The following is a 103,111-nucleotide window of genomic DNA, read 5'->3' as shown; positions in this document are numbered from 1 at the left end:
CATTAATCTCAGAACTTGCAAAAAACCTGTTGGTTTTGCATGTTGTGTCTTCAGTATGCACTAGTATTCTCTGCTGTTTCCATATATCTCGTTTATTTCTAAAAAATTTCCCACTCTTCTAATAGAAAGCTTTCCATACGCTTCAAAATAAAAGCTTTATGAATCCCAGTGGCAATATTTTAATAATGCTTTTAAACAAATTATGTAATACTTATTTTAAGCTTCTTTTGCAGTTTTGGAAGACTAACGCATAGAATTGTTTTACTGGGTCACATAAATTGCACCCTGAAAGTTATATTTGAAGTATTAAATTTTCTGCTAATTGCTCCTTCTGTGCTGTTAGGGAAGTTAAACATTTTATGGGAGTGGGAATCTTTCAAGGCCTTTTGAGCTGTCTAAAGTGTATTAATAATTGAAAGTTGCTTTTGCAAATTCTAACTGATACTAACTGGTGTAGCTCAAAACATTATGCAGTTACACGACTAATAGTTGACCATCAAGCTATGGCAGATGTATTTTACTCTTGTACCCATATTTGAATGTTTCTGCGTTTGTATTTGGGCATTCTAATGCAACAAAGTTAATAGAACCCCCAGCCTTAACAGGACAGTAAGTTCTCTTATTTCAACACTGTTTTCAGATGCCGCTGTTTCACCTACACTACTGGGTGCAAAGTGGAATCAGATTCTAGATCCGCCTTCTCGTCGTCTGACATTTAACCCGACTGTGGCCAATGTGAATGAAGCTACAACTCCTACTGAATGTCAACAGAGATTAAAGTCTTTCTCCTTGTCTCATTCAGTGACTACACCAACAGGAGGAGGGGATCACTGTGCTAATGGAAAGGATTTTAGCATAAGCCCAGAAACCCCAATCATGTGGATTGATGATCAGGCTGCAGCAGACGATCAATTGATTAAAAGAAATAGTAATCGGGATGATCAGTGTAACACTGTGGAAACAGGAGAAAAGAAATGTGGAAATACAGCTTGTTTGCCAGAGGAGAAAAATGTATTAGTGGTGGCAGTGATGCATAACTGTGACAGAAGAACACTACAAAGTGGCGATTTGCTGGATTGTAAAAATTACAACAGTCAGTCCTTAATGGACACTATTAGCTTTACACTGGATAATGAAAACCGACAGAGTAATCAGTTTAGTGTTACTGTAAATGGATCCACGGAAAAAGATACAGATACAGAAAAGCAAGTAAATCAGCTGTGCACTGAAGATGACTCGCTAAGTCATTTGGTTAATGCTTCATCTGAAAGCCTGACTGTTGCATGCCCCTCCTCTCGGTTAAAGGATGATTTCAATACGAGTAACGATTCACCGTTTTCAGATGCTACAACTGCAGGGATTAATGCAGTGACTCTCTTACAGAGACCAGTTGATGGTACTGCTAAAATGCAAGAAAACTGTGCATCAGTTGAAAATTTTACTGGTAAAGCCATTCCTCAGAGAACGGATCTAGAAGCTAAAAACTCTTCTTCTGGTTCAAGTAATGGAAGCTTAATTGTAGATCAGGAAACAACCCAACAGTTGCAGTCTAGGCTATCTGGGCTCACTGAAACTTGTCAACCTAACGTGGCTGTAAGTGGCAATTACAAGGAATGTGCTGCAGAACATTTTGCCCCTGAGGTTGTTAGTGCCACTGAAAGCGAAGTCATTGAATGTGATAAAAGTCTTGGCACAGCAGAATTGCTCAGCATGGCAGAGTGTTACCCTGAATCTCAGGAGATGACTAACTGGGAACTGACAAAGTTGAATGAGATGAATAATAAGCAAACTCTGGGAGAGAATGAAAGACTTTTGCAGACAAAACAGCCTGATGAGGCATGTAGTAATAGCAAAGAAAGTGGAGATGGGATGATGGAGGCAGGCACAGATTTAAAAAGGACTGGTATAGATGAGCTTGAAAAGTCTAGTCTCTCTGATGTGATGGCTACATCAGCAGCAAGCTCTCTGTCTAATGGTTGTGATTCCTATGGAATGCAGAACCCAGTTGTTGCTCATGTTCCAAAGACTCTACCCTCCAAGGAAGACTCGGTAACAGAGGAAAAGGAGATAGAGGAGAGCAAGTCAGAATGTTATGGTAATGTTTATGAACAGAGAGGAAATGAGGCAACAGAAGGGAGTGGTCTTATTTTAAACAGCACTGACCACATAAAGAAAAATTACTTACATAATCTTTGTAGTCAGGTTTCATCCATGCAAGGGCAAACTTCACCTAAACCAGTGACTAATTTGCAATCTATCAGTGTTCCTTTTGGTGGTGCAAGACCTAAACAACCTACAAATCTTAAACTGCAGATTCCGAAGCCATTATCAGACCACTTACAAAATGATCTTGTTCCCCCAAATTGTGGAGGGAATAGTAAAAACAAAAATGTCTTTGGTAAGACACAATTAGGGGATACAGCAGACGCGTTTGCCGGTGAAACATCTTTAAATGCCTCTGTTACTGATACTAATGGGGAACATATGGAAGAGTATGAATCTGGAGTCTCTAGTAGTCCGTGCCTTGCAGTAGCCCCAGATAGTCCAGATAATGATCTCAGAGCTGGTCAGTTTGGAGCTCCAGCCAGAAAGCCTTTTACGACTTTGGGTGAGGTGGCTCCAGTTTGGGTTCCAGATTCTCAGGCGCCAAACTGTATGAAATGCGAGGCCAGATTTACATTCACCAAAAGAAGGCATCACTGCAGAGCCTGTGGGAAGGTAAGTTCATATTTTGTGAGTAAGCTCAGAGCACTCTTTCCCCCTCTTTTTTTTTTTCCACCCCTGATGCTACATAAAATAATACCAGAGAACTTCGTAAGACACTGGCTATGGTTACTTGTGATGTCTGTTCCTAAAAAGCCATGTTTGATTTGTGAAGGAAAAAAGGGTGTTTTTAAGGTCTATTCTATTCAGGGTTCTAATAGAGAATAACCAATTGCTATTTATAACTGAAAGAACTATTTGCCTATATAAGCAGTGTATTTGTTGATTGCAATCATCAACATCATTGGATTCATGTAGAACTGCTATAAAGTGGTTCATCACAGGAAACTAGTTTGCAGAAATTACTGCATCAATAATCCCATTAAAGATCCTGAAACATACTGGTGGGAATAGGAAGTGTTCTGTTGAATTACTGGTGTTCCTGCTGGTTTAGACAGCTGATCAACTCTGTTCTTCTGAGGTTTTTTTACTAACTTTCTCATATTGCTTACATCATTTTAAAGAATGTACATTTGTTCCTGGGGGGGAGGGAAAAAGTAAATGGTTTGTAATATGATATATGGATATTAATGAATATTTTTAAGATTAAAAAAACCCCACTAAAACCCACTAAAAAGTACAGTAAAAATAACCTTGGTTTATTGAGGCTCTATCCAAAAGTTTCTGAAGTTGAGTGAATGGCCTGACTGCTGTGGGTAGTATGTTGTGCTAGCAGACGAGTGCAGGGAAGCAGAATGACATGAACATACACAGAAAGCTCAAACCTGTATGGCAGTTATTTCTGGAAGCAGCCTAGCAGAAAACCCAGGCTACATATATGTCCGTTTGTCCCTTTAGTAGCAAAACTGCACAGCACTCAGTCTCTTCACTGCAACTCCAGATAAGTAATGTCATTCAAAGACCAAAGGCTTTGACAGGCAAGCTCTAATGAATCTAGCTGTAGTGGCTAGTGACATAGCTGTTCTCAGCTGCCTGCTCTTGCTTTCTAGTTACAATAACCACCCCCAAAGCAAGTTAAAGAATTGGGGAGACAGTGTCTTCAGTTTTTGCAATTAATTGTTTCCGGAGCAAGTTATGGGAACTAGTATTTTTGAACACAGGATTTAGCAAAACAGTGTCTTTTTAAGCTTCATTAACATAATGACAAATCATTCTAGTAGAGGTGAATGTATCTGTTTCATTTGGGAATGAAAATTGCATTTAAAAATAGTTGAGTGGCACCTGGGAAGTCTGTCTCTGTTTTTAATTTCAGGATAATAATTGCAAAATTAATGGAAGATAAAAACCTTAGGGGAATGGTGGAAAGTAAAACACTTACAGTAAATTTTGAATTAAATGAGGAACCTGAAGAATGTGTGTGAACACATTCATAAATTTTACCTTCTGTGTTTATCTGTTTTCTGTTCTTAGAAGAGAAAATCATCTGTGAGAAGAAAAGTAGAAAAATTATATGTCATCTTTTTACTGACAACCAAAACTATATTTTCCCACTAAAATAACATACAGCCCTCCTCTCAGTAACTAATACTTTAATAACTCCCAGTCAATGTGAAAACCCTAGTGACACAGAAACTTGCTTTGACACAGCTGTATTATTTTTTTGTAGCATGTTATACTGAGATGATGACTTGGTGATTGTTAATAACAAGATGAGTTGTCAGTTGTGCTGGATTGTGTTGTTACTCTGCATTACTACTGTTAGAGGCCGATGCAGCCAAAGAGAAAAGGTGCCGATGTTCTGTCACTGCTTCTATTTTATCTTTTAAAATTGAGATTATTGCACTTGGGAGCTTTGCTGAGTGCACAATGTGTTGATAAAGGGGTCTAAATTAGATATTAATTTGTGTTGGTCCTTCCTTTATGGTTGAAGACATTGATTTTTCCATGTTCAATACTGAACTTGCAAGTGGAAGTTTCTCCCAAAGAACTAAAATGATGTCAAATGGCTCTGAAATGTGCTGTGATGTTACTAATATTCCCTACAACGCTTGTAAATTGGGTTGTGTAAATGCAGAAATAAAATTTCTGATGTACATTTGCTTTTTTTAAGTTCTCACATATATGAAAGGGATGTTTTTATTTTACATGAAAGTGCCTGCATGTACATACTTGTATTTTGGTTTGAGTGGTTAAATAGACAGAATTAGGAAACATGAAAACTGGTTGAAATTAGACAGGGTGAGTTCTTCATTCTTCACATTTGATTTTCAGTGCTTATGGTGAACTCAGAGCTTATTCTGTATGTGCTTATTTTAAACATTTGCCACTAAAAGAGTGCAAAGAGGTCATAATTTGTGTCTTTAACATGTTGAAATTTAGTTTGGCTTCCATATATTTGCGTATGAGAATCCTATATAATTTGTCTGTATTACAGAAATACTGCTGTTGAGGTGATGATGGAATATATTTTTTTTATTAAGAAAGCATTACAGATAATAATGCATAGTGAATTGTAGATACAATATCTACCTATAATTAAAATTTGAAATTCTCTCTTGTTACCTGAACTCATTTGTTAGGTTCCTGCAGCTATTTATAGATTTCCTAAGTGTGACATTACCTTTCTTCATGAAATAGGTATTCATCAGTATCTTCATGTGACCTGAACAATAACCCTGAGGAAATAGTAATATTTTCTTTATTTAAAAAAATAAAAAAAAGTATTAGGATGCCATGATTTGTCTGTCCTGCAGGATTTTGAGATTGCAGTTGCTATCACAGGGTCATATCTGCATGCAGGTGTTTGTATTGGTGCGCAAGCCATGCCCTGTTTTATGGTTTTGCTTGTCTGGAAGAAGCCTCAAGACTGCTACCTGCCCAGGACTGGGGAATTATTAGAGCTGGTTCAGGAGAGAAGCACTCTGATCAATGCAACTGGTCTCCACAGCAGATTGTCCTCAGGGCATTTTGCACTGGGTTCTCCCATTAGAAGCCAGGGTGCAAAAATGCAGTTCCCGATTTCTCTCTGGTGTTTTGATGCTGTGCTGTGTAATCATGGAAATACAAGCTTGCTTTAAAAAAAAAAAAAAAATATATATATATATATATAAATGGAGCAAGACTGAGTGTCATTCAGCTTTAAATGTCTTGTTTTATATGTTGAACACTTAAAATGTTTTGATACATCACTGTTCACTTAGGTCTCAACTGAGGAATAGTTTGTTATATATGCAGAGATCAAATTAATCTAGAGTTGCTAATACAGATGAATTGCTCTGCTGCAAGTAAAAATGACCTGTTTGAATTAATCTGTGCTGTAGCCATCACTTATGTAGAGAAAACTTGTGAATTGAAACATAGCTGTTTCCAGAAAGTACTCTGGCTTTTTCTGAGACTGAAATTAATTCCTAAATTGTTAATTCTGTGAGGCGTTGTGAAGTTGTAGGAATTTATTAACCCATAGTCATTGTATGTTATGCCAAACATATCTTAAAAACAACACAGTGCATTATCAGGACAACACACATTTATGTGTTCTGCATAATACTTTGTCAGGATTAGTAGGAAAGGCATTCCAGGCAGGTATTAGTCACTGTGGCCTTAGTGGGAAATTGATAATTCACCTCCTTATTTTGTGTGTACTCTCTTGTCCAAATTCATCAGTTCATGTTGTTTGAACACCACTTAAATTGTTTCCCCTTTGGTTCCAGGTGTTTTGTGCCGCATGCTGTAGCTTGAAGTGCAAGTTGCTGTACATGGATCGAAAGGAAGCTAGAGTGTGTGTGATCTGCCATTCAGTACTAATGAATGGTAAGTGGAAAGAGAACCTGAGATGCAGCACTTTGCTGGCTTTGTGTCGAGATGCTGTTAAAAAAAATAATAAAATGCAAATACTTCATTTGTCTGGGTAACTGTTCTAAAAGAGCAAAGGCCCTTGAGAGATCAGCACGGAATCCCTGTGAGGAGTGTGGATTCCTAAACTAAATACAATTAACAAAAGGCAAAGTCTGGTAAGGTTGCAGTGAGTTGGAAAGCTTTCATTAGTGAGTCCTATACCAGGATTGCAGAAATTGTGATTTCTGGTGGTGTTTTATTGTGGGTTTCTTTGTTTGTATGGGGTTTTTTGTTTGTTTGGTGGTTGTTTGGTTTTTTTTAATTCAGGAGCTTATTCTGTCCTTTGATGCCTGAGTAGGTAACTGGTTACACTTTTGCATGGGCTGCTGAAGAGAAGAGCAGTGCAGTTGTACCTCTTGCAGATTATGCATTATAGGAAATTGAGACAGACATATTTATCCACAAATAGACCTTCTTCATCCTTAACTCCTTGGTCCTGGAGTAGGAAGTCTTGTCTAAAAATGGGATTATTGCTTTGGACATGTTACTAGTGTCTTTCAAATCCATGATGGAGCTGTGGCTAAAAGCCTGATGCAAACGTGTGACATGAGAGATGTCAGAAGTAATGATGACGTTAACGAGTAAAACAAATGAGGTTCTGATACCTCTGTGTGGTTAAGGAAAAACTGTTTGGTTTTGACCCAAGGGTGATGGAATCTATTTTGTATTTTGTCCTTTATGGTATTTACACTTTAGATATGCCATATAAATATGGGCGGGCATGGAGCATTCCTCCCACTGTATCTTGAGGCTCCTGAAAATGTCAAGAAATTCCTGTGCTGGCAGTTACCTTTAGGTGATATTGCTGTTGCTGAAAGCAGTGTTCCCTTTTTATGTCTTAAATTGAGAAGATAGAAAAACTGGATTAGGTTGAGAGAGGAACCACAGGAGTACTTAAATCATGAGAAAACCTGGCTCCTCATGAGAAATTCCAGGCACTCTATCTTTGGTTTATTAATGGAAAGGTGAATAGGTGACTTGATCTTGGTATAACTGTGTGTCCGGATAACTGAAACTTGATGACAGAAGCTACTTCAGTTGAAGAGAAAGGTCTGACAGGTGCACTCTAACATGTAGGAGGTAGAATGAGAAGTCAGACAAATTCAGGTTCTAAATGCAAGCTTTTAGCTGTTAGGATAACTAACCAACCTGATAATTATTGAACAGTTGACGTGGAATTCCCATTGCTGCAAATGTTTAGTTAAACTTTGGAGACTTTAATAAAAGATTCTTGGTTAAAACTGCAGCAGCAATTTGTTAGGAAGGTTCTGGTTTATGTCAGCATTCAGGCAAGGTATTTTTGATGGTATCTGGACATGTTACTATATAGCAGAATATTTGGATTGCTGTTTTCTGAAAGATTATTAATTTGTTGATCATGTAACTAAATGTAGAAGCTCACAGCTTTATTTTTTTCCTCCAAAAAGTTGAATGTTATACAGGTTTGGTTGAAAGGAACTGAATACTTAGTGTTGAGATGAGCATCCACGCTTAGTAGACATTTTCTGTTATTAAACAGGAATAATTTTTTTTTGTTTCAAAAAGATTAAATATTAATCAATGTGCAGTGGTACATTTTAATTCTTTACTGTAGGCCAAATGTGAAAGATGACAGGAAATTGTAGGTTGTAATATCTAGAAACTAAAACTGAGTCCAGATGATGAAGGGGTGATAAAGCATTACATTTTGAGATGGAGAAATTAACACATTTCAAGGTATACAAGAACAAAGCATTACATGTACACCTGGTAAAAGACAGCTGGCTCCTTTTGGTGGTGAGTAGGATTTGTTTTCATCTGGGAGAATCTGAAAATATTTCAGTCAAAACCCTAAGTGTTCTTGTAAAAAGGCATATTAAAATTGATCATATTATAATGATTTCCTTTTAAAAGCCTTTCTGTCACATTGCCAGGATGGATACACATTAATGGCAGCAAGCAGTGACACCGCTGCTCAGTTTATCATATGGAGAGTGCTGCCTGCATTCTAAACGTGTACTTGCTCTGGGCTACCTCTCAGTTTCTACCCCTGCAGTAGTGCTTGCAGTGATGCTTTTGGTTACCGATTAGTTAACCTGCAGCCTCACTGTATTTGATCCCTCCTGATCCTTGCAGTTTCTTTGCCAGTACAGGTTGGGGTTTTTCTCCGCTCAGTGCAGTGGGTTAAGTATTAATCTCTGCAGTTTTGGAACCAGGGGAGGAATTGCACTTTAAAAGTAGTTATTTCATTTGGTTGCTTGATAATCTAGTTTGTGTTTCACTGGGATGTGGGGAGGCAGGATGTATGTTTCTGGTACTTTTAGGTGGCCAGGCTGTGTGTTTAATAAGTTTCCAATGCTATTTTTACTGTGTTTTTAATTGGTAGATGTTAAAGGAGAAGCTGCTGCCTGAGCATTCCCATGCTGAGTTGGCACTTAACTTGATTTAGATAAGGCTTTAAAATGTTATTTCACCATGATATTACTTTTCTAATAAAGGAATCCTAGAGATACAACTTTTCTTTGTGAATTTTTAACACTTCATTCTTTCAGGACTTATGTTTAAATGAATGCAAAATTGCTGTTCAAAAATTATACTTCCATTTGATTAATCTTCTCAAATGGAAAAGTTAATACCTTTACCATTGTCAGGCATTTCACTCTATTGGTTTTTCAGGATGATGGGAGGAAGCAGGAGTTTCTGTTCTGTTAAGGTTTTGTTGGTCTTACGTTTTTCACCTTTTGTTTTCTGACAATTCATAGGCAGAGGAGCCCAAAGATGTCCATGATTTATCCAGGCTTTATAGCTGCTCTGAGAACTTAGGTGCCATGATACTATGCCTGAGAAGACAAATTCATTTATATGTAACATTCTAATGTGGTTGGAGGTACAAGAGCTACAAGCCTTCCTTACAGATGAAGAAGTAGTATTACTGTGGAGATACAGTCTGCCTCACTAGCTAGAGGAGAGATTTCCCTCTGAGAGATGGTGTTGACAAAGAAGTTTTATGTGTTACTGTTTGGGCAATTGAATTAAGGCTCAAGTCATGCCTTCATAATTAATAGCCTAAGTTTTTTTTATAGCTGAGTGGAAGTTGTTGATCTGTACTGATCTGCCCTGGGTATAAAGAAATACCAGGTGCTTTTTTTCATATACAGAAGATAAATCTGCTCAAGTGTCTTGTAGGATATAAAATATTTGTAATAGTAATGTCCATCTGTCCATACGGTGTGATAAATATATATATGCATATACATAAGAACTGAGTGCTTTAAGTTAAATAATTGAAGACAAAACAAAAAGAAACAAAATGAAGCATGAGGAAGTAAGCATCGTTCAGGTCACAGGGTATTGTTACAAGTTTCAGAAAATACTTCTGTAATAACTGACATTTTTATTACACAGGGCCAGTGCTGTTTCTGCTCCCTCTAGGCATTTTAATGCTTAATAAAAGCAATTAAATAAAAGGGAGATGGCCTTTGAATGGTAGCTGAGAACTTAACACAGTGATTCAGACTGTTAGATAGATACCTTCCTCTGCATTCATGTTTCTTGTTCTTTGTTTGCTTTAGCTCAAGCCTGGGAGAACATGATGAGTGCCTCAAGCCAGAGTCCTAACCCTAACAATCCCGCTGAATACTGTTCTACTATCCCTCCTTTGCAGCAGGCTCAGGCCTCGGGTGCCCTGAGCTCTCCGCCTCCCACTGTCATGGTACCTGTGGGAGTTTTAAAGCATCCTGGAGCAGAAGGTAAGAGTGCTTCTGTTTTCTTTCAGTTTAACTGTAGTAAGAATTTGGAAAGAATATCTGCACTTCATCTGTTCCAAATACTGTAGCTAATGGCAGTTGTGATATTTCTGCCCTCATGATGGACATCAGGATTTTAAGGACAAGTAAACCACTCTCAGCAGATCTGTTTATATATGAGGCTGCCATAGGGAATGCCCTAGATGATGTCTTAAGTCCCTTCCAGTCCACATTTCTCTATTTTTTTTTCCAATTTTGCTCTTCTGTGCTCAAATCTTCCAGAATGTTTCTGTGAGATCTTAAGTCCTGGTTTTTTATATTCACTCCAGTGGCTCAACCTAGAGAACAAAGGCGTGTTTGGTTTGCTGATGGGATATTACCCAATGGAGAAGTTGCTGATGCAGCAAAACTGACAGTGGCTGGCACAACCTCCACAGGAACCTTAGCAGTGTCACATGATCCATCAAAGCCCATGACCAACAATACTTTATCAGCAGAAGTAAGGAAGCATTAAGCTATTCACCACTCAAAATACGATGCTTGCTTTGGTCGTAAATAGTGTATTAGCTTCTATGGTGATTTCACTAAGACTGATACAGGAAATAAGTTGTGGCTCATCTTAGTATGTGCAAGTGTCCTCGCTGACTTTAATGTTTACATAGTGCTGAAACAACCATATATTTTGAATTGAAATGAACTGTTGGGGGCAGAGCACTAAGCTGCATTTGAAATCTGTGGCTAGGTGGCTGCCAAGTGTTTGGCTGTACGTATGAAGGGTATTTGTGTGATGTTTTGAAAAAGCTGAGTCAGCAGGGCGTTTGAGATGATAGTCATAGATGAAAAAGAAGAAAAATACTTTGACACTTCTCAAAAAATGTTGTTGGCAGGAAAGTGCAGATAGTCTGCTGCTATTAAATCCACCATACTCTGTGTGAGTAGAATTCAAACTTGCAAAAAGTTTAGATGGGCGAAGGTCCATTTAGATTTTTCTAAAGAAATGGGTATGGGTGGTGCTAGAGAAGGGAGATGCTGTCCCTCTCTGAGCAGGCTTTTTTGTAATAGTTCACATACAGGAGTCCTCACATGATCATCTGTTGTAAAAAGAGCCAAATTACTTGGTGCTTCTGGTTCTCCAGCAGACAGAGACTCCTTCATCGACATGTAGTAATCTAGTCAGCCAGCTGTTACGTTTTTATCATTATTCCTTTTGTAATGTCCTTTCTTGTTTGCTTCTTGTAGACTGATAATGCTTCTGTATTCTCGGGAAATATAACTCAGGTTGGCAGTCCTGTTGGCAGTGCAATGAATCTAATTCCTGAGGATGGTCTTCCTCCAATTCTCATCTCCACTGGAGTAAAGGGAGGTGAGGGTATAATTTGGCAGCTAGCTTTTATGCTTACCAGTTGCAATTAATCTAATAGTTACTGTGTTTATTTTACAAATAAGATGCTGGCAATATGCTGAATATTTGAAGAAATTCACAGTGCATACTTGTGGCAAAATGTTGTGGTACTCATTTGATCCTTATTAGCATCCAGAAAGAACCCCATTTTGCAATGAAATTACTGTAAGACGTAAAACACAAAGCAAAAACAAAATTAACTTCAGTCCAGAAATATGTGCTAATTTCTTCTCTAATCGGACTGTGGGGAATGTTTCACACAGAGATACATTTTAATTAGCCTTATGAATATTCATGCATCCCTCCTCTTAGATTCTTTTGGAACATTTTGAGGCATCCCCAAGCACTGCATTCAACAGCACTACTGCGCTTCATGGTGCACAGTGAAGCTTTCAGTACTTGTGATGTCCCCTCCCAGAATGTACAAATGGAGGAGGATGCAGAAAATTCAAAACTAATTTTTAAAAGGGTAAAAAAAAAATATATGTTTGTTTATCTGACAGTTGCTTTCCACAGTCTGATTCATGGCATCCTTTGATACATTCCTGGGATTAATTTATTTTTTCATCTTTTATTATGTTTTTAAAAACTTTAATTCCTATTAAATGTTTTGCTGGTATGGTGCATTTCTGATGTTATGCTGGATAGTGTCAGAACCAAAATGTGAGCAGCATTTAATTTCAAAGCAAATCTGTTCCATCCTGTGTTAGCTGTTCATGTGGGTGCCTGATTATTCAGTCTCCTGCACAAAAAAAGGAGTGAAGCTATAGTATACCTTTCAGCTTTTATATAGATATCCTCACATATACTGTGTTTTGCATGCTAAGTTTATTTTGTTTCACATGCTATCAAATGCTGAATTGCTTTGCAGCATTTACTTCTGATAATCTAACTATTAAAAAGGACTCTAAAAATTATTTTCACATTAAAAGGTAAAATTACCTTTCTTTCCAGATAATTTTATCTGGAAAGGTAATACATGTATCTTTTTTCATTAATGTAACTTTTTTGCTGAAGTGTAATGCAGAATAGGTCATAACCACATGGATGAAAATTTTTAATTTTCTAGTCATCTGGGTCTAATCATAGAGGGACACTACGTAGATCTTTGAAGTTTCATGTTGGTATCCACTTTACACTGGATTTAAACTCTCTATGTTTTATTAAAAAAAGGTATTATACATAATGCTCCTCCCTTTGTTAACTTTCTAGTAGCTAATGCACAGAAAGTGTAAGTTACATGACAGGTTTACACCATGGGTTGGTGTTTGTACACTAGGACTGATGGTCTTGTACTTTACTGTGATTTAAAAAACAGTTGTTAGCTTCTTTGTCATTTGAGATTTCAGTTGACACTATGACACATTTCTCAATTTGATTTCCATTTTCTGCTCCAGTTGATATAAAAAAAAAAAGTTGATTTATAAAACAAGCATCTTCTAAAGCATGTACAGGGGTTATGCACATAAATGCTAATTAAGTTTGAAAATGCCAGCATAGGAAAGAATAAAACCAGTAATACTTAGATATTTTGTTTTGGGGGGTTGTTCTTTTAAATTTTTTTTTTTTTTTTTTTGAAAGGTCACAAAAGCAAGAAGCATCATAATCAGGGTTATTTGATTACAATATAGAGCACTGTGCCAGTAAGTTAAGGATTTCACTGTATGTTTACTTGTTTCTTTATCCTAGACTATGCTGTAGAAGAGAGACCTTCTCAGATCTCTGTCATGCAGCAGCTGGAGGATGGTGGCCCAGACCCTCTTGTATTTGTCTTAAATGCTAATTTGCTGTCGATGGTAAAAATCGTGAATTGTAAGTTTTTATTATTAAATAAGGCTTGGGGTATGAGAGGGGAGATGTTACATATATATTATTAGTAGGAACAGCAGCATTATTTTTGTTTGGTAGGATAGTCTTTTGAAGTGCACATTGATTGAAAATGTTACAATTAGCCATCTTTTTTCCAGTGCTTTAGACATCAATACGGATAATTGTGTCAAAAATAGAAGCTATACTGATAGAGCTCCCAGTCTCAGGTTAGGAGAGCAGTGTCTCCTATCCAGTTTGGTAGGGCAAAGGATTTTATCACTCATCATTCCTTTGGTTTGTTAACTCCTTTCCTTGTCATCCCACTCTGGAAAAAGCAGACAGGATCCCATGGTAGTATGCAGGTTCCACTTCACTCTCCACCTCTTCTATCCTTTTCTATACTGTGCATGGGTGTGTGCATGTGCTGAGCGAGGGAGGAGTGAATGGGGAGCATACAGGTGGCTTCTCATGTTAGGACCTCAGCCAATCTCATCTCTGTTGGATAAGAAACCATTTGAGACATTGAGAAGGAGTTTTGTAGTAAAATGCTTTGTTTCTATGAAAAGTTCATACAATAAATTGTTTATAAACCTTTCAGCATCTGCTTAGATAGCAGTATGTATGATTTTTTTACATACAAATAAAAGTGTTGTTAGCATGCATGTTTATATAGATATTAGATAAAATATTTCAGTAAGTTAGTATTCTCAACAAATGAATCACAAAGCTTAGAGCTTCTGTCACCACAACATTCATGTGAAGTAGAACAAGATGGTTACGTCTCATGAAACCATTTGACATGAGCTCTCCATCTCGAGAAAGGTATGACTGCCTGAAACCCGTTCAGCTGTCAGGATCATGACATGCACAGCCAACAGCCTGGCCTTTTCCCAGGTTACTTCATTCCCATTTAAATCCTGTCCCTTAGTTTGGATACAGAAACTCCTGAAAGTCTGTTCTGGGGTGTTAATCTCAAGATCTGACTGGGAGCAATGCTCTGGCTCTTAGCTGTAAACCATGAATTACTGAGCTGCCTTTGTTTTGGATGTCCTTGCTTGCGAGGTAACAGATTGAGAACCTAATTTGTCTGTGTGACATACCACAACCAAACATGTTGTAAAACTGATTCTTGAAAGGGCTGTCTTCCTGGAGTGAAATTTAAGTTTATTTTATGAAATTCTGATCTTCTGATACATGTTCTCCTTTCTGCAGATGTGAACAGGAAGTGCTGGTGTTTCACTACAAAAGGCATGCATGCAGTGGGGCAGTCAGAGATAGTCATTCTCTTGCAGTGTTTGCCTGATGAGAAGTGTTTGCCTAAGGATATCTTTAACCATTTTGTGCAACTTTACCGGGATGCCTTAGCAGGTAGGAATACTCCCCATTAAAAAGGGTTTGGGTAGATGATCGTACTGGGTCAGATACTCACATTTTGTCATTTAGTAAATGGCTATTTTTCTATAAAAGAATGTGTATAAAGAGACTAAGGATTAAAGCTGATGGAGGCTGAGTTGACCTTGGTTATCAGTATCCAATATTCATCTCACCAACTAATAGTATTAATGAGGTGTTGGTAACTTGGGGAGCTGCTGCAAAGATCTTCCAGCCTTCCTCTGGGTGCCAGCAGAACAGAGACGTTTGGTTTGTAAAAGCAATGCGTGCACTATTACAGCAGTGGAGCAGGAGAACTCTGCCTGTGACCCACCTTTGTGGCCAACAGCCATTGCTGACTGCCTGCTCTAGCTGCCTCTGCTAGGTCCTGGGGTAAGAAACTGAATATGGCTAATGTATCTGAATTCAGTTCTGTACTGCACGTAGCAGTGTGTGTGTGTCTATTACCACAATATGGAGATACTGTATATATTATAAAGTAATACAAATGTATATGTGTGCCTGGAATGAATTGTAGGGCATTACAGAAGTTATCTCTGAATTTTTCATTTTACTATCTCCATTTCAAGACTGTATTGTGTAAACCTTTACATATTTTACATTTGCCAAGTAAATGGGCATCTACTTATAGCTATTTTTGGACCTTAGAATCAAAAATTATTGCATAAGGAAAAAAGGCAAGGTTTTTTTTCCCACTGATTGGGAAATAAAGGTAGAAAAACTAGAGGTGAAATGGGATCACATTAAGATGATATACTAAAAATATGTTTACGATGAGTTCTGCATGTTATTTGCACTGTCTTTGGAGTGACTGAACCTAAAACTTCAATAAAATAATAAAGAAGATCTTTGTTTCCTCAGTTGCCTTGATACAGCAAAGGTCAGCTTGTCCAGAGAGGTTGCCAGGTTCAGAATGTACTGTTATCACATGTCATAATGGACCTCGTGTACACTGTAAACAAATACCTTTTTAAAACTCTTTTAATTTGCAGTGCTTTATCTTCTAATTATGATATTACTCAGAGGGAGATAGATAAGAATTACATGTGTGTGTGTGTGTGTGTATATATGTATATTGCAGATATAAATCCAGCTTAGTGTGTATATTGCAGTGAAGTTCTATATAATTACACTGCAGAAATACATAATTTTTAACTCCTACGTAATATATCTGGAAGTCTTTCATTTTTTTAGTACTCTAGTGGCAGTAATTTGATATCCTACAGTTGCACTGGCACAAAGAGCTGCTTACTGTTGCAAAGGTCTTGATCAGCACCCAAATTTCACTGTTTAACAATTCCACTGTGTAATGTTCTTTTTCATAGTATTCCCTGTGTTGTATTTCAGACTTCCACAGAAGTAGATAGACACCTCAAGTTGCTATATAAATACCAAACCCCACTAAAGTTTTTGCAGAGTATAGCACATTGATAAATTCCCACAGCATTTTGTAATGCACACTCTCAGTATCCATCCTTTTTTCTTTCTAAGTCACACATTTAAGAGGGAGAAGTATATAGTAGCTTATTTGTGACTCTGGCTGTTTTAAGTGTTACTCAGCCAGGGAGACAGGATATGATGCTCCCAGGGTTTCAGTTTGGTGGTTGTAATCCCTTGGAAATGGTTGGCAGTGTGCATGCTGTTGTAGATGGAGCCATGCTTCTGAAATTGTTCATTTCACAGGTACTGCATCTCTCCTGGCAATTAGATGTTAGACATTTAGAGTAAATGAGAATTCCCATTAGATCTTAGAGACTATTTAAAACCCTGCCTCACAGTTTCATTTTTCACTATGTAATATATTGGTTTAAATTTATTTTACCATCAGGCAACTGAAATAAATTCAATGGATGTGTTTTATTTATCTCCTTTGGTAAATGTTTTCTTAAAAGTGATCATAAAAGAAGAAGATTTTTTTTTTTTAATCTGAATTGAAACAAGAATTATGTTTAGTGATGTTGATTTTGTTTTGGAGTGATTTTGGATTTCTTTTTGGTTTTGTTTTCAGCTGAAAAAGACAGTATTCCCCTGTTGTTTGTTTAATTAAAGCCCATGTCTATAGTGGTTATTTTATTGAGTCACATTTATTTACTAGCTCTTCTTTGTGAAGTTTCAATTCTGCATTCAAACCTAGAAGTGCAAACTTGTCTGTGCTCATGCCTCTTCCCAGACGTTGCTGCTTTCCTCAGAGAGCAGCTTGTTTCTTGAGGCTGAGTCTTGTCTCGGTCCTAGTTACGGCTCTTAGGCTGTTTGCAGAGTATGGTTCTGGCTTGTGCTTGTAGCATGACAGAGTCCAGGCCTCAGACCTGCAGGCAGGAGCATTTAGTCTGTACACAGAACACTTAGGCATTTGCCCTTCACATTCATCTCCTGTTTCAGCATGGGTCAGATGTTGGTCTGGTGCAGCACCACCCTGAACCTTCCTTAGTTCTGTTCTGGGTACTTCTCAGCCTCAAGCTGTGGTCTGATGTTGGGACTTTGTAATTGTAAAACAGCAGAGAGATTGTAAAGGAAAAATGGCATTTGTCATTATAGGTTGTATGCATGTCAGTTGCCATAAATTGTGAAGTTGTTAGTTAACACAAGTATTAATTGCTGTTCAGTTTCTATTGCTTTATTTTTCCTCTGGCCCCCTCTGTCATCAAGCTCCCTGCTGGGTTGCTTTTCGTGATGTGAAATTGAAAGCTAATGATTTCTGTTGTGTTTATAGTAGTTGCAGTGTTGTAGTAGTAATCCCATGATTATCCTTGTCTGTTGGCTATAAGCCTGGCAGGAAGCCTAGTGAATGGAAAAATGAGAACTTCTGTCCATTTGAATGGGTACTTTGAAGCAGTTGGATGTGTTAATATAGAGCTGCCAGATATGCCCTAGTGCATCAACAGTGGAATACAATAAATGCTACTGTTGCTTCTGTAGTGATAATGCAACTGCTTGAAATGGCTTTGTGATCACCCTGTTTTGGGGAATATTCTGGGTGAGGGTGGATCTCTCTCAGTCAGAGTTTTGTGTATTTTTAACCCAGCCTGGTTTCCATTAAATAAGGTGACAGCTAACACAGAGTAGGTCTATAAAGATAGCCACGTAGATGATCTGAACAGAGAACAGGTTAACTGAGTCATAGTACACTCCTGCAAGTGTAATGTGGAAAGACAGATACAAAATTAAGCATCATATAAACTATGAGAATGATTGTTTGGAAGACTGCCACAGACCAGTCTGAGGAAGTTTTGGATGCTGGTAACTGCTACTCACAGTGATAGTGAAGCATTATGTCCCTTGCCAGTATGAATAAGTTCTTTCCAAATTACTAGCTGATGTGCTTCCATAAAGAGATGCTGAGTATGGTCAGAACTTTGAACATTGAGTTTCATGTGGTTTTTTTCTTTTCAATGTTGGCATCTGCTGGAGATGTGTTGTGCCATCAAGTTACATTCTTGTTTTTGTCTCTTCTGTGTCTCTCTGTGGCTCTTTATGTGGTAGTGACCAGGTTTGTATTGCTTTTTCAAAGAGTAGGTACTCATTTGCTCTTGAAGAAAATTCATTTGGGGAACATTGTTCCCAGGTGAAAATTGCTTTGCATCTCTTGCTACAGATCTAGGATGCTTGGATTTTCAGGATGCTGAGTCCAGGAGGGATTGCCAAACTGAAATGCAAAGGACATTGTTCCTCAGAGGAAGGATACCTAAGGACGAATTCAAAACAGGGTGGATCATGACTAAAGAGAAGGTCACATCAGTGGATAAAAGCATGGGTTTTTTTGAAAGACTTAACAGAGCTGCTTAGGATTTAAAGTCAAGGGTTGGTTACCCAGCATAATTGAGAAGACAACTAGTACTGACCTCCTGCAGAGCTGCTTTGGGAGGCATCATGCACACTTAAGCACTTGCTGGCTACTGTCAGTTGTCTGATGTCTGGTGCTGGAACTTAATATAAGGAAAGACACCTTTCTGTTCACTCTGAGGTTAAAGGAAGTTGTGGTGTTTTGTAAATTAAATTATATGCTTTTGGAGGGATAGCTCTTTTTTTTTTTTTAAGTTTCTACAAGCTTCTGAAACGTAGTTCTGTGCTTAAAATACACAGTGGGTTGGGTTTCACCATGTCAGGTTGTTAATAGCAACTTATCAGTGGGGAACCAGCTTTAAGGATGTGGCAGGAAAGGCTGATAACTGCTGGTCAGTGTAGAAATGTTTGTGGGACAAACCCAAAGAGGCTTTTTGACTTTGGTTTGCTGGTTGAAAAGGGTATTAGAGAGGTGTGTAGGAAAACACTTGCTTGATTCTTCCTATGCTTGCCACGTAGCAGACTCTTGCATGCTCTTATAAATAATGAATTGCAGCACAAATACCTAATCCCAATAGTTTGTCCTCTTGATAGTGGTAAACTGCTGGAGCTTGCTCTGTGTGAGCTGCTGGTGTCAGGAGGAGTAATTTGTAACACAGTGGCTTGTGGTAGCAAAGTGCTGAACAGCTGAGTTGCAGATTCCACCCTGAGGGTTTTTTCATGTTTCTGTTGGCTCTAAAAGTTCTTGTTGAGGCATCCCAAGGGTGTGAGCCTTAAAGCTGCATCTCCTGGCAAGGAAAAAATAGGTGTTTGTCCCCTCCTGCTGCAACACTTGGCATCGGTCAGCAGTGGAAATGTCTGATTGCTTTGTCATGCCAGTGGGCAGTACTGCACATCTCAGAACTGTATTGTGCAGCTTCACTTCTGATCTCTTTCACATAGAAAATACTTCAGAAAAGGGTGCAGAATTCAACTTGATTTGGCAGTTCATACAGTTCATACATTTTAAAGTTAGGAAGGATTAGGATGGTCGTGTTGTTGGAACTGAGAAACTCATCAAGTAATTTTACTATCAGGCCTGTAGTTTCTATTTGGGTAAGAACAGATGGGATGGTAAAAAGGGAGTATAAATGAGGAAGAGGAGATTAGTGAGGGTAGGTGGGAACTGCAAAAGCAAACGAGTGGAGTTGAGATAGAAAGGTGCCAGCAGCTGTTTAAAAGAAGAGAAAAGCTTTTTTTGTGAACACGGATTGATACATTGGTTTGTGCTCACTAGCAAGATGCCTGAGCTGGTGCATTAGCAGTGTTTCACTGAGCAGGCAATAGTGTCACATCACAGGCTGACAGAAATGCATTTGCACATGGGCAGGATCAATGATTTTCAGTAGCTGACAACATTTGATGTGGCTCTGTTAATCATGTCAGTCTGTCAGTTTGACAAGTAGCTACTTTTCATCAAATATGCTCAGCTGAGCATTACAGAAATGTAGCCACTGTAAGAGTTCTGGAATTTGATCTGGCTTGGTGGTATCAGCTCTGGCTTGTGTGTACCTCTAAAATTACACATCAGCTTTTCAGTACAGTGGCAAGCTATGAATGAACCTCGCCTTGCCATGGGGTGCCTGCACTGCTGAAGCCTGCTGCCTTTTAACAGAACTTGAGAGCTTAGTCTGTGCAGCACCTTGTGGGTACACCAAAGAAAAAAATATTAAAAATCTACTATGGTGCCTACAAATCTGAATAGCAAGAAAAGCCCCTGAACTTACTTGTTAAGAATGTAAAAGTAGCCTTTTGTTTACAGACCTGTCAGTAGCTATATTTAAAGCTGAAGGTCCCATGAATTGTGTGAAGGAAGCCAGGGTGGTCTGGGAGGATGCAAAGTAGCATCTTCACACCTCCAGAGTGAAGGCAGGAATAACTGTATTATTCCTATTCACTGGCTTCAGGGTGAGTTGCTCTGACTTGGGACCTTCATAGGGGTTCAGTGTAAAAGAGAAACTTGAAAGAACTCATTGGTCAGCCTTTCCTTGGCTGGACAAAACTACTTACTGTTTTTATTTATTTATTTTCCTTACATTTGTAAATGCTTGTGTATGATTACAAGGCTGTTTTGCAACCTAAAAATAGAGAAGGCTTAATTTGAAGATCATACTTGTATTACTGAGGATATCAAGGTAGTACTTCTGTGATTTATATTTTTACTTACTTAAAACCTAGTGTGTGTGTGTCTGTGTGTCTTGTGTGTGAAAGGGAGAAACCCTCCAAATACAGCCCAGTTGTCTCTAATGTAGGCATCACTGCTGTGAATTCAAGTACAGACACTCCATTATGAGGTGGTAGAGAAAGAGCAGAAACTCTTACTTAGCAGTTCCTCTGCAGGTGGGAAAGCCTGGGATTACTGCAGCAGCCTGTGAGGCCTCTGTGAGTAGTGCCTCAAACCCATGTGATTCCTCATGAGTGGTGGGATCAACCACATCATGCTCTCTGAAATTCCTTGTGTTTTTCTTTGAGAGCAGATCAACATGATTAATATTCGCATTTTCCTGTGGAGAATTGTGATCAGCTGTTCTGTACATTAATTTCAAGCTGTTGTTGTCATCTGATAAAAGGAATCACACCATGGTTATTTGCTTTAATGTTAAATGCTGCATTGGCTGCTGTAATAATCTAATCAACATTCAGATTCATTCAGCCATTCCAATGTAAACACTTTTGGAAATTAGGAGCATCAAAGAGTAAAAATGTGAGTAAAATATAGTGGCTTCTCCCCTGTGTCCCAGTTGCATTTTACACTAAGTGTACTAATTAAATAAACACTCTTTTGTGTAATTCTTAAAATGACCCAGATCTTGAATATGTATCTGAGCAGGCACCCCAGGGGTTTGCCTCAGTGGAAGGACAACCAGAGGGCACTAATCATTGGACCATCCTTTCACCTCCTTTCATTGTGCCTGAATCTAAAAGATTAGTTCAGCCAGTGGCAGCTTCTGCAGTAGAAACCCCTTGAATGTCTGGAGGCCAGTGAAAAACTTTCTTTGGGTGCTTTTGTAGTGCTAGGGGAAGGCTGCAGGTACCACTGCCTTAGCAGCAATACTGACCTGTGCTGTCCTTCCTCTTTGGCTATCCCTGGGTTGCATCAGCTCCTTCATTACTCTGCCTCTACTACTTGAACTGGGCAGATGTCTAGGAAAGAGGTAGATCACAGAAATGACTGAGGCTAGCCTCCCTCCCTGCTCCCCCAGGAGAGGGGATAGCTCTGTGGTTGTACATACTGGGGTGGAACCTTGCAAGCATGGCTCAGTCAGGCATGTTCTTACACAACAGACCTCAACCATGGCTTTGGTGGCTGTAGTCTACAGCAGTTATTCCATAACAGATTATGCCCTTTTGCACAGGAGGTACCTGAGCACCCCTGTGCAGCAAATCATTGTTTCTTGTGTCATTAACAGTTGTTAGTGCTTCAAGAAGCAAAGTGAGTTTAATGTGACTTTTTTTTTTCTTCTGAAGAACTTCTTGAATATTTGATAGAGCTCTCAGTCTACTGAAGTAATGAACATTTTTGTTTTGTAGGTAACGTTGTTGGCAACCTGGGACACTCCTTTTTCAGCCAGAGCTTCCTTGGAAGCAAAGAACATGGAGGGTTCTTGTACGTTGCAGCTACGTATCAGTCCCTGCAAGACCTGGTGCTCCCAACTCCACCGTATTTGTTTGGCATCCTCATTCAGAAGTGGGAGACTCCCTGGGCTAAAGTGTTCCCCATTCGGCTGATGTTGAGACTTGGAGCTGAATACAGACGTAAGTAGTGTACATCTTCCAGCTGCAATTATGCCTGCAGGAGAATGTATTCCTCTTCAGAGCACACACAGAGTCCTAAATTGTTACCTTTGAAAGCCGCAGAAGCTTAAACAGGCAAGTAAAAACTGTGTTTCACACCCACGTTGCATCCAACAGCACAGCAGTGCTGAGGTTGTGATAGGACCTACAGCCTTTTTACAACTGTGTGAGTTGATCAGGGAGACTTTTGTGGAGGCAAATCTAGTTCTGAGCAGCTGTTTGTAGTTCACTTAGTGACCTGAGAGTTACATGCAGAGTAAATCTGATTTAGCTGGTGTAGTTGGGACAAGGGAGAGCCTTTTGAGATGTTAAGCTCTACCCATACTGAAATGAAAAAGCATTTACTTTGAGGGTTTTAAAACTGGTCATTTTCCAGGGTGGAACAATATGAGTATAGGGGCAACTGACATAGCTGTTAGTTGCAGAAATTCTGTTGCAACTAGTAACAGGCTGGAGAGAGTGTTTCAGCTGAGCAAAACCATAGGAGTTAGCATGAAATTAGCATAAAGTTAGGATAAAATATTTTTCAAAAGATTTTTGCCATCACTGGATCAAAGAGTTTATTGGAAGCTGGTCCACTGTGATGGGTCCAAAATTTACTGCCTTGCTCATTTGCAGGTTTAATTGGCACATCTCATAAATCTGAACTACTATGGAACTGCTGTTTTTTTCAAAACTTTTCCCAAACTTTTACACAAAATTACTTATAGAATATGCTTTATGAGGATTTTTAAGTTTAACTTGTAGCATGTAGGGATTTTGGGAGTATTTCGTATAATATAAATGTTACTGGAGAGGAAAAGGAAAATCTTAGAAGTGTCCTTTCTGAGCACGAGGACTTCTGAACTTCTCTGAAGAAACATTAGTGCTAAAAGTGTGTCAGTTTTTGTGTCTATCCATTAAGCTTTCAGGGTAATGTATTTATTCCTTACAACATTTAGAAAAACAAAGATAGATGCTCATATCATCTGTTTTTGAGCACAGAAAGAAATGTTGGTGTTCACAGACAGAAGTACCTGCTCTGAATATATTGGGAAGCTGGGCTTTGAATCCCTTCCGTAGCTGTGGTTTAGGTTCAGGCATGTTCACTTGTGCTGTGACAGTTGTGACTGCAGATCACTTCCACAGTCCCCTCTTGGGAGGGTCTGCATGTGTATCCCAGGTTTCCTTGGATACATCCTCTTTTCTGGCGGAATTGTCAGGCTCTCACCATTTTTCCAGTGCTGCTTGAATGTGCAGCAGATCAGATGCAGGAGCCACTTTGGGCTGCTAGATATCCAGAAAGCATCTGCTGAACATCTGCAAATCAACTGTACAGCTCAAGCACAGGGAATTCAGTACATCTGGGGTGTAGCTGAGCTTCTGTATGCAGCCAGGGTGGCAGACACAGGAAACGCGGCATTCTTGGTGCCTCAGGACGCTGCATGAGTTGGCCAGCTGTCTGATGCGCTTATAGGAGCTTATTTAACATCATCTGATGATGTCAGCCAAACCTGCTGAGTGTGTTGTAGCCCCTTCTGACTACACTGGGAATTGTGAAGATGTGTGGCATTTGGGGAAGTCAGGCAGCGTTTGCCTGAGGATAGTTCAGGAACCTTCCATCCTTCAGACATGCATTTAGCAAACCTTGGCATTACACATTACTGCATGAGTCATGCTTCAAGCACTGTTGTGGATTCTGCTGCAACATAATGTACTGTAGCCAGATCCACGTGCTACACTTTGAATTGCATCACAGGTATTTTACAAGTATGCATAAGTCAGCCAGTGAATGCAGGTGTTTTGCACAGGTGTCATTTTAATTGTTTTTTACATACTCCTGTAGAAAATATACCACCACCTTAAAAAGTTACAAAAACAGCAAATGAAATATCTCAGCATTGTCACTTGAGTGTCATATGTCAGACAGAGAAGCTAAAGGCTTATGATGCTACAGTGGAGAACAGCAGGTTGGTGATAAAAAAGGGATAAGCCATTTCCAAGAAGTAGCTTGAGAAAAGCATTTAGAAAGGTCATCTTTGCAATTGCTATCCAGACTGCTAGATTTCAGTCTTGAGGTGCAGCACTTGTAAGCAGTCCATGTAACTATTCTTACTGTTTCTAGCAAGGGCCCATGACACACATGTAAGGTGCATTGTAATGTTTAAACCTTCTCTTCTGCCTTATACACTCTGGTGGTCTTGCTGCTGTTGTTTACTATATTCAACCAAGGAGATTGTATTTGAGTTTGAAGCATCTCAGTATGTAAATTTCAACCTGACCTTTTCTGTTTTGTTTTATCCTAGTTTATCCATGCCCGCTTTTTAGTGTCAGATTTCGTAAGCCTTTGTTTGGAGAGACTGGACACACGATTATGAACCTTCTTGCAGTAAGTGCTGAGACCGAGTTTGCATGTTCCATCCGTGTGAGTGGATCAGTGTGAGGAGAACTGTACTCCTGTGGCACATAGTAGCTGGCAGACTTAGAAGATGATGATGAAACAGTGAGGATTTGGGTAGATTTACCTGCTGTTACCAATGTTGGATGTCAACTTTTGACAACAGGGTGAATTGTAGAAAGATGTCCAAATCAACATCCAAAACCTGGCCACCTGAGAACGTGTGGATCTGGAAACAAGTGCAGTGGTTGCTCAGCTTCCTTCCTCAGAAGTGCTAGGTCATCACAGCGTGCAGTTACAGCTCTGATGATACAGAGCTCTGACTGAAGTGAAGTGATTAGCTCTTCCTATTTGCTCGTATTTTCAATACAGAAAATTCTCTTTGATGCATGACTTAATCTCACTTGCATGCAAAAAAACAGTAGCCCTACCCAGTAACATAACAGAACACAGAGACCAAATTTCCTTACATACAGTGATGACATTCAGAGCTGGAGAATATTAATTTTGATGCAAGAAAATCAGTGAAAGGATTAACACTCATGATGATGTCTTTTCATTTGTGTATGTCTGTTATGTAGGTTGCAAGCTGTGATGTCTCCATCCCTCCCTGCACTTCAGTCACTGATTGCAGTCGTTTCAGTGGCTAACTTGTAGTCACAAGGATAGTTACAAAACCTACATACAATGTTAATGATGATCATTCCTAACTTTTAAAACCTTGTTCTAATTACCAGGACTTCAGAAATTACCAGTACACGCTGCCAGTGGTCCAAGGTTTAGTGGTTGATATGGAGGTCAGAAAAACCAGCATCAAAATTCCCAGCAACAGATACAATGAGGTAATGCTTGTAAGAAATACATCTGTGTACAGTGGTGGTTGGAGGACCTGGGATCCAAAGGAATTTTCTTCTGTTCACTCTAACTGGGGAAAACTGCCTCAAAAGCAAGTGGTAACGGCATGATGCACACATTCTGAGAGGGTGGCTCCACAGGCAGAATGTAATTCAGCTTATAGTATTAGTTTAAACTCTTAAACTCTTTCAGGATTTTAACTATTTGCATATTAAGTGTAATTTTAAGTGATAGATAATAATAGAGGGTTTGAAATACTAGTTTGATTTGAGCAAGTAAGTTGATAAACTTTATACTTGAGGTAAACTAGGAGGAAAACCTATTAACTTTCCTCACCTATGATGCGTGTGCATACTCACAGCATTTATTAGTGTTTGTTGGGTTGCTGTTTGTTCTACCTAGAATATTACCTAAATATAATAGAAATTACATGATATTTTTTCATACTTGATATCTGGTGTGAGAAAAATAAGTGGCTTTAGTGCTGTTGAGAGATCTGTGTGAGATGTTTGAACAAAAAGGAAAAAGAAGAATGGAGAAGGTGACTGATTTTTTGTCTTCTGTCTGAAGAGGGGGGGATAACTTGGTCTTTTGAAACCAGTCAGCGTTTGGGGTGAGAGCAAACCTCCTGGGCAAAGTGGTGTTTGTAAAAGTTCTTGTAATAGCAGAGCAGAAAGCAGCTGTATCTCAGGAGAGAAGTTCCTTGCAAGAAGCATTTGAGTAAAATAATAGTGAGAGTAAAGAAATAAATTTTAAAAAGTAAAAAAAAGAAAGTGTTCTTAGGTGAAGCTGGGAAAAGCTGGAACTGTTGAAGCAAGAAGATAAAGGGCCTGTTAAAAGGCTTATTAATTCTTGATGCAGTTATGAGAAGATGGAGAAGGTCAGTAAAGTTTGCATGCATTAAATACAGATTGGCACACAAGATGTGGTTTAAGTCTTAGCTCTGCCTGGCACTTGGAATTGTGTCAGCTTTGCTTCCAGGTCAGACACAGCATGAAGCTGGACTGTGAGGAAATGCCTTTGTTACCCATCTTAGCAAAACCTCTGCATTGTGCTTGGCTTCTCTTGCCAGCCTGAAGCAAGGATTCAGCCTCTTAAATGAAGAAAGTAGGGTTTATTTACCAATTGTACTTGCAATCCAGTTGAAAGGCTGAATTACTGGAAATACTTCATCTGAGTTTAGTTTGAATTAAGATGAATTAAACCACAAGACCTTTACTTTTTTTCCCTTGTAAGGCAGTACTTAATTAGGAAAGAGTATCACTCAAACTATATAAAAAGTGAAAAATTAATTTAAAAACTCATGCATGGATTAAATGTGGAAAATTCAGACTGTATTTAACAAATTAAACATTAATATACAGTTCTATTATTAAATACATATTTTATATGCAAATTTATCTTAATTTTCTGCCCTTCCTAGTGATACTTACTTGCCTGTTTGGCCCCTCAGCAAAGGTGACTGTCATTTTTTAGCGGGTTGCCTTGTTACAACCTACAGTTGCCAGTGGCCAGTTGTTTCTTGTTATGCTACAGGCAACTACTGGGCTCCATAAAGGTGGCTGCTGTTGAGCTTGTGTCTTGTTTCTGGAGGAAGACATGATAAACTAGATAATGAAATACACTGTTGTCTGATGCAAAATCTTAATTAAGTTTCCTCCCGAAACATTACACCTGTGCCCATTTGTCAATAGTGAGCATCAGCTAATGTTCCTGACACTATAATTAAGGTTTTACATTAGACTGAGAGAGACAAATGTGTTGTGTGTAGCATGCCTGCTCACCAGCTACGGGAAGCAGAGGACAGAGAATGAGTGGTGTTAAGAGATGTCAAATAATTCAGCATTTGCTTTCTCTTCAGGGTTTTTATTAATTTAATTAGTGCTCTCTCTCTTTTTTTTTTTTTAAAGCAAACATGTACTTTTTGGTTTTGAAACAAATTCCAGAGGTAGATGACTCAGTCTTCTTTTTGGATCAAAAATCTCATAGTCTGTGTCTCCATGAAGAGGAAGAGAAGAGAAAAGGGAGGAAGCTGTGTAATTTACAGGAATATAGTAACTAGCCATATGTTAGATGACAATCAGCAAAACTGAAGTGCAGATAAATTGCAAACACTTTGGCTGCTTTTCAGAGGTCTCCTTTGCAAAGAATTAAAATGATTTCTGGATGTCTCTGATTCTGATCCTACTCTTCAGAATGGCAACATTGATCCCAGTTTCACCCAGTCATGCAGGTGAAGAGTGCCACAGGTCTGAGCTCCAGTCTAGCACTGAACTGTGGAGGCAGCATTTATGATTTATGCCATAAGCAGCTGTAGTGTAAACAAGCCATATATTTCCTCTCAGTGTTTTTCTAATGTTTTTTGGTGTTGGGGTTTTTTTTTCCTGTGAATTTATTTTTTTAAACAGCTGGAGGAAATAACTTTTGCAGCCTGCAGCTCAGCTCTGCCCTGTACTGTTTATCTTAATTACATAAAAGGTGGCACTTTAAAGCATCTGGACGATAAAAGACCTGAACCTTCTTTTCAAAAGCATCTCTGGTTCTGAGTGCTAAAATGTAACAAGAGAGAATGGGCATTGTTGAGAAGCTTGTTCCAAGAATCACCTATTTATGGTACTGCTGGATGAACGGGGTGGAAATGGTAAACCTTTTTGTTTGCAGATGATGAAAGCCATGAACAAATCCAACGAGCATGTTCTGGCAGGGGGAGCGTGCTTCAACGAGAAGGCAGACTCACATCTGGTGTGTGTGCAGAACGACGACGGGAACTACCAGACACAGGCCATCAGCATCCACAACCAGCCCAGGAAGGGTGAGAACGGGGGTTCCCTCCCGGTGCTCTGCTTGGCTGGGTGAAAGGGTCAGAACTGGGTTTGTCTGCATCTCAATGAGTTTCTCTTAGACATTCAGAGGAAGTGAGTCTGACTGCTGGTGTTACTGAATGGGCAGATTTGCCAGTGAGACGTGCAAGAGGAGGAATAGTAACATGTTTCCCTATCTGCCCTTTACCCCCCTTGCAGAATCTATGATCTCACATATCGGGGTGCACACTGTGCCGTGTGCATCCTGTGTGCAGTCCAGTGGGGCTGTCCTGAACTTGTCTGAGAGGTGTTCTAGTAACTATATAGATCAAGCAGACATTAAACAAAGCACATAAGAGTTTGCTGCCTCATAAGTATGGTAATGCTGCTTGAACAGTACAGTCCAGGGCTTGGGGTGCCCCAAAGGTGGCAGTGCTGTAACTACAGGAATAACAAGAGCAGATCTTTGGTATTATTGGAGTACAGGTGAGGTTTTGGTTGCATGTGCTTGACCTGTGAAAGCTGGAAGATTTGGTTTAGTATGAGAGAAAGGTAAACAGGAATAATCAACAGCAGCATTTAATAATGTATCTCCAAAAAATTCCTTGTGTTCACCTCAGTTAAGACCATGTAATTTCCAGGCTTTATTTTTGTGAGGCTGACAGGCTGCTGCAGCAGTGTGCTGAGAGTTTAAATGTTGTGATTGTGGGGAAAGCTTCTGGCAAGGACATTTATTCTATCTCCAAATGAGAAAAGCATTGCAGAGGCCAACTTTTATGTCTTGCTAGTATCCCCAGTCACTCCAATCAGTATACTGGCATGGGATGTCACTCAGGACTTATGGTCTTTGCTGACTTCTATTCATTTTACCTATGGGACAAGAAGAGGGATTTCCAGCAGGAGTGTCATGATGCTTAGTGGACATTTAAGAGAACTTTATATCAGGTGGCTTTGAGCTGTGTATATGTAACAGTATGGTCCATAAACAGCTCACTCAGAGTCTTTGCCAGCTGTGTGGGAACATTTAGAAGTTAATGTATCATAACCAAGTACATAATTAGCAGTCCTGGAACTGAGGTGTGTGTGGGGAGAGGGGGAGTGATGAAATATGAGCATTTATTAATGTTGACAGAAACTGTTGTCCAGTCTAGAAAATAACTGGGTAATTTGCCCTTCCATATCCAAGTCTGTGATGTGCATTAAAGTCGCTGTAATTCTAAGCAGCATTTTTCCTGATGTAGATTAATCACCTCACTGGATGGTAGAGCCCTGATACCCGATTCTCGGGTGAGGCCTTGTGTTGATGAAAGCCTTGCTAAATCACACCTCTTGTTGTTGCAGTGACTGGTGCCAGCTTCTTTGTGTTCAGTGGAGCTTTAAAATCCTCCTCAGGCTACCTTGCCAAATCCAGTATAGTAGAAGGTAAGAACTGAACTGTGTGTGTAAAACACATTGCTTCTCTCTTAGCATGGCTCAGCTCTGGAGTTATCAGGGCTCTGCTGTTATGCCCCAGGCATTTGAATCATGCTGCTGCTTCAGCTTTATCCTACTTTTCAGCCAAAAAAGCCTTGTTTCTTTAATGAGAAGGAACTTGTCCAGATGCTGTAGAACAGGGACACAAGAAAATGAGGGTAAGATAGGAAATACCTGGCTTGTGGCCCTGTGATCAATTTACTGATTTGGATTCAATAAGGAAATTGTGAGCCTAAGAAATACAGGCTGTCTAATCCACCACCCAGGAGAGGAAGCCCTGCTGACCTCAGAGGCTTCAGTACCCCAGAAATAAATGCCAAGCATGTGCACTGGATTGAAAGCTGTTACTGCTTGTTAACTGAGCTGTATGACTTTGTAGTCTAACCTCACTGCAGAGGTGACAGTGTGGCTGCTGATGTCTTAAGTGTGCTCCTTCCAGCCTGTGAGTGAGGGATGCTCACATGTGCAGTCAGTTAGCACAGTTCCACTGATGAGCAGGAACTCATTAAGCTGCACCAACTATATGAGCATACAGTCCCTGTGAGTGGCAGCCAGGGCTGAAAAGCAGCCATCTGACTGTAAGTCAGTGTAAGAAGTAGGTCATTCTACCATTTTCTGTGTCTGAATTGGTGCTTAGTGCAAGACAGAGGTACAGGGGGATTCTGTATGCTGGGGAAGTGTACCATCCCTGTTACTTCTGTAGTAATTGCATCTGATCCAATGCAAACTCTTTATTTTTTGCCACTGTCAGGCAAGCACTGGCTTCCCAAAAACTCTTGTTGCTGCTGGAGTGCTGCAGCCAGTGTCAGTAGGCATGACAGTGGAATGGAGGGAGTCACATGGGGTTTCTCAGGGTTGCCTAGAGCGGGTGTCGAGTTTAGAGGCAAACTACAGCCGTTGCTACAGCTGACATCACTGGGTGGATGGACTTCTCATTATCCATGTCTGTTTCCCTGGTCAACACTCATCAGTGCTACATTTTAGGAATCAGAGCGTTCAAAAATGATCTTACATAACGTTGCTGCCTATGACTCTTAAAATAATGTTTAACCTTTCTGTTGCAAAGAGGGGAAGGATGTTTCTTTCCTTTTTTATATATAGGCTATGTTCAGCGTGATTTATCTTGGCTTACAAGGATTTCTTCTTTTCCTAGATGGAGTAATGGTCCAGATAACAGCTGAGAACATGGACTCCTTGAGACAGGCCTTGAGAGAGATGAAAGACTTCACCATCACGTGTGGCAAAGTAGATGCTGAAGATCCTCAGGAACATGTTCACATTCAGTGGGTAGAAGATGATAAAAACTTTAGTAAGGGGTAAGTGAGGACCAGTCGCTTGACATTGAATGGTGACTGCTTGTATTTGTGACAAATTTTAGTTGCTCTTATAAAGGTCCATGAGTCTTCAAATCAATAGGAATTACAAACCTGTGCCTCAGTTTTGAGTGATAAGATGCAATTAAATGTAATGGAAATTGAATTGAGATACCAGAGCTTTGGGGCATTGTTTTAGAACGTTGTCAATGCTATGGATTTCTTGCCATTGCTAATATCCAGTTATTGGAAACCATGGATCTCTCTCCCAGGCTGAGTGCTGATCCCTGCGTGTTGCGGTCACTTTGCTCTCTCGGTGCTTAGTTTGCATTAAGTGGTGCTGGAAATAAAATTGCTGAACTTCAACAGTGGATTTGGACTCGTGATACTTAAGCCACAAGAAAGGTGCATTTGGCAGCTTAAGTATTTATGGCAGTGAAGTGCTGTTGGGATAGTTACGATGTTTAAGGACTCAGCATCTAGAAAGGATGATGTTTCTGATGTTTCAGGCTCTCTGGGTCAGTCTTATGCTCTCTAATTAAATTCTGGGCTGTGTCAGGCATTGCTGGCCCACGCCAAGGCTCCAAATGACTAAAACTCAACAAGGAAATGCCTCATTGCTGTGTTAGTACCTTATGAACCCTCAGCTCTGCTGTGAAGCTTTGTTGACAACCTTTGACCAGGGTGGGTGTTGGGTCAGAGCTGCAGGGGACATGCTGCCTCTCAACTCTTCCCTTAGGCCCAGCCTGGTAGGACATTCCAGGACTGCTCATGAGGAGGCTCCAAGCCCAGCACCGCCATCACAAGTGGCAGTTGTGTTCAGGATCACTGGTTTTACACCCTGAGACAGGTTCCCCTTGTGAGCCTAATGTTGGTCTGTGCCCAGTAAGCAGAAGCAGCTGAGGAAAGGTGCTGGATGGGAGCAAGCCTGCAGGACACTCAAAACAAAAAACCTGCAGTGAGGCAGTTGGAAGTTTGAGATATATCGGAGGGGCCCTTCAATCCTGCTGTAGTTCTCTGTGACACTGTTCTGTTCAGCTCATGTCTTCTGCCAAGTCTGAACTTACCCCTTTTCCCTCCCTGTCACAGTGTTGCAAGCCCTATTGATGGCAAGTCAATGGAGTCAATAACAAGCGTGAAGATATTTCATGGCTCAGAGTACAAGGCAAACGGGAAGGTCATTCGGTGGACAGAGGTAGGTCAGTCCAGTTGAGCCGCATGTAAACCAAGACTTGGCAGTTTGGGATTGCAGTCAGTCTAGTCTTCCTTGGACATACTCTCCCTCCTCACCAGAATTAAAGCAGGAAATTCTTCACAACTAACCTGCTTGGCCTTTCCTACCTGGAGGGAAAGATTCCATATGGGACAGTGCCGAATAAAACATCCCATCAGTGATGAGTAGCTCAGGCTGCTCTCACAGTGACCTCCACTGCACTGGCCACCTCTTCTCTCTATGATTGTCAAACATGGGGGGATCCAGAAAAGCACTTGCAAACTGTTACCCAAGGTAACGGGTGGTTTCACCTGCATTTGTGTTAAAAACCTTTTGAAACAGAGATATTGGTCCTTTTTTTTTTTTTTTAAATGTTATTCTCAGCCACCCTCTCTAAACTGGTTAAATGAAAGTGCTGTGGCATCAGTGGCTTGCAGGATCTGCTCCATTAAGAAACCGCTTGCATAGCAGGTGTGAGCTGTGACTCTGCCAGCACAGATGCTGCTGTTAAAAGATTTCTTGAAGTGGGTCACTTAACCTGTCCAGAAGGAACCAAGCTACTCACTTGGCAGCTTCCCTCCCACCTTAGTATCCTTTTCCCCAGGTCACCTGGGCTCAACAGAGACAAGTTCAGGGACAGTAATACAAACCTTCAGGCCTTCACTAAAATAGCAACTTTTGTTGAAAGTAACATCCATTTAAAAGCGTTTTTAATTAAAAGCTATGTGCTTTCTGCACTAGAACTGAAAGGCTTTTGAGAATATGGCTATTTAAATTTGTCCTTTGAAGTTTTTTTATATTTGCCCCCCCCATAACGCTAGTGGCTAGTCTTTAAGCTTTTCATTTGTAAGACATTTAAATGGTACCTCTAACCTTTATTTCTAGAAAAGCCAAGTGTTAACAGTGTGTGTTAATTCTTCAGGTGTTTTTCCTGGAAAATGATGAGCAACATAACAACCTGAGTGACCCGGCCGATCACAGCCGATTGACTGAAAACGTGGCAAAGGCTTTCTGCTTAGCTCTGTGTCCTCATCTGAAGTTGTTGAAAGAAGATGGAATGACAAAGCTAGGTCTGCGTGTGACACTTGACTCTGATCAAGTAAGTCTTGGATAGTTTTGGTTTAATTGGGCAGGGGGGGATGACAACTGTTCCCCTAAAAGGGAGAGCTCCACCCATTCCCTCAGTTAAAGAAGTACCAGTATCTGGTGCTGAGCCAGTGGTACCGATGGCTGTGTGGTGCTTTCGGCTGACTGTTAAAGGCCGAGTGATCCCTGGGCCAGACCCCCCCCGACTTGGCCCTGGCAGCCCCTGCTCAGAGGTCAGAGACCTGTGAGCGCAACCCTGTGCAGCACTGCCCTGTCTGCTCAGAGGCAGCTCTAACTCAGCCTTGGCACCAGGAGTGTGTTAGACATTGGGTGCCTTAGGTGAGCACACAGCATGTTCACTAGTGTGGAGAAGAGCAGCTGGAGGGTCTCCTCCAGTGCTTTCCAGCAAAAGCTAAAGGCAGAGAGAAGGGTCTCCTGGCAAGACAGCTGTGTTACCCAGCCTCTACTGCATGACTTGATCTGATAGCACCAGGTGTGGTTCCTGGTCTGCTGTGACAAAGCAGTAGAAGAAAGAGGCTGGGTTTGTCTAGACAGCCACCAGGAACACGGAAGACCAAAACCCAGTGGAAAGGTTACTTTAGTGCCTGATCAAGGGCCTGACTTCCCCAGGTGGAGGCCACAGCCCCTCCTCAGCTCATCCTCCATGTGCCCTACTCTCTGTAAAACCTGCTTTTACTTTGTATTTTGTAGGTTGGTTATCAAGCTGGGAGTAATGGACAGCCACTGCCCTCTCAGTACATGAATGACCTGGACAGTGCCTTAGTTCCAGTGATTCATGGAGGGGCGTGTCAGTTGAGTGAGGGGCCAGTCATAATGGAGCTCATCTTTTATATTCTGGAAAACATCTCATAAGAGGACTTCATTTTCTGTTCAGACCTGTTCCAGCAGCAGTTGTATCTGAATCATTTGCACTTTAAAACTGGAAAATTAAGCTTTTGTTAACACTATGGGGCGGGGGTGGGAGGGAGGGAGGGGGGAGGGACAGTTGTTCCATAATTCTAAATCTTCTATGCATTGTCAACAAACAGAGGATCAGGGCAGCTTCTATACTACAACATGGCTATGCTATCCTTGCAGCTAATACACTTCTGTTACTGTTTAGAAAAATGCTCATGTTTAAAGACTTACAGTCATGTACTCTAAATGCTCAAACGGGTGCAAAGATCACTGGGGCGTAAATAAAAAGTGAAACTCCAACCTTGTACTGTTTGTAGATGGAAAGAAACGTAAGAAACAAGAATCAAGACCTCCATGCTGACCTCATCATAACGCTGTTTGTGGTTATTCTGTAGACATTCAGAAGTAACGTTTACATTATTCTGACCAGATTACTGGTTGAAATGCGTTTGGAGTAGTAGCCCTTGGGAGATACGGAGCGATTACGTAGCCATAACGACATCTGTACATGCATCCAGCTGAGCAGAAGAAGGGCAGGCGTCTCTGAAGGCGGTATTATGTAAACTGCAGTTGTGTGTGTGTAATAGGCTAGTTTACTCTTTTCCCCTCTATTTACTCTAAAAACCTTCACCTCAGCCGATTTCTATGCCCTCCTAGAACAACTCTGCTATTCTGTACTTTGTTTACAAATCTGTGTGGAGCAGAGGAAATACTAGCCCTAAAGTGCAGTTATATCTCCTCCCTCTTCCCCAGTAGGTCCTGCTTTTTGAAGAGAAGTGACACCCGGGCAGCTTTACGTCTCCTCCTTGCTGTGTGCTGTAGTGTAACGCTAGCGTCACGTAATACAAGACAGCTTGCACTTCATGTTAGCAGCACCCTGTAAAAGCTTACCTGTGATAAAAGTGTAGAGTGGCTGTTTTTGCATGTTCTGCTGAAAAAGGCTTTCTGGTCGGCTCTGAACACTTGCACTTGGCCCGGTGCTCTTGGTCTCACCTGAGAGGGCTTCAGTAAGGAAAGCAGCTGCTCACCTCTGCTGCGATAGTGTGAAGCTGGAATTGAGACCCAGGCAGAGGAAGGAGGATCCCCAATCTCACTGTCTCCCTGGGAAGCTGCCAACCAGGGTAAGAGCTGAAACCAGGAGAAAGGTTTGGCTGGTTCAGCCATAGTCTGGCAATGTAGCTGAGCCGTGTCCCTCCACGGAGTGGGGTGAAGGTCTCCTCTTTGCATGGAAAATCAGTTTAGGCAGAGAGGGCTGGGGTCTGTGAACCCACTAGCTCAGACCGTGCATCAGCCTCACCTGAAGCTGGGACTAGTGGATGCAGTGGGGATGATTTTTGTCTTCATGTGAGTAGCACAGGCATCGATGTAAAGTGCAAGGCTACTGAGAGACGACACTGCTGTTTTTAAACACATGTACAGCGTGAGCTGGGCAACGGCAAAGGTAACTGTACACGTAGCAGTGTATTTTATGTAAAGACAGCACAGTGTATGCACAGAGCGTGTTTGTGAGTCAATGGCTACTGCTTTTTACAAGGAAACAAACTGCTAAATCCAGTATTGCAGATGGCAGCAGTCACCACCCAGCCCCTGGAGAAGGCAGGCCAGAGAGCTGGGGCCCCGCTCCAGAAATCAAAGCCGGCCCGTGAGAGGCAGCGCACTTCTGCACGTCAGCGTTACCGCACGTGAAACCCCTGGCAGCTGGGACAGGGGGCTGCCTTGGTGCAGCTTACGTAAAGTTTCACGCTGGACAAACCTGCAGCTATTACACAAGCTCTATCCTTTCTCTGGATTTGCGTGGTGGAGCGGGACTAAGGTTACTTTCAGACTCCCCTCTGCAGGCTGTTTTTGCACACTTTGGGACACAGCACAGCACTACTTGGTGTCGGCAAGAGTCAGTGTCCAGAAGAGCATTCCATAAACAAAGTACAAATCTTCCTTCTCAAGCCTGCGCTCCAGCTTTGCCACAGCAGCGGCTTTCCTGGTACCTTAGTTGCATTGTTATGCTTAATAATGCAGTAAAAGAGGTGAAAAAAAAAATAATCTTTATCTTCTCTTCCTTTGCCCCCCCTTCCCTCCCCAAGTCTTTTAGGTTTGAATTATGTTTGTGCAAAACACTATCAACTGGTGACTGACATGTTTGCTTCAACCATAGCCTTTTAAATGACCTTAATTACCATGTTGTTAAGAAATGAGTACTTGTTTTAGAAAAAAAATTGTACTTTTAAAATTCAGTTAGTTAACACTGCAAAAAACGGCATATTATATTTTTATTTTCAACATGTAGTTTTGTATATTAAATTTATTGAAATTAAAAACTAAACACTGTATTGTCTTCATCTGCTCAGGAAGAGAGGCAGCAATGCCTCGCTTGTCTGGACTCTTCCCTGCCTCCAAATTCCCCCTACCTAAAGAGCTGGGGCAGGAGCACTCTGACACCCCAGTGCAGGCACATTCTCTCCTTTGAGACCCGTCGCTCCTGTTTGCTCACTGAAGGTTAAAACCAAACAGATTTGGTACCGTTTTTCGTACGCTGCTAATCAAAAGCATTCCTGAAAATAGTCATAATGCAGATTTCTACATGAGGAAGAGTGGCTGTTTTCCCTGTCACCTGGAAGAACTGTAGAAGCCCATCTCTGTAAAAATACAAGGGAAGCAGCAGCCTAGTGTACTTCTTTAAATTAAAAGAGAAAAAGGATGAAGGCACAGTACCCAGGCCGCACTGAGCGGGCAGCGCGGCAAGCGTGGCAGACCACTGGTAGCCAGAACATTGATGTGGATCTGTGAACACCTGCCACTGAGACATCTCTCATTCACTCCTTCTGAAAGGCCACGTCCCGTGTGGCACTGCCACACAGGAGGGACATGCAGGCGCTGCATCGCTGCCTGCGTTCTCCCCCCTCTATTTTAGGCAACAAAAGCCCTCAAAGCAAACGGGCCTCACTAAGAACAGAGCTGTAGCAGACTGTTTGCTGTGCCCCGGTGGCTGCCTCTACGCTTGAAGACATGAATTCTAGTAAAGGTCTTACCTGCTGCTGACAAGTTTTTGCCCTGCCTCAGGGTGGCTGTAGGGGAGGAGCTTTCCACACACCACTCTGCATAGGTAACGTAACATCCACCCGCTGCTACGCGCGTAGTCCCGCATTAAGGCATTTTCTGTCTATTTTTTGTAGACCTGTAACAATCCCCCGCAGCAGCAGATTCCCAGAGCCTGACGGTTGCCTTACAGTTATTAATAAGCACGATGGCTGTTATCAAAATAGACATTAGGTTCAGTAGTGCATTCATTTAACATCTTTGGTGCTTGCAGCTAGCAGCATCTTTCTGCGTATGTTCATCCAACATTCCAACGGATCTGGGGGGGGAAGAGCCAGAACACAACAGAATCACTTGCTGCAGCACTTCACAGGTACTCACCATCTGAGGTCACGCTCTGTGTAAAACACTGATGTGAATTATTAAGCTGTAGTGACTGACAGTGCGTGGGTGTGCAGTCAGGGCATGAGGCCAAGTTGTCCCCTTCAGCCCAGCTGTGACACTCATGGGCAGCTCACTAACCTCTCTAGCCACGAAGAAGGAGCCACCAAACAATCCCATAGGCACTACAAAATCAATATTGAAGTGAGAACTCTGGCTCTGTAAAACCTAACACAATTTGGAAGCAAAAGTGTGGCCAACGAATGGCATCGCTGTGAAGCTGCTGAGTTTTATCTCCACTGCCATTTATAAATATGAAGCAAGACAAAATACTAAGGAAGAGGGAGCACAGAGAGACGTCAGGAGCTCAGGCAAAGGAAGAGGGTAGTACTTTGTGGTACTTACTACAGAGTTTGAGTTTACACATCACCTGGTTTCTATCAGAACAGGTGAGGTTTGTTCCATGCTTGTATAGCACAGCCATGGTCCAAGAGGAGGGCTCCAGGTGCTGCTGCAGTAGGTAAACACCTGCTCAGCAGGGATCAGCAGGGTTGTACCCCCGCCGATAACGCCTTGCACCTGTGGGCAGTCTGCACAGGTACCCAAGGGAGAACCAACTACCCTCTCCCTGGTTTTACAAACATGAGCTGTAGGAGAAATGAGGACCTCAGTGTCAGGATGTCAAAGTGATGTGCCCAACTAATCCAAATTTCTTTCAAGCACCAGACACATGCATAAACAGGCTGAATCAGAGATTCCACAGGCAGATGGACTTCTAGCACTTACCTTTCAGTAACTTTATGTAGAAAATAACTTCTAAAAAAGGGACCAGAATTTTTTGTATTTATTTACTTTTGTTTTTCTCAGGGAGAACTTGTGATACCTAAAAAGCAGGGCCTGAGAAAGGAAGTCAAGGGGTCCTTGCTAACTCTGAAAGGCTTTTTGCTCACAATAGGATGGACAGAAAGCACCTTTACTCCTAGAAAGGATTCATCAATCTGATTCACTACAGAATATTATAAATAAAGGTGATGCTACAAGCCCTCCCTGTATTTCAGGTGACAGAGAAACAGCATCTTTGATACTCGAACTAATCAAGAGATTCTGTAGCCTCATTTCTGAAATCAAATCACCTCACCACTACCAGTCTAAAGATGAACACTATCAAAGCCAGAGCTATGTAATTGGGTCAATGTCGACAAAAGACACTGCTCAGGCAGAGTTTATCTGTAGCCCTGTCAAGTTCCAGTCAGACCATCTTTAGACACAGTATTCGTACCTCAGACAGGAACTAATGTTCAAGGACCAGCCAGTTCTCCGTAACTGTTTGAAGATCTTGTCCACTAAGGGGCTCCCTGAGTCTCACTTTCACCTCCAGCTTCCCTCCAGTTGGCTTTCTGCCATCAAAAATCTGGAAGAGCCACAAAAAGAAAGGCAGTTAGCACATGCAAGGATGATCATGACAAGTCACAGCACCTCAGGCAGCTGCTGACTTGACACCCCCATGGCTGGCAGGTCCCCCGCATGTGACCATGGTGCTGGGAGGCGTCACAGCCCTCTGCTTCCCCACCCCAGATCGTGATTCAGCAGAGCAGGTCACACATGACCAGCTGTACCAATGGCTGTACCACCTCTGCCTGCTGAGTGTCAAGCCTCCCAGTCCTCACTTAACCCTCCGACCTGTTAGCTACCAACACAAACATGGAGTCACCTGACAAAGACAACTACATTGCTACAGGTCATTTGGAGGAGTGTTCCCAAGAAGTTTCCAATATCAGAGCAGTCAGAGCTAAGACAAGCTTCAAGAGATGATAAAACAGACAACAGCCCCATTGTTCATTGAACTAATCCAATACAAACCAGCCACATTTATGCAATGCAAACACTCATGTGCTCTTTGTGTTCCAATGCCACTCACTAGAAGAACACACCTCCCTCAGAAAACTTACCTCGATGATCTCTCTAACTTCACATTCAGATTCCAGCTTTTCCAGTTTCAAGTGTGCTGTCCCCACGTGCTTGTCACTCCTGAAAAAGGACCTGTTTCACAGAAATCTTCCTTAATGGAATGGGTAAGGTTTTCCAGAGCATTAAAAGAGAAAGCAAGCTATGTGAGGTCACACTACCTCCAGCACCATCACTGCATCCAGGAGGGCTGGTGAAGAGATGAGCCCTGCCAACCAGGGTGCAAGGGGCAAATCCTTAGTGAACGAGACTACAAGGACAAGATGCAAAGTACTAATTCTTTAATTATTCTCTTACAACCAAATTAAGGATGAGGACAGTAGTGAAAAAGAACAACCAGTCACCTAAATTAGCACTTGGAACGGTAGCAGCTTTCATCCCCACACAGGGCAATGGGGAAGAGCTGCATGACTGCCAGGACAGACAGCAATCTACTGCAATGGGCTGATAATAGAACAGGCTGAAAAACTTCCCAAGGAAGTGGCCTCTCTCATCAAAACAAGCATTTCACAAGCACACTCTGGTTTTGGCAATCTACTTATTAGGAAACAGGCTCAGAGATCATTCTGCTTCATTTTGGTAAATCAAACCACTCAGTGTCAACAAGTGAGACCTTCATTTCAGCCACTGTTTTGATTCACCTTCATAGTGGCAGTTTTAACAGTCAAGAAGTATCATTTCAGAACTGCTAGTCTGCTGAAATGAAACAGAGCATTTTTATCCTGCTACCAACCTCTCTTTGCTGCAGTCACTTCTGATTTACAGTGCTAGCAAGAGATCCACCTTTGCCTTCCCAGAGAGAGGTGGTACAATCCTTATCCAGACAAACTCCTCCAAAAGACCACAGCTAAGACTAAGCCACACTAATGCCACAAATCGTTCAGCTCAAAGTTTCTTTGCCTTCATCCAAGCACCACTGTGAACCAGTCTCCAAAAGGTTTGACAGACAACTAAAATCTAGAGATTCTGGAGCCAGGAAACCCAACAGCCATGCCTGACATGGTTTAGGCAGAAAATCTGCCAAGAACTCAGAAGCATCTTTTTTTTTACCATTCTATCCAACAAAAACCCAACCCCAATATCCACCCCTCCCCTTCCTCCTATGGGCATTAAGAGATAATAAGATATTATCAAGAAGGACTTGACATATGCAATGAAAACACTGAAGATTATTAAATACAGCCTCATGATCATATGTGTGGCACCAATGACCAGTGCATCAACACACAGACCTGATGCTGCCATCAGGGCCTATGATTTCTAAGTGAATGTCCATGAACCTGACTGTCTAAAATCTCTGACTGGAAAAGGAGGAAGGCTGTTTCCTCACATCCACCACCTCAATGACTGCTCCCTTCAGATATTCTCCAAACAGCTCGTTATCAACCGCAGTCTAAGGAACATGACATCCCAACCTGAACCTCACTTTCTGGCTTATGTGTTCAGAAACTGCATCAGGAATGCTACAGCTCATACAGCTGCAGTAAGCTGTCTGACAGGCAGCCAGACTGCCCTGGAACATGTGGCCAGTCACTGTTGGGAAGCACATCTGTTCCCAAAACCTGCTGCTGAAGGACCTGAGAGACTCCAGCTCAGCTGTTCAGATTGCTTCTTGTCAGTTCATCCATCTCACCAATGTGAAACGATGTCACAAGTACCTGAACAGCTGGTAGCACTGCCTCCAAACACCATGCTCTGAGTTCTGTTGACAGAAAACCTTCCAGAGATGAGACTGTATTCTCCACCAGTGAGCCTACAGTAGGCTCACAAAATCACTTAGAAAAATTCAGAATTTACTAGCTTACATGCTAGAACACTTCTGTACTTCACAAGCACCTTAAAATGAAGCAGCGTTACATAATTGTACTGCAGTATGTTGGACACTTTGTTCATAAAAAAGAGAATCAGCACTTCTTCTAGCTGGTTTTTTAAAAGCAATTTTCCATTTTATAATTCAAGAAACAATAAAGACTGGTTCATCTCTGATCAGTTCTGGGGTTTTCCATTGAAGAATGTGAACTTGCTCTGGGCCATGACTTCAGAAACAGCTCTGGGGAAATCTCCTTTTATCTTCAGAAGCTTTTAGGAGCTGTTCAAGGAAAGAGTTTTCCTTTGGAAAAATACATTGCTAGGTTTTTACTTGAAAGTGTTTTTTTAAACTGAATTATTCTATGTATGACCTGAAACAAATCTCCTTTGCTCGCTGAGAGAAAATAGTTCCTGGGAGATGGTCAGAGCTATCAGAGACCCCCAAAACTACAACACCCACAAGCACTTCTGAAAGTATTAGTCATTCATAGTCTTGAAAGACAGGGAGCAATCTTCAGAAGAGAGCCTGGATCACTTAATCCTTTCCCTTCTCCAAAGAGGATGGTTGGAAGGTGATCTGTGGGCAGTTGTTCTTTTTACTCCTTCCCTGTTGCTATTTGCCCAGGGGACCTGCCACCCCTCCACCCCAGTCCAGAAACAAGCAGGTATTTAACTTGTTAGAACAAAGAGACAACCTGCAGAGATTTCTTTCTAATCTTTGAAAAGGCTTCAAAAGGACCATCTGGAGCTGCCAAGCAACTCATGAATCACTGGAGATTGTTTCCCAATGGGTGAACTTAAGCCTGAGCTCAGACCTTAAAAACAAGCACAGCTCCAGCTGGTAAGAGAACAGGATATGCCCCATATGTGCAATGGCAAATGAAAGATGGGGAAAAAGGCTTTAAACAAATGTAAGCACATAACAGTTCTATGCAAAAGAGGCAGGATGTCAAACTGTGAAGTCTTGAACAGCAGAGCAGTCAGGACTGAGAAAGAGGAAGAAAATCAGCTTTTGCTTCATGGGATCTGCAAATGGAAGATGTGGAGTAAAAACCATCGGACTTCAGCTCAAAATTAGGGCATCTACAGTTTGAAAACCATCTTGTAGAATGTCTTGATCAGTTCTGGTGTCCCAATAAGAGAAACAAAGACTAGCATAAAAAGCCACTGAGACCAAAATGGAGTTCTCTAACATCCCATCCAAGTCATGGATCACAAGCAGCTAAGGTATTAGTGAATTCAGACCACTCTGATCAGTAATGAGCCTCGACATAGGATGATGTACCATCTCATCATCTTGATCTCCAAGATGACAGGAGTCTGTCTCTCTCAAGACAGTCTAACAGGTTGCTAGTGGTGTTTGGTAAATATTGTAAGATCCTCAGAAAGTAGTACAAAACCAATGCTAGGCTTGCCATCGTGTCACCTGCTTTACTCCTGTTAATGTTTTGCTGCCACCTGGTTACTCTACAAAGCTATCCCATATAACACTGAAATCTTTTAGCCCTGATAGCTAAAACCAAACTGCATAAGAATCAGAACAATCACCAATTCCTCTGACCTCACTAATCCTACCTGATCTGACAGTTATGAATCAACTTCACTGAACTTGTGTCTTTTTTCACACCCCCAGCAAAGGAAGACACGGAGCTCAGGCACATTTTGAAAGTTCTCAGACAAGAACTAGACAACTCTTTATCACTGGCTTAAAGATTGTGCTTCATAAACTTCAGTTACAACACTTTTCAACTGTTCCTAGAGAAGCAGTGAGCAAGTTGTGGACTTACCCTTTATGAAATACTTCGAATTTAATTCCTTTGGACCGAATTGCCCGTCGGAAACCCCTGTGATTTCGGTTGATGTTCAACTTGAACAACTGGTTATATTCTACAGTTCAGAAACAGAAACATGAGAGAAAGCTGTGAAAGTGCAACTGTGTGCAGTGCTCTGCTACATGCACCTACTCAGACCTCTGTTTATCTGAATCATTTGTGAAAGAGACTTCACTCCTGCATGAACCTCCTTTCCAGAAGGTTACAGAGTCATTGACAAGTCAATGTCCCTGTGCAACAGTTGTGTCACACCCACCCCACCCCCCCTTTGCAGGAACAGAAACCAAACCACAGAAAAAACAAGTCATCATGACAGCAGTTTACCAGAGAGCCAAAACTGGAGAATCTGGGTCTTTTAACAGAGTGTCTGTGGCTAAGGAAAAGGTACAAAGTAATAAGGAAAAAGCATAGGAAGGTTGGGGTGGCCGGGAAGGGTTGTTTTGATAATGTAACTAATACTGTTTTAACACTGGTAAGTGTGACAAAGAACTATGCCAGAGGATGCCCTTTTATCAGAGAGTCTCACAACATTGTACAACTATTGCTGAAAGACACCTGCTGTGCTACCCAGGAACATTCATCTCTGCTGGTCAGCCAGGGAACCCAAAACTTTACAGCTAAGTGGTTGTTCAGCACATACAGATCAAGTTCATGGAACACAGCTCTCAATATCAAAGCTTCAGGACTTCTACTCTTAATAGAAAATATACATACAGATTCAAAAATATCTATCTATCCATCCATCCAGATAAATTTACAACTAGTAATCTGGATTCTGAAGTCCAACTTGTTCTGATACTAGATGAATTGAAAAAAAAATAACATGGCAATAACCCAAAACCAGTGTGCAAGATTATAAAATGCACAATGAGTCTAATACCAGTATTCAATAGCTAGGTGCAGTGGGGTACTTTTCAAAGGTACAAAGAAAGTATTTTAGTTGGTTTATAGACACACTGTCTTAAAAAAATAATCTGTTTCTGCACTGATGCTTTGTCAGGTTTAGAAATGTTAGCTGATTAGCAAAAATGACAGAACTATGAGTCTCCCAGGACACCAAGTCTGACTTAAAAAAACCACCAAAAAATTCCCCCAGATCTACACAGATATTAAATTTAAGATTTTAACTTATTTAATAAAGAATATTTATTTATTCATCCCGTCTCCCAGCAGGGTAAACAGCAACAGCCAAAGCATTATTGGTAACTAACACAATAACACCACCAAGATTGGGATGAGGGTGTAGAAATTGCCAACACAGCTGGATTTCACCCTCCAACAAGCCCTTCCATTGGAAAGGAGAAAAACAAGGTGGTGATAGGCCCTGTGGCCTGGTTAAAAGAATGAGACTAGACTGGACTCTCCAATGATTCCTAAGGTGCAAGGTTTTCCCCTCTATCCCACAAAAAGTACTAACCTGGACAATTGTTATTGTTAATTACAGGTGTTTTACTCTTTTGAGGTTGCTCCTGTTAAAAAAAAAACAAAAACAAAACACCAAAAAAACACACATTAGAGAAACCCACCAGAGATCACTTCAAAATGCAGAGTAGTTACCATTTTTATTACCAGCTCTTTTCTTACACCTCAACACGAGGTGTCAGGGGTTATCTGAATGATAAGAAGAGTCATGGAACATTCAAGTATTTGGATTTCACTGTTAGTAACAAGTCTGAAGGAAGATAAAGAATAAGCCAAAACATTACATTAAATGTAAGAGCCACAGATAAGCTCCATGGTCACACTCAATTCAACTCAATCATCATAAAGTTACTGAGTGCAGCAGTTCAACTGTATCATAAACGGTGCACGTTCCACGACACGCTCACTCTGTTCCTTCTGCATCAGGAGGAATAATAAGCTACACCAGGAACTCATCACGGATCGTTCAGGGAATTGTCCTACTATTATTTTGCCTGACAATCAATCTGCCACCAAAATGAATTAACTTTTAACCTAAAGCAGAGTACAAACTATATCTCCAGGGACCGAACAAGGACAATGTGACCTAATTATTGCAGCTACTTTGCAAAACTGATTTCAGCTACGGAGGAAGGTGGTGTATTTGACTGTTGGTTAAGCAGGAGGGAACTGGCTTTTTTAAAACAAAGAAAAATAGGTTAAAAGCAACTATGCTAATTCTTACTTATTCCCCAGAAAATGATTCATACTGACCGATTCTGTTTTAAGAAACCCTAACTGAGGGACTCCTCCATTAAAGCCTGAGGTAACTCAAACCTAAACCCAAACCAGACCTAATGATCACCAATTTCCCACAGGTAACTGAATTTATTTTAGTGATATTGCTGCAAAATTTATTAGGGGGTAAAAATCTAGGTTCTGCTCTCTTGCAGGGCCAAGTATTAGTCCTGTAAGAGTGATGAGTGTTCTTGCCCTACAGAGACCAGCAGAAGCCCCAACACTTCTGCTGACAGTAAGCTAGACAGCCTTCCTCAGAAGCCCTTCTAGCTCAACCTTTTCAGTGTTTTTCAGGCCAGAGACTGCTTTTAAGGGTGAGGAAAACATGATGACACTGGGGAGTTTCAAGGACAGAAGCAATATATACATATGTATACATGTTTTGCAGATACATACACATATATATGCACACACACATGTATGTGTTAATTAGTAAGGCTGTGCAAGCTTCTTGACCTAAAGTCCTTTCTCCAGATACGTACGTATATATTTGCTAATTAAATCCCCAGGAGTCATGTGCGTTTATCTGATGACAAAGGTTAAGCTTTTCAATCCATTTCTGGATTTATAAGAGACATCCAGAAGCAATGCCTTTAAAAGCCTTCTGAAAGGAATGGGACTTAGGGGGAGATCACATCCACAGTGGCCCCTCTCCCCTAGTGACAACTTTGCATGTCCTCACCTTCTGCTGAAGTTACCAGTGCATTTCCACCCCTGAAGAAATGATTGCAAATGATAGAAACAATCTGATGAATGTCTTCAGGGGGGAAAGGTGAACATCTCACCACTGTGACTGCTGTTTAGCAGTAAGCTGGTGGTCAGCCAGCCAGCAAACAGGCAAATATGAGGCAGACACCACACCACTAACTCCAAGGTGTGGAGAACATCAAGAGAAAGGTGCAGCAAAGCTCAAATCTGCAGGAAACAAGACTCAGCAGTTCTGTTCATCAGTAAAAGTTTCTGTTTTATGAACAGTGGCAGGCAGCATGCCTAGAAGTGTTTTCCCTTTCTAGAAGAGAACCTACACTTCCTCCTCAAAGCCCTCACAAGCTAAAGCAGTGGCAAGGGTCACTGGGTGAGGGACAGACGAGCCAGGGGACACACTCACCGCACTCGGGTACTGAAACTCAAACTTCACAAAGGCATCCAGATCGCTCGGTGACACACCTGAAGGAGACAACAACCAGACACTCTAAGCAGCCAATACAGGCACTTTCATTGCACCTGTGATTCTGAGCAGGATTTTCAAGAGCACCTAATTTTCAGTAGGACTCTTAACAACTAAAACCCCCTGTCCATCTAACCAAAAATCCACAGAAAGCCGACATCCAGAGAAAAACATCTGCTTTTTATTAATGCTGCTGCTAGCCCTGAGAAAGTCTAGTCCACAGCTGGTTTACTAACTCATGCAAGCAATGCACTAAGAGTAGTAACATAGGCAGGAGCAGCTCCAGTCTACCTAAGGGCCAACACACATAAAGGTGGTGCAAGCTAAGCCAGGCACTCAGAACAAAGTAAGTTAAAATTTCATGTTTATCTCTATGACCCAATTATGAGTGAACCCAAGACAACTTAAAGTTCTTCCCTCTGTCCAGATGGAACCCAAGTTATCTTTATTTGTCTGGGGTTTGTTTTCTTGTTTTAAATACTGTTTAAAGGGCTTGGGGGGGAGCTTGAGCCTAAAACCTGGTTATTTTGTTTTAACAAGTGCTGGCTACAAAGGTCTTGACCCTTGAAGTGCTCTTCAAGGCAGAAACATCTCAATCTCTGCTACTTTCCCTACCTACTTAGAGGAAAAAGCCCACATACCCTTTTGAGTACATACCTGATGGAGCTGGCAGGTTTATCCCCCTGACAATAAAAAGGTGCATTTCTGTGCTGTTGAGCTCAGAAAATATCCTATGAAAAAATAAAGACAGAAAAAGCATATTCATCCTGGTAGCCTACCACCACCTGATCCACTGCCAGACCACGATACCACTGATACTTGTCAGAACCTTTTCAACACTGCACTCCTACAGAGCTCATCTTCATAAGTCACAAAAGAGCAAGGAAAGAGCACAAACTGAGATAAAACCATCTCTTGAGGTACAGTGAAAAATTCAGCGAACAAAGCCCAAAGGCAACAGGATTAGACAGAGAAGCAGAGGAAGGAAGAGTGCCTGAAGTAGCAGAATGTAAAAGATGAAGCTGAAGATATTTTGAAAATAAAGTAACTCAAAAAAGTTAGAGAACAACTTCTTTGTATTTAAGTTGCTGAGTGTCCTTTCAGGAATGCTGAGCCTAACCTGAGGTGCCACCTGCATTTGCTGAAGCCCACAGTTCCCTGAACAAGAGCTAGGAACGAGAAAACTCGTTCCAGCCTCACTCAGAAATCCCTTCTGTTTTTCCACACCTGATCATTTTAAAGGTTCTTTCCTCAAAGTGATGGCTTGGAGGATCCATTCCTTGCGCTCGTGCAAGCTGTAGGATGTCCATGTCCTTTTTACAACCTTGGGCCAGTTTCTCAAACCTACAGAAAAGGCAAAGAGCATAAAACCTACACACACTGGAACACTGAACTGAGCACTCTGCCAGACACAGACCACAGACTAAGCCTATATCAGAGGTCCAACAGCAACCTGGAGACACAGCCTCACCCTTACTGACCCTCTCACATAATGAGAGGCTCACCAACCTGAGCCCTCAACATCTATGGGTGCTCAGGCAGACTCAAACCCCAAATGACCACACTGTGGGATGATCAGCAAAGAGCAGCAGGTCTTACCGAGTCGTTTCTGCAACATTTCCCAGATGCATGAATTGCTTGGAATACTGCAAGCACCTCTGTCAACAGAAACAAAACCAAACAAATATACATACACTCAGTGATCCTTACACACAGGTTCATGACTAGCATAGAGTTCAGAGGTTGGTGACAACCTTGTTTAAGAAAAGCCAATAGTTTTCCAAATCCACCCAAGAACATCCCCCAGCCAGTCCTTTAAGCCCAAAGCTGAGCACAGCACTTTTTTGAGCTGTTCTGCCTTATTACTTTTTAATCACTTAACTTCTACATAGGAGGCTCACCCAAGGGCTAGTCTTAATCATTCAGGTACTACTTTCAAACTTGAGTGTTCATATTTAATAGTGATAATTTGATAATTCCAAGTCTCCAAGCACACCCTCTGACTTCAACCAGTACAGAATCCAACTTTAAAAGTTTTCCACTTTAGGCCATCAAAATCAAATGGATATAAAAGAGAAAGACTCCCCAACAGAAGCAATGATGAGACTGTATTATTAATAAAGCTGAGAGAAAAGCAAAAAAGCCACCCCAGAACACTCCTAAAAAGATGATAAACCAATCACCTCATGTTGGTCCTTCAGCAATTTTATGAGCTGTGCATATACTTCATCTGCTTTCTGAGACAGCCTGACATCTTCATGGTGTACGAAGATAAAATCACCTTCATCATCTGTAGGGGGTGAGGGCAGCTGCAACACAAGAACACCAGACTTCAGAGCCCTCATAGGAGAAAAGGAAGTAGATGAAAATGTATGCAATGGATGCAAAGGTCAGTGAAGAGAGAGAGGTTTTTTCTTCTCAAAGCAATTCCAACCCAATCACTATTTACACCACTATGTGATGACTGCTTAAATCATAAATCCCTCTAAAATGTCTTAGAGGCCTAGTTCCCCAAATACTCAGCTCAGGAGTGCTATTAGTGTGGTTTGGTTTCCCCATCGACTCAAATGCCAACAGAAACCAGGGCAACTCTGTGTCAGATGCACCTGATCCTCATCCCAAAATAGAGTTAGGGCACAGCTATGAGATTCCCTCACACCCTGAGCCCAGGGAACATTCCCAAGCTGCATGGTTGAGGTGTGCCATTGTGTTATCAGGGAGCAAATGGTTCATATGGAGACTGAATGTCCTCAAAATCTGGCACGTTGGAGGAGCAGCAGCAGAAACAAAATGAAACAAAACCATAAGAGAGTTTCAGGGCTGAGCAACCAGATTTGTCATCTGAGCAAACTAACTGAAAACTTGTGTCATAAAGTACTTAAATCATTTGCTGATTGAAGTTAGCATTGTGATATCCAACAATACAAAGCAAAGCAGAATACCAATAGTCCTACTAACCTTGGAAATATCAACAGGTTTGCCAGATTTTGCTTGCTCAATCTTTAGGTCAAAGCTCTTAGCTGTTCTGAGGTACATCTTAGCCTGTTCAAGGTTATTTTCTTTCTTTGCTTTGATGGCTGCCTTCATGTATTGCTTCTTTCTGTTCTCCAAAAACTCCAGCTGTTCTCTAGCTGAAAAACAGTTGTATAAAAACCCTCACTCATATGACACTGCTATGGCCCTGAAACATGAGTAAAAGTACAGATATCAAATATGGACATTTCCCTGGTGCATTTGCATTTGAAACTGGCCAAGAAACAATTAAGGACCAGAAAAAGAAGCAAATTTCCTTCTATCATGCCATCTTTCTTCTACAAACCCCACAGCACCTTGCAAGTGTCACAATGGTAATTATGGCCCCTTATCTGCAGACAGGAGACAGACTCCAGCACAGAAGCTGAACTCAAGCTTTCAGCCTGACATCTTAACTTCTGAAAGACAGTGGATGTTATGAGCATCTTCTGTACTCCTTTCTTTCCTCTCCCTAGATGAACCAAAGTGTGCAGGCACACCAAGACATATTTATCTCTGCTCATTTGTAGCACCTTGCCACCTTAGCCTCTTATTAATCCTTGGGTCTCCTCTTTCATTCCCAAAACAGTACGGAGAACCACAAGAGCCAGGAAAGATTGCTTTGCATCCTAACAGGTCAGGGCATCCTGCCTCTTCTTATACCTCAAGTTGGAAATGTTACAGCACGAGCTGATGACAGCCATTTCCAGAGCCACTCATATTGTATTCACCACCACACTCGTGGTTACACAAGCTAAAAAACGCTTGCAAGAGGTGCCTGCCTCAGCAAATACACCAATGACACTCATGCTATGTTCACTGCTGTCAGGTGACAATCAACTTTTTCCCATCCTCACAGAAGAGCCTGCTGTCCTGCTGCTGTAAGCAATTTGCCCAATCAGTCAAAACCAATTAATTTGACAAGGTAGCTAGGCCCAGATTCCACCAGGACAAAGCCAACAGTGTGCTGTGAGGCTGAGACACAGAGCACAGGTATTCTCAAAGAAAACCTGTGGAGAACAGACTGAGCAATGTCATTAAGCCAACTGAGCTTGGCTCCTTGACCTTCTTGGTATAGGCTTTAAGTGCAACAGCTCCACTTCCACACCTCCCTGTGCCTTGTGCTCTCCCACAAGAAAAAGCACAGGGGTTTTTTGCAGTTGATTTATCAGCTACAGGTACCTCTAAGCTGCACTTTGTGATTCTAGGTGAAGGAGGTTACATTTGGATCACAGAATGCATGTTGGCTAGTGAGATATACTAGTGAAGTACTGACATTTTGTTGTGAAAAATCAAGAATTTTTCCAGGTTCTTGTTGCACCTATTGGTCCTATTTTAAAATACTTTAAATACACAGAAGAGGTTAGTGTAATACCAGAGACAAGGAATTATCAATTCCTTCACCACGTAAGTCTAGGGCAAGTCACTTCAGAGATGTGTCAGCTAAAATTAACAACAAAAAAAAAAATTTTCCTGTGAATTCACATACTTTCAAAGCTAAAATGGACAACTACTATGTTCTAGGAGTCTTTATAAAGTCAGTAATGAAATCTTCTGGAGAGAAGAGTTATGAGCTAACCACAGTGGCACCATGAAATGCTTTTGCACTCTGCAACAGAGCTCATCCCAGTGGACTAGGCAGTTCTGCTTTGGCCCAAGTGCTACCCAGGGCAGAACAAAGAATGATGGCATTATAACAAAGGCTTGACAACAGAACCAGAGAGATCCTGAACGCTGCTCGTGTGTGTCCAGATCACACCGTGAGGTGGTGGCTGTCCCTTACTATCTGTACAATTGATCTTGTCCAAACAATTGTTGAGTGACCATAGGAACAGCAGGACTTAGGAATGATGAACTACAGCCTATATGCCAGTTAGAGATCCTTAGGTGAAGCACTAGGCAGAAACCACTGTCTGAAGTAGGAAGCTGTGTTGGATTGATGAATAATTCACACTGGCAAGCCATCCACTTTAATGGGAGAATATGTGGAGTTCAACTGCAAGCAGAGTTAAATATTATGAATCGATACACTCATTATATCAAAATTATTTAAAAACCCAATCATCCCTATAATTACACATGCTGCCTCTGCGAAATAAAGCTGCATGGCTGCTCTGGATCTGCCCTCCAGCAGACATGCATTGAGACTCCTATCAGAGGAAATCTGTGCCACGCATTCACAGGCTTATATATAAAATATAATGAAGCCCTTACCAATGTATTAAACTAAACTAGTGCAAACGACTTGCACACAGGTTACTGGGAATGATGATTCCTTCATCTTACCAGCTGGAGGGAGATGATCCATTGACTCTGCTTGGTTCAGGGTGGAGGGTGATGGAGCTTGTTTCACATGCTCAGGAGAGCTCTCCTCCTCACTCACAACACATGGCTTCACAACTTGAGTTGGCTTTCCAGGCAGCTGAGCAGGTTTCTTGGCAACTGGGGCCTGTGGCAGAGCTTCATTCTAGCAGAACAAGAAGAGGTTCATGGTAAATGCATAAAATCTATTCCAGAGTCCAGGACAGCATCTCAAGCACCAACACCCATGGTTATCACTGCATCAGCCTTCTGGAACCACTTCTGAAGGGAGCATAACATTCCCAACAGCCAGTTTGAACTTCTGCAGGTTTACACCATGGCAATAGGCAGTCGACCCAACACACGTCAAACTTCCACCATAGAAGGGCAAAAGGAATGCTCAACAAGGCAGCAATCTCAAAAAAAGCAGATGCATGCAGAAAAACCATCCTCCAGAAATTCTCTCCACTGAAAGATACTCCAGTTGAAAGCACAATCAGCAACCAAATCCTGACCACACGCAGGAAGCCTTGAACAGCCTGGGAAAGCACAAACATAGGAGCTACTGGGGTGCAGGAAGAAAATCTGTCTTTAAATACTTGAGAACAATGGAAAGGGCTGGCTAGCATCTGAAGTGTTTGCTTTGAAAAGAAAACCCACATACAAAACAGTTATGACAGCGCCCAAGTCTGGACTAACAGACTCTGTAGGTAGACTGTAATAACATCTCATCTCTCTCTCTCCTACACTCTCAAGCAAACTGGAGACACTACTGAGATCGTGTGCTCGTCAGACTCCCTGCAAACCGTGTCATGGCAGTACCCTTGTTGGACTGGGAACCCCATGGCATCACCTCTGCATACCACAAAGAGACAGCATTTTAACTTCTACACATCCTATTAAGATACACTCACCTCCTCCTCTTCATCATTCTCCTCCATGTTTGCCAACTTGCTGGCATTTTCCAGAACAGCAGCTATCGTGCTGTCACCATCCATTCCTGAAACACCAGGAAGAGGGGGAAAACCTGAGGAGGAAAGGAATTCAGAAGTAAGTAGTTGCACAAGACCTATCTTCTGTCTTCCATATTTCCTCTTTTCTGTAAAGCCACTTCTGTTCAAGTGTCTACAATCTAATATAGCTCAGAATTCAGTGTAACTAGACTGAGGCCCATGTCACAAAGCCTTGCTAGATAAAGTCTGCGTGGTGGGCTCCGATCTCTCACAGGCATACAGACTTAAATGGATGATGCTAAAAATGATGCAATAACAGAGCATAGCTCTAAGTTGAGCAACTGGCAGCCAGCCAAGGAACCTCACGTCATCAAGACTTTGGTAATAGAGATGCCCCCAGAACCAGCAGAGAATTTAGTCTCTCTTCTGCACAAAAGGACAGCAGATTATACAAGACGTTTCTAGCTCTTCCCCTTCTCCACCCCCAATCCCAGCTACCTCACTTCAGTTGGTACACAGTCCAGCAGAAAATCAGTGCTACCCTACAGAGTAATAAAAATACATCGCTGACATCAGGGTAACACACTAAGCCTCTGCTGAAAATATACTGCAATGCAGAGGTTGCAAACTAAGGCACAATCACAGTAGTTCAATGTGAAGTGCATGAAGAGCAATCCTTTTCACTCTCATCCTTTTAAGGATGGGAGGAAGGCTTGATAATGGCAAAGAAACTCTCACTTCCACACTACCAGTACAGTGCCAGCTTCTAACGACACCCAGAACCACTGCTACAAAATGTCCCATAATAAGATTTATTTCATTAATATGTAGCAAGCATTCTTGCAGCCAGTCTCATTAGAAGTGCCAAGAAATAATGATTAAACTACTTCTAAACCTAGAGGTGGCTGCTATGGGGACTGAACAAGTTCGAGGTACACAGGAAGGCAGCACATGGAACGCTGCTGCCACTCTGTGATATTTGATCTGTTACTCAGCCGCATTTCTGCCTCCAAGGAGGTCAAGGTTGGTACTGATCATTGTTCAGCTGCAATGAAACACACTGACAGTCCATTATGACCTTGTTGCTGGTTCCAATGACTGCCTAACAGTTGTCTTTAATGGAAATCATACGGTCTCTACACGATGACTGAAAGCCATGCAGCGAATGTGTACAGAAATTGAGAGGTTACCCATATTTTCAGAGGTGTAAATATGGAGTACTGACGTGGTTCAGCCTCACTCTTACCAAGAAATGGATCTGGTTCTGGAACAAAGCAGGCTAAACCATATTCTACCCTCAGAGAAGGAAGCCTTCAAAGCAGCACATGACCTGACAGATCTGGCACTGTCTACTTTACTACCACTACGACAGTGCTTGCCATGGCCACATTTAACAGTGGCAAAAAAGCCAGAAGGTCCATGTCCCTTCTCTAACATAAAAAAAAAATAATCTAGGCATCGCTTTGCTGTGTAAAGTTTCTTTTCAGATGAAGGCAGCAAGCACAAGATAAAAGGAACGATGCTTCCTTGGGGAGAAACAGTATCATGCAAACCAGAGGTGGAGCTTTCATAGATGAGTTTGCCCAAACTTTTACAAACTCAGCACTATACACACTGAATAAGATAAAAAGGAGACAGAGTGTCTCAAGAAGCAGGTTCAGGTTCTGCCTCTCACTGACTCAGTGTGACCATGGGCATGATTTCCTTTGTCTCTGTAGACTTGCAAGTCATGAAAGTTTCAATATTGATACAACTTGTGGTTAAGTATAAAGTTCTGAGGCTCCGTCTAGGAACCAACAGAACGGGAAACACTGACAATTTTGTTTCAGTTTCAAAAATCTCATTCCAGTAAATACCAGTTTATTCTAGAAAGGCTGGAACAGAGGACAGACAGGTGACATTTTCATCATCTGCATATGGTAAAATTGTTAAACTTTGCAGACAGGGCCAGTTTTGAGTTCCAGTGCTGTCAAACAGGCTGTCAGTAGCCAGGAATATTCACCAGTGTGAAATCTGGGAGTATATTAACAAGCAGTTTCACAATACCACCAAATAGCAAAGCCAGCCTACTCACTGAGAAAAAGGAGGAGCTGTTCCACAGGATGAGGAGGCAATATCTGCACACCTCCTTCAGAGCCCAGTAGACATACAAAAGTTGGCACGAGGACATTTTATATTCACACTTACCAGGAGGAACAGGTAGCTCAGAAAAATTCACTTTTATCCCTGCTTTATGGGCTCTTATGGCATCCTGGTATTGCTGTAATCAAAGGCACTCAGTAAGACATAAAATGTAGACTATAAATTAGCAATCATCTCTATTTAACCAGCATAAACACTGCAGAATACAGAGTATTTTGTTATATGCGCATTGTTTCTATTTCTCCTTCCTCTGAGCGCTTTACAGCTTCCCTACTGGATGCTCTTTTCAAATAGGACAATGCACAAATTATTTCAGCCTCGAAAAAGTCTTCAGCAAGAGAACTAGCTCAAATAGCTTTGCTGGATGCAAAAAGCTTGCTTGCACTTTTGTTTTACCTTGGCTATCCTCTCATGCATCCTGCCTTTCCGATGATCCCCACTTGCTTTAGCCTGTGCTGCTGCTGACTTGTACTTCTCCAGCCTTTGCTGCAATGCTTCCAGCACTGTTTTTGGCTGCTGTAGGGAAGCTTGAAATAAGACAGACAATGAAATGCTACATGATTCAAAACATACGACCTCCTTTTTGCCTCCCCTCCTTACCTTCTACAAAGACAAACCCATCATTACATAGTCTTATTAGGAATACAATTCTTCTAAAGTAATTTTATTAACTTCCACTTCCATTACTGATCCAGAACAAAAGTACAGATGGGATCAGCAGCAAACAATATTCAGAAACTTTAACTAGGTTTACTCGATCCTGCTGCAGGACAGTGCAACCAAAATGCCTTCCAGCCCTGGTATTTTTATATTTTGCTCCAGAAATCCTACCTGAAGCTGCTTGGGTCTGAGGTTCAGGTGTTCTACGATCCTGGGAACTTCCCACTGGAGCTGGTACCTTTTGCTTCAAGGCATCTTGCACATTTCCTAGGCTTTCAAGGTCTGTAAAGCAAGGAAAGCAGAAGTTTCAGTGTGTTCTGTTCCATAAACAGCAAGGTGACCCATGTTACTCAGAAAACCATAATTTTGATGGCATCATCTTCTTGAAAACTTTTTGGCTTCAAAAAACATCTGTGTGGCTTAGTAAGTCTGAGGTTCCCATTATTCAGAGAAAATGCTTTATAACAGAATATCTCAAATGCTGATTTAATTTAGCTTAGTGCTGCTGGGGGGAGTAAAACCAGTTCAAGTATTCTAAGAATTCCCCAAAATATAACTTGGTATCTTGGCAGATGGAAGGAGTGAACAAGATCACTAATTGACTAAAATATCCTAGTAACAAAAGACGTGCTGAAAAAGGGAAGCGAGTAATGCCATCTATTCAGCCACCCAAGTTTCTGGCATTGTATAACAGTGGTTATTTCAGAAAACTACAAAAATACTCACTGCAAAAATCTTGCACTTTTAAAGGCAAGATTATATCACAGGTGAAGCTTCTCTAAAATGCCATTTGGTGATCAGTTTATAGTTTAAGGGATCATAAGTCTTATGATTGAGATAAAGCAATTTGTAATTCAGTTTCTTATAATAAAATAATCTACTAAAGTTGTTTAAAACACGGAGTTCAACAGACCAAATATTGTTTGTGGTGATACTAGAATTATTTAGAAAACCCTACAACACACTCTCTTATCTGCACTGCAATTTGTTTGTTAATCTGAACTTTATGAACTTCAGCTGAAACACATTACACCATCAAATATTACAGTTAACTTTAAGAATGGGCCATTTTCCTTCTTTGCCTCCCACTGCTATTATCGGAAGCCATAAAAAACAGGACTAATAGACATCAATACCCACTTGAACTTGTAATTCACAGAGAGTAACTTCAGTATAAATAACACCTAATTTTTCTTTGATGGCCTCAATTACAATTTGAATATGCAGTGAACCTCAGACCTAAGTGATCTTCTTACACCTTTGCAATCAAATTCAGAATCATTCCATTACAGCAGAAGCTCTGCTTACCTTGAAGAAGCCTTACCTTGAGGAGATGGAGGCATATTCTGGAGGTCTATGGGCTGCCCACTGTCCAAAGCTTCCAAAACAATGTTAAATTTCTAATGCAGAAAAAACAAACCATATTGAGGACTTTCCAGCTGCCACAATGAATGTGTGCCACACTGTGCACGTGGGTACAGCACACTGTATGTCGAGCATTCAGGATTTACTGTGTACATACCTTGCCTGCCTTCATGTATTCCTTTGCTTTCTCCAGGTCCCCTTGCTGCTTGGCTTTTAGAGCTGCTAATTTATACTCCTTCTGCCTCATAAGTAGCATTGCTCGTATGCTGCTGCTCTGGAGATCTGTGACAATGAAACAATGCTGAGACTGACACACAGCATGCAAAACATGCATGTCCATCTATTCAAGCCTGCCCTAGTCCTCTTTTACTTTCAATCACACAGCCATCTTACTAAAGGCATTTTTCCTCCAGTCTCCAGAAGTCCTACCAAACGTAATCCTGCTTTTCCCAATTAAGGAGAAAAAAAAAGAAAAAAAAAAAGTCTTTTAGTATCTCAAACTCTTTAAAATTTGGAATTCCACATGTTGCAATATCAAAGAAGAAACTAAGGGAAAGATACTGATATAGTGCATGTAAGAGCTCTGTAACAATAACTGATTGTACTCCCATCAATTTATCTGAAACACTGAGCAAGGAAGTTCCGTAACAACATAAGCAGTGCTTTGCTACACAAGTATCAAGAAAAATGGAGCATTAAAATACTCAATCTTTCAGATCACAGAATGATTTAGGTTGGAAAAGACCTTGAAGATCATCAAGTCCAACCACTAACCTATCCATTCACCGAAACTCTTTGGGCCCAGCCATCCAGTTTTTACCCTGCAAGGTGTCTGCCCATCCAAGCCAAGACCAGCTAGTTTCTCCAGGAGAACACTGGAGGAAATGATATCAAAGGCTTTACTGAAGTCCAGGTAGACAACATCCACAGCCTCTCCCTCAACCACTAAGCAGGTCACCTTGCCATAGGAGATCAGTTTAGTCAAGCATGATCATGGTACCTGTTTCCATAGAAGGACTAGAAGCAGCATGACCCTGTAGAGACTCTGATTCCAGATGTTGCATTGCTTCATGAGAGGTCTTCTGCTCATTTTCTGCAACAGACTGGCCTTTAATCTCTGGTAGGACAGTGACTGAGTCTCCTGAATGCTCTAGCTCCGCTCCTGTGGCTGGAGATAAGTGAGAAGAACTCTTCCCTGTTGCAACAGGAGGTGGCATTTCTTCCTCATTGATTTTTTTGCCTCTCTTCATTGCAGCCAGCATGGTTTCCAGCGTCTGGCAGAGACAGAATAGCAAAGTCAATAGACATTTTCATCAAATGTATTACTAGCATAAAATCATTAAAACACAAATTCATTCCCCTGTATGTGATAGGATCCATTATGCACACCACTACAGACTGCTGCCCTTTAGCTCCCTATTCAGCACCAACTTCAGCTCCAGTGAAAGGTGTCCAATGATCAGCGCAATGTAATGCAGAGGACTTGTTACTCAAACTCTGTTAATTCCAAGTACCTCAACAACTGGAATGAGTGAACCACATCAGCTGTTCAGTAAACCTTGTCACAGAGTCATTAAGGAAGACATTTATACCAAATGTAAACACATTTTATGTCTTTAAAACAAGGTAAAATGCACTACTCTGAAATGACACTAGCTACATGGATTCAGGGAAGGAAGGAGTCTGCAAACCTATTTAATGCAATGAGAAAAAATGTTAAAAGCACCAAAGGAAATGGAGCTTCAGCTGGTGACCTGTTGCAAGATGCTCTCACCATGTGTAATATGGGTTAACTGCTGCTCATTTTTTAATACCTTTCCACAAATATTACCTTCTTCAGCATTTATTTATATTTTTTTTAATTTAAAGTTCAGACAAAAGACTTAAAACCAGAACAAAACTTCCACAGAAACTGAAATGGAAGCCCAGGAGGACAACAACCAAATCTTATCAGTGCCAGAATCACTGCTATTTTTGGTTTTGACATTGTTTGACCTATTAAGCAACAGGGGTAGAGATACTCAGGTCTGACTGCATGTGAGACTGGGGTTCAGACCAGTACAGCAACCCACACACAGCTCTCTCTTCCATGTGTGGGATGACAGACTGACTAGAAATGGAATTAAATGTGGAGATTAAAGTTCACAGTTCCAAGAACTCAGTATAAGAGATAACTGTACATGATTTGTTGGCATGTCATTTTGCTAATTAAGGAACTGTGAGCTGTGAAGCGAGATCTGGTCTATTATCCTTAGTTACACTGCTTAGGCAAGGGAAACTCCCTACCTTGAAAGATAAAAGAAGTGGCAAACAGCACACTAAGTTTTGTTATTGGATGAAATACGCTGTTTTGCCTATCCCTCTTGCTCTCTGAAAGGTCAGGTGGTTTTACATACATTCCTTTCACAGCTAACAGGCTGCAGACACAGACAGACAGACACCTCTTTTCTTGTGCATTTCCACCCCTGGACTTGGCCTCAGTTGCTCCCTTCATACCCTATGACACCTGGTAAGTAGTGAGACATTACATCCTTCCCTCAGTGGAGAGCTTTGCTCAACAAGACAGAGCTGGCTGCTGTCTGAGGTGAGGCAGGAGACCAGATAAAAGCAAACAGAGAAATGCAGGCACTCTACACAGCAGTAATCACCGAGCTAACTAATGACAAGCACGCCACCTGGCTGAAAAGATGGAAAGCTGAAGAAACTGCTGCTTCTTGTAAGCTGTAATTCCCTTAATAAAAAATCCTGTTTGATTCTTTCAGCCAAACTCAGAGAAAGATATCACTTTCCTTTGTCTCAGAGAACAAGTGGAAGGCTGGTATCTAAAGAGAGGCATCAGTGATTAACCAGAAGGTTTATGTGCTCCTAAAATTTGCTTTTACAGTTAGCACCCAGCAGGCATCATGGGTCAAATTCAGATCTAGACAGGTGGGTTTCACTCAGCATTTACCACAAACCTTGCCTCCACATGCAACAGAAAGAACGCTGATGCACAAAAGGCATTTCAAGTTACTTGGTGTCTGTGTATTTGCTACATCAGATTAGTAGTAAGTAACAGGAAATGTTTTTCAAGGCAGCATACTAAGAGTTTCTCTCCCCTTGGAACAAATTCAGGCATCTGGAAAGACTCCAAACTACACCCCAGAAAACTGTTTTTGCCTCCCCCTCATTCACATGCCTAATGAGCCCAACTTACCTTAAGGCCTCTTTCGTACCGGCGTATTTTGGCACTCTCACCTGACTCCTTTGCATTAGAAATTGCTGTCCTGTAGTCAGCAATTCTCTTCTCTATTGTCTGTTGCAGCTCACTGGTAACAGCAGGAAGTGAGGTGGTCTCAGAAAAAATAATAAAACAAATCAAGAAAACTTATTTCATCCAACTATATGAATTTTCCCACAGCTCTGATAAACACATGCTCTTCTACATGCAGTCCTGTTAATGCAGAGTGCAACAATCTCTGAAACAGAGGAGCACTTGTACTACACCAACAGTCCCTGGATCCACCTCTGGGCTTTCTCTCAAAGGCGTAATAGAGAAGAATGGGTGGAGACATTTAGAAAACTCACACTCACAGGGTAATTGGAGCCATGTGGTTAGGGAGTAGGTGAGGAGAACAGTAAAGTCTCTCAAACACCACACAACAGAGGATGTGAAGAGGTATTTTGGCACAAATTTTGATTTTTTTTTCCTTTTCTTATTTTTAAAACTTGCTAGTTTACTCCCTTCTGGGTTTCTTCAACACGGTTTTATGACAAGAGCTCTTTTTCCTCCTCCTACAGCCTGGAATTAGTTCAGTGACAAAAGCAGTCTAAACAAAGTTCTGAGTAGCTAGCTACAAACCCTCCACAGACCTTTCAGATGGCTACTGATTTAATTATTGCCATTAGCTCTACAGAAACCCTCTCAGACCCATTTATTAACGGGCTCAACGCACAAAGGCACTGGAATCTGTAGCACACAACAGAAACACAGCAGCAACCGAATAAAGGATCTGACTGCATGAGGACTGACAAATGAAGCTAAGAAAACTAATGGTACTGAGAAAAGCTCCACAAAGATGTCAGAGATGCTGAGTTACAGAAGTCTCAGTATTTCAGCACACTGCCCAAAATTCTGGGGGCGGGGGTGGGAAATATGAACTCTGGAAGCCAGAACTGCAGTCTGCATGCTCAGATCTATAACAAGGGACAAGACGTGCTGGATTCCAACTGTTTACATCCTCAATTCTATGCTAACACTAAAAATTATTCTCTGAAGAGAGAGAGAAAAAAATCACCTATATCAATACAGCATTGTTTTCCACAGAAAAGACAGCAAGAGGGTGTTCTTTCCTTCCTTGGAGGACAAGATGATGTCTCTAGATCCTTGTCTGTGACCCTCACATAAGCTGCATGAGAAGAGTCATTCTGCCAAAGTGGTAAGAACATGAAGCTCTTTCCTACCTGTGGTTGCAGTTCAGGTTGCTCAGTCTCTGGTTCAGGTGTGGGTGGCTCCATTGCTGTCATTTCATCGTCACAGCTTCCTGTCCCACCTTCCACTTCCAGAACTTCTTGCAATTCTGCCTAAAGTAAAAGCCAGCCAAAGCCTTTTCCACAAAATTTTCTATTTTCTTAAAAGACAATGGAAATTCGTGTCTCAAGGTCCCAAACCTTTCAGTGAGCCTTGAATCCAAACAAAGAGTCTAAACAGCTTGAATTAATCTTTATTTTTATTATTTTTTTTAAATTAAACTAGGTCCACTTGTGTTCCCAACAGGAAGCCAAATACCACTCAAAAGCCACACCGCAACTACATGATCACCACATAAGTTTGTGGTTAGAGATCTGAAGCTGGAGAAGTTCAGAGAGGTACTTTTACAAAGATCATTCTGACCCCAATTTTAACTTTCCAAAATGCATCTATTAATGATGGCAGTCAAACCCACCATTCAACGCTTCTTCTCTAAACCCTGCCACTCACTGAAATGACAAATTTGTTGGGAGATATTCTCTCAAGCCAAGCATTACTTGAAGCAAAATGGTGACAGATATAACTTTAAAGAATATGCCCCTGGCTGTATTTCACCAGCTGACATGGAATAGGATTTCTGCTGTTCCCCCAACTTCTCCAAGACCCTCACACATATGAATGTGTGTTAGCAACTCTCTTACTCTGGAGTGCAGAGGGTTGGATCTTTCACTACCTTCTACGTAATGAAAAGTTTTTGCAGTATTTTAGTTTCTTACTACAAGTTAAGAGATTTTTGCTAAATGCAGTTCCATTTAAAAAACAAACCCAAAACCACTGAAGACATACTAAACTTTTTGCTAACAAAATTATGCATACCAACAGGTCTGTATCTTTCTCTAAGTCTTCATCATCTTCCTCCTCATCTTCATTCAGGTCCTTCATACACTCTGCAGCCATCTTTTCAATATGATCCATGGGCAGAGGAGCTGTAAAAAGAAACCACAAGGACTCATAAGCTCTAAGCAACAGTTACACAGTCACTAGATCTAAATTCTAACATAGTTGCTACCAGCTGAAAAAGAACAGTGACTTCTCCTTTACTGGATATTATCACACATAAACAAGATTATATTCATGGATAAAGGGCAAAGGCAGAGGGAGAGAACATCCAGAATAAAATACAATAGTAGTGCTTTTAAGAGTGACAGTTGAGGCAGGCAGTAAGAGGAGGAAAATGACTCTACTCAATAATCCAGCCCAGAAATCAGATCTCTGGGAGAATTACTGTCATCTTACTAATACAAGGAGCCTGAACGGTAAAACCATAATCACCAGGACAGACTTGCAGGTACAGTGGGACACAACAACGCATGGTCATCAGACAGAAAGTCACTGTGGTAGGTTTACAGATTAATGGCATTTAAGACTGTGCAAGACAGACAAGTACAACTGTATGAAACAACTGCTTCAGGCTAAATTACTGGTACTCACCTCAAGCTCCGAATTGGTTTCAGATACAGAGAAGTATTTCTGTGATGTTATTTACAAAAGTAACTTCTAACAGAAGCTGTCATTACAGAAGACTTCAATTTCCCAAGGAAAACCTGTATTCCTCACTTAAGATAATAATCAATGGCGGCACAACAAAACATGAATAAAAGCTGTTGGTGAATATATCTGATTAGAACTTTCTATCCATGAAAGGGAATTACTGGAGCTGTCCCGGTCCCCAGGAGGAATAAACATCTGAACTAGTTTTGAGTTGGTGCTAGATACTTACATGAGGTATTTATGATGTGACTGTGCATATTAACAAGGCCTGGACTTCCTGTTCTGGATCTTTTGTCTCACGTCAGTTTCCCTAACAAGACATAATTCACTCCTGGCTTAGCCCAGCTCACAAAATAAATTCTGACTCCACATGGAACAGATGTGGGCAACATCCACCCAGCCCCAAGCACCAACAAACTACTGCTTTCTCTCCAGTTCTAGCCCTTCTCTTCTCTCCATCACATTGAACTAATCTGAGTTAAAAGTACCCTAGTTCCCAAAGATCTGCAAATATGGATATAACCAAGTCAGCCCAACAGTTAAATGCATAAGATGCAGACTCTTGCATTAATCATGCCAGCACACCTGCCAGTAAAACTTCACATTTTCTTTCAACGCCACAAATATGGTGCTGTGTGTATTACAACAGCACAAGCAGCCATAAAGCAGAACAAAGTTCAAGGCATTTACCATTTACAGAGTGCTGAGCTCAATGAGTTCCCAGTCAAACTACAACTAAGTCACTGGAGTTGTGCGTAAGGTTTACATGATGCTTCAAAATCCCAACAGTTGATTCATTTTCTCAATCTACGGCCTTAAACACAAGAATCTCTCTCCATCTCATGTTAAACTAGGTATGCATTTATCCTTTGACCCTGATGATGTGCATTGACCTCCCTTTTGGGTTGAACAACACAAGCATTGAGCCAAATTACTGGCTTTTAATATGACAAGCAAGGAGGCACAGCAAACTATCCATATGTTTGAAGACAGCAAGAAAGACAGACAAATCCTTTCTACCTCAAGAAATTACTTGGTTTATCCATCAAAGACAACTGCAAAGTCATACAGTGTATGAAAACAGAATGCTCCAAATCAAGGCATCGTACTTGTCCTGTGTGCAAAAGGAGCAGCACAACACTGACCTGGAGAACCACTAAGCAAATCAGAAAAAGTGCTGTTTCCCCTGCCACTCTAACTACACTTCTGCATTGCTGTCTCATGCTTGTGAGATTTTCCCTTTCTACATCTTTCTTGGCTACTTTGTCTTCCAATTTCTCTTCAAGCTTCTGGTCTTCACCTTGAAAACTCTACTTCTCCTTGCCAAGTTCTCCTCTCCATGCTGTGTCAACCACATTTTCCTTAACTATTAGCTTCCTCCACTCACTCTCAGAGGTGAGGTTATCTGCACACTGTGCTAATCCCAACTGTCCACATAAATGCCTCTGATACTTCCCTATGCAAACACATGACTGTGACTCACTGGTGACAGAAAACATTGCATAAAATACAGATCTTCAGGACAGAGCTTTACAGTCAATTTAAATAAACCTTAAACAAATCCCAACTGTCCCTTGCATTTGCTCAATCAGCTGAAAAGTAACTCAGGTACAAAGCTGTTTCCATTCAAATAATCTATTTTACCATATCACTGCTTTGGTACCTGAACCAAACATGTTGCTCATATATTTGCCCCTTAGCAAAACTCTGCAAGTAGGACAGCAGGCTGTACCTAAAGGCAACTCACTGTACTTTGTGGGTCAGCATCCCTTACATGAAGCCCCACTTGAGGCAAGAAAGCCAACCAAGCCTCCTCAGCTGGTCCAACTCTAATCCAGTATGGCAAGTTGTGGCCAAAATGTCAAACATCCCAGTGGCTGACCAGCTGGCATTTATCAGTCACAGAGAGCAGAGACCTCTGCACGTAAGATGTTGCAACAGTACAGCCTGTAGCTGCCTGCATCTTCAAGCTAGAAAGAGGTAACACTTCCCTCCCATCAGAGCTCTAGAATGGCAATTCAGGAGTGAATTACTGCACCCTGAGCGCAGCCGAGGACCCAGCACTGGTACATATTGTATTAGGCCCCTTTTTTCTGTCCCTCACCAGACAGGATCTGTCTCTCCCCTGTCCTTATTGTACCTTCCTCCTTTCCAGGCACCAGCCCGCATCCTGCCCCATTTCCCCATCACTACACAGTACCACTTCCAGAGTCCCCAGTGCCAGGCACACAGATTCAGCCTCAAAACATTATTCTGCATGCTTTAACCATGAGTAACTTATGTCCAATGGAAGAACTTCTGTTAATATACTTATGAACACAATTATGCTTATCAGCTTTAAAGGATTTACTACAATTTTGAGAGCTGGAGAACAAAAAGGATTTAGAACTTAGTTTTAGATGCAAACACCTCCTCTGTCTCTCATCAGTTACAGCATTTAGCCAGTCACTTTTCCTAAACACATTAACATTGTTCATTTTCCTGCTGCTCTGTGCAAACTCTCTTCAAATGTTACAGGGAAATTACTGCAGAGCTGCAAATAAGGCCACAGTCACACTAACCCTTTTTCCAGCATCTGCTCACACACTGGTAGAGCAAGGATAGGTTCCATTGTCCTCGTCCCATCTCAACCACTTGCTGCCACCCCTCCCTTGCAGCCACAGCAACATTCAAATAGGCAGGTAGCAAACCCTATCAAGGAACTGATTCATAACAAACAAAGGTTATTTTTATAAATCAATTTCCTAAAAGAGCTCACCCTGCAGCTCCCCAGGTATGTATATATATCATCTCAGAGGTGGAGCATGCTCACTCAGGCCTGCCCCACTCAGCAACAGTCTTGACGGACTTCTGGACTACAGCATAGCTGCATGCAAACACCATCAAGACAAAATTAACAGGTGCTGAAAATATTAAGAATACTAAGGACCCATTCCAAGAGACACTCTAACCTCCTGCAAAACACAAGGCACAGGATTCACCCAGTAATTCCATCAGGTCCAGGATTTCCCTCTTAGAAGGGTATTTAATTTGGATTACAGACTCCAAGTAGGTAAAGACACAATGCTCATCCAGTAAATTCGGTCCTTAAAAAAGAACCAGAACAAAGTAGCTTTAACAAATTATTCAAGTTGTCAATAGACAAAATCCAGGTACTTGGACTTACTTTTCCCTTTTGGTTTCGATTTCCCTTCTTTCACTTTTTCTCCTGTGATAGCAGCCAGCTCTGCTTCCAGGTCCCCATCATCCCCACCTTCTTCTGCGCCCAACAGCATCTCTTCAGGGTTGAAATCTACAAACAGTCCCAGCTGAAGCCAAAGGAAAATTAAAAATAAAAATCAAATACTGCAGTTAAAACAGAGATAACACTGAGAACCATTGCACTGCGTGGATTATTACAACTTCTTCATGCCTGCTGGATTCTATTCTTCTTAAAGCCTGCTATCATACCACTTCTATTACAAATACAATGCACACCAGGCACCCATAACTGACCTAAGGTGCATAAATCTTTGTAAGCCACAAATATTACCTCTAAATCTCTGCACAATCGACAATGTCTTAAAATCAAACCTGCCTGTGTAACAGTCTGACATAACAAGGCAAAATGAAATGATTTATTTTATACTGAGCCTCAAGATATCATTGGGGGAGTTCAGGGCAGTTCTTGTAACAGCTACAAAATATTCAATGTTTGTTCACACAACACAGGTCTGACACGCGTACACTGCAGAGATTTCACCCTTCTCTCTCCCAAGAAGCTGTATTTACACACAGAGAAGTGTTCTGTATCTGCTACACTGGAGAAAACAATCAACTGCCCCAAACACACCACCAGCTAAGCAACAGCACCTCACCTAGCGTTACTAACAGGAATCAGAACCTGACAAAGCAGTGGGGTTATCACTCAACTGCTATCGAACATGCCAAACAACAGTCAGTATCAGGGAAATCTCAGAGGTCTCAGGCTAAAAGTCTTTCATCTAAGACGCTGGTTTATACTGATTCTATACTGATGGTGAGGATATTACCTGCCTCAGAAATAACAACAGTTGTATTCAAAGTATGCTAAGCTTTTTATACAAACAGGAATTCACTGAGATTCATCCTGTGAGGTAGCTGGAATAGCTTCCCTCTGACTTTTTCAAAGCACAAGCCCCTCTTGGCCTATTGGTCTTCACACGGCCAAGTAGACAGCAGTTCAGCTTCTCTCAACCAAAGCAGTAAAAAAACCGAGTTGTCATTGTTACAAGGGGTAACAATCTCATCCCACCTCCAAGATTATGAAGTGCTGCCAGAAGATGAAACTACCCACCAGCTTATAAACCAGTGGGAACACATAACCACAGCTGTTTACTTTCCCATAGGAATGGAGGTGCTGGTGGCTAGTGCCTTGGAATAATAGTGTATGCTCCTCTTTGCACCCTTTTACAACCCCGCAGGGTAATGTGAAACACCGCTGAGAAACACTCATGCCAAGGACCAGGAACAGGATTCATATTCAGCAGCTATTTGCTTCCTAGCCCAAATCCTGCCCTTGACCCTCCCTCAGGCACCGGGCAGGTCAGTTGGCCATCCTCTGCCCCTCATCCATTTCCCTTCTGGAAAAGAAAGATACCATTCTATCCAAGACTGCAAAGATGTTAAGACGGTCAGGACATGATTTAATTAGGAAATATTTATAACAGTGACATAAAAATGCAACTTCTATGGAACATACACACACCCTTTATCAATGTGCAACTGACAGTATTAAGGAAACGTTTAATAAAACAGAAAAAAAAGAGGTTGTAACAGTCCTGCAGTTGATACCCTAAGCAGCACAAAAGCTGTTTCATTTCATTTGCAAGTGAACAAGCCATTTAGTGTATTTCTTTCAAGAAACAATCCTCCAAGCTGTTAGACAGGTTAAATAAATGTACTGAAAAAGCAAATATTAAAGTTTATTGATTATATTGTGTACTCTTTACCTTTTTTCTGAAGGGGAGAAAGACATTTTTGCCTTTTATCTTCTCCTCTGCTCAAATGAACTATATTATAAACTACCTCTCCAAATCAGAAATGGAAACTTCTATAGTAGAGCAATGGCTAAATTACAGATCTCTGACTAAACAATTCAACCTCCAGTATAATAGTAGTGGTTCCTAGAAAGTCAAGAACAGATAGTATCTTAGCTATCTTCTTCTTTGAATATCTTATTCCAATATATTTTCATATTTCCCTAGATTCTTATCAGTTACCCCTCCTCTGTATGTTACTTGCCTCTGTACTACCTTCACACGTTTCCAGAGTTCCACTCTGGTTCTAACATTCGTTACTTCTGTACTGGTTTTCTCCCACTCCTCTACCCAGAATTTCACCTTGGCTGTATTTCTGTTGCCCAACTTCCTACACCTGCCAGCCATGAGTAAATCACATTCAGAATCAAAGTTGCTGAAAACACATCCAAAGGTAAAGAAAAGGAAAAAAAACAACCCACACAACTCACGGATGCACTTAAGCTAACTTTTAGCTACAGGAGAGGGACACAGGCGTATCAGTCATCTCTTGCACGGCAAAATGACTACACACAGGGAAAGGACAGAGAACTGTCTCTGCTGTAGTACCTTAATGCTCTCCCGCTCAATTACTTAGTGGATACTCCAGTCTTCTTATTTCTGATTTCTTAAGAGATGTAAGAAAAACCTCCACATAGAAGGTAGTAGGAAATCTCAATATAGCCAGGCTAGGAAACTACTAGGAGTCATGAGGTCTCAGGCAAAGATTACAGTATGACAACAGTCTGGCTTCCCTGCAAGACCCCCAGTGCTGCCTATCAGACAGTTCCTTTAAAAAGAAGGTGCTAAAGGAGAAAGCAGGAAAACAGGCAACCCACAATTTCATTTGTCTCATAGTCCTGCAAACCCTTATTGACACCTGGCAGATTCCAGCAGGACAACAGCAGTGAGACACCTGAATGCCGCTCCCCTGAAGAGCAGCAGGGGCAGGAGGGTTCCCTACCTGTTCGGGAACTCCGTTTCCCAGGCCCTTTGCCTCCCTTACCTGCTTTGCAACCGCAGCTCCCTGGCCCTTCGCCTGAGGGCTTTTTTTAGCTCTTCTGCCGAGCATGGTGGTTCATGAATTCCAGACGCTTGTGTCTCTGAGGGGCTGAGAGCGCATGGAAGTCAATGGCAGTATCCTCGTCCGTCTCAACGCAACGCAAGCGGGAGGAAGGCAGGCAGCACGGAGCGGGCTGCGCTCAAACCCGCAGCTTTGACCGGCACCCCCAGACGTCTGGCACCACCGTGAAGGAGGGGTGGGGGGCGCGGGGGGCACACACCATGTAAGATAAACCCCCCACCCAAGGCCTAGGCCTGCCTATGCCACGTTCCCCCAGCCGCAGGGAGCCCGGGACGGTCACACCCCTCCCTCCACCTCAGGGCACTGCCCCACGGACTGGCACAGGCAACAGGAACAGCCGCCCGCAGCCACGGACAGTAAGGCGGTAACCCCTCCCTTACCGCCAGACCCCGAGCCGAGGGAAGGCGGGGCAAACTGCCCCCTACCCCTGGGGAGCCCTCCCCGCCCCGGTACAGGGAGGAGCCGACGGAGGCGATAGCCTGAGCAAGGTGTAAATAGCCACCGCCTCCCACCGCTAGACCGTCTGCAGCACCGCGACAGGCAGGACCGCGGCGAGCAGGCCCGGCTCACCTCAGCCTCCCGCCCAAGGCGCCCCAAGAACCTGCGCGCATCCGGCACTGGAACGCCTCAGCTCTAAAGAAGCACTGCGCCTGCGCGGAAGGGCGAGAGGGTGGTGCGAGGGCGGAGCCAGCAAGGCCCATGGGACGGGCGGGGCCCTGGCTGGGAACTGGATCTGGCGGTAGTAGCTTACCACGCGGCCCAGCCCGCCACAGATCAGCCCTGGGTTAACGAAAGCCCCTGACATGAAGTTTCTTTGACAAGTCTGTTTAACAGCCACTTCTTTGGCTGCCTGATGCCACTACAAAGGCTTTAGTTCGCCAGGCAAACCCAGCCCTGTCACAGAGATCCTACTCAGAGGGCCAGGGTCGCTGAAGAGACACCTACAAATTCATTGTCCAACCCTACACCAGTGAGCACCCTGGCAGAAGTCACAGCGCAGAAATACCTGCAGCTTTGGCCACTTCCATTTGTTAGTTACTGAGATCACTCAACAAGATCCATTCTTTGTGCCTGTTCCACAGCAACAACTTGAAAAAGCATTTTCAAATTCTGATCCCATACAACTAATACCAGTGAAGGGTTTGGTTACAAAAGCCCATTGCAACAGACCTGCGGTACCTGAGGCAACACCTCTGAAGCAATCCTTGATAGCCATCGATGATGATGATTATAATAATAAAGCTGGTTACTTGAATGCCAGATTTATTCTGGCATTTTGACTTTCCTGGTAGCAAAGGCTCCGCAATTAAAAAACTCCACCTTGATTGCAAACAAAGGCCCTTTTCCTTATACCACATTTTAATCCCTTTTACACTCAACAAAAGCCAGTGAAGAAAAGCTACATAAGCTTCAGTGCCACAGACCCTGCTTGTGCTAATAATCCAACTCCTGGGCATGAGCAGTGATGCAAGTAATGAAGTTCCCTCTGCTGAAAGGGAACCAGTTACCAGCACACACAAATATTTAAAAAATCAAACAGCTTGATTTGAACATCTAAAACGCTTTAACAGAACTAATTTATTAGATAAAAACTGCCTAAATAAATCAAACATCTAAGCAAGGTACTTAACACAAAATACATTTCAACATATAAATATTATAAATTTAAAAATAAAAACAGACAATATTTAAAATATTTATGAACATTAAAAACTATTAAAAATTCTAACAGATGGTGTGACTGTTGAGTGCAGAGAGGAGATCGTCCCGGCTGATGTTCAGGCGCACCCGCATGTCAAGATACTCAGTGCTGGGTCCTGTCAGCAAGAGCCTGCAGGCACTGAGTCTCGAACAAACTGCCATGATGTCAGACACGGTAGGACATGGAATGCCTTCAACTCTGCACAAGGCAACGTGCTGATGGTAGATCTATTGACAAAGAGAGAAGAGGGGACAGGTCATGTTTACCTCCTGCTGCAATCTAACAGGCCAAGGTGAAAAGAAAAAAAAAAGCAGCTTCCTTCCCTCCACTTCTATGGGAGGGGAAGGAAAACGAGCTGGGATCTGTTCTGACAAACTGTAGACATGCTGCTCTTCAAGCACAAACTGTGGGAACTTTGTCACCAATTTCAACCCTCTTTTAGTTTTCCTCCATGAACTATGCTGCTTGATATTTTCAGGTACTCATTGATTTTTCCTGTTACAAAGCAAGTTAGGTGGAGGCATGCAGGATTTTCAACCACTTTGTGATCCACACCATGCAGAACATGAGTACAGCTGCACACGTTTCCAATCAGAAGTATTTAGTCCCACTGAAAACCAGGTGGTAGCAGCCAGGTTTTACACCTGGCCTGCACCTTGTCATCATGAGTGGACCATCTAGTGCATAAGAAACTGGTTGAAATAACGTAGACAAAGGGTGGTGGTCAATGGGTCTGTGTCCAGGTGGAGGGTGGTGACAAGCGGGGTCCCCCAGGGGTCTCTCTTGGGACTGGTGCTCTTTAACATCTTTATCAATGACATCGATGATGGAATTGAGTGCACCCTCAGCAAGTTTGCAGATGACACCAAGCTGAGTGCTGTGGTTGACACAACAGAAGAAAGGAAGCCATCCAGAGGGATCTTGACAGGCTGGGAAGGTGGGCCCAGGGGAACCTAATGAGGTTCAGCCCTGCGAAGTGTAAGGTCTTGCACTTGGGCTGGAAGAATCCCAGACAGAGATACAGACTGGGAGAAGAGCTCCTGGAGAGGAGCCCAGGGGGACATCATTACAGCCTTTCAGTACCTGAAGGGAGCAGAGAAACAGGAGGACAATCAACTTTTCAAAAGGGTAGACAACGGCAGGACCAGGGGGAATGGATTAAAGCTGAAGGAAGGAAGGTTTAAATTAGATATTTGGGGTTTTTACAGTGTTGAGGTGCTGGAACAGGCTGCCAAGAGAGGTGGGGGATGCCACCACCCAAGAGGCATTCAAGGCCAGGTTGCAGGGGCCCTGGGCAATCTTGAATAGATCCAGGCCTGGACGTTGGTGGCCCTGCATCTGGCAGGGGGGTTGGAGCTCAATGACCCTTGGGTCCCTTCCAACCCAGAGCATTCTATGATTCTATGGTCATACTGTCTTCCATCAAATTTTAATGAACCCCCCAAATATTTAAGTACCTATAACTTCTGTCTCATAATTTTGACAGTGCTCCCCTCTAAGAGGAAAAAACATCAATTACACTGAAGCACAAACATACCTGGTGCAATGTTGCCTCTTCAAATCCTGTCCTGCAAAACTCGGCTAAAGTGGCTTTCAGGAAGATCTGTTCGTGCAGGGAGGCATTCCTGAAGATCAAAACAGAACAGGCAAAAATCAGTCTGCCAAGTTTAGGAAGCATCAGAGAAGAGTCTGGAAGGGAAATTGCTTGGTAGCCTGACATTTAAATGCAGGGTATTTTTCTACCCGAGAGGGGTACACTACAGCCTGCAACACTGGCACCACAATACACTGCATTTCACTCCACCTTTCCTGCAGTGTCTCTGAACACATTCCATTCTGTGCATCATACATGTTCTGCCCTGTGCTACCGTCAACTGAGGATTTATGAATTCAATCAACGTGGAGATTTCCAGGCACAACTAACACAGCAAAAGCCCTTCCATAGCCAACAAAGTGTCTTATTTGCAGCCCTGAGGCCCCATGAAGGGGACTCTCTGTCTTTTGACCAGAAACTAGCAAAGTCCTTTACCAGTTCCAGCCTGTGCAAAGCACCGAACAGCAACAGAATTCCTCACATGTATTCCTACCACAAACACAACCTGTTTATGTTCAACAAACCACTTCCAATGGGACAGTCTTGCATTCTGCTCACATGTCTGCAGTTGCATCTAAGCAAGCAGAGACAGTGCCAAAAATACACTATGTAGAGGGGGCAAGAGTTGACTCCTCAGGGCCTGAGGTCTACACTATGTGTCGCTGTGTTTTCCTCCAGTCTAGCTCAAAGTCTGCTCCAGAATGCTGAATAGCCAGTAGGGTTTGTAGCTGTGGGCTCCTGAAGAGACCTTCCAGGTTTAGTTCTAACTGCAAGGAATTGGCACTGGGAAACTGTGTTCAGGGCAATCTATGTACAGTCAGCAGGGACAATTTCCAAGGGAGGAAATTTCACAAGCCCCCTCCTGAGCAGTGCTAACACACTGACATGGAAACATCCTGTAGAAACCTGAACACCTGGTTTCTCTGCTTTGGTTCCCCCCATCTTTAATTGGGTTTTTGTTCCTTTCATTCCAAGCTGTGTTACAAGGCTTGCTTGGGATCCTATTTCCATAACACACAACACGTGGCTTATGCTCCCAAAGGGAGACTGAATGGGAAAAACACCCAGTGAAAAAGACAGAAATTCCTTAGGGATATTTTTTACCTGATGAAATTTATATATGGTGATGAAAACATTTCATCGATGGCTTTTGTTACGTGGACCACCCTGACTTTTTCAGATGTGCTGCTCTGGCCAGCAAATTCACAGATCTCAGTGGCCCTTCTGCAGATGTTCAGGCAACGCCTTGCATCACCAGACAGTGCTGCTACCTGAAAGGAAACACCACAGCTTTGTAGCAGTACTTCCTACGTGTTGAAGGAAAGAATTAAGCAAGAGACAAAAGACAAAAAACCCCATTCCTGACCACAATGCAGGAGAGCAATGGTGCTGTGAACTGTATCCTAGATTCTGAATAACAATCTTACTGATCAAAACCAAGAGAAGCAACTCTCCCTCAACAACACCCCTCTCTAATGGGGTCATCAGAAATTCAAAACTCAACATTTTTTCTATAACCAAAGAAGTCATGAGGTTAAAAGAAAAACCCCACAACACAAAACACACACAAAATTCTATGTGAGCAGTTCCGTACCAACTTCTTCAGAAATGTCAATAAAGATCCTATCACAGTCCATGTTCACACAGAGGAGAAAAAAAATAGAGTGGGGTGGTGGTGTGTGGACAACAGGGAGAGGAGTGGACAGGGACAGACACCTGTGACACATTTCTCTGTTGTTCCACACTCAAGAGAATATTGACTTTAAGAGTACATGAGCATTTTTGGTACATTTTAGAGAAATACCTGGTAGAGTGAAGTTACATTTCCAGGTGCCTGAATCTTTATATCTGAATTTCTGAATCTAAATAGTCTTGTGGTTTACAGTTTAGTAGAGCTATGAATGTTCACTGGATATAGCATTGGCCTAGTGCCCCCAGTAGATGCTGATAACCTGTAAAAGGCCTGGAACCCAGCTGAAGCAAAGAATGAGAAATCCTCTAGAAAATCTTATTGAAAGTTATTTTTCTGAAGAAAATCATACTAGAAAAAAAATGCAGATCACTATTGTTTCTTTTAAAATATCCTGCATACCTTACTGGGAGCATAAGGTATCAGCTGTTACTTGCACCCCACTTTGTCTCCACTACAGAAGACATGAGTGCAGAATGAAGCCTGACTTCTGCCACAGAACTCTCCCCTGCTGCCTGCCATGCTCCTTACCTAACACAACACAAAGGACAAACAGGACAAGCATCTGTCCTCTGCTTACCAGATGAACTGCATCCTCTTCAAACACACTGATGTTGTCCAGCCTGGATAAAATAATTTCCTCTAATTCTCTGTAGCTGTAAGGCTGAAAGGGCATTCTGGTGAAGCACTGGAGGAAATAATACAATACAGTGAGAAGCAGTTGTACTGCATTTGTTTCCAACCATTTACATTTATTTAATACAGTAACAGCAGAAGCTATGAAAAGGCATCTCTTATGTAAAAGTCTTCTTTCTTGGGACTCTATGGACTCAGCTGATCTGCAAGGTTAGTGGGTGGGGGGAAGAAGCAATTCACACACTGTAGAACTAGCTGAGTCACAGAAGGATGGAGGCACTGAGCACTGTTTCTGCAAATGTGATAGAGACCACCAAGGAAAAACGTATTCAACTCAGGTGTAGAGTGCATCCAACCTCCTATCCTAAGGTATCCAACAAGGAAAACCTACCAGCTGATACTGGCAAGGGGAACGTACTAACTAGGTGCCTGGGATGAGAAAGGAAAGAGGAAGGGAATGCAGAAGAGAATTCTTCTCAACTAGAGAGCAAGCGGCTTATCCACAAGGCACAGCATGTCATTATCCAGATCTTAATATGCTTAAAAAGACATCTGCATCTTCACTGATCCTTACAAGAACACATGTACTGAGACAGCCAAACATCAGATGAGCAAGATGGCTCCTGAACTTACTCTGCAAGACTGACACGTTTGTTACTGACCCTCTGCAGAGGGCATTCTAAAAGCGTTGAGCCACCTCTGATGGAACCAGTCCTACCTTTATCCTGGATTACTTCTGACTGCACACAATATCTAAGCTCTTCTCATTTTATAGCACAGCAACAAAATTCCTAGGACATACCACCCTGCTGGCTACTCTGTTCAGCATCATTCTCTCTGGCAAGTCCATGGTGTTTGCAATGGCCAAGACGATTAACTTCGAGTGCTTCCAAGATGGCCAGTCAAATAAATTGTACAAAACATCCTGTTTCTGGGTCCACAGAAGATCAAGCTGCAGAGACAGGAAGAGAAGCATCAGAGCGACCAAGAAGGGTCTGATATTTACAGCACCTGATGGGGGCTGAGAGCTAGCTCTGCCAAAGACAACTTCCTACGGGATGCCCAACAAGCTGTCCCCACTCTGTTTCTTTTATCAATCTACTGGGAAGTCCACAGTTGCAGAATCAGGGCTCTAATCCCTTGTGGAAAAGCACAGTCCTAACTAGATGCTTCAACAGTACTATTCACAGCAGAGTGATTACAGATCTGTGGTTTTAAAACACTACTGGGACATTAATACTGCATCCAACAAGATTAAAAAGACCCTCCTCCATGTCAGGAGCTGCATCAGCTTACAAAACAAAAAATGAGGGTCCATCTTTTGATTACTGAACATACCACATGTTCCAAAACCAGACAAGACTCATTTTCACTGTGACTTTTCTGACTGGAAAAGCATCAGTTTCTAGACAAAATACACCTGAATTCTATGGTCTTGAGGACTTAGCATAACTCATTCTAGTGACTTGGACCAAAGCAAAACATCAAACCAATGTGAAATCCAAGGCAGAGAACAATCTGGCAACAGGACATTTGCCCATTTAAGTTCAGTTTCCTAGGAAGGCTAAGATGACTCTTTTGGGTGTCTTCTCTCGCACGACCATTTATTCCTTTTACATCACATATGGTGTAGTCCAAGCAGGTCTTTTTCCACCCACCAAAACCTCATTTCTTAGAGGACTTCAAGGAATGAAATAAAGGTCTCACCTCATCTACTACCAGCACCGTGGCCCTTCTGTTTGTTCCAGGTGTACTGAAGAGTTTTGCCAACAGTGCTGCAGCATGGGCTGCTGTCACTCGCTGACCTGTCAGGGACTGGACAAGGATTCAACTTGTTGCAGGTTAATCACATCACAACACAGGAAATAGGAAGAAGTTTAACCCCTATTTGGTTTTAGCTACTCTCCAACAATCAACACAGAAGGCCATTAGTATTTCCTGCAAGTTGTCTTACACATAGATTTAGTACAAAACCCTGAGCCTGGTTTCAGGAGGACTCTAAACGTAGCATGCTTCCAGGGAGTCTCTGAATGCAAAACCTTAGTCAGTGACAAGAACAGTCTGACTTCAGTCATCTTGGACTCCCAGTAAAATATTAATGAATCCTCATAGGGATACAGAACTACAATGACTCATCTCTAATTTTTTCAACAGACATGTGCAGAAAGTTAAAGAAGGGGAAAATATACAAAGAATCTGGTTGAGATTTATCATTTTTGTTAAACTTAAGTGAGTGCAATAAACCAGCCAGCCACTGCAGCTGAAAGGAAAACAGCTTAAGTAGTAGGTCTCGGCCTTCATTATTTTTTAGCCTTCTCTAAGAGAAAAGCATAGTGTCTGTCTGCTCTACTACTTGGTAGTCCTGATGTGTTAATTGAATCCTGTAACACATCAGGGATCTGATGGCAAAGCGTAAGATTTGTTCCTTCTAACCTCAGAGCTACTGAAGAAGCTTTACTTACCTCTAATAACTGCACATAGAATTCATGAGGGTCAGTTAACTTCATGCCATTAATCTCTACAAGCTGGAAGGATGGGATGCAATCATCTTCCACAGCTTGCTCAAGACAGCGAATGGCCTCCTCAACAGTTGCAGTTTTACCAGTTCCAGGCATTCCAGCAATGTACATACACCTACAACAGGAGAAAACCTTTTCAGCAACCTAACAAAAATGATGACACTCCAAGGACTGATAAGCTGCAAGTCCTGGGCTCTGAGAACAGCCTTCAATGCTACTCTCTCACATCAGGCAATTCCTTATCTTTAAGGGACTTCATCTGCAGACTGGGACACATAGAACATTGGAGGATCCCGAGAATTTTTATTAGGGAAGCAGTTAGCAACCTGGAAAACTTTATCAAAGTCATTTATCTCTCTCTGTTTTCCCAGACATCAAAAATTAATTCATTAATTTGGCCTTTAATTGAAATCTGTAAGCCCATCTTATTTCTATTCACAACCCTTCTTATGGAAGAAAAAGAACAGGAAAATTCAACTTCTGCCAAATGACAGGAAGTTTTTAATTCAAAGTAGTGTTGCTTGTCTGACTGCTGTTAATGTCACAGGTAGATGTGATCTCACTCATAGTCTCCATCAACAAACTCACCCTCCTGTACCATCAACAAGATTGCTCTCCACAAATGTATAGATACTCTGCAATTCCTCCTCACGACAAGGCAGAGATTCTGGGACAGCAGAAACATGCAGCCTGTTAATTGAAAAAGAAAAAGAACATTTGTTTGCACTGTGAAGATCTACAATATCTGTAAAGCTTTGTCACACACCCAGAGAAGGCAGACAGTATTCATTTACAATCTAAAGCTAACAAGAAAGGAGCTTTGTCTTCCTGATGTTGCACAGAAGGCAGATACTTAATTCTGAAGAACTCAGCGTGGACTGGTTCTAAGAACTTGAAATTGTAAAAGTGGTAACAGAAATATTACTAATATTTGTAGATCTAATATCACACTGCAAACACAGAAATACCATTCTGGTATCAAAACACCATGCATTGTTACCAAATTGATTCAGTATGGTAAAGATGACATTTCCCTGATTCAGCACAGCCCACTGCTATGCCCATCTGATGCCAAGAAGATGATTTCCTCCCCTGAGCACACGTTACCTTAGTCTGGCTTCTGCCAGCAGACTGGCTGCGTTCTGTACAGCAGGGCTGTGCCTGGATGTTTCAGGAGCTGCATTTGGAGATGTCCTGGGTGGTACTGGGAAGGACTGCAAAGAGAAGTTACAACCTCAGATTCTCTATACACAGCAGTTCCTACTGTCGACTGGTCATACATACAGTTTCTTGAAACCTTGCTAATGCACAAAGATCCCCCATGCCAGAGAACAAGGTGAGGAGAAGGTCTTTACAAAAGAGTTACCACACAAACCTCATGGTCTTTTCTTTCTAAGGGAAAAAAGAAACTGAAACGGGGGTGATGATCTAGAAAGCTGCATCTTTTAACAGCCTGAAACAATTTTAAAGTGTTTATGTCTTTATGAAGTGTGGTGCCACAAAGTGATCCAGTTCTTCAGGAACAGCAAGTGGTCTACCTGAATTTCACTGTCCAAACAAAAAAGCCACCTTAATGATTCCTCCTTGTTGTTCCTCTCCTATGCGACTTCTGGGTTAGATATTTCATAAACACAGGGTAAAAATTAGCCTTGACAACACAAACCTGACCACAAGCAGAAACCAGCCTTAATGACCGAGGCCTGACATGCTGTAGCCTGGCACCCCACCTCCACCAGCAGCCAGGACACTGTGGGAAACTGCCAGCCACACTCTCTTTGCTGTGGTCATGAACACTGTCAAGCACCCCTCTTGTGCTGGCAAGCATCTGCACATTGGTGGGCCTTCAATAATCAGGACACTTCTACTGCCAAGCACAAGGTTACTCTGATGGCATTAGACACACATCCAACATTTTCCCTGTTTTCTGGTCAACAGTGTCTTAACAGTCCCAACACACAAGTGTTTTACAGGCGTGGAACCTATTCGTACCAAACATCAATCAAGATTTAATTAACAGGGAAGAGCATCAGATACATGACTTCAGTACACAGCCATCCAAGCATTCAAATAAGTGACTTAGCAAGCATAAAAATAGCTCTTTGATGGAACCTTACATGTTTCTTTTCTGGTATATACTGTCTGTCATTGTCCTCTTCCCAGTCACTCGAGTAAGAGGTATCCGAGCCAGATGGAGAATACTCCTCCTGTTTAAGATTGACTGCATTCAATATGCTATGAGAAACAGAAATAACAAGAGGTAAAAAAAAAACATCAAACATACAGGTCTACACACTACAGAGTGTAATTTGATACATTTTCAGCTTTTTCACTAATTTCTGTCATCAGAAAGTCAACATGTTTTCCACTTGAGCTGTTACTTTCCCATGGCTGTTTCAAAGCCATGACTAGTTTAAAGGGGGTTCCTTTTCTGACAAACACCGTTTCCCAAAGTAAGAAGTTTCTGCCCACACTGCAACTCAGGTGTATGTCTACAACCATTTGCATTTTACTAAGAAGCTAAACAAACTATGCAGTTTTCAAGGTATAAACAGCAATTGAAGACCCTTTCTTCTGCCCCAGAATGAAATACTATATACAGTTGTCATGAGAACTCTCACGAGGCCAATCACATCCCTTTTTATGGTTCAGCCCATCTCCACAGCTGTCACAAGCAGGGCACGTTTAAGCTGGTAGGGCAGGTACTGCAGTGAAACCGTTTTTTATCCATCTTAATGAGTACCAACTATCACGATGAAGATGGATTCAAATCACTTACTTTACAGTGTTCTCAGTGTTCTCTTTCACATCCAGATCCTTGGATTTATCACTAAACCTCTGCCATTCCTCTGCAGTATAAAACATTGATGCTGACTTCTCACTGGGACAAGGAATTTTTGATGGTGAGCTTAAAATGCCAGTGAAATTCATTTTTCTTTTCCTAGGTGGTGATTTTAACGGTGCTACAGTATCCTGGGCAGCATCCAAAACTTCAGATCCCTGGAGCTGGCTTTCAGGAGATCTTGTGGGACCTAAGAAACAGAGCCAAAGGAACTGTTGTCAAGCGTAGGTATGGCTGGTTTGGTTAACTTTCAGAAGACACAGTACAAATGCCTCAGGAACTGTCATTTCAATGAAAGGAGATGGCATTCACTAGACTCCAGAACAAGGAACTGTAGACACACAGAAGGCATAATACACTCCCTCTAAAAACATGACTACATACCATACACACTGATTTCTTCCAACCCACCTCCATCACTTACAATTTTACTAGGGCTGCAAGTTGAAAATATGGCAGGTGAGAAAGGATTAACAGGAGCATTCAATCAGTCCAAGGCGAGCACTCTGGCACACCATTAGAAAGTTAAAGAAATGGAACTGTTCTGAGCTCAAGTTCGGCTGATGGGTAGGTAGCATTTCAGCCAACAAGCACATGAACTCAGACTTCCCTGTTACAAAGAAAACAGAGGCAAGAGCAATTGTTTTAAGCAGGACAGTTGCTTGAAATCATGAGCGTAAGACAAGCAACTAAGCTGCCCAAAAGGCCTGGGCAAAGCCAAAAGCCTGAGTGAGGGACCTAAAAATACCAGTGCTGAATATTATCACAGTTTCAACTCCACAAAACCAAGAGACATAAAACATATTACATTCAAAACTACCAAACAGACCAAGTATTGCCCTATACATACTGTTTAACTGGTCTAGTCCTTCCTCATCAGATCCTTTCAGCTTCCAGAATATGTCAGGGGTCAAATCCTTAAAACACCTCCCATCCCAAGACTGTTTTACATAGAAAGTGTCTGTCTTCTTTAAAGCAACAGGTAACTCCTCCCACGGATGTAGTGGCACTACCTGTAAAAACAGAGAAGACAAAACCACACATCTAGATTAGTATTAATCTAGCATTCAGCCACTACCTGAAGTCATTTGGGGATGGAGGAAAGACAAAATGTCAACACTTTCAAGCTATCTTATGTTAACTGCATGAAGAAATATACATCCCAGGTTGAGTTTGGGAGGGAAAAGAGTAGCTGCACTGTTCTGTTCTTCTTTGCAAATTGTTTCTTGCTTCCCTCTATGCGTGGAGGGGCTGCAGTACGTACCGTTACGGTTTTAATAATGGTCTCCAAAGCTATATCAACGTTATAGCCAGGAGTTTCATCATAAAACACTTCCTGGGGATCAACTGTTCTTTTAAGCTGTTTCCGTTGGTTTTCAGGGATGTCTGTGAAGCGAGAGAACCACTGCACAACCGCATGTTTTTGTTGGGCATCTGTAACAACAACAACACAAGTCACTGAACATTAAGGATTGTAGCCTGTCACAAACAGTTATTCCCACATCTCAATGACTTTAGCTGAAATGCTAGGATTTATTTTTTCCTTCATCTATAAGCAAGTAGTTCTACAAGGGACCGAAATCATGAGCCTCAATGTATGCAGCCGTGGACCAAAAGGTTAAGCTCCCTGATGGATAGTAAGATGTAGGTTCCAGGGCTGCAGTAGTCTTGTTACATGTGGATTCTCTAAGCTCTGAATAAAGCACAAGCTCATGCTGTCTTCTGAAGGGCCATTTCTTTTCAATTAGACAACTAAACAAAATGCTTGCAAAAATGGATGAATGCCTTTAAGCTTTCTGTTTATCTATCAAATTTAGTTTAAACTAGCCATCAGCCCCAAATATTTGGGGAGGATGTGAATGCAGATGCCGTGATTACCAAAGCCTAAATTCCTTAATAAATCAGGCCAGTGATATGGGGTTATGGCCTAAATACTGCTAAATAAGCCTCAAAACATTTGTATAGTTCTTAGATGGGAGGTTATTTTTAATTTCTCTTACCATCTTCATATAAATTCAGGAGTTGTGCCACATAAGGTTGATCTGGATTCTCTGCTTCTACTAGAACACAAGCACCAAGGTGGATACGGGTTGATTTTCTGGTTAATTCCCTTTTAATGAATCCCCTAGAAAGTGATGCATACACAGAGATTAGCAGGATGGAATATTCTTTAGAATTCACAAAACAGTAAAGATGATGACCTGTAAATCTTAGAGCTAGTTATGCTCCCTCTTACAGAACCTAGAGTTTCACGATTAAAAGCCTTCCTATTTATTTCAGACAGTTAACACCTATTCACAGATTTAAATTAATGTTTTTTAGACAAGATGTAATTTCTAATTCTAGAGCTCAGTGACATTCTTGTTATGCACATACAATGTCACGATACAATGCTCAAAACCTTACTTATATTCTTGCTGTCACATTAACCTAAACAATGGCAAAAAGGTAAAGGCACCTTCACTGACTCAGTTTCCCTGAGCAAATCAGAAAGAACTTATTTACTTGTACTGGAAAGTCCTCGGTGTGCTGACTGAGCAGGTGTATTTTCCATACCAGTCATGGTCAATTTTGCTTAGCAGGTGGGTGCTCATGATTCACAAGGAAGAGCTAAAAGAAACAAGCAATTTCAAAATTACTATTCAAAAATAAAAGCAGGGAAAGGAACAAGATGGCCAAACACACAGAAATTGCATCAATTCTTTCAGTGCCTATGAAGAACGTAGCACCCATGGCTTAATTCAGAGAAGTCTGCCTCCCCCAAAGCCTCCAGGCCTCTCCTCTCAGGGAGGAGGATAAAGGTAGCAGAATGTTCTTCACACACACAGGCACACACACACGCAGACACACATTCACAGCTGGACTAACACATGCCATTCCCTCCTTACCAGCTACTTCGCTTATTCAGACAGACACAAGGCTTCCATACCTTGTTTTATCACTCAGTCTCTGCTCATACCTCACGCAGCCCTGATGCTTCCCTTTGCTCACCGACCACCAGCTGCCGTACCCAGGGCACACTGCCGGACCCTTTAGAATCACAGACTCCACACAGGGCCAGCCAAATCACAGCATGGCACTGAGCACATCGTCCAGATGCTTCCTGAACTCAGTCAGGCTGGGGGCTTTGACCACTCAACTGGGGCGCCTGTGCAGATCCCTCTCAGTAAAGAACCTCTTCCAAATACCCAACCTAAACCTCCCCTTTCGCAGCTGCATGCTGTTCCCTCAGCTTCTATCAGAGGTCACTAGAGAGAGGAGATCGGTCCCTGCCCCTTCCCTCCCCCTCATCAGAAAGCCACAGACCACCATGAAGTCTCCCCTCAGCCTCCTCTTCTGCAGGCTGAGCAAACACAGGCACTTCAGCCTCTTCTCACAAAACCTCCCCCTTCCCCACAGATCCTTCACCAACCTCCTTGCCCTCCTCTGGACACTCTGATATTTTGATGTCTCTCTTGTCCTGTGGCACCCAAAACTGCACCCAGGACTGGCGGTCCATGCAGCCCGGGTTACCCTTGGCCCTCCCGGCTGCCTGAGCACACGGCTGGCTCACGGGTCACCTGCTGTCCAACAAGACCCTAAAGAAGTTTCAGACTCGGCCTTGCTATTTCTCATCCGAACTTCACAGTAACCAAGCTGGTGGGGCCGACATTTCCTGGGATGGGTTTCTTTGGTCGTTGTTGCTGACTTCTGTTTCCTTCAAATTAAGAATTTCCTCATAGGAAACAGACCACAGACCTCAGGAAAGCGCCGCGCACACAACCGAAACAGACACACACACCCCGTCCTTATGCCGTTCCCCTTTCCTCTGCCCCAGTGTCGCTCCGCCCTCCCCAGAGCCGTTCCCTCCGCCCCAGGGCCGCTCCCCGCTCGTCTGCCCCAGCCCCTCGCTTTAGACGAGGCAGCGAAAAGCTCCAACAAGGCTCTACTGCCCCGCTCCCAGGCGCCCCCCGCTGCGGGCCCGTGGCAAAGGAAGGAGACATTACCGCCGACGGCTGGGACACGCAGAGCCGCTGGGGACACGCAGAGCCGGTGGCGGGGACACGAAGAGGCGGTGGCTGGGGACACGAAGAGGCGGTGGATGGGGTCGCGAAGAGGCGGTGGCGGGGGACGCGAAGAGGCGGTGGATGGGGACACGAAGAGGCGGTGGATGGGGACACGAAGAGGCGGTGGATGGGGTCGCGAAGAGGCGGTGGATGGGGTCGCGAGGAGACGCTCGATGGGGACGCGAAGAGTCAGTGGCTGGGGACGCGCAGAGCTGCCGGGACAGGTCGCTTCTCGGCCGCGGACCGAACGCGACTGACCAGCACCGACGCCGTCGCCGCGGTAACCGCCGAACGCCACGATGACACAAGAATGGAATTTCGCACCTAAGCCAATCCTGGGATGGGCTGGGCATCATGGGGCTTTTTCCTAGGTCTACAGGAGCACAGCCAAAAAAATACATCCTCTTATCCTTTTTCCGGAATAACCATGTAAACCTTTCAAAGTAGAGGATGGAGTAGTTGTACTTTCAGCTTCTATCAGTGATGAAAAAGCCTTTCAGATAGATCAGACATTTGTAAATAGGGATCTTTATTAAAGTATTCAGGTTGCCAAGAGATAAAATCCTGGTACTTGGACTTACTTTTCCCTTTTGGTTTCGACTTCCTTCTCTCCCTTTTTCTCCTGTGACACCAGCCACAGCTCTGCTTCCAGGTCCCCATCATCCCCACCTTCTTCTGCGCCCAGCAGCATCTCTGCTGGGTTGAAATCTACAAACAGTCCCTGCTGAAGCCAAGGGAAAATTAAAAAGAAAAATCAAATACTGCAGTCAGAACAGAGATAACATTGAGAACCATTGCACTGCGTGGATTATTACAACTTCTTCTTAAAGCCTGCTGAATTCTATTCTTCTTAAAGCCTGCTGCCATACCACTACAAAATATTGAAATAAAATTGTGTGTTCCTCTTTGCACCCTTTTAACCCCCAAATTGCTCTTTGAATCCTTTTAAAACCCCACAGGGTAACGTGAAACATCGCTGAGAAACACTCATGCCAAGGACCAGGAACAGGATTCATATTCAGCAGCTATTTGCTTCCTAGCCCAAATCCTGCCCTCGACCTTCTGTCAGGCACTGGGCAGGTCAGTTGCCCATCCTCTGCCCCTCATCCATCTCCCTTCTGGAAAAGAAAGACAACACCTTTGCAGTCTTGGATAGAACGGTAAGAAGGTCAGGACACGATTTAATTAGGAAATATTTATAACAGGGACATACACTCTTTATCAATATGCAAACCAGAGCAGGAGCACATGGGATCTGTTCATCACTACACTGCAAGAGTAGAAAGTGATAGAACTGTAGTAATGAATGCAGTCAAGAACAGAATCCAGCCCTTCTAGCTCTCAGTCTCTCAATCTGCTCAGTAAGGCACATTTCCAATGAAACTGGCACCATTCAGGAAATGTTTAATTAAACAGAAAAAAGAAAAAGAGGTAACAGTCCTGCAGTTGATACCCTATGCAGCACAAAAGCTGTTTGCTCATTTGCAAGTGAACAAGCCATTAGTGTATTTGCTTCAAGAAACAATTCTCCAAGCTTGAAGACGGGCTGAATAACTGTATTGAACTAGAAATTATTCAAAGTTGTTCATTATATTATTTACTCTTTCTAGAGTTCCACTCTGGTTCTAACATTCGTTAGTTACTTAGTGGATACTCCAGTCTTCTTATTTCTGATTTCTTAGAGATGTAAGAAAAACCTCCACATAGTTATTGAAGGTAGTAGGAAATCTCAATATAGCCAGGCTAGGAAACTACTAGGAGTCATGAGGTCTCAGGCAAAGATTACAGCTTGACAGCAGTCTGGCTTCCCTGCAAGACCCCCAGTGCTGCCTATCAGACAGTTACTTTAAAAAGAGGGTGCTAAAGGATAAAGCAGGAAATCAGGCAACCCACAATTTCATTTGTTTCATAGTCCTGCAAACTCTTATTGACACCTGGCAGATTCCAGCAGGACAACAGCAGTGAGACACCTGAATGCCGCTCCCCTGAAGAGCAGCAGGGGCAGGAGGGTTCCCTACCTGCTCGGACACCCCGTTTCCCAGGCCCTTTGCCTCCCTTACCTGCTTTGCAGCCGCGGCTTGCTGGCCCTTCGCCTGAGGGCTTTGTTTAGCTCTTCTGCCAAGCATGCTGGTTCAGGAATTCCAGACGCTTGTGTCTCTGAGGGGCTGAGAGCGCATGGAAGTCAATGGCAGTATCCTTGTCCGTCTCAACGCAACGCAAGCGGGAGGAAGGCAGGCAGCACGGAGCGGGCTGCGCTCAAACCCGCAGCTTTGACCGGCACCCCCAGACGTCTGGCACCACCGTGAAGGAGGGGTGGGGGGCGCGGGGGGCACACACCATGTAACACACACCCCCCAAGGCCTAGGCCCGCCTGTGCCGCCTTCCCCCGGCCGCAGGGAGCCCGGCACGGCCACACCCCTCCGTCCGCCTCAAGGCGCTCCCCACGGACCGGCCCAGGAGACAGGCACAGCCGCTCGCAGCCGCGGACAGTACGGCGGGAACAGCTCCCTCACCGCCGAACCAGCGCCGCGGGAGGGCGGGAGAGGCGGGAGAGTGTTGCGAGGGCGGGGCCCGGCCGCGGGGTAGTGGCGGGCTGGGGCCTGGGTCTGGCGGTGGCAGCTTACAGCTCGGCTCCTCAGCCCGCCACAGCTCCGGCTTGGGTTAACCTTCGGGCAGAGGGGACACCGGGTCTTGCACAACTTGGTCACGGTAACGAACATGAGCAGCGACGACCAGAGTCAGGGCCGCAGCGGGGTACAGCCGGTCACAGCCCCCAGCCTTCCATTGCCGCATTGGGGCGCCACGAGGCTGACACTCCGCCTTACCGGTGTCAGGGGCCTGTGCTCATTCATTCGGCCTTTAGCTGGAGCATTTAACAAACACATTACAAAAAAGAAAGCCCCTGACATGGAGTTTCTTTGACAAGTCTGTTTAACAGCCACTTCTTTGGCTGCCTGATGCCACTACAAAGGCTTTAGTTCGCCAGGCAAACCCAGCCCTGCCATAGAGATCCTACTCGGAGGGTCAGGGTCACTGAAGAGACACCTACAAATTCATTGTCCAGCCCTACACCAGTGAGCACCCTGGCAGAAGTCACAGCGCAGAAATACCTGCAGCTTTGGCCACTTCCATTTGTTAGTTACTGAGATCACTCAACAAGATCCATTCTTTGTGCCTGTTCCACAGCAACAACTTGAAAAAGCATTTTCAAATTCTGATCCCATACAACTAATACCGGTGAAGGGTTTGGTTACAAAAGCCCATTGCAACAGACCTGCGGTACCTGAGGCAACACCTCTGAAGCAATCCTTGATAGCCATCGATGATGATGATTATTATTATAAAGCTGGTTACTTGAATGCCAGATTTATTCTGGCATTTTGACTTTCCTGGTAGAAAAGGCTCCTCAATTAAAAAACTCCACCTTGATTGCAAACAAAGTTCCTGTTCCTTATACCACATTTTAATCTCTGTAACACTCAACAAAAGCCAGTGAAGAGAAGCTACATAAGCTCCAGTGCCACAGACACTGCTAGTGCTAAAAATCCGACTCCTGGGCATGAGCAGTGATGCAAGTAATGAAGTTCCCTCTGCTGAAAGGGAACCAGTTACCAGCACATACAAATATTTAAAAAAATCAAACAGCTTGATTTGAACATCTAAAATGCTTTAACAGAACTAATTTATTAGATTAAAACTACCTAAAAAAAAAATCAAACATCTAAGCAAAGTACTTAACACAAAATACATTTCAACATTTAAATATTATAAATTTAAAAATAAAAACAGACAATATTTAAAATATTTATGAACATTAAAAACTATTAAAAATTCTAACAGATGGTGTGACTGTTGAGTGCAGAGATCAGATCGTCCCGGCTGATGTTCAGGCGCACCCGCATGTCAAGATACTCAGTGCTGGGTCCTGTCAGCAAGAGCCTGCAGGCACTGAGTCTCGAACAAACTGCCATGATGTCGGACACTGTAGGACATGGAATGCCTTCAACTCTGCACAAGGCAACGTGCTGATGGTAGATCTATTGTAAAAGAGAGAAGGGGGGACAGGTCATGTTTACCTCCTGTTGCAATCTAACAGGCCAAGGTGAAAAGAAAAAAAAAAGCAGCTTCCTTCCCTCCACTTCTATGGGAGGGGAAGGAAAACGAGCTGGGATCTGTTCAGACAAACTGTAGACATGCTGCTCTTCAAGCACAAACTGTGGGAACTTTGTCACCAATTTCAACCCTCTTTTAGTTTTCCTCCATGAACTATGCTGCTTGATATTTTCAGGTACTCATTGATTTTTCCTGTTACAAAGCAAGTTAGGTGGAGGCATGCAGGATTTTCAACCACTTTGTGATCCACACCATGCAGAACATGAGTACAGCTGCACACGTTTCCAATCAGAAGTATTTAGTCCCATTGAAAACCAGGTGGGAGCAGCCAGGTTTTACACCTGGCCTGCACCTTGTCATCATGGGTGGACCATCCAGTGCATAAGAAACTGATTGAAAGAACATAGACAAAGGGTGGTGGTCAATGGGTCTGTGTCCAGGTGGAGGCCGGTGACAAGCGGGGTCCCCCAGGGGTCTCTCTTGGGACTGGTGCTCTTTAACATCTTTATCAATGACATCGATGATGGAATTGAGTGCACCCTCAGCAAGTTTGCAGATGACACCAAGCTGAGTGCTGTGGTTGACACAACAGAAGAAAGGAAGCCATCCAGAGGGATGTTGACAGGCTGGGAAGGTGGGCCCAGGGGAACATAATGAGGTTCAGCCCTGCGAAGTGTAAGGTCTTGCACTCGGGCCAGAAGAATCCCAGACAGAGATACAGACTGGGAGAAGAGCTCCTGGAGAGGAGCCCAGGGGGACATCATTACAGCCTTTCAGTACCTGAAGGGAGCAGAGAAACAGGAGGGCATCAACTTTTCAAAAGGGTAGACAACGGCAGGACCAGGGGGAATGGATTAAAGCTGAAGGAAGGTAGGTTTAAATTAGATATTTGGGGGAAGTTTTTTACAGTGTTGAGGTGCTGGAACAGGCTGCCCAGAGAGGTGGGGGATGCCACGACCCAGGAGGCATTCAAGGCCAGGTTGCATGGGGCCCAGGGCAATCTTCAGTAGATCCAGGCCTGGAGGTTGGTGGCCCTGCATCTGGCAGGGGGGTTGGAGCTCAATGACCCTTGGATCCCTTCCAACCCAGACCATTCTATGATTCTATGATCATACTGTCTTCCATCAAATTTTAATGAACCCCCCAAATATTTAAGTACCTATAACTTCTGTCTCATAATTTTGACAGTGCTCCCCTCTAAGAGGAAAAAACATCAATTACTCTGAAGCACAAACATACCTGGTGCAATGTTGCCTCTTCAAATCCTGTCCTGCAAAACTCGGCTAAAGTGGCTTTCAGGAAGATGTTCGTGCAGGGAGGCATTCCTGAAGATCAAAACAGAACAGGCAAAAATCAGTCTGCCAAGTTTAGAACTTAGGAAGCATCAGAGAAGAGTCTGGAAGGGAAATTGCTTGGTAGCCTCACATTTAAATGCAGGGTATTTTTCTACCCGAGAGGGGTACACTACAGCCTGCAACACTGGCACCACAATACACTGCATTTCACTCCACCTTTCCTGCAGTGTCTCTGAACACATTCCATTCTGTGCATCATACATGTTCTGCCCTGTGCTTCCGTCAACTGAGGATTTATGAATTCAATCAACATGGAGATTTCCAGGCACAACTAACACAGCAAAAGCCCTTCCATAGCCAACAAAGTGTCTTATTTGCAGCCCTGAGGCCCCATGAAGGGGACTCTCTGTCTTTTGACCAGAAACTAGCAAAGTCCTTTACCAGTTCCAGCCTGTGCAAAGCACCGAACAGCAACAGAATTCCTCACATGTATTCCCACCACAAACACAACCTGCTTATGTTCAACAAACCACTTCCAATGGGACAGTCTTGCATTCTGCTCACATGTCTGCAGTTGCATCTAAGCAAGCAGAGACAGTGCCAAAAATACACTATGTAGAGGGGGCAAGAGTTGACTCCTCAGGGCCTGAGGCCTACACTATGTGTCGCTGTGTCTTCCTCCAGACTAGCTCACAGTCTGCTCCAGAATGCTGAATAGCCAGTAGGGTTTGTAGCTGTGGGCTCCTGAAGAGAGCTTCCAGGTTTAGTTCTAACTGCAAGGAATTGGCACTGGGAAACTGTGTTCAGGGCAATCTATGTACAGTCAGCAGGGACAATTTCCCAGGGAGGAAATTTCACAAGCCCCCTCCTGAGCAGTGCTAACACACTGACATGGAAACATCCTGTAGAAACCTGAACACCTGGTTTCTCTGCCTTGGTTTCCCCTGTCTTTAATTGGGGTTTTTTGTTCCTTTCATTCCAAGCTGTGCTACAAGGCTTGCTTGGGATCCTATTTCCATAACACACAACATATGGCTTATGCTCCCAAAGGGTGCTGACAACAGACTTAATGTTTGTGAAAAAACACCCAGTGAAAAAGACAGAAATTCCTTAGGGATATTTTTTACCTGATGAAATTTATGTATGGTGATGAAAACATTTCATCGATGGCTTTTGTTATGTGGACCACCCTGACTTTTTCAGATGTGCTGCTCTGGCCAGCAAATTCACAGATCTCAGTGGCCCTTCTGCAGATGTTCAGGCAACGCCTTGCATCACCAGACAGTGCTGCTACCTGAAAGGAAACACCACAGCTTTGTAGCAGTACTTCCTACGTGTTGAAGGAAAGAATTAAGCAAGAGTCAACAGACAAAAAAACCCATTCCTGACCACAATGCAGGAGAGCAATGCTGCTGTGAACTGTATCCTAAAATCAGAATACCAATCTTATTGATCAAAACCAAGAAAAGCAACTCTCCCTCAACAACACTCCTCCCTAATGGGGTCATCAGAAATTCAAAACTCAACATTTTTTCTATAACCAAAGAAGTCATGAAGTTAAAAGAAAAACCCCACAACACAAAACACACACTCACAAAATTCCATGTGAGCAGTTCAGTACCAACTTCTTCAGAAATGTCAATAACGATCCTACCACAGTCCATGTTCACACAGAGGAGAAAAAAAATAGAGTGGGGTGGTGGTGTGTGGACTACAGGGAGGGGAGTGGACAGGGACACACACCTGTGACACATTTCTCTGTTGTTCCACACTCAAGAGAATATTGACTTTAAGTGTACATAGGCATTTTTGGTACATTTTAGAGAAATACCTGGTAGAGTGAATTTACATTTCCACGTGCCTGAATCTTTATATCTAAATTTCTGAATCTAAATAGTCTTGTGGTTTACAGTTTAGTAGAGCTATGAATGTTCACTGGATATAGCACTGGCCTAGTGCTCCCAGTAGATGCTGATAACCTGTAAAAGGCCTGGAACCCAGCTGAAGCAAAGAATGAGAAATCCTCTAGAAAATCTTATTGAAAGTTATTTTTCTGAAGAAAATCATACTAGAAAAAAAATGCAGATCACTATTGTTTCTTTTAAAATATCCTGCATACCTTACTGGGAGCATAAGGTATCAGCTGTTACTTGCACCCCACTTTGTCTTCACTACAGAAGACATGAGTACAGAATGAAGCCTGACTTCTGCCACAGAGCTCTCCCCTGCTGCCTGCCTTGCTCCTTACCTAACACAACACAAAGGACAAACAGGACAAGCATCTGTCCTCTGCTTACCAGATGAACTGCATCTTCTTCAAACACATTGATGTTGTCCAGCCTGGATAAAATAATTTCCTCTAATTCTCTGCAGCTGTAAGGCTCAAAGGGCATTCTGGTGAAGCACTGGAGGAAATAATACAATACAGTGAGAAGCAGTTGTAGTGCATTTGTTTCCAACTATTTACACTTATTTAATACAGTAACAGCAGAAGCTATGAAAAGGCATCTCTTATGTAAAAGTCTTCTTTCTTGGGACTCTATGGACTCAGCTGATCTGCAAGGTTAGTGGGTGGGGGGAAGAAGCAATTCACACACTGTAGAACTAGCTGAGTCACAGAAGGATGGAGGCACTGAGCACTGTTTCTGCAAATGTGATAGAGACCACCTAGGAAAAACAGTTTCAACCCAGGTGTAGAGTGCATCCAACCTCCTATCCTAAGGTATCCAACAAGGAAAACCCAGCAGCTGATACTGGCAAGGGGAACGTACTAACTAGGTGCCTGGGATGAGAAAGGATAGAGGAAGGGAATGCAGAAGAGAATTCTTCCCAACTAGAGAGCAAGCGGCTTATCCACAAGGCACAGCATGTCATTATCCAGATCTTAATATGCTTAAAAAGACATCTGCATCTTCACTGATCCTTACAAGAACACATGTACTGAGACAGCCAAACATCAGATGAGCAAGATGGCTCCTGAACTTACTCTGCAAGACTGACACGTTTGTTACTGACCCTCTGCAGAGGGCATTCTAAAAGCGTTGAGTCACCTCTGATGGAACCAGTCCTACCTTTATCCTGGATTACTTCTGACTGCACACAATATCTAAGCTCTTCTCATTTTATAGCACAGCAACAAAATTCCTAGGACATACCACTCTGCTGGCTACTCTGTTCAGCATCATTCTGTCTGGCAAGTCCGTGGTGTTGGCGATGGCCAAGACGATTAACTTCGAGTGCTTCCAAGATGGCCAGTCAAATAAATTGTACAAAACATCCTGTTTCTGGGTCCACAGAAGATCAAGCTGCAGAGACAGGAAGAGAAGCATCAGAGTGACCAAGAAGGGTCTGATATTTACAGCACCTGATGGGGGCTGAGAGCTAGCTCTGCCAAAGACAACTTCCTACGGGATGCCCAACAAGCTGTCCCCACTCTGTTTCTTTTCTCAATCTACTGGGAAGTCCACAGTTGCAGAATCAGGGCTCTAATCCCTTGTGGAAAAGCACAGTCCTAACTAGATGCTTCAACAGTACTATTCACAGCAGAGTGATTACAGATCTGTGGTTTTTAAACACTACTGGGACATTAATACTGCATCCAACAAGATTAAAAGACCCTCCTCCATGTCAGGAGCTGCATCAGCTTACAAAACAAAAAAATGAGGGTCCATCTTTTGATCACTGAACATACCACATGTTCCAAAACCAGACAGGACTTATTTTCACTGTGACTTTTCTGACTGGAAAAGCAGCAGTTTCTAGACAAAATACACCTGAATTCTATCGTCTTGAGGACTTGGCATAACTCATTCTAGTGACTTGGACCAAAGCAAAACATCAAACCAATGTGAAATCCAAGGCAGAGAACAATCTGGCAACAGGACATTTGCCCATTTAAGTTCAGTTTCCTAGGAAGGCTAAGATGACCCTTTTTCATGTCTTCTCACATAAGACCGTTTATTCCTTTTACGTCCCATATGGTGCAGTCCAAGCAGGTCTTTTTCCACCCACCACAACCTCATTTCTAAGAGGACTTCAAGGAAAGAAATAAAGGTCTCACCTCATCTACTACCAGCACCGTGGCCCTTCTGTTTGTTCCAGGTGTACTGAAGAGTTTTGCCAACAGTGCTGCAGCATGGGCTGCTGTCACTCGCTGACCTGTCAGGGACTGGACAAGGATTCAACTTGTTGCAGGTTAATCACATCACAACACAGGAAATAGGAAGAAGTTTAACCCCTATTTGGTTTTAGCTACTCTCCAACAATCAACACAGAAGGCCATTAGTATTTCCTGCAAGTTGTCTTACACATAGATTTAGTACAAAACCCTGAGCCTGGTTTCAGGAGGACTCTAAACGTAGCATGCTTCCAGGGAGTCTCTGAATGCAAAACCTTAGTCAGTGACAAGAACAGTCTGACTTCAGTCATCTTGGACTCCCAGTAAAATATTAATGAATCCTCATAGGGATACAGAACTACAATGACTCATCTCTAATTTTTTCAACAGACGTGCAGAAAGTTAAAGAAGGGGAAAATATACAATGAATCTGGTTGAGATTTATCATTTTTGTTAAACTTAAGTGAGTGCAATAAACCAGCCAGCCACTGCAGCTGAAAGGAAAACAGTTTAAGTAGTAGGTCTCGGCCTTCATTATTTTTTAGCCTGCTCTAAGAGAAAAGCATAGTGTCTGTCTGCTCTACTACTTGGTAGTCCTGATGTGTTAATTGAATCCTGTAACACATCAGGGATCTGATGGCAAAGCATAAGATTTGTTCCTTCTAACCTCAGAGCCACTGAAGAAGCTTTACTTACCTCTAATAACTGCACATAGAATTCATGAGGGTCAGTTAACTTCATGCCATTAATCTCTACAAGCTGGAAGGATGGGATGCAATCATCTTCCACAGCTTGCTCAAGACAGCGAATGGCCTCCTGAACAGTTGTAGTTTTACCAGTTCCAGGCATTCCAGTGATGTACATACACCTACAACAGGAGAAAACCTTTTCAGCAACCTAACAAAAATGATGACACTCCAAGGACTGATAAGCTGCAAGTCCTGGGCTCTGAGAACAGCCTTCAATGCTACTCTCTCACATCAGGCAATTCCTTATCTTTAAGGGACTTCATCTGCAGACTGGGACACATAGAACATTGGAGGATCCCGAGAATTTTTATTAGGGAAGCAGTTAGCAACCTGAAAAACTTTATCAATGTCATTTATCTCTCTCTGTTTACCCAGACATCGAAAATTAATTCATTAATTTGGCCTTTAATTGAAATCTGTAAGCCCATCTTATTTCTATTCACAACCCTTCTTATGGAAGAAAAAGAACAGGAAAATTCAACTGGGAACTTGAATTCTGCCAAATGACAGGAAGTGCTTGTCTGACTGCTGTTAATGTCACAGGTAGATGTGATCTCACTCATAGTCTCCATCAACAAACTCACCCTCCTGTACCATCAACAAGATTGCTCTCCACAAATGTATAGATACTCTGCAATTCCTCCTCACGACAAGGCAGAGATTCTGGGACAGCAGAAACATGCAGCCTGTTAATTGAAAAAGAAAAAGAACATTTGTTTCCACTGTGAAGATCTACAGTATCTGTAAAGCTTTGTCACACACCCAGAGAAGGCAGACAGTATTCGTTTACAATCTAAAGCTAACAAGAAAGGAGCTTTGTCTTCCTGATGTTGCACAGAAGGCAGATACTTAATTCTGAAGAATTCAGCGTGGACTGGTTCTAAGAATTTGAAATTGTAAAAGTGGTAACAGAAATACTACTAGTATTTGTAGATCTAATATCACACTGCAAACACAGAAATGCCATTCTGGTATCAAAACACCATGCATTGTTACCAAATTGATTCAGCATGGTAAAGATGACATTTCCCTGATTCAGCACAGCCCACTGCTATGCCCATCTGATGCCAAGAAGATGATTTCCTCCCCTGAGCACACGTTACCTTAGTCTGGCTTCTGCCAGCAGACTGGCTGCGTTCTGTACAGCAGGGCTGTGCCTGGAAGTTTCAGGAGTTACATTTGGAGATGTCCTGGGTGGTACTGGGAAGGACTGCAAAGAGAAGTTACAACCTCAGATTCTCTATACACAGCAGTTCCTACTGTCAACTGGTCGTATATACAGTTTCTTGAAACCTTGCTAATGCACAAAGATCCCCCATGCCAGAGAACAAGGTGAGGAGAAGGTCTTTACAAAAGAGAGTTACCACACAAGCCTCATGGTCTTTTCTTTCTAAGGGAAAAAAGAAACTGATATGGGAGAGATGATCTAGACTGCTGCATCTTTTAAATGCCTGAACAATTTTAAAGTGTTTATGTCTTTATGAAGTTGGTGCCACCAAGTGATCCAGTTCTTCAGGAACAGCAAGTGGTCTACCTGAATTTCACTGTCCAAACTAAAAAGCCACCTTAATGATTCCTCCTTGTTGTTCCTCTCCTATGCGACTTCTGGGTTAGATATTTCATAAACACAGGGTAAAAATTGGCCTTGACAACACGAACCTGACCACAAGCAGAAACCAGCCTTAATGACCGAGGCCTGACGTGCTGTAGCCTGGCACCCCACCTCCACCAGCAGCCAGGACACTGTGAGAAACTGCCAGCCACACTCTCTTTGCTGTGGTCATGAACACTGTCAAGCACCCCTCTTGTGCTGGCAAGCATCTGCACATTGGTGGGCCTTCAATAATCAGGACACTTCTACTGCCAAGCACAAGGTTACTCTGATGGCATTAGACACACATCCAACATTTTCCCTGTTTTCTGGTCAACAGTGTCTTAACAGTCCCAACACACAAGTGTTTTACAGGCGTGGAACCTATTCGTACCAAACATCAATCAAGATTTAATTAACAGGGAAGAGCATCAGATACATGACTTCAGTACACAGCCATCCAAGCATTCAAATAAGTGACTTAGCAAGCATAAAAATAGCTCTTTGATGGAAACTTACATGTTTCTTTTCTGGTATATACTGTCTGTCATCGTCTTCTTCCCAGTCACTCGAGTAAGAGGTATCCGAGCTAGATGGAGAATACTCCTCCTGTTTAATATTGACTGCATTCAATATGCTATGAGAAACAGAAATAACAAGAGGTAAAAAGCCCCATCAAACATACAGCTCTACACACTACAGAGTGTAATTTGATACATTTTCAGCTTTTTCACTAATTTCTGTCATCAGAAAGTCAACATGTTTTCCACTTGAGCTGTTACTTTCCCATGGCTGTTTCAAAGCCATGACTAGTTTAAAGGGGGTTCCTTTTCTGACAAACACCGTTTCCCAACGTAAGAAGTTTCTGCCCACACTGCAACTCAGGTGTATGTCTACAACCATTTGCATTTTACTAAGAAGCTAAACAAACTATGTAGTTTTCAAGGTATAAATAGTAATTGAAGACCCTTTCTTCTGCCCCAGCATGAAATTCTATATACAGTTGTCATGAGAACTCTCATGAGGCCAATCACAGCCCTTTTTATGGTTCAGCCCATCTCCACAGCTGTCACAAGCAGGGCAAGTTTAAACCTGTACGACAGGTACTGCAGGGAAGCAGGTTTATATCCATCTTAATGAGTACCAACTATCACGATGAAGATGGATTCAAATTCCTTTCCTGTCATGCCCACACCTTCTCCCAGTGATCTCCACAGGCAAAATGTGGTTCAGAGAGAATTCACCTGCTTTTCTCTAGAAAAGGGCCCTTTAAGAGACCTACAAGAAATCCCATACAAAGATAATTATAAAAAGGCTATCACTTACTTTACAGTGTTCTCTTTCACATCCAGATACTTGGGTTTATCAGTAAACCTCTGCCATTCCTCTGCAGTATAAAACATTGCTGCTGACTTCTTACTGGGACAAGGAATTTTTGATGGTGAGCTTAAAATGCCAGTGAAATTCATTTTTCTTTTCCTAGGTGGTGATTTTAAAGGTGCTACAACATCCTGGGCAGCATCCAAAACTTCAGATCCCTGGAGCTGGCTTTCAGGAGATCTTGTGGGACCTAAGAAACAGAGCCAAAGGAACTGTTGTCAAGCGTAGGTATGGCTGGTTTGGTTAACTTTCAGAAGACACAGTACAAATGCCTCAGGAGCTGTCATTTCAATGAAAGGAGATGGCATTCACTAGACTCCAGAACAAGGAACTGCAGACGCACAGAAGGCATAATACACTCCCTCTAAAAACATGACTACATACCATACAAACTGATTTCTTCCAACCCACCTCCATCACTTACAATTTTACTAGGGCTGCAAGTTGAAAATATGGCAGGTGAGAAAGGATTAACAGGAGCATTCAACCAGCCCAAGGTGAGCATTCTGGCACACCATTAGAAAGTTAAAGAAATGGAACTGTTCTGAGCTCAAGTTCGGCTGATGGGTAGGTAGCATTTCAGCCAACAAGCACATGAACTCAGACTTCCCTGTTACAAACAAAACAGAGGCAACAGCAATTGGTTTAAAGCAGGACAGTTGCTTGAAATCATGAGCGTAAGACAAACAACTAAGCTGCCCAAAAGGCCTGGGCAAAGCCAAAAGCCTGAGTGAGGGACCTAAAAATACCAGTGCTGAATATTATCACAGTTTCAACTCCACAAAACCAAGAGGCATAAAACATATTACATTCAAAACTACCAAAAGGACCAAGTATTGCCCTATACATACTGTTTAACTGGTCTAGTCCTTCCTCATCAGATCCTTTCAGCTTCCAGAATATGTCAGGGGTCAAATCCTTAAAACACCTCCCATCCCAAGACTGTTTTATATAGAAAGTGTCTGTCTTGTTTAAAGCAACAGGTAACTCCTCCCACGGATGTAGTGGCACTACCTGTAAAAACAGAGAAGACAAAACCACACATCTAGGTTACTATTTAGTGTTAATCTAGCATTCAGCTATTTTCTAATCACTGATAATCTTATTATTGCAACTCATTATTTAGGGCAACACCTTCAACCTAGGTTTACACGAGCATCAGTTCACTGCACTACACGACTCCCATCACAATCCTGCCTTCCATGCAAGCCTCTACATGAGCTGGCTGCCAATACCTGAAGTCATTTGGGGATGGAGGAAAGACAAAATGTCAACACTTTCAAGCTATCTTATGTTAACTGCATCAAGAAATATACATCCCAGGTTGAGTTTGGGAGGGAAAAGAGTAGCTGCACTGTTCTGTTCTTCTTTGCAAATTGTTTCTTGCTTCCCTCTATGCGTGGAGGGGCTGCAGTACGTACCGTTACGGTTTTAATAATGGTCTCCAAAGCTATATCAACGTTATAGCCAGGAGTTTCATCATAAAACACTTCCTGGGGATCAACTGTTCTTTTAAGCTGTTTCCGTTGGTTTTCAGGGATGTCTGTGAAGCGAGAGAACCACTGCACAACCGCATGTTTTTGTTGGGCATCTGTAACAACAACAACACAAGTCACTGAACATTAAGGATTGTAGCCTGTCACAGTTATTCCCACATCTCAATGACTTTAGCTGAAACATACGTGTGTTTGACAAATTTCTTGAAGATACAGAAAAAAAGGAAAATCTTGTTTTCAAGGAAGCTTTAGGGGTTTCATATGGGCATGAAAAGAATCAATACAATACGTGTTCATTAGTCAACAAATAAGCTGAAGTACAGTTTTGTCCAAAACCAGAATTTTAAAACCCTCAAAATATTGTTATGGCCCAAAACAAACAACAAAAACTGTTCAGAGGAATGTAACATAGCTAACAAATCATTTCTATTGCAAACTCAGTCCTTGTAGCACTCACTTGCCAGGATTTATCTTTTTCCTTCATCTATAAGCAAGTAGTTCTACACGGGACCGAAATCATGAGCCTCAATTTATTCAGTCCTGGACCAAAAGGTTAAGCTCCCTGATGGATAATAACATGTAGGTTCCAGGGCTGCAGTACTCTTGCTACATTTGGATTCTCTAAGCTCTGAATAAAGCACAAGCTCATGCTGTCTTCTGAAGGGACATTTCTTTTCAATTAGACAACTAAAAAAAATGCTTGCAAAAACAGATGAATGCCTTTAAGCTTTCCGTTTATCTATCAAATTTAGTTTAAATTAGCCATCAGCCCCAAATATTTGGGGAGGATATGAATGCAGATGCCGTGATTACCAAAGCCTAAATTCCTTAATAAATTAGGCCAGTGATATGGGGTTATGGGCTAAATACTGCTAAATAAATACTGCTAAAACATTTGTATAGTTCTCAGATGGGAGGTTATTTTTAATTTCTCTTACCATCTTCATATAAATTCAGGAGTTGTGCCACATAAGGTTGATCTGGATTCTCTGCTTCTACTAGAACAAAATCACCAAGGTGGATACGGGTTGATTTTCTGGTTAGTTCCCATTTAATGAATCCCCTAGAAAGTGAAGCATACACAGAGATTAGCAGGATGGAATATTCTTTAGAATTCACAGAACAGTAAAGCTGATGACCTCTCTATCTTAGAGCTAGTTATGCTCCCTCTTACAAAGCCTACAGTTGAGTTGCACCATTAAAACCTTTCCTATTTATTTCAGACAGTTAAAACTTTTTAGACATGATGTAATTTCTAATTCTAGAGCTCAGTGACATTCTTGTTATGCACATACAATGTCACGATACAATGCTCAAAACCTTACTCATATTCTTGCTGTCACATTAACCCAAACAATGGCAAAAAGGTAAAGGCACCTTCACTAACTCAGTTTCCCTGAGCAAATCAGAAAGAAGTTATTTACTTGTACTGGAAAGTCCTCGGTGTGCTGACTGAGCGGGTGCATTTTCCATACCAGGCATAGTCAATTCTGCTTATCTGGTGGGTGCTCATGATTCACAAGGAAGAGCTAAAAGAAACAAGCAATTTCAAAATTACTATTCAAAAATAAAAGCAGGGAAAGGATCAAGATGGCCAAACACACAGAAATTGCATCAATTCTTTCAGTGCCTATGAAGAACGTAGCACCCATGGCTTAATTCAGAGAAGTCTGCCTCCCCCAAAGCCTCCAGACCTCTCCTCTCAGGGAGGAAGATAAAGGTAGCAGAATGTTCTACACACACACACACAGACACACACACACACACACACACAGACACACACAGACACACAGACACACACACAGCTGGACTAACACATGCCATTCCCTCCTTACCAGCTACTTCGCTTATTCACACAGACACAAGGCTTCCATACCTTGTTTTGTCACTCAGTCTCTGCTCATACCTCACGCAGCCCTGATGCTTCCCTTTGCTCACCGACCACCAGCTGCCGTACCCAGGGCACACTGCCGGACCCTTTAGAATCACAGACTCCACACAGGGCCAGCCAAATCACAGCATGGCACTGAGCACATCGTCCAGATGCTTCCTGAACTCAGTCAGGCTGGGGGCTGTGACCACTCAACTGGGGAGCCTGTGCCGATCCCTCGCAGTGAAGAACCTCTTCCAAATACCCAACCTAAACCTCCCCTTTCGCAGCTGCATGCTGTTCCCTCAGCTTCTATCAGAGGTCACTAGAGAGAGGAGATCGGTCCCTGCCCCTTCGCTCCCCCTCATCAGAAAGCCACAGACCACCATGAAGTCTCCCCTCAGCCTCCTCTTCTGCAGGCTGAGCAAACCCAGGCACTTCAGCCTCTTCTCACAAACCCTCCCCCTTCCCCACAGACCCTTCACCAACCTCCTTGCCCTCCTCTGGACACTCTCTGATATTTTGATGTCTCTCTTGTCCTGTGGCACCCAAAACTGCACCCAGGACTTGCGGTCAGGCCACCCCAGCGCAGCGCAGAGCGGGACAACCCGCTCCCTGCACCGGCTGCCAGTGCCGGGCTCCATGCAGCCCGGGTTACCCTTGGCCCTCCCGGCTGCCTGAGCACACGGCTGGCTCATGGGTCACCTGCTGTCCAACAAGACCCTAAAGAAGTTTCAGACTCGGCCTTGCTATTTCTCATCCGAACTTCACAGTAACGAAGCTGGTGGGGCCGACATTTCCTGGGATGGGTTTGTTTGGTTGTTGTTGCTGACTTTTGTTTCCTTCAAATTAAGGAAGGTCTTCCTCATAGGAAACAGACCACAGACCTCAGGAAAGCGCCGCGCACACACCCGAAACAGACACACACCCCGTCCTTATGCCGTTCCCCTTTCCTCTGCCCCAGTGTCGCTCCGCCCTCCCCAGAGCCGTTCCCTCCGCCCCAGGGCCGCTCCCCGCTCGTCTGCCCCAGCCCCTCGCTTTAGACGAGGCAGCGAAAAGCTCCAACAAGGCTCTACTGCCCCGCTCCCAGGCGCCCCCCGCTGCGGGCCCGTGGCAAAGGAAGGAGACATTACCGCCGACGGCTGGGACACGCAGAGCCGCTGGGGACACGCAGAGCCGTAGGGGACACAAAGAGCCGGTGGCTGGGGACGCGAAGAGCCGGTGGCTGGGGACGCGAAGAGCCGGTGGCTGGGGACGCGAAGAGCCGGTGGCTGGGGACGCGAAGAGCCGGTGGCTGGGGACGCGAAGAGCCGGTGGATGGGGACGCGAAGAGGCGGTGGATGGGGACACGAAGAGGTGGTGGCGGGGACACGAAGAGGCGGTGGATGGGGTCGCGAGGAGACGCTCGATGGGGACGCGAAGAGTCAGTGGCTGGGGACGCGCAGAGCTGCCGGGACAGGTCGCTTCTCGGCCGCGGACCGAACGCGACTGACCAGCACCGACGCCGTCGCCGCGGTAACCGCCGAACGCCACGATGACACAAGAATGGAATTTCGCACCTAAGCCAATCCTGGGATGGGCTGGGCATCATGGGGCTTTTTCCTAGGTCTACAGGAGCACAGCCAAAAAAATACATCCTCTTATCCTTTTTCTGGAATAACCATGTAAACCTTTCAAAGTAGAGGATGGAGTAGTTGTACTTTCAGCTTCTATCAGTGATGAAAAACCCTTTCAGATAGATTAGACATTTGTAAATAGGGATCTTTATTAAAGTATTCAGGTTGCCAAGAGATAAAATCCTGGTACTTGGACTTACTTTTCCCTTTTGGTTTCGACTTCCTTCTCTCCCTTTTTCTCCTGTGACACCAGCCACAGCTCTGCTTCCAGGTCCCCATCATCCCCACCTTCTTCTGCGCCCAGCAGCATCTCTGCTGGGTTGAAATCAACAAACAGTCCCTGCTGAAGCCAAGGGAAAATTAAAAAGAAAAATCAAATAC

The 103,111-nt window shown here is 42.7% G+C and overlaps 3 protein-coding genes and 1 pseudogene across 4 annotated transcripts in view; 1 reads left to right on the top strand and 3 right to left on the bottom strand.

The window, feature by feature from the left end:
• The window catches only part of ZFYVE9 (zinc finger FYVE-type containing 9), a gene marked incomplete at its 5' end in the record, with an annotated part of 41,670 nt that extends 7,090 nt beyond the window's left edge, over positions 1 to 34,580 (top strand). The window contains 16 exons of the mRNA XM_084265868.1: positions 641 to 2,718; positions 6,375 to 6,474; positions 10,110 to 10,286; positions 10,613 to 10,782; positions 11,523 to 11,646; positions 13,375 to 13,497; positions 14,707 to 14,862; positions 22,237 to 22,461; positions 24,786 to 24,868; positions 25,615 to 25,719; positions 28,394 to 28,544; positions 29,875 to 29,955; positions 31,160 to 31,322; positions 32,409 to 32,514; positions 33,455 to 33,631; positions 34,330 to 34,580. Coding sequence (XP_084121994.1) covers positions 641 to 2,718; positions 6,375 to 6,474; positions 10,110 to 10,286; positions 10,613 to 10,782; positions 11,523 to 11,646; positions 13,375 to 13,497; positions 14,707 to 14,862; positions 22,237 to 22,461; positions 24,786 to 24,868; positions 25,615 to 25,719; positions 28,394 to 28,544; positions 29,875 to 29,955; positions 31,160 to 31,322; positions 32,409 to 32,514; positions 33,455 to 33,631; positions 34,330 to 34,491 — 4,181 coding nt within the window. The 3' untranslated portion in view covers positions 34,492 to 34,580. The remainder of the gene's footprint in view (positions 1 to 640; positions 2,719 to 6,374; positions 6,475 to 10,109; positions 10,287 to 10,612; positions 10,783 to 11,522; positions 11,647 to 13,374; positions 13,498 to 14,706; positions 14,863 to 22,236; positions 22,462 to 24,785; positions 24,869 to 25,614; positions 25,720 to 28,393; positions 28,545 to 29,874; positions 29,956 to 31,159; positions 31,323 to 32,408; positions 32,515 to 33,454; positions 33,632 to 34,329) is intronic.
• A 2,206-nt stretch (positions 34,581 to 36,786) lies between these two features.
• Positions 36,787 to 69,465, bottom strand: CC2D1B (coiled-coil and C2 domain containing 1B; the record flags this gene model as incomplete). The annotated part of the gene is made up of 24 exons (XM_084265867.1): positions 36,787 to 37,888; positions 39,230 to 39,361; positions 39,900 to 39,990; positions 43,512 to 43,611; positions 44,974 to 45,025; positions 46,864 to 46,922; positions 47,581 to 47,654; positions 48,151 to 48,267; positions 48,523 to 48,581; positions 49,107 to 49,232; positions 49,882 to 50,054; positions 52,222 to 52,402; positions 53,151 to 53,263; positions 55,377 to 55,449; positions 55,728 to 55,858; positions 56,163 to 56,273; positions 57,316 to 57,391; positions 57,514 to 57,638; positions 58,357 to 58,630; positions 60,553 to 60,690; positions 61,800 to 61,919; positions 62,683 to 62,792; positions 66,524 to 66,665; positions 69,400 to 69,465. The coding sequence occupies 23 exons, from the start codon at positions 69,463 to 69,465 to the stop codon at positions 39,242 to 39,244; spliced, it is 2,631 nt and encodes an 876-aa protein (XP_084121993.1). The 3' UTR covers positions 36,787 to 37,888; positions 39,230 to 39,241.
• Positions 69,466 to 71,202: 1,737 nt separating this feature from the next.
• Positions 71,203 to 83,051, bottom strand: LOC311193141 (origin recognition complex subunit 1-like; the record flags this gene model as incomplete). The annotated part of the gene is made up of 15 exons (XM_084265866.1): positions 71,203 to 71,406; positions 72,717 to 72,804; positions 73,878 to 74,044; positions 75,044 to 75,151; positions 75,902 to 76,051; positions 76,807 to 76,914; positions 77,562 to 77,733; positions 78,207 to 78,308; positions 78,726 to 78,832; positions 79,733 to 79,850; positions 80,395 to 80,647; positions 81,308 to 81,470; positions 81,722 to 81,891; positions 82,458 to 82,582; positions 82,963 to 83,051. The coding sequence occupies 15 exons, from the start codon at positions 83,049 to 83,051 to the stop codon at positions 71,203 to 71,205; spliced, it is 2,124 nt and encodes a 707-aa protein (XP_084121992.1).
• A 4,190-nt stretch (positions 83,052 to 87,241) lies between these two features.
• LOC311193140 (origin recognition complex subunit 1-like) lies at positions 87,242 to 100,757 on the bottom strand (annotated as a pseudogene). The gene is made up of 16 exons: positions 100,669 to 100,757; positions 100,183 to 100,307; positions 99,170 to 99,339; positions 98,600 to 98,762; positions 97,695 to 97,938; positions 96,888 to 97,005; positions 95,881 to 95,987; positions 95,362 to 95,463; positions 94,725 to 94,896; positions 93,972 to 94,079; positions 93,067 to 93,216; positions 92,209 to 92,316; positions 91,039 to 91,205; positions 89,856 to 89,941; positions 88,342 to 88,540; positions 87,242 to 87,366 (listed from the first exon to the last, which is right to left on the bottom strand). The product of its transcript is annotated as an origin recognition complex subunit 1-like (transcript).
• Between the last annotated feature and the right edge of the window lie 2,354 nt (positions 100,758 to 103,111).

This window comes from Gallinula chloropus, assembly GCF_964237585.1.
Source record: "Gallinula chloropus genome assembly, chromosome: 6".
In the NCBI taxonomy this organism is placed as follows: Eukaryota; Metazoa; Chordata; class Aves; order Gruiformes; family Rallidae; genus Gallinula; species Gallinula chloropus.
The sequence above is the reverse complement of the archived record's forward strand: the minus strand, read 5'-3'. Positions and strand labels throughout refer to the sequence as shown.